This window comes from Abramis brama (genome assembly GCF_963993115.1).
Source record: "Abramis brama genome assembly, chromosome: 4".
Taxonomy (NCBI): Eukaryota; Metazoa; Chordata; class Actinopteri; order Cypriniformes; family Leuciscidae; genus Abramis; species Abramis brama.
In genome coordinates, this window is record NC_139966.1 from 57,756,998 (window position 1) to 57,890,423 (window position 133,426).

Consider the following 133,426-nt stretch of genomic DNA (forward strand, 5'->3'; position numbering starts at 1 on the left):
AGTGTGAGTGTGTGTGAGAGTATCTGTGTGTTTGTGTGTGTGTGTGTGTGTGTGTTCACATCACTGATTAGTCGACTCCTCCCTCTTTTAGTGAAAGGCATCAGTATATCTCGCTGCTATAGGACACAATGTCTTTTTTCACCGAGTAAATGTTGAAGTTGTGTTTTATTGTTTAATTTTGTGAAGTTAGAGCAGAGTATTTCTCATTTTGTATAAAATGTCCCTCTAATGTGCTCTCTCTCTCTCTCTCTCTCTCTCTCTCTCTCTATATATATATATATATACTGAAATCACACTGAATGCACTTATTTCAGTCTGTGGGAAAGCACGGCTGTCCAAAACATTCATCCATTAGTGTGATTATCTGGAGAAGTGTGTTCGTGTCAGGTAATTCCGCTAATGTAAATGTGCTGTCAGTCAGTTCAGTGTTTATTCGCACACACACACACACACACACACACTGCCGTCAGCGTTTTCATGACAGATAGAGTCGGTAATGAACAGTTAATGGGCTCATATCTCAGTTTTCTATCAGTGTTTTCCTGAGGTTCACTCGTCAGGGTTTCTTGTTGGGCTATTTCACCCAAAAATGAACATTAGCCCCTGATTTACTCATCCTCAAGCTAGGTGTGTATGACATTCTTCTTTCAGACGAACACAGTCAGAGTTATATTAAGAAATATCCTGGCTCTTCCAAGCTGTATAATGGGAGTCAATGGGACCTGAGATTTTGAAGCCTAAAAAAGTACATAAAAATATCCGTATTTATAACTCTTATCAGTCTAATTTTAGTCAATAGAGGATGATTTGAGTCCTGAAAGTTACAATGCAATTAATTATTTAATAAAAATTGTCATCAGATGAGTTTATCATCACTTTGTGAAGGTTTTCTTCTCTTGACGAGGACCTCAGAGGAGAGAGAGCGCTGAGACGCTTGGGTTTTATTACAGCAGCGTTTCGACCACACACACACACACACACACACACACACACACACACACACACACACACACACACACACACACACACACACACACTCACACACACACACTCACACTCTCGTTGTTATAACTCAGTGTTTTCATCGCTGTGATTCACGGCCGTTCAGTGTCTGTGCCGTTAATCAGAGAACAGAACATCAGTAAACCTTCGTCACCATCATCACGAATCTGTGACCCCTAGTGATCCAGTGTGTGTGTGTGTGTGTGAGAGTGCGTACGAGTATGTGTGTGTGTCTGTGTGTGAGTGAGTGTGAGTGCGTATGAGTGCATGTGTGTGTGTGTCTGTTAGTGTGAGTGTGTGTGCGTGAGTGCGTATGAGTGCATGTGTGTGTGTCTGTCTGTTAGTGTGTGTACGTGTGTGAGTGAGTGAGTATGTGTGAGTGTGTGTGTGTGTGTGTGTGTGTGTGTGTGTGAGAGAGTGTATGTGTGTGAGTGAGAGTGTGTGTGTGTGTGTGTGTGAGTGAGAGTGTGTGTGTGTGTGTGTGTGTGTGAGTGAGAGTGAGTTTGTTTTCATGACAACTGAGGACATTTTTATGATAACACACCTGCAAATGAGGACACTCGGGAAAATAGGTGATATATGAGGACATTTTGGGTGTCCTCATTTTTCAAATGGCTTTAAAAACATACTAAGCAGTGTTTTTTTTTTATGTAAAAATGCAGAATGTTTCCTGTGATGGGTAGGTTTAGGGATAGGGGCAGTGTAGGGGGATAGAATATACAGTTTGTACAGTATAAAAACCATTACGCCTATGGAATGTCCTCACAAATCACATAAACATGGCTGTGTGTGTGTGTGTGTGTGTGTGTGTGAGAGAGAGAGTGTGTGTGTGTGTGTGTGTGTGTGTGAGAGAGAGAGTGTGTGTGTGTGTGTGTGTGTGTGAGAGTGTGTGTGTGAAAGAGAGAGAGTGTGTGTGTGTGTGAGAGAGAGAGTGAGTGTGTGTATGTGTGTGTGTGTGTGTGTGACAGAGAAAGAGAGAGTGAGTGTGTGTATGTGTAACAACATGGCGAATGTAGTACATCTGAATCTCACCCATATTCATACTATATAAAACACTGTTTAACGGTTGGATGAAGTTGAGATGTGAGTGTAGCTCGAGTGTGTGTGTAGGTCAGAGGTCAGACGCTCTTCTTCTTCTCTCAGTGACTCGAGGGTGATTTACCGTATGCAGGGCTGGTGTCTCAGATGTTGTTCTTTCATTCGGTTGAAAAGCAGATAAACCGGTGCTTTTATACGCGAGATCACGGTGCAGCAATTACAGCTATACAGACACACAAAGCCAACAATCGCAGGACATTTACATATCTGAGGTTTACAGCGGCAATTACCTCAAGAGGCTCACAAGAGCACACACCTGGATCCAGTCCCGAACAACACCTTAAAGAGGAGAGGAGTGTTTTAAACTCACAGAGGAGAGTCCCGCGTCACACGAGAGAAACACACTCCTATAGCGCCACCAACAGGTGAAACACACACACACACACACACACAGAGAAACACACTCCTATTGCGCCACCAACAGGTGAAACACACACACACAGAGAGAAACACACTCCTATAGCGCCACCGACAGGTGAAACACACACACGTCACACAGAGAGAAACACACTCCTATAGCGCCACCAACAGGTGAAACACACACACACACACACACGTCACACAGAGAGAAACACACTCCTATAGCGCCACCAACAGGTGAAACACACACACACGTCACACGGAGAGAAACACACTCCTATAGCGCCACCAACAGGTGAAACACACACACACACACGTCACACAGAGAGAAACACACTCCTATAGCGCCACCAACAGGTGAAACACACACACACACACACACGTCACACAGAGAGAAACACACTCCTATAGCGCCACCAACAGGTGAAACACACACGTCACACGGAAAGAAACACACTCCTATAGCGCCACCAACAGGTGAAACACACACACACACACACACGTCACACAGAGAGAAACACACTCCTATAGCGCCACCAACAGGTGAAACACACACGTCACACGGAAAGAAACACACTCCTATAGCGCCACCAACAGGTGAAACACACACACACACACGTCACACAGAGAGAAACACACTCCTATAGCGCCACCAACAGGTGAAACACACACACACAGAGAGAAACACACTCCTATAGCGCCACCAACAGGTGAAACACACACACACAGAGAGAAACACACTTCTAAGGGCACCAACAGGTGAAACACACACACACGTCACACGGAAAGAAACACACTCCTATAGCGCCACCAACAGGTGAAACACACACACACAGAGAGAAACACACTCCTATAGCGCCACCAACAGGTGAAACACACACACACACACGTCACACAGAGAGAAACACACTCCTATAGCGCCACCAACAGGTGAAACACACACACACACACACGTCACACAGAGAGAAACACACTCCTATAGCGCCACCAACAGGTGAAACACACACACACGTCACACGGAAAGAAACACACTCCTATAGCGCCACCAACAGGTGAAACACACACACACAGAGAGAAACACACTCCTATAGCGCCACCAACAGGTGAAACACACACACACACACGTCACACAGAGAGAAACACACTCCTATAGCGCCACCAACAGGTGAAACACACACACACACACGTCACACAGAGAGAAACACACTCCTATAGCGCCACCAACAGGTGAAACACACACACACACACGTCACACAGAGAGAAACACACTCCTATAGCGCCACCAACAGGTGAAACACACACACACACCTACCCTAACCCTATAGTAAGTACATGTAGTTAATTAATATTACTCAGTGCTTAAATATATAATTACACTGTAACAACGACACCTTAAAATAAAGTGTAACCAAAAACTCTCCTGCTTATCAGAGAAAACTCACGTGTGTTTCTGATGGCTTAGATTTACCAAGATCCCAAAGTAATAATGACACTATTGCTGCTGAAATAGAATTTTGTAACATTAGCAGTTTTTTAACGTGTGAAAGTGTTTATGCGTGAGGCCGGTTTGCTGGACTCGTTTCTTCCGTCCTGAACTTCACATTCTCCTGCAGTTCGACGCCAGTGAAAACAACGCGTTCTCTGGAACGACAGCGTCTCTGAATTCCTGAGGCTGAAAACACTGAGGCTGAAAACACTGAGGCTGAAAACACTGAGGCTGTTCTCATGCAGAACTAGATGCCTTAAAAACACCACAGATCTCGTCTAGACTCATTCCGACGAGTGACAGAATGGCCTCAGAAATGTGAGAAATGTGAAACATGACCGGAGGTGTCCTCAGTAAACATTTGAGTTTTAGGGTTACACTTTATTTTAAGGTGTCATTGTTACAGTGTAATTAATATATTTAAGTACTGAGTGATATTAATAACTACATGTACTTACTATAGGGTTAGGGTAAGATTAGGATTATGGGTTAGTTGCATGTAATTATGCATAATTTACTGTTATTACTATGGTAAGTACATGTAACATACAGTCAAACCAAAAATGATTCAGACACCATATATAATTTTTGATATTTTTTACTAGTGTGATCAGGACACTATAGTTCATTTATGCAAGTGAGGAGAGCAAAATAAAGTAAATTGTGACATTTTATACCCAGAAATTCAAGTTTCGAGAACATTATTAAAGACCAGATAACTTTGAATGAATGTTCTATTAATGTCACTGGAACAACGTTTGTTTATAACGTTTCGCTAACGTTCCCATTAAGTTATGAGAACAGTAATGTTCCATGAACGTCCAGTTTTTTAAACGTTAAGGGAACATTAACATTGTATCATTCTTCAAACATGAACGTTCTGAAACAAGTTGCAACATTTAAAAAACGTTACATTTAAAAACAAACGTCCAACTGAAATGTTTAATTAAAAAAATACTCCATGATCGATGTACAGTCAAACCAACAATTATTCAGACACCAGATATAATTTTTGATATTTTTTACTAGTGTGATCAGGACACTATAGTTCATTTATGCAAGTGAGGAGAGCAAAATAAAGTAAATTGTGACATATTATACCCAGAAATTCTTCATACAGTGACTATTTGAAAACATTTGGGATCAATAATTCTTCCGACACTTTGTCCTGATCATGTTTTGCTGAAGTGTTTTCTTTAATTGCTAATGCTCTTTTTACACACAGACTGAACACAATGAAGCATTGCTTGGTGATTGGTTGAGCTAAACTGGTATTATCTAATTGTGTAGTTAAATTTAACAGCTGACAGATATTCAACATAATTCATGTGTGAGACAGTCTAACAGAAGGACGGACAAATCCAGTCAAATATCAACTGAGTTCATAACTATAAACTGTGATGAGAGAAATGTTGAAGGTTTCTGAATACATTGTGGTTTGACTGTATATAACAAGGAATAAATAAAGTGTTACTGTTTCAGTTAATGGTACTGATGAACTTGAGAAAGAAGGCAGACTGATCAAACACACAGATTGTTTTTAGTTTAATGACTTCCAGATGAAACACACATTCCAGCCTTTTAAAGAGGGAGGAGAAACAGGGAGTATGTTGAAGGAAGAGGGACAACAGTCTCTCTCTCTCTCTCTCTCTCTATCTCTCTCTCTGTCTGTGATCCTCTGTTTATTTACAGTGTATCGTGGTGTTCAGAAGAGGAGGAACAGAATGACGGTCCTCCAGATTCTGCTGATGTGTCAGATGTCCATCACAGCGTCCCAGCACTGGAGGAAAGGTACAGCACTCGTCACATCACTCAAACACACACACACACACACCACTGTTCACAGACAGCATGAGCACTCGTACAGATTGCTCTTAAAAGCTTCTGCTTACAGGCTTGAATTCGATTTGTGGACACATATATATATTGTGCATAAAAGTTGAGAAACATCTGAGATTAAAAAATAAATGAAATGTCTCCTGAGCTGTGAATGAGAAACATTTGATCAATAGGTTTTGCTTTCAGAATCCATATTGCATTAGAGCTGAATATGTGATTATTAACATTATTTTATAACATTATATTTCTTATAAAATAAGCTTGTGTTTCCACCACAGAATAAAAGATTTTAAAAGATAACTGCGACTTTTTATCTCACAATTGTGTTTATATCTCGCAATTCTGACTTTTTGTCTCGCAATTCTGACTTCATAACACGCAATTCTGAGAATTATTCTGTGGCGGAAACAAGCTTCCATATGAAACAGCATTATGAACTTTTATAAAGATGCTTTTGGTCATTATGCTTTGACAAGATGATTGACAGGACAGTTTAAACTGTGACAGGAGGCACTTAACTAAACGACAGAGCGTCTGTTAAAGACACATTTATGTTGGAGAAGCTTGCCTACTATTCTGCTATACACACTCAAAAGTATGTACTTTTATGGCGTAGTATAAGGTGATTTGGGATACAGTGAGTGTGTCGAAACTGGTGGTTATGGTAAGGGGCCAATCACAACACACTGATCTAGCCGACCAATCACAACACGCTGCTCCAGCCGACCAATCACAACGCACTGCTCCAGCCGACCAATCAGAGCACACTGATCCAGCCGACCAATCACAACGCACTGATCCAGCCGACCAATCACAACGCACTGATCCAGCCGACCAATCACAACGCACTGTTCCAGCCGACCAATCAAAACGCACTGTTCCAGCCGACCAATCACAACGCACTGTTCCAGCCGACCAATCACAACGCACTGATCCAGCCGACCAATCACAACACACTGATCCAGCCGACCAATCACAACACACTGCTCCAGCCGACCAATCACAACACACTGCTCCAGCCGACCAATCACAACTAGTGCTGCACGGTGTATTGATACTTCAAAAGTATCGCGATACTCGGAAATTAAAAACGTCACGATACCTAAATTTATCAGTATCGATACTTAAAAAAACAACAAAAAAAACGCCCCCATTTGGACGTCTGTGTTTTTTTCCTGACGCACGCAGCAAAGAACATGTCATGGGACAAAACACTACAGCGAAATGGTTGCATGTGCGAGCACAAGTGGTCTACGACTCGTAGAAAAAGATGACGTGAGGAGTGACATGAAAGTACTTTGCCTACCTTGCTCTGTTGCACGGTGCACCGATACTTCAAAAGTAAATCGGAAATTAAAAACTATTAGTAGGCTATCGATACTTCTAAGAATGACCGCGTTCCAGATTTGTAAGGCCGGCGACACACTGGCTGCATGGCGTGTCCGTTTTTATTTCGGCTCCCATGTTAACTGCCTGCGTGACACACGAGTCTCAGGCGCAGCTCGAGACGCGCGGAAAACGCGTGCATGCTAGCCTAGGGGTGCGTTTCCCGAAAGCATCGTTAGCCAACTATGGTCGCAAGTTCCCTCGTTACCAATAGAGTTCAATGGACATTGCGATGAACTTGCGACCATAGTTGGCCAACGATGCTTTCGGGAAACGCACCCTAGAACCGATGCATATTTTTCACACGACACGCAAGCGTGTTGGAAGCGTTTCCAGGCAAAATAGAATAGGAAAAGATGTTTCTATGTCATTTTGACACGAATACATATTAATAAATGACATTTTGATGTTTGAAAGTCATAGGTTTTGACATAAATACAATATAAATGTAATTTAAAAAAATATTATTGATTTTCAAATATTGCACCTCTTAATACAGAACGAAATATTCTGTAGCCTATTTTGCCGTCAACACTGCCGACGTTGTCTTTGCTGCTATATATTTATGTTTAACATGAAGTATAGGCTTTCCGCAACTCTATCCCCATATGTCAAATATATCACCAATGATCATATGTTACCAATATTAAACATTGTTTAATATAATCGCTGTTCATATTTTTATTCAAAGTTCAGAATCAAGATAAAGTTATTACTGGTAACTCTTATGTTTCTTATGATAAATGAGATAATGCTGCTAAATTTATAAACAATTTTACCTTGAATGTCATTGCTCTAATTTATTTTTTATATTTTGATATTTCATATTTTGTTCAAATGTTTAATATCTGCTGTTCATATGTTAATTTATTAGTGTGTTATATGATTAGAATGTTGTCCCAGTTTTAAAATAAAGCACAGCAATGATATTTGAGAGTGTTTCTCCCTTTTCAGGAAAAGTATCGAAAAAGTATCGAAATCGCAATACTTGACTTGGTATCGGTATCGAAACAATAATTTTGGTATCATGACAACACTAATCACAACACACTGCTCCAGCCGTTTTGTTGGGATTATATGAGTAACAGCTGTAGGAACTAACAGAGATGTTTAATTACTTTAATCAGCCAATGAGTTTCCAGCTCACAAATAAAGGATGTTCATCGGCTCTTTCACAGCTGACGAAAATATGTTCTAAGAACGTTTTGTTGACGTTCTCATTAAGTCAAAGAGTATAGAAGTACCAAGAGGCGAAACTCAATAGAACGTTCCATTGCAACAAACTCACCCATGCGCAGAGCTGCAGCTCCGCCATCTTGGACTGAACGCAACACAGCTGTCATAGAATTGAACGATACCGGTTCAAATTCAAAAGCGGTTAAATGAACTAAAAAGTAGTTTCTAGTTTTTAATATCTCTAGAGCAGACATCCCATGTCTCCCGGAAGATCCGGGAGTCTCCCGCATATTGATAGCGGCTCCCTGATGCCCACAAAGTAGCTAAAATCACCCGGAATCTAGAGCGAGCGAGCAAGAGCGCGCAGCTCCAAACCGTGTAACGTAGTAGAGCACACGGCAGAAAGGGTGAGGAAGCGAGATATCAATATATCAACCTAAAATGTGGAACACAACTTGTTCAGATTTTTTGCTTTCATTTTCTTGCAGTTCTAGAGTAAAATATATTTTGTAATATATATATTTTATATAAAATATAAATAATTATATTTTAAATTTGTACATTTTAATAAACTCAAACTTATATAACTTTTTTCTGTTTCACTTTCATAATTTATTTCACTTCAACAATAATCTGACAAATTAAAACAAGACCAACCATAGGTCTAAATTCCAAAGCATTCCTGAATTACAACCATTAAGTTTGGATAGTGATTTTCATGTTTATGCGAAAAAAAGTTAAAGGGTTAATTTAGTGATAACAATGAATTAATAAAGCGGTCATTTGCCAGGTTAGGTGTTCATATATCTCTGAAAGTATGCGATTTAAAAAGCCAATTTCGAGTCTTGACAATTTCGACCAAATACATAACATTAGCAAACTGTTACTGCGGTTATGGGATAGCTTACATTAACGTTACAGCACCTGTTATCGTTGACGTTAGCTCACTTTAAAGTTAATAAAAACCTTTTCTACTTTACCTCTCTGGATCTTTGGGGAATCTATGAAATGCTAGTTGATTGGTTGTACACTGGTAGTTGTTGCAGTTGATGGCAGAACACTGTTTTCTTTGTTTCCAATTATTTCCAGACATAATGTTAATGCTGTACAGTAGTTGTGCTAACGGTAAAGCCGTTGGTTCAGTCCAAAATGGCGGCCGCGCTACCGAAGCGCCACCTAGTGGCTGTTGTCAAAACTGCAACGGAGTTTCGCCTCTTGTTACTTCTATACTCTTTGATTAAGTTATGAAAATGTTATTTTCTGAATGTTCTGTGAACATTTAAAACGTCCAGTTTAAGGAAATATTCTGTTTTATAATTCTGCAAACTTTATGAACGTTACTTTTGAATGTTCTCTGAAACATTTATAAAACGTTTGACGAACATCCAACTGAAACGTCTCAGAGAAAACATTCCATGAATAATGTATAAATGTTTTTGTGCAAACGTTTTGAGAACATTATTATCTTTGAAGGAACATTCTATTAAAGTTACTGTAAGAACGTTTGTTCATAACTTTTAAAGAACGTCCCCTGAAAGAGAGAGAGAGAGAGAGTGCGTGTGTGTGTGTGTGTGAGAGAGAGAGAGAGAGAGAGAGTGCGTGTGTGTGAGAGAGAGAGAGAGAGAGTGTGTGTGTGTGTGTGTGCGCACGCGCGCGTGTATAACACTTTGTTTATTCTTATCTTTGAAGACATATAACCACTTTTCCTTTCAGTTCTGAATCTAACAAGCACCTATAAAGTCCTCATTAGAATATTGTATATTTTTGTGAAGTGACATCATCACACACGTCTGGTCTGCATCTCATCTCATCTCCATGGAAACGCAGCGGTCACGAGGAGGTCTCAGAACACACGGTGTTTATAAGGTTTTAAAGGGCAGTTTAAGATGAAGTGTGTGAAGGATGCCCGACACACATCTGCAGCTGATCGGTCCAGACAGCGGAGGAATGCCTGTGATGTCGGCGACATCCCGAGAGAATCAGAAAAAACAAAACAAACAAAAAAACTTGTTTTTGCTCCAAGTTGTTTCCACTGAATTTCTGTTTCCTCGTAACCTACTTGTTAACTTCACAAATATGTTACTGAATGACTAATGACACATCCTTCCTACTTTAAATATATCATCTTGCTGCATTATTGTACTCGACTCAGATTCCCGTATGATTTGCGCAACAGTGCTTCACAGATGCGTCTCGTTCTCCAGCTGCAGGCCTGCAAAGCAGATGTTCAACAGCTGTTATGATGTCAGTCATCCGCTCACGTGCTCACGAACAGCCAATCGGAGACGTGCAGCTGCTGAGCACGTGCTGCCAAAACATGTAATGGCAAAATCAATGTCATTTTAACAGTTGAGTTCCCTTTCTATGTGCGGTTAAAAACTGTAACAGACGTAATTTTACATTAAATACAACTAAATTTTGGCTTCAGTTTTTGCAATTGAACGTTCTTAGAACTTTGGCGAACGTTATTTAAATGACGTTAATATAACGTTCGTTCAACGTTATCTGGTCTTCAATAATGCTTTCAAAACGTTAGCACAAAAAACATGTAGGCCTACTATCGTTCATGCTGCGTTTTTTTTCCTGAAACATTTCAATTTTAGCCTACTTTTTTTTAAATGTTACTACTTAAGAATATTCAGAGAGAACATGTAACATTCAAATGTAACGTTCCCATAACCTTCGCATAACCAAGAAAAAACTGAGCAAAGAACGGTCAGAAGTATAATTTTTATAACTTAATGGGAAATGCTATAGGCAAACGTTCTTAGAAAGTGTTTTTGTTCGCTGAGAAACGAGACATTCCCTAAATTTGCATTTGATTATTTTTCATTGCAATAATCCATTGTTTTTTCTTATGCACATTAGGGTTTTATGTTGTTAAATAAATGTTTATTGCGTTATCATGATGGTGTTTGTGTGTATGATACTGTGCACCTACTATGTATATATTAACCTTACCTTGTGGAAAAGCTACATTACCCATGATTCTCTCTGTCTCTCAGCGTTGTACCCATCAGCCTTCCGAGTGAAGCGAGGGACGCCAGCTCTGCTCAACCCCTCGTTTCAGAAATCTGTGGAAGACGCCAGCCTTCTCTATGAGGTGCCCTGATATTTACACATATGACAGAAAACTCACAAATCTATCCAATTCAAGTTTATTTATAGCACTTTTCACAGTACATATTGTTTCAAAGCAGCTTTACTTGTTACAATGTTACAGTTATTTCTCTAAGTTTCTTCACGGAGAGATTTAAAGTCAACGTTAAACAGCATTCGCAACCCAGTGAAAGAGAATCCCAGCTAACAAAAATATATTTTGCTATTACGTTATGAAAACGTTATTTCTGAATGTCCACTAAACGTTTGTTAAAAAAAAGAATGTCTTGGTTTTATGAACGGTAACCTTACACTGGTGCTCTTCGCGTGTCTTTTCATTTAAAATTTATTTTAGTTTGATAATGTTTTTTATTTAATATTTAGCATTTTTATGGAACTTTATGGTACTAAATTATATTTACGCTGTATTTATAATCCATTTATTCACTTTTTGAGCGTAGACCTGAAAATGAAATTTCCAACTTAAACTGTGGTAAATGTTGAATGCTTTAAAGCACAGACTGAAGTTTGATCTCTTTTCAAAGACGACACTTGAATTGAAAAAAAAGCTTAAAAAGGAGAACTTAAAAAAAGTTACAGAATTTTACGTTTATTGTTATTAAAAATGCACAAAAATACTATTTAAAATTTTTATATGAAATATATATTTTCAAAAACACATTTTACTCTAAAACGGCAAGAAAATCAAAGCCATAAATCTAAACAAGTTGTGCTCCAAATTTGAGGTTGATATCTCAAAAAATGAGCTTTCAGTTTCAGTGAGAGTGTGTTCGGCTGCAGTACCAAACGCTTCCACTAGAGGAAATTCATTTTTGACCGCGAGGAGCACAAGTGTAACTATTTTTTACAGGACCGTTTAACCTGTTCGACTCGAGTTTCGTACCATTCTGATGAAGAAAAAAAAATCAAGTTATAGGAATGTTTTGAATGTTCTCTGAACGTTCTGAAACAAGTAGAAACATAAAAAACATGTTGAAGACGAACATTAGATGAATGAGATTTTTAAATGAACCACATCTCACGTGTCGTCTAGAGATCTGAACAATGTCTCCAGCTATTTTCGGATGCCAATATGTGCGATCAAAAGGTTTTAATATGAGCTCATCGGTTTCAAAAGAGCTCTGCGTTTATTCACTCAAGACTGTTTTATTTCTAACAAGAACTTTTCAGGAGAGTGTAAAGTTTGCTGAGCAATGAAACTGTCCTGCGTGTTGTTCATCCGCAGTGTTTAATGTGATTGGCTGAATGAAGGAAGCGATCAATAGCTCAGCTCTTATTATCTCTTCATACGCTTGAGTTTGTTCAGTTATGCTGAGCTCTGCAATCTCTCCTGCCGTCAGATCCATCAGCCGACACAGACTCACAGATAAACATCTCCATTTAGATTCAATCCCAAAAACAAAAAGACATATTAATATTCCAGCGGTGTGTCTGCATGGCAGCTGATATCTGAAGACTGATGATCGGCCTCATCACACGCTAAACACTGATTCAACAAGACATCAGACTGAACTCTCATCAGATAGCAGATATTCATCATCCATAACAGCTGTTTATTGAGTCTGTTGACTCACTGAATCAGTGCCAATGCGAATCAGGAGTTATTTAGCATTCATGTGCTTCTTTTAAACTGGCGTTTGAAAGACTGTGATATTCTCAGTTTGACAGCACTGTCACTCTCAGGAGAACAAAACTGGATCTCAATATTGACACTGTCGTCTGTAGAGCTGCTTTAAAACTGAATTATGCTTCATAATCGATGAACTTTGCAGCATTGAGTTATTGAACTGAACTGAGTCAACATTCAATTGAATTTAGTGAATAATGACACTATTGTCTTCTGTAGAGCAGCTTTCCAGCGGATCATTCTCTCAACAAACACTCTTCCAGTGATGATTAAAAAAACGTTCGTTCAAAGTTGTAATAATGCTCTCAAAATGTCACCAACGTCATTTATACATCATTCATGGAAGGTGTTTTCTGAAATGTTTCAGATTGACGTTCATCTGGTTGTCGTAATTAACGTTTTTTAAATGTTACTACTTGTTTCAGAAAACATTCAAAAGTAACGTTCCTCAATGTTTGAAGAATGATGAAATGAAACGTTCCCTTAACGTTCATATAACCAAGAAGAAAGGTTTTTAAATAAATAAATAAAAAGTCATTTTGAACATTCAGAAATAACGTTTTTATAATTTAATGGCAACGCGAGCAAAACATTCTTAGAACATGTTTCTTGGCTTGGTTTATGGCTGAAATTGTATTTTTTCATAATTAAAGAACTTTGCAACATTAACCCAGCTAACAGAGAACGCTCTATCTAAGTTATGAACAAAACATTAACATTAATAGAACATTCATTCGAAGTTATCTGGTCTTCAGTAATGTTCTCAAAACACAAAAACATTGTTCCCGTTTTCCTGAAACGTTTTACATCTGTTTTTTTTTGTCCCAGCTACTGTTACAAAAACAGATTCCATGAAAGTGACTTATGAAAACATTATTTCCAGATGTTCACTTTATCATTCAAAACATCCAGTTTTTTCTTGGTTATGTGAATGTTAAGGGAACATTAACATTGTATCATTCTTCAAACATTATGGAATGTTGCTTTTAAATGTTCTCTGAAACATATGGAAGCTTGTTTCCGCCACAATAAAACATTTTAAAAGATAATTGCGACTTTTTATCTCACAATTGCAAGTTTATATCACGCAATTCTGACTTTATTTCTCCCAATTGCGAGTTATAAAGTCAGAATTGCGATATAAACATGCAATTCTGAGAAAAAAGTCAGAATTGCGAGTTTATTTCTTACAATTCTGACTTTATAACTCGCAATTGTGACTTTATATGTAATTGTGAGAAAAAATGTCAGAATTGTGAGATAATTGCTTATTTATTATTTATTCTTTGGCAAAAACAAGCTTCCATAGAAACAAGTAGTAACATTTAAAAAACGTTAAAAAACGAAAAACTTTCAGTGAATGATGTGTAAATAACATTGTTAAAACATTAATAAAGACCAGATAACATTCCCTGTTCGCTGGGATTATACTTGTTACTTTTAAATGTTCTCTGAACATTCTGAAATTATCCCATAACATTTCTAAAGTGATAAACTGGAATGTTTCCTTAACATTTGAATAAACATGTTCTTAAAAAAAACTGTAGGTTAAGAGAACATTCAAAAGTAAAGTGTTTTATAACTTAAAGGGAACGTAAGCAGAACATTCAGACTGTATCTCTGTTATTTTCTGTGAAACTTCTGGTTATGTCTTCAGATGTTTTGTCGGTGTTGTTTTACAGGTGTTGTTGTCGGGCGCGTACATTGACGCGTCACGCGGGACGCTCCACGTAGCCGATCAGGAACTGGCGTCCATGAGGAAGCTTGAGGTTCTGGAGGTCCTGTGTGAAGACGTGCTTCCCAGAAGCCTCTCTGAGATCCGCCGTCTCAGTGCCCAGCTGTCGGTGCGTCGTGGATCGCTGCGGATGGAGGACTTTGAGCGCACAGTCCTCACGATGGTGTTTACTGCACAACAACTGCAACACACCGACCCCGGCCACCAGAGGGAGCTGTGGGCAGACGCACTCCTACAACTGTATCAAGCCATTAAAGAAGACCTGCGGCCACACACGACTGCCAATTAATGAGAGGAGCATCCGGTCTCTTGAATCCAACACGGAAGTGACTTGAACTGCAGTTCACCGACTGGCCACTAGAGACAGGCTGCAAAAGAGAGTCAATCCCATTTGACCTCCATGTTAAAATGCCCAACTTTACAGCAGAAAAGAATGTGTTTACAATCTGGTACAAAAAGTGATTTTGGTCTATATAGCTCATTTTGCCCTTCATGACGACTGTGTGTGTGTGTGGGGGGTTATAACTCATCCATTTAATTAACGAACGAGTACTTATGTCCTTTTGATTTCTTACAGGTTGAGTTGTTGTTGCCCATAACACGCTAGCATTCTGCTAATGAACGCTGATTGGTCAGTGAAGGACTGATTACGACAAGAGATACCGCTTAAGGGGATCGTGGCATCCGAAGCGGGACCAGAAACAACAAAACAAAAGCTCTTCTAGCACGTGTGTTTGCCTGTGTCAGCTGTGTTGTCGATGCCTCGAGAGAAAAGAAAGTGCAGAGCGCGAAAGCACCAAAGTGACTGAAGGATTGCCGTAAAGCAGTATCTCTGGTCGTACGATGTGTATGACGTCATTGACATTTTAAAAGACTTTTTAAAGCAAATAAGTGACTCTACACCCAGTGAAATTTAACACCCAGCAATGTGTAATTTCTTCGCATCTCTTTTCGAATACAACATTCAAATTACTAGACAAAAAATTATATCCTGAGAAAAGTGGATTTTGAGGGGTATAGTGCCATAGACCTCCATTCATCCTGCACTCGTCCTGTGAGCGCCCTCATGTGGAGCCAGAGTGGAACTGCACTCGTCCTGTGAGCGCCCTCATGTGGAGCCAGAGTGGAACTGCAGCCAGTTCAGAAGCCGGAAGTTTACTGAGAGTGGAACTTCTCCCCTTATTAGACATTCTCTGCTACTAGCGTTTGTCTGCTGTCTGTTAGCGTCACGTCACCTCAGCTAATCCGCCTCGCTGCACATTTTCGTTTCGTTTCTCTTCGTCCACTTTGGGCTTAAAAAATGCTCCTCAGAAACATCCAGGTGACGTCACGGACACTACGTCCATATTTTCTGACAGTCTATGGTCTCATATCACTAATCCTCTGCACTGCTTCTCAACCGCTGACCACAGATGTGTTCCTGTTAGCGATCGCAGATATCAGGGGAAACGCATAATAAAATGCATGTAATCATGTAGAGCTAGTCAAATTAGACAACAATTGCAATGCAATTTATGTTTATTTTAAATAATATTTGCAAATAACTCTAAATATAATATTTGAATTTCCAAAATAATTTAGATATACTTCTTAATTATAGTCCCAGACAGCAACATAGTGTTGGCCCAGATCCGGCCCACATCTGGAATCCATACGTACCAGATGTGGGCCGACATTATGTTGCTGTCTGTGGTATATTTCACATATAAGTTGGTTTTGTATGGTTTTGACCCGGTGTTGAGTCTGGTTCCTTAAGGAGAAGCGGTTGAGAAGCGTTGACTGTCGGGCGTCTGCAATTACAGTCTGGTCTGATGAAAATGAAATGCATCTTAAGACTGTGTTTGCATAAGTTCACCTTCACGTTCTCTGGGTCCGGCTCAGTCTGCAGGATGAGCTCTGGTGTCCTTGTTTTTCCTGAGATAATGAATCTCCTAATATAGTCATTATCACGTCCTTGACCGTGTTTCTCTGTCATCTTCACCTGGAAGTGTTCCCAGCGGCGCATCAGAACCTGCGGAGACGTGTGACTCGACGAGCTGTGAGAATGTGACTGATGTTAAAGTTGAAACTTCACAGCTCCTCGGCTGCATTAAACATGACTGGGGTTTTCATTCACCTGTGTGTGTGTTATTGAACACCTCGGCTCCTGACGCCGGAGAAACAGCAGCAGGACTGGAGGAGATGAGGAGGAACAAATGATCAAAACAGTGGATGCAGACTCACAAACACTTCCTTATGTGTGTGTGTGTGAGTGTGTATGTGTGAGAAGAATGGGTGAATGTGTGTGCGAGTGTGTGTCAGTTATGCGCCAATAGTGCCATCTACAGGCTACAGACATAATTAAAGCTACAGACAAGTTTTGTGGCAGTAAAATAGTTACATATACCTGTGTGTGTGTGTGTGTGTGTGTGTGTGTGTGTTAAGACTTTTTTTGTAAGCCTAATGTCACTGTTGAAAATGTTTCCGTTTTCATATGAGATGTTTCTCAGATTTATGACACTTTATGTTTTAAAAATAGTAGCCTACTTATAAAAGTGTTTGAATAATGATTATACACAACTGTATGTTTTTTCAAACAATTTATGTTGTTTTGTAACGTTTTTCTATTAAATAATTGAATAGCATACTTCGCTCTGGTGATTAATTACGGATGGATAGATAAAAAAAAAAATCTGAAAACTGACAGTTTGAATATATATCTATGGGCTACAGAGCCACTATGAAATTAACTTCATTGGACATTTCATGAGTTTAAATTAAACACTGGACTTTTTATGGTTTAGTAATTTTTTATCTGTTTTATTTTGTCACATTTATTTTTCTTGGGGGTGAATTATTTTGTTTTTGCGATCAGGCACGTTTTGGGGCGCCACATTCAGGGGTCCTATTATTGAAAACTATCAGGTGGCGTCATTTACAGACTTAACTTATGAATATTAGCACAAGCGCATGAGGTAAGACTGACATTTCATTCTAAATACTGCTGTGTTTACGTCAGCGACGGAAAATATATTCGTTCCTGTAATTTCCGTCTGTTTTGCTGCTTAAAAGTGTTATATTTGACAAATGAGCGGCCTCACGACAGCTAACGGCTAATGCTAATTCATAAACACGCAGCCTCACATCAAATCGCTTCATTAAAATGATTCAGTTTCTGTTATAAACGAACTGCATGTAAAAAAAGGCCACATTATGTTGGCATGACAGTGGCGGACATTATTTATCTGGGTTATTTAGTCTGATTTTTTATCTCAGTTGTTGCCGTTTGTGTATTTGTTTGTTCGTTCAGTAGTTTTGGTGTTGCTTTTGTTATTGAGAGACTTTATTAGGTCATATAACGACACAGTCAGGGGTTGACTTTCTGATGTGTGTGTGAATTTGTTATTCGAGTATGTCAGAGAGTGTTTGTGTGTGTTTCCGGTTGATTGGGCCGACAGTATCGGTTCTGCTGAACCCGCACGTGCATCTCAATTCTTTATTCCCGCATTTAGATCTGAGATGTTCAGTTCTGCTTCTGGAAATCCTCCTCCCTGCAGAGTTTATTATTAATTAATCACTACCTAATCAAACACACCTGTACCAGCTGATCACGTGATCACGATTGTCAGGTGTGTCTGAGGAGGCGTGGCACTAAACCTGACCTGTCCTGCGTCAGTGTTTCTCTTTCATAAGCATATCTGTGTATGAAATACCAGGATAATTACTGCAGTGGACAACATGTGCAGTTTGCAACCAAAACAGACAGGGACAACATTTCCCATGATGCAGTAGTAACCACACAGATTATCCATATTGTGCCTTGTAGTATATTTTTTTATGCAAAATTTGTTAAAAAGTGAAAAATATATTTTTTAAACAGTATGCAATATGCAAAATGTGATTAAATGTGAAAAATATAAATAAATAACTTTATTACTAGTTCAAAATTTTATTACAAAATGTTATTATAAATAAAAAAAGTAATATACAGTATATTTTTCAGTGCAAAATTGCTTAAGAGTGCAATTATAAAAACTTAAATACACACACTTTTGTCATATGCAAAATTTGTTGCAAAATATTATTAAAAACAGTATGCCGAATGCAAAATTTTATTATGTGCAAAATATATGATTTTTTTAAACTATGCCATGTAGCATATATTTTGCAATATGCAATATACAGTGCAGTGTTCTAGTGCTCCATTCCAAACAACACTCTTTACTTGTGCAAGTATTGTCAGATATTGTTTAATTTGAAGTATTGTGATGTTTTGCAGTAGCAGCATGCCTGCTGAACGTAAGAAGTCCGTCAACATGGAGGAGAGAGAGACCGGCTCCTTCAGCAACAAGGACAGAGACGCCACCGCCTCCCGCGAGAAGAGCAAAGACGAGAGCAAGATGAGCGGAAAGAAGGACGGAGGCAAGACGGCAGAAGACAAGAAGAGACGGGCCGAGGAGGAGAAGAGAAAGAAGGAGGAGAAAGAGCGGAAGAAGAAAGAGGAGGACAAGCAGAGAGCAGAGGAGGAGCAGAGGAAGAAAGAGGAGGAGGAGAAGAGACAGCAGGAGGAGCAGGAGAAGAAGCTGCTGGAGGAAGAAGCCAAACGACAGAAAGAGGAAGAGGCTGCGCAGCTGAAGTAAGAGCGCAGGGATTCTCCTCTCCAATCTTAGATGCGTCTCTAGCAGATTCTTACATTTAATTAAACGACTCAATTAGAATAATACAGGCTGTTACCAATCAAATGAAATCAGTGTCAGAAGTGACACAGAAGCTGCATCTAGATGTACTTACACTATAAGATAATATTTTAAATATTGAAATAAAAAAATGAATTGATACTTTAATATGAAACTAAACCACCAGTAGGTGGCGGAAAGTCATTCATGAGTGAGTCATTGAGTCATTCATTCAACTGATTCGTTCATTCAACTGATTTGTTCATTCAACTGATTCGTTCATTCAACTGATTCGTTCATTCAACTGATTCGTTCATTCAACTGATACATTCAGGAATTGAACGACTGTTGCAAAAATGGGAACTATTACTATTTCTGCCATAGAAGGATATGATAAAGTAGGAAGATTTGTATACTAGCATGCGGTCGAATTCAGCAAGTATTTATGAATGGATCATTGATTCATTCAGAAATGAAAAATGTGTTTTGCTCTGAGACGAACAATCATGGCTTCGTCTGGAACTATTTTCGTTGGTGAAAAAGAGCAAGAGCATAAAATGTTGTTTAAAATGTAACTCGCAAATGCAAGTGATATTGCTGAAATGTATCTTATATATTTAAAATAATGTATAGGCCACTCTTTACTGGTAACATCACACATTTGGCATTATCAGGACCCACAAATATGCATTATTATACATTATATTCAACATTATATATATAGTAGTTTAATGTAGTACTGACACTAAAACTCTAAAAACTTGCATTTTTTCATATATTTTCATTTTGGATGAACTTTCCACGATACATATTGTCACTCTGGGCATCTTTACAATAGTCTACAGGAGGAATTTGCATATTGCTAAGGCACTTTTAGGTAAATTGCTGCCTTATATCTCTAAACTCTTATTTGCATTGCGATATATTGTGACACGATGTATTGTCACACCCCTAGTTTCTCTGTGTTTGATCAGGGAGAAGGAGGAGGCCGATCAGCTCCAGCAGGAGGCGTGGGAGCGTCATCATGGCAGGAAGGAGCTGCGAGGGAAGAACCAGCACGTTCAGGAGACTCGACCAGAGGAGGCTTTCTTCAGTCGCCTGGACTCCAGCCTGAAGAAGAACACGGCCTTCGTCAAGAAGCTCCGCACACTCACGGAGCAGCAGCGCGCCTCGCTGTCGCAGGACTTCGACTCGCTCAACCTCAGCAAGTACATCGGCGAGGCCGTGAGCTCCATGGTGGAGGCCAAGCTGAAGATCTCAGACGTGGGTTGTGCTGTTCATCTCTGCTCTCTGTTCCACCAGCGATACGCTGAGTTCGCTCCGCTGCTTCTGGGAGCCTGGAAGAGACACTTCGAGGCTAGAAAGGAGGAAAAGGCGCCTAACGTGAGCAAGTTGCGCACTGACCTGCGCTTCATCGCTGAGCTCACCATCGTGGGCCTGTTCACTGATAAAGAAGGGCTTTCGCTCATTTACGAGCAGCTGAAGAACATCATCAGCACCGATCGAGAGACGCACACACACGTGTCTGTCATCATCAGCTTCTGCAAGCACTGCGGAGACGACATCGCCGGGCTGATGCCGAGGAAAGTCAAGAATGCCATCGAGAAGTTCGGACTGTCATTCCCTCCGAGCCAGATCATTAATGCAGAGAAGCAGCAGCCGTTCCAGAATCTGCTGAGAGAGTACTTCACATCTCTCACCAAACACCTGAAGAAAGACCACCGGGAACTGCAGAACATCGAGAGGCAGAACAGGTCGGTTTGTATATACACCCTTTTCACGTTTCTGGGGTTTCTCAGAAGCCGACGTCGGCATAGTTGGCTGAAGGTCTGTAGTCGTGAACGGAAACTACAGCAAACATTTTTTTGCATTCTCGTTTTGCTCTAATAGCAGAAATCCACATGGGCATTTCTGTGACTTTCTGAAAGAGAAAAGAAATACAGAGGGATTGATTAAGAGAGAGAAAGATGTGGAAGCTTGTTTCCACCACAGAATAAAACATTTTAAAAAGATAATTGCGGCTTTTTATCTCACAATTGTGTGAGATAAAGTTGCAATTATAAGGAAAAAAAGACTGACTTTTTGACAATTGTGAGAGAAAAAGTCGCAGTTACCTTTTAAATTTTTTATTCTGTGGCGGAAACAAGCTTCCATAGAAAGATGTCAGGATGCTTGGTGATCTTATCTATTGCCTTTTTTCCTATCGCATATTTTAGTAATCTTAATAAATTAGCTATCATTTTAAAGCTTGAACAAAACAAAAGTAAAAATAAAAAAGCTTTTTAAGCTTAAAATATTTTTATTAAAAAAAACACCAGCAAAATTACTAAACCTTTAACTCAATTAAAAATGAAAACAGAAAATATAAAATAAAAAGATTAACAAAATATTAATAAAAGCTATAATAGTATCTCAATGATACTAAAATATTGTTTAATTCAGCTCAGAGGTGGCACAAATGAATTTACTTCAATTACACTTGCATTAATAATGTGATAGAATTGTTTTGGAAATAACGTCCAATATTCAAAAATAAAATTATAATTTAGAGATTAAACTAAAACTGCCAGGAGGTGGTGGCAGTGTTATTTTAGTTTGTATTCTAGTTTTATTAATATTTTTTAATTAGCTTTACTTTTTGTATTTCTAGTTTTCTTGTTAATTTTGAGTTTAGTTGTGTTTTTTTATTTTTTATTTATTTATTGTTTAGGTTTAATTTTAGTTGTCGTCAGTTTTCATTTTGAATTTAATTAATTAAAAAAAATTTTTTTTTTTTAATAAATTTTTTTTTTAATTTTTAATAGTTTAGAGTTAATAATTTTAGTGCTAAAACTTTGTCAAATTTATTGCCAAGGCAACATTTAAAATTTTCGTTTAAAGTTTTTCAATTAATATTTATATTTAGTTTTAGCTTTATTCCAATTAACAGAAATGTTTTAATAGTTTTAGTTTTAGTCAAAAATAACAGCCGTGAGTGTCGGCAAATCCGTCTTAATGAGTTAGTCATCGAATCATTAACTTCATAAATGAAAGGGTCTTTATGAAAGGGTCATTGAATCATTCACTCAAACGATTCGTTCACTGTGTTGCTCAGAGACGCTCAATGCTTTTGCTCCGGCTTTGTTTGAAAGTATTTTATTGCTGTTCTAACTGCATTTTAATAAGCTACATCACATATGCGCTCCTTTTTTGTTATGTTTTTGCAATGGACGGCTGTCACAGCTCCTGTTTGTGTCTCTGTAGGCGTATCCTGCACTCTAAAGGAGAGCTCAGCGAGGACAGACACAAGCAGTACGAGGAGTTCGCCACCTCTTATCAGAAGCTGCTGGCCAACACTCAAACTCTGGCCGATCTGCTGGACGAGAACATGCCTGAACTTCCTCTGGATAAAACCGTCCAGGAAGGTACAGGTGCCAGCACAACTTCTCCTGTGAGTCTGTGCTGGGATTTTGTCTTGGCATGCTCGTGATTTGTTGTTTTGTGTGTGGCAGAACACGGTCCGGGCATCGACATCTTTACACCGGGAAAACCGGGAGAATACGATCTGGAAGGAGGCATCTGGGAGGACGAGGACGCTCGTAACTTCTACGAGAACATGGTGGATCTGAAGGCATTTGTTCCTGCCATTCTCTTCAAGGACAACGAGAAGAGCAGCCAGAACAGCAAAGGTACTGAATGGTTTAGAAAAGTCCTGCATGGACAAGATGGAATACTTGCATAACTTGTACCAGAACGCAACCAGTATGTACTTATTAGCCGCTTTCCGACCGGAGGAACCTTTTCACAGTTCCTAGAACAATTGGCTAAAGGAACTTCTAATTCTAGGAACTCCATTTGGAGGAACTAATTTGGGTCCTACTTCAGAGTCGGGTCTAAACCAGCACTATAGGAACTACCCGTGACGTTAGTGTACGCTGATTGGCCAAACGCACGCGGAGCACCAGCACCCGCCATTTTTAAAACGGCTAGAATGTAAACACACAGATTATAGCCTATATATTTACTCCATAAACTAACTATAAAACATGGAAAACAGTGATAGATGGGTCTCTAAACCTTTATGCTGAAGAGAAAATCCAACGCAACTTTGAGGGGAACAAGTCAAACATGATTATGTTTATCTGCCCAGCTAGCAACACTGGACATCAACCACACGGCATAGGCTAATAACCTTTTTTTCATATACTGTCTACTTTCTATAACAGTTCTATCTAATAACATGTTAAACAGTACTGTTAGACAGATCGCTAACTAATAAACACAGAGAATGCGAGCATTATTAGCTCTGGCGTTCTCAGCGCCGCCAAAATAAAGGTCCGTCGCGCCGTCAAAATAAAAGTCACCGTGCTTGCGTCACTCCCTTACCCCTCCTACCAGTTCCTATGGCCACTTGGCCAGTGCGAACGCAAACAGCAAAACCGAGTTTGGGGGAGAGTAGTTCTTAGAACTGTTTAGAAGTGGACAGTTCCTAGAACTAAGTTCCTGTAACTACTTGGTCGGAAAGCGGCTATTGATTAAAAGGGGTCCTATTAATTTTATTTTCCGATTTTTGACTTTCTTTAGTGTGTAATGTTGCTGTTTGAGCCTGAAAAATGTTTCCAAAGTCCCTCCAGCGGGAGTTATATCAGTGTCTGTTTCTGAACTCCTGAAACGCCTCCATTGTAGTCTTGAGTTTCTTCCGGGAACGAACACGTCACAATAGACCCTTTTACAGCCCACGTGATCAAACAGTTGCGCGCACATTTTGGCAACGGAAGTGGTGTTTTTCCCCACTGGCTCTAACGTGTTGGCACCTCTGAAAGTTTATCAAAACGGTTTCCCAGCATCAAAATGTCTGGTTGTTGCGTTTATGGTTGCACTAATCGATATTCCACCAAGGGGCTTAAGTTTTATAGGATTCCGACAGGATCACGGCCGTTTCAGAATAGTGGCTGCAGGCGATTAAACGTGTTGATTGGAGCGAGGACATAGTAAAAAATGCTTGCGTCTGTTGTTTAATCCGCTCGCGTAGCTTGACACGCTGCTGATTCTCGCCATACTTCCGTTGCCAATATGCGCGCGCATACGTCATCGTTGTGTACAAACAGTAAAAGGGTCTATATTCCTCATTTAAATAATTAATGCGCAGAATAAAGGGGCGGGGCCTGGTTGAGTTAGTTAGTAGTGTGTTAAATTATGTGTTATGGTAAGGGGCGGGACATTTCCCAAACACACTTGAAGCGCTCGACCAATCACAACACACTGCTCCAGCCGACCAATCAGAGTACAGTGTGCTTTTCAGAAGGAGGGGCTTCATAGAGACAGGAACTAAACAGAGCGTTACTGACAGACTGGGAAGAGAGGAGCCGCAACAATGGAGAATATGAGGAAAATACTCAACATTCAAGCAGGAAAACCTGTTCTAGTAGAGCCTGAAAACATGTAGCATGTGAAACAGTATGTAATAGTTTATGTTGTGTGTGTGTGTGTAGAGGTACGAGAGGGAAACAGCACCGAGGAGTTGGAGATGGAGTTGGAAGTGCTTGACATCACTGATGACCCGATAGATCTGGATGTAGCCGACGAGACCGAAAGTGAAGAACTGGCCAAAAAGATACTGGACGAGCAAGGTATACACACACACACACACACACACACACACACATACACACACACTACGGAGCCCCTGAAGGGACATGGTGATAGAAAAAAAGAATAATAAAATAGTTTTTTAAATTATAATAAATACATTTTTCCTCCTATCTAATATTCTTTCCCACCACCATGTCCCTTTAGGGGCTCCGTACACATACACTTGCTTTCTTGATAAAACACACTGAATAATGCACCTCCAAAACCTCCAGAGGGCAGTAAAGGGAAAGTTTCAGGATCAGTCCAACTTTATCTGTATTTTGCATTTTTTGTCTATTGCATTATTTTGCCATTATTAATCTGTGCATCTCATTGTGTCACTCGCTGGATCTTATAGCATGGGTTTGATTCCCAGTAAATGCATGAACTAAGAAAATGTATACCATGAATGCAATGTGATTTGATTTGCATAAAAGCATCTGCTGTTAAATGCATAACTTTAATGTAATGTGATGATGTTGATGTGTGTGTGTGTGTGTGTGTGTGCGTACAGAGCAGGAGGATGAGGAGGCCAGCACCGGCTCTCATCTTAAACTCATCGTGGACGCTTTTATCCAGCAGCTGCCGAACTGCATCAACAGAGACCTGATAGACAAGGTAATGAGTACAAACACACACACACACACACACACACACACACACACCAGCTCTCACTCTCTCACACACACACTCTCTCACACTCACACACACTCTCACACTCTCTCTCACACAGACACGCACACACACACTCTTTCACACACTCACACAAGCACACACACACACTCATACACACTCTCACACACACTCTCACAGTCACACACACACACATAGCACAGCGCTTGATCATAGCCAGTGTTATTTTAGTATTATTTATATACTATTATAGTATTTACAAAAATTTTGAATTAGCTTTTAATTTTTATATTTCACATTTTTTTAGTTGCCATCTAATCCTTGTATTTTATTTCAGCTTTATTTGAATTTAGCAGACTGATTTGTAGTAGTAGTTCCAGTAACAGTGCTGGTGGTTTTCCTCTCATTGCTGTGGCTGTTGTGTGTTCAGGCTGCGATGGACTTCTGTATGAACATGAACACCAAGTCCAACCGCAGGAAGCTGGTCCGCGCTCTCTTCACAGTTCCCAGACAGAGGTGTGTTTGCTCTCACCGCCTCGTCTGTAGTTGTGTAGGGGTGGAACGGATCGCAGTTGATGCGAGATCCGTACGGATCAGCTGCGCCACGGTTCGGCACGCATGTGATTCGCGGATTAACTGATAAATTTAACCATAATAGAGTGAAAGTTTTTTTTCCTCTCTGACTGTTCACTTGTTTTAAATAATGTGTGAACTCAGTCAGTTAGGCTAGTAGTTTTTGATGTTGTGTTGAAGAACTTCAAATGAGCTTTAAGTAATAAATGAAAAGCAAAGTTACACCCCACCCATAAATCTATCTGTATATAAATATATATAAAAAATCTGATCCGAAAAATGATCCGATCCGTGGCTCAAAAACCATAAATGATCCGAACCGTGAATTTTGTGGTCCGTTCCACCACTATGGTGTTCAGTGATTAGATCTGATCAGGTGTGTTTGTGTCTCTGTGACTCAGGCTGGATCTGTTGCCGTTCTACGCTCGTCTGGTGGCCACGCTGCACCCCTGCATGTCTGATGTGGCCGAAGACCTCTGCTCAATGCTCAGAGGAGATTTCAGATTTCATGTGAGTGTGTTTCTCATTAATCACACAGAAGCCCTGCTCACTCACTGTAGCCTACATAACACAACACACTGTGTGATTGCCTTCTCCACTAGCGATTACGGCTGTCAGAATGGCTGAAAAACTAAATTAGAATTTCTTTCTTAAATTTTGGCAAAATTCAAATTATATTCAAATTCTAAAGGCAGTAAAAAAATACTGTATTGTCTACATAGAGGGCCAACAAGAGGGTGCAATGAGCAAATATAAACCAAATCAAGCATCGCATCTTTGATTGAAATGAAATGACATTCACTTTTTAAGTGCATTAACTTTTGAAACAATTGTTCTAAATAAAATATACTTTCCTTAATATGCATGCAAGGAAAATTAGGTTACAATAGTGCATAAAACTGTGTTCATGCATCAGTAACCTGAGAAAACACACTTCAACACACAGCGTAATGAACTACATGAACACAAAATAGCAAAACTGCCATTCAGAAACACTCCACTTCTAATGTTACTCAAAAACACTAGACGGTCGACTTGATCTGCAGCGAGTGCTGAGCGCTTCCTGCTGACAGTGTTTCCAGCTGATGAAAACACACACTCTGCTCGGGCCGATGCGAGGGTTTTCGTCAGCAGGAAGCCTTTTTCTGGTATTTTCTAATGAACAGCGCAGCCACACCTGCTGTTTACTGGATAAGCTAACAAAAACAACCCGAGTAAGTTACGTCATCATCATGTCTCGCGCACCTCTCGACACACCAAAAATTAAAATGCACGGTTCTTGCATTCGAATGTGAAGTTATTTTTTAAAAATTCGGCGAATATTCGAGATTACTTTTTTTTTTTTGACAGTCCTACTAGCAATGTGCACTCGAATTTGGCCAAAATTCTATTTTCGAAGCAGGATGCATTAAAATGCATCAAAGTCAGTGTTTGTGTGTGTCTTACAGATCAGAAAGAAAGACCAAATCAACATTGAGACCAAGAATAAGACGGTGAGGTTCATCGGGGAGTTGGCCAAGTTCAAGATGTTTTCCAAAACGGACACGCTGCACTGCCTCAAGGTGAGATCACTATGAGATACTTCTATAGTTTTTATTCATAATTTTAATGTTTTTAGTTTTATATATTCCAGTTTCATTTTAATTTTAGTTAAAGTTTTAGTTATTTTGTTGTGTTTTTTATTTCATTTTTATTAGTTAGTGTATTTTAAAAAAAATAAATAATTTTTTATTAATTTCAGTTTTAGTTATTTTAGTACATCAAGTTAAACTAAATGAAAATGAGAAATGTTGCTTGGCAACTTGCTGAAATAAAATAAGTATATATAAGTATTTTTGTATATTTTATTTTATTTCGGTTAACTTTTTTAAGGTAACTATAATATATCTGCTTAGAAATTTTCAAAATTAGAAAATGCTAATGAAATAAATAATAAAACTTGCTGAGGTAATTAAGTTTAAGCTGATGTATTAAAATGACTAAAACTGAAATTGAAATAAAGCTACATAGAAATGTTTAAAAAAAAAAAAAGACAAAAGCACATACCAAAATTTCTATAACTTTAACATTAAAATGAACTGAAAATAAAATAGTTCAAAAGCATTTTACCTTGCTTTGGTACAGAAGTTAATGTGATGAAAATGGCACTGACTGCTTAATCTTTGGTATCGGTGTGTGTGTGTGTGCAGATGCTGCTGTCTGATTTCTCTCATCATCATATCGAGATGGCCTGCACTCTGCTGGAGACCTGTGGACGCTTCCTCTTCCGTTCACCGGACTCTCATCTGCGCACAAGTGTCTTACTGGTCCGTCCTCACGCATACAACATGCAAACCTAAAGCCTTCATACTGACACTAGAGCTGCTCGATTGATCATTTAAAGATCGCGATCTCGACTCAAACACCCACTCAGTCTCATTCCTAAATGATTCGGCTCTGTCTATTAAAGCTTTGACAAGTGCGATCACACTGATTCAGATCTGTGTTCTGATACAGAGAGAGTTGTGATGTACAGTATGAAACCGCTTCACTAACCGTCTTTTCAACCACCAGTATCATTATTTCTGTGTTACAATATTTCAAATTATCACAGAAATACTGCCATAAAAGTTTATAGTTCGAATATAAACACTGATGTCTATGGTAGTGATCAAAATAGAGCAAATCACCTTTTGAAAGAAACTTGATGCTTCAAATAGAGATTGTATCAATTACATCATTACACCATTAGGTGGCGACAAGTGACTGTTAAAAATGTTCGAGATGCCATTAAAAATGAATGGCATTAAAAGTATTTATGAGTAACTCATTGAATCATTCATTCAAACCGATTTTTAAAAAAGTCATTCAAATGAATTAAATATTTTTATAAATAGACTGCAGCAATTAACATTTTTTCAGAAAAGTAAAGTACATGTGATTTCTATCCGGAATCACGCAGCTCGAACTGACACTATTGCACATGTCTGTGTTTTCAGGAGCAAATGATGCGTAAGAAACAGGCTCAGCATCTGGACGTGCGTTACGTGACGATGGTGGAGAACGCGTATTACTACTGTAACCCCCCGCCGATGGAGAAGACGGTGCGCAGGAAGAGACCCCCGCTTCAGGAGTACATCAGGAAACTCCTGTACAAGGACCTGTCCAAGGTCACCACTGAGAAGGTGATTACACCACGGGCACCACGTCCGCTTCATCGGCTCCGCTAAATATGAACATCTATTATTATTTTCGCCTTAAAAGAAGCGTGAATATTAGGCGGTGTGAGCATTTTGTCACTTCTGACACTTTGCAGTGGACGTTAGCAGCATTAAAAATAAAACTTTTATTCAAATCGTGAATGCGAGCAAAGAGCGCTTCCTTTGTAATCACTGAAGCTGTCAATCACTTCAGTTTCTGAAGTACTGGTACTTTTGACAACACACAATAAACACACAGTAAACTAAACACTCGAAAACATTCCAGTGGGGAAAATACAAAGCTTCTGTGAAATCAAAAGAATTTGGTTTCCAGGAATGATGGCATGCATATATGGTAATCATTTTATGAACCATATTAATATTAATGTTTCTGTTTTACTGTATAACTAATGCCTATCTTAGTCATTGTATGTGCTTTCTAAAGAAAATGTTTATGTCCTACATTTTACCCGGTAGTGCTTTTATAGAAATACTTGTACTGTTACAATAATAATACTAAAACCTTTGTAAAGTGACCTTGAGTGTGTGTTTGTATGTATATATATATGTATATTTATAGAAGCTTCTTGACTTACGAAGTTGTGTAACTCTGCATTACATAATAAAAAACGAGCTGCAACAAGGTTTTAAAGGCAACAGTGCATTAAAAATTGAACAAACTGATTTTTTTAAATTTACACAAAAACAAGGCATATACAGAAGAAGTGCATTTAGCTTTTTGCTTGATAGTTATTGCCGATTTGCATTGTTTTGTCAGGCCATTCTTGATGTAAATAGGCCTTTACATGTGACACGTGTGTTAAGATGCTCCACTCTCATATCTGTGTGTGTGCAGGTGTTGAGGCAGATGAGGAAGTTGCCCTGGCAGGACCCTGATGTGAAGAGTTACCTGATCTGCTGTATGGTCAACATCTGGAACGTCAAGTACAACAGCATCCACTGCGTGGCCAACCTGCTGGCCGGACTCGTGGCGTACCAGGAGGACGTGGGCATTCATGTGGTGGACGGCGTGCTGGAAGACATACGTCTGGGCATGGAGGTGTGTGTGTGTGTGAGAGAGAGTGTAGTGTGTGTGTGTGAGAGAGAGAGAGATAGATAGTGTAGTGTGTGTGTGTGTGTGTGAGTGTAGTGTGTGTGTGAGAGAGAGTGTAATGTGTGTGTGTGTGTGTGTGTGTGTGTGTGTGTGTGTGTGAGAGAGAGAGAGAGAGAGATAGTGTAGTGTGTGTGTGTGTGTGCGTGCGAGAGAGAGTGTAATGTGTGTGTAGTGTCTGTGTGTGTGTTTGAGTGTAGTGCGTGAGAGAGAGAGAGAGATAGATAGTGTAGTGTGTGTGTGTGTGAGTGTAGTGTGTGTGAGAGAGAGTGTGTGTGTGCGTGTGTGTGAGAGTGTGTAAGTGTGTGATGTTAACAGATACAACTTTTGATTTTATAATTAGTAAATGCTGAAATCAACATTAAATTCCTTAGAAGTATTTTTCATTCTTAGATCATGCAAACTAATGTAAAGTGTTCCCATTTATTATTTATGTTTTTGAAATAACTTGTTGTTTACAAATAAGCAGCATGTGTTTTCTTTCTATAATTATAATTAATTCACAGACTACACCTCTCCCTTAAAGTCAAATAATGTGTTACTAACTTTAGAAGTTACTACAGAATTACTGTACAATTAGTTAGCATAAGAAGAATCAACATGAAACTAAATTGATCTGAATAATGACACTATCATGTCATTTTAGAGCTGCTTTACAGCTGACATTAAATTTGATTCACAACTGAAGAATTTTGAACGTTATTGTCCTGCTTATGACTGTACATTATATAATGCGCTATATAAATACATGTGACTTGACTAGAAGTAATGCAATGAAGTTATCGAGCGACACTCCTTAACACTGGAGCTGAGAGACTGAGTAAACACACTTGTTGATATCAAAAAGTATCTGAATCATAAATAATGATCAGGAACATTTGTCAACATTAGTTAAAGCAGAACGTCACTGCTGGCTTTTGATAAAACATGGCTGCCGAAACAATAGAGGGAAGGCATCGACGTCACCCGCCGGAACATATGGGGGATTTAATGGATTTAATAGGAGAAACTGAGAAAACGCCTTTTAAACTAAAGGTTACAACTTACCAAAGATCCGGTGATCCGTGGATATTGACGTGATGCAGCAGGATTCATGTTTCCTGACATTTATATGAGCCTGACTTCCACGCCGGAGAAATACATAAAGCAAATTTGCCTGTGAACGCTTTATATAAGTAGGTCTAAATCCATGTGATCACGTATATCAGTGTTATATCTCATCATATCGTCCAGCCCTAAAACTTGTATAGTTTTTTGTCAGTTTATGTAAAAACATCCAATTATGCAGAATATACAACGGTAAATATTTAATTGATGAGTTGTCAATACAATATATAACAATACAATATATAGGATATGATTTCACCCCTAAATTCAGCAGATTGACACAAAATAATAACTGCAAAGAGTCCAGTTGTTTCTGTGAATCGCAGCGATCCATTTGCGTCTCTGTTCTGCAGCTTTCGGCAGTCTGTGAAAATATACCTCGGATTTCTTGCCAAATCTAGTTTTACAGTCAATCTCAAAGCTCTTTCCCGTTTTAGATGTGCTTTGTGTGTTTTTCTTGGCGTTCACGTTGAAAACAAATGCTGTGTTTCTGCCACTCAGTGTGTGTGACCGCAGTCACACACACATTCCCTCCATAGAAAGGTGACAAATCAGTGCTAGCTGACAAGAGAAAAAGGTTTACAATAAGGTAGTTAACATGAACTAAGAATGAACACTACTTCTACAACATTAATTAATCTCAGTTAATATTCATTTCAACGTTTACTAATACATTAGCAAAATCAAAGGTTATAACATTAGTTAATGCATCGTGAACTAACATGAACAAACTATGAACAGCTGTATTTTTATGAACTAACATTAACAAAGATTAATAAATACAGTAACTCGTTGTTAGTTCATGTTAGTTAATACATTAACGAATGAACCTTATTGTAAAGTGTTACCGCTCGTTGTTAGTTCATGTTAGAGAATGGGACCTGATTGTGACCGTGAGACGTTGATCTTTAGACGTGTGTGTTGATGTGTTTCACTCTCAGGTGAACCAGCCCAAGTTTAACCAGCGGAGGATCAGCAGCGCTAAGTTTCTGGGTGAGCTGTATAACTACCGTATGGTGGAGTCTGCCGTCATCTTCCGCACACTCTTCTCCTTCATCTCGTTCGGCGTGAACACGGACGGGTCTCCGAGTCCACTGGACCCCCCCGAACACCTGTTCCGCATCCGCATGGTCTGCACCCTCCTGGACACCTGTGGGCAATACTTCGACCGCGGATCCAGCAAGAAGAAGCTCGACTGCTTCCTCATTTACTTCCAGGTCAGCTTTTCCCTTGGAAACAGCCAATCACAGACTAGCCGCGTTTCCATTACCCTTCAAATTGTGCAAATTGAAATTGCGAATTGAGAATACGCCCAATGGAAACGTAAATTTTGCAAAAACTCCCATTTATCGCAAAAAAGTTTTTCCGCTCGCATGAGGAGGTTTATCAGGCAATTCGGAAAAGAAATATTTCGCAAAACTGCAATGGAAACAGTGTTTGCGCATTTACAGGTCACATGATGTAGATGACGCGCTGTGTTTGGACAGAATACGAGACAGAGTTCTTTATTAAATTCATAAAAGACAAAAGAATTACAGGAATAATGGATTCTAAACCTCAAATAAATGCCACAATCAAGACCTCGAAGCAGAAATGAGGGAGAAACACCCAGAAACTCCTCATATGAGCCGCTACCAGTATAATAAGGGTCGTTCCTTACCATTAATGCTTGGAAAACACTCATACATCTCCTTCCATTAATAATAATGGCCAGTGCAGTGGCTGGGATATAGTACATAACCCTAACGTCCGTTGCCATGATTTTTGGAATGACTTATCGCGAGAGGAAAAAATGAAGTTTTAGTCGCATAACATCAGTTAATGGAAACACCGTCATTTCACAATAGTTTTTTGTCAACATTTAGAAAGTTTTGTGCAAATCTGTAATGGAAACACGCCCACTGATGACACTATAAATACTGGGATTTGTGCTCACACTTGGGCTGTCACTAGATTAAAGTCAGGAATGTTTGGTGTGTTGAGCTGAATTTCAGCAAAAATGTAATCCCAACATATGTTGAGTATATTGTGTCCAATCCAGGGTTATATCGTTAACTAAAACTATTTAAATAATTTCTGTTATAATAATTAGTTGGAAAATTTTAACTAAATGTAAATTTGAAATTTTGCCTATAAACTGGCAATAAACTGAAATAGTTTTAAGTTGAAGCACTAAAATTATTATAGTGTTAATATATTTATGTTTAATGTATTAAACCTAAATAGAAATATTTAATAATAAAAAAACAGAAAACTAATAGAAATTACTTAAAAATAAATTAAAATTAACATGAAAACTAAAAATATAAAAATAAAGCTAATTAAAAATATTAATAGAACTACTTTGCATTAAACTTTTTTAACAATAAACGAGCTGTTTAGAATTTTGTCCATCATTAACATTCACATGTCCTATGAAGTAAAGTCTGTATCATAATTCACCTCCCCAAAATAATTATATTAATAATGAGAATATATATTTGCATAATGAAAATGAAGTCTATTTTAGGTCCATTTAAGATTGTTTGTATTGTGGCATTATTTTTATGACAAACACAATAACACTTCATTACACAAATGAATAATTTTTAGTCATATTTCGTTCTCAAGTATTAATAGTGGTTCTTATTTTTATCAATGTTTTAATATTTTTGTGGAAACTGATACATTTTTTTCCTGGATTCTTTAAAGAATAGATTTGAAAGTCTTTTTGAAAAATCTTTTTTCACTTTTGATTATTAATTTCCGTTTTTTACTCTTACTTACACCAAACATTTGATATAGTATATGATGGTTTCCATAAAAATATGAATATATGTTTTCAACACTGATAATAATCATAAATGTTTGTTGAGCATCAAATCATCATATTAGAGTGATTTCTGAAGGATCATGTGACACTGAAGACTGGAGTAATGATGCTGAAAATTCAGCTTTGATCACAGGAACAAATTACACTTTACTGTATATTCACATAGAAAACAGCTGATTTATATTGTAATATTTCACTGTTTTACTGTATTTTTGATCATATAAACGCAGCCTTGGTGAGCAGAAGAGACTCTTTCAGACACAGTAATATATCGTAACTACAGATGTGAGGTTCAGTGCAGTGAAACGTGTTCGTGTGTGTGTTGTAGAGGTACATCTGGTGGAAGAAGAGTGTTGATGTGTGGACCAAAGACCAGCCGTTCCCCATCGACATCGAATACATGATCACAGACACACTGGAGCTCCTGCGGCCCAAGATGAAGCTGTGCTCGTCTCTGGAGGAGGCCTGTGCTCACGTCACACTGCTGGAGAGAGAGTTCCTCGTCAAACTGGGTAAAACACTCGTGTGTGTGTGTGTGTGTGTGTGTGTGTGTGTGATGAAGATGTGCTCGTCTCTGGAGGAGGCCTGTGCTCACGTCACACTGCTGGAGAGAGAGTTCCTCGTCAAACTGGGTAAAACACTCGTGTGTGTGTGTGTGTGTGTGTGTGTGTGTGTGTGTGTGTGTGTGTGTGATGAAGCTGTGCTCGTCTCTGGAGGAGGCCTGTGCTCACGTCACACTGCTGGAGAGAGAGTTCCTCGTCAAACTGGGTAAAACACTCGTGTGTGTGTGTGTGTGTGTGTGTGTGTGTGTGTGTGTGTGTGTGTGTGTGTGATGAAGCTGTGCTCGTCTCTGGAGGAGGCCTGTGCTCACGTCACACTGCTGGAGAGAGAGTTCCTCGTCAAACTGGGTAAAACACTCGTGTGTGTGTGTGTGTGTGTGTGTGTGTGTGTGTGATGAAGCTGTGCTCGTCTCTGGAGGAGGCCTGTGCTCACGTCACACTGCTGGAGAGAGAGTTCCTCGTCAAACTGGGTAAAACACTCGTGTGTGTGTGTGTGTGTGTGTGTGTGTGATGAAGCTGTGCTCGTCTCTGGAGGAGGCCTGTGCTCACGTCACACTGCTGGAGAGAGAGTTCCTCGTCAAACTGGGTAAAACACTCGTGTGTGTGTGTGTGTGTGTGTGTGTGTGTGCGACTGCGTGCGCGTGCGTGCGTGCGTGCGTGCGTGCGTGTGTGTGTGTGTGTATGTGTGTGTGATGAAGCTGTGCTCATCTCTGGAGGAGGCCTGTGCTCACGTCACACTGCTGGAGAGAGTTCCTCGTCAAACTAGGTAAAACACTCGTGTGTGTGTGTGTGTGTGTGTGTGTGATGAAGCTGTGCTCGTCTCTGGAGGAGGCCTGTGCTCACGTCACACTGCTGGAGAGAGTTCCTCGTCAAACTAGGTAAAACACTTGTGTGTGTGTGTGTGTGTGTGTGTGTGTGTGTGTGTGTGTGTGCGACTGCGTGCGTGTGCGTGCGCGTGCGCGTGTGTGTGTGTGTGTGTGTGTGTGTGTGTGTGTGATGAAGCTGTGCTCGTCTCTGGAGGAGGCCTGTGCTCACGTCACACTGCTGGAGAGAGTTCCTCGTCAAACTAGGTAAAACACTCGTGTGTGTGTGTGTGTGTGTGTGTGTGTGTGTGTGTGTGTGTGTGTGTGTGTGTGTGATGAAGCTGTGCTCATCTCTGGAGGAGGCCTGTGCTCACGTCACACTGCTGGAGAGAGTTCCTCGTCAAACTAGGTAAAACACTCGTGTGTGTGTGTGTGTGTGTGTATGTGTGTGTGATGAAGCTGTGCTCATCTCTGGAGGAGGCCTGTGCTCACGTCACACTGCTGGAGAGAGTTCCTCGTCAAACTAGGTAAAACACTCGTGTGTGTGTGTGTGTGTGTGTGTGTGTGTGTGTGTGTGTGTGTGTGCGACTGCGTGCGTGTGCGTGCGCGTGCGCGTGTGTGTGTGTGTGTGTGTGTGTGTGTGTGATGAAGCTGTGCTCGTCTCTGGAGGAGGCCTGTGCTCACGTCACACTGCTGGAGAGAGTTCCTCGTCAAACTGGGTAAAACACTCGTGTGTGTGTGTGTGTGTGCGTGTGTGTGTGTGTGTGTGTGCGTGTGTGTGTGTGCGTGTGTGTGTGTGTGTGTGTGTGTGTGTGTGTGTGTGTGTGTGTGTGTGTGTGTGTGTGTGTGTGATGAAGCTGTGCTCGTCTCTGGAGGAGGCCTGTGCTCACGTCACACTGCTTGAGAGAGAGTTCCTCGTCAAACTGGGTAAAACACTCGTGTGTGTGTGTTTAGTTGAGGAAACACCCACATGTGGTCAGACGGCCCAGCCCTAGTGTGTGTGTGTGTGTGTGTGCAGTTGTTTTTCTAGTTGTTCCGCTCATCTTTCCCTGTCGAGCAGCATTCCTCGCAACGACACACTGGTTTGTTTCATCCGTTCAGTCATCCGGCCTTCATTCCTGACGTGTGCCGAGAGAAAGACACACATTCCTGCAGAGAGTGTAAGAGTATCAGTGTTAAACAGCACAGACCCGGAATAGCTCTTCAGGAATGCTGTCGTGTGTGTGTGTGTGTGTGTGTGTGTTGTCTGTCTGGTTTTAAACCAGTGATTCTGTAGTGCCGGTTTATTTTTGCTGCTGTTTCGGTCTGGTTTGGTCAGTAACAACATTCCTGTGTGTCTTTTGCGTTTGGCCTGCTTAGTTGAGGACATTTAATTTAATATTCAACAATATTATTGATCTATTGAATATGAGAACTGAACTGGACGATGACATCACGGTTTTCTCCAGAGCTGCTAGATATATAAATAACTTTTTTTTACACCAAAAATGAACCATCACTGAACTTACTGAAGCTGGACTGTGATGCTTTTTCTTCAGGAAACAAACTTTGTTTCATTATTTTCCTGTTATCTCAGTAAAGCTGCTCTGAAAGAATCTGTGTTGTAAAAAGCACTATATAAATAAATGTGACTTGACTTGTGTCCAGGCCTGGAGAAAGATGGCCGCTCCTCCAGTGCGATGGATGAGAACGAGCCTCTGGATGAGGATGATGATGATGATGAAGACGAGGGAGGAGCAGAGACCGAGGAACAGTCTGGAAACGAGAGCGAGATGAATGAACCCGAGGAGGAGGTGTGATTGATAGCTTGAAGCTCCGCCTCCTCTGTTATTTGCATACAGTTGACTGATGATACACAGAAATGGAGAACGGAAACACGGCAGCATTAGTCACTGCAAAATCTATATATATATACAATCAAAAAATTATCAGAAACAAAAATGATTCAGACACCAGTTATAATTTTTGATATTTTTTACTAGTGTGATCAGGACACTATAGTTAATTTCTATAAGTGAGGAGAGCAAAATAAAGTAAACTGTGACATATTATACCCAAATATTCTTCATACAGTGACTACCAGTAACATTAGAAAAATGTGGGACCAAAAATGATTCGGACACTTTGAGCTGATCATGTTTTGCTGAAGTGTGTTTTCTTTAATTGCTAATGCTCTTTTTACACACAGACTGAACACAATGAAGCATTGCTTGGTGATTGGTTGAGCTAAACTGGTATTATCTAATTGTGTAGTTAAATTTAACAGCTGACAGATATTCAACATAATTCATGTGTGAGACAGTCTAACAGAAGGACGGACAAAACCAGTCAAATATCAACTGAGTTCTGCTCATATTTTATTACCGTTCTCTAAACTATAGCGAATAAACTGAGATAATGTGAGAAATGTTGAAGGAGTCTGAACACATCTTGGTTTGACTGTATATGAGTTTGTATAATGAGTGTTTGAAGATCGTTGGATAAGCTGTGTGTTTGCTGTGCAGGACGGCTCAGAGAATGAGGAAGAGGAGCGTGAGGAGGAAGAGGAGAACACAGACTATCTGACCGACTCCAACAAAGAGAACGAAACGGATGAAGAGAACAACGTGAGTGTGTGTGTGTGTGTGTGTGTGTGTGTGTGTGTGTGTGTGGTCTGAGCTAACGCTGCTGTTTCTCTGGGTCAGGAGGTCACGATCCGCGGTGGAGGACTCAAACACGTGGCGTGTGCTGAGGACGAGGACTTCATCCAGGCGCTGGACAAGATGATGCTGGAGAACCTGCAGGTGTGTAGAGGCTTTACACTAGTGAAGTTAAAAGGGGCTTTCACACCGGATAGTTCTAGGATCTAGGATCTCGCCACCAGGGTGTTTCCCCGAGAACTAACGGTTCCCTTAGGAATGTTTTCCTGGTTGCGTTCGCACCGCCAGAAGGAACTCTGAAGTGACGTGAGACACGCTTGTAGTTGGGACTTTTATTTTGACGGCTTTTAACTTTTATGGTTTGTTTTTGTCATTTTTGGGGCTTTATATATTATTTTAGTATCATTGAGATGCTATTATAGTTTTTGTAACACTTTACAGTGAGGTCCCATTATTTAACATTTGTTAATACATTAACTTGCATAATAATAATAATAATAATGCATTTTATTTATGATGCACTGTTCTCATACCCAAAGCACTACAAACATAAGAAATGAAGCTAAAATAGAGAAATGCAGACATAATATTCATAAACACCAGGCATAAAATTAACTAATAATGAGTAATTTATTACAGTATTTATGAATCTTTGTTAAAGTTAGTTAATAATAATACATCTGTTCATTGTTAGTTTATATCAGCTCAGGTCCATTAAATAATATTAACAGAATCAACTTTTGATTTAAACAGTGTATTAGTGAATGTTAAAATAAAATAATGTTCATTGTTAGTTAACAAATGGAAGCTTATTGAAGTGTTACCTAGTTTTTTTAATATTCAGAATTAGTTTATTATTTTCCGTTTTCATTGTAATTTTGTGTTGGACATTTTTATTAGTTATTGTTTTTTTAATATGCCAAAATGTTTAACAAAATAAGAAATAATTTTTTTTACTTAAGTAAAATAAGTTCACGTTTTAAGTGAAGTTAACGTTTAAGTAATATTTTTTTATGGTTTTAGTCTTAGATTCTACATCAGTGTGATTTCCTTTCAGTGAGTGACCGTGTGTGTGTGTGTGTGTGTGTGTGTGAGCAGCAGCGCAGTGGAGAGGCAGTGAAGGTCCACCAGTTGGATGTGGCGATTCCTCTGCAGTTGAAGAGTCAGCTGAAGAAAAGCCCCGCCCCATCATGCACTGCAGACACTGACTCTGACATCAGCGACACCATGCAGTTCGTCATGCTCACACGCAAGGGCAACAAGCAGCAGGTACCAGTGTGTGTGTGTGTGTGTTGGAATGGTCTGGGTCTGCAGGGTGTGTTCAGGATGTGGCTTTGGGAGTGTAAACTACAGCACACACGCACACTTTTATTTGGCAGTCTAAATGGGGGCAGTCATTAGACGTAATGGTTTTTATACTGTACAGACTGTATGTTCTGTCCTCTTACACTAACCCGACCATCACATAAAACTTTCTGCCTTTTTACATAAAAAAAAACGCTTTAATTTATTTTTATACCAGATTTACAAATGAGGACGTCCTTAAAGGGAGGTTTTTGTCAGGTTTTGGTCACTTGTAGGTACAAATTTGTCTCCAAAATATAGTTAAGTGGGTACACACACACACACACACACACACACACACACACACACACACACACAGCGTTTTCATTCTGCCGGTGTCTCAGTGACCCACTTTAACTGTCCAGTCTTTCAGAAACTTGACATCCATCTGACATTCTGTCCCTGTTTTCAGAGTGTGTGTTTTCATCACAGCTGTGTGTGTGCGGGGAGAAACTGTGCATGGAGTTACTGGAGTGTGTTTAACAAGAAAATACTGTATTTCAGTCTTTCTCCTCCAAAAATGCATGTTTAATTCAATGTTTTGTTGTAACTGTAATTAACTGAAAATTACTAGCAATTTCTATTTGTTCAAAAATTGTTTCTATACAATTAAGACAAATAAACAAATTAAATAAGTCGAATAAACAATTGTCAAATAAACAATAAATGAAATGTCAAATAAAAAATGAAGTGAAAAATAAACTAAGTCAAATAAAAAATGAAGTCAAACAACAGTTAATATGTCAAATAAACAATAAATCAAATAACAATGTCAAATGTTATTATTTAATTATAAATGTAATTAATAATTAGTACGGAATAAATTTCACATAAAAATACTATTTCAGTGTTTCTACTTCAAAATGTCACATTTAATTCACATTTAACCTGCAGTTTCTCTGTAATTATGAAATTTACGAGCAACTTCTGACTGAAAATTGTTTCTACACCATTTTTCAGTGTTGTAATATGAACAATAGGTCAAACTGTATGATTACAAACTTACAAATGAAGTACATTTTACATAAACTAGTGCAAAATAGAATTAAGAACTTAGAACTAAGAAAGTAGCATAAAATGTAACTATTTAAAGGAAGAGTAAGTGTGATATGTCATTGTTTTATTGTAAAGAACGTGTCCACATGAGCTGAATATGTTAATGAGCGTCTCTGTCCGTCCAGTTCAAGATCCTGAACGTGCCGCTGTCGTCTCATCTGGCAGCCAATCACTTTAACCAGCAGCAGGCGGAGCAGGAGGAGCGCATGCGCATGAAGAAGCTCACGCTGGACATCAACGAGAGGCAGGAGCAGGAGGACTATCAGGGTGAGATGAGGCCGGATCATTTTACTGGATCTTTGAATCTCGTTCATCAAAATGAACCGATCATTTCTCGAGTCATTTCGTTCATTTCAGGAGAATGTATTTAAAATGATGAACGCATCAAATGTTGATCGCATTTAGAAGAAGAAAAAATGATGAGAAACCGAAATGATTAATTTATCCTGGTCTTCAGGCTATGCAGTGTGTTAGTCACCTCACCTCCCGACCTGAGCCGTTCATCCCATGATCCTCATAAACTGAGCTATGCAGTGTGTTCGCTACCGTAACACTACATTCAGATTCATCAGTCAGAGTGAATTCAGTCTAAACACGAGTTGTGCATGTAAACGTAGCTAATAATGATTCTGGTCCATCATGATGATGTTGTTTCAGAGATGATGCAATCCCTCGCTCAGAGACCGGCTCCTGCGAACACTAACCGAGAGCGCCGGCCCCGGTACCAGCACCCTAAAGGAGCGCCCAACGCTGACCTCATATTCAAGACCGGCGGCAGGTCAGACACACACACACACACACACACACACACACATACACACACACACACACACACACACACACACACTCACTCTCACTCATCAAGTAGAAGAGGACCTTTTTACACATCTTTCTAAATCTATTTGACTAGTAAAATATTTCAGTTGCACCAGCAACAACTCTGTGCGATTAATCAAAATAAAACTGAAATGGCGATATGGCTTAGTGCAATTAATTTTATTTTATATGGAAATATTACAGTAGTAATAATTATTTTGTTTCATATTTTTGATTAGTATTTATTTTTAATACATTTTATATTGTTATGATTGCATTCATTGTATTATCTTAAAGTGTTACATATTATTATTATTATTATTATTATTATTATATTACAGTAGTAATATTTCTTATTTTGTTTCATATTTTTATTTAGTAATATTTACATTTATAAGATAAAATCTAATCATTATTATATTTATTAATACATACTGACTTTATTATCTTTTATATTATAACATTTTTATTATTATAAAATAAATCATAACAATTACTATTACTGTTGTTATTTTATATTGTTATTATTGTATTTATTATAATAACTCTTAATATTTTGATTATACTTTACTACTACTAGAATTATTTTGATTATTTTATTTATTATTACATACTGTGTTTTTGTTATACTTTATATTGTTATATTACTTGTTATATATTTATTATTGTATCTTATATTGTTATTTTTATATATTTATTTAAAAACTAAATAATAATAGTCCTACAAACAAGCACCGCAAACCTGGAGCTTTTTTATGTGTGTGTGTGTGTGTGTGTGTATATATACAGTGCAATGCATAAGTGAATACACCCATGCTAAAGTTGACTAAAAAGAGGAATAAAAAATCATATTTTGGAAATTGAACTTAATGCCTTAATTTAAAAAATTAGGAAAAATCCAACCTTTTAGGACACCAATTTTCTTTGTGAATGAATAATGTATCGTAAATAAATAAATGTTCTTCCTTAAAATACATGGTGCATAAGTGTGTACACCCCTATGTTAAATTCCCATAGAGGCAGGCAGATTTTTATTTTTAAGTATTTTTTTTAAATTAATTTTTAGGATACTATGCATCCTGATAAAGTTCCCTTGGCCTTTGGGATTAAAATAGCCCCACATCATCACATAGCCTTCACCATACCTAGAGATTGGCATGGTTTTATTTCAGTTAGCCTAAAAGCTAGTTTGATTTGCATTGAGAGATGATCTTATGGAAAGTACCCCATGCCAATCTCTAGGTATGGTGAAGGCTATGTGATGATGTGGGGCTATTTTAATTCCAAAGGCCAAGGGAACTTTATCAGGATGCATAGTATCCTAAATTTTTTTTTTTTTAAATACTTAAAAATAAAAATCTGCCTGCCTCTATGGGAATTTAACACAGGGGTGTACTCACTTATGCACCATGTATTTTAAGGAAGAACATTTATTTATTTACGATACATTATTCATTCACAAAGAAAATTGGTGTCCTTAAAGGTTGGATTTTTCCTAATTTTTTAAATTAAGGTATTAAGTTCAATTTCCAAAATATGATTTTTTATTCCTCTTTTTAGTCAACTTTAGCATGGGTGTATTCACTTATGCATTGCACTGTATATGTATGTGTGTTTTTTAAAGTAAATAAAACAATTTTTTTTATGAAGTTCTTCTGCAACAGTCGTCACACACATCCTGCTCTCTCACTGACCCTTAACACACTCACTGACCCTTGACCCTGTGCACCACAGGAGACGCTGATGATGTCAGACCGAGCAAACAACGAGTCAAAGACAGACAGAGAGTTGGACAAGCGGTGCTTTGGACTCTGAGACGGAGACACACCTGACTGAGCGTCACCATGGCAACCAGAGAGGAGCTCCATCAGCACACACACACGCACACACACACACACACACACACACACACACACACACACACACAGGATGGAGGTAATTTTCCTTTGGCTGATAGAGTTTGATGGTTGGATAGTGTCCAGTGCCGAAGAGACTCTCGCGGTGGAAAACTCAATGTTTTCGTTGTTTCCTCTCCTGATGTTTATTCTCTCTAACCTCAGCGACAGGTCCTGAGCGAGACGTGCATGGGCTGAACGCAGCCGTTAACATGTTCGCTGTTGCAGTAAAAGTGACTTCATGTGACCGTGAGAATGTCTCTTTTTGTCTCTGTGCTCTCAAACGCTCACCAGCTTGTTTTCTGTCAGCGAACTCAATGACTAGAGCAGCTGATCAGAATGCAGTCGAACCGGGCGCAAACACACACACACACACACACACACACACACAGAGACATGCGCACCTGTGGGCGGAACAGGTAAGATCAAACCCAGAGGAAAGGCCTGGATGATTGGGACAGTTTTAAGCGCCAAAACTGCTCACGAAGAAACGTCATAATTCGCCATCAAATCAACAGGAAAACAGCGTTTTAGAACAATTAAGATTGGCTTCAAAATCATAAATCCACATGATTAAATTCAGAATAAAGTACCTACAATTGTTTCAATGTACTTTCATATTTAAATGTTTTTAGGACTATATTTAGGGGGTTAATTGTCATTAAATAATTTCTCGATGCCAAAATGTTCTTTTTTTCTGGGTTTTATTCTGATGTTTTCACCCTTCTGCAGATTTTGATTTAGTTGTTCTCTATTCTGTCTTATGTTTGTATTGTGCTTTGAATTTGTGGTTTAAAAAGACTTTTTCTAGTCTTCTCATCAACTTAACTGATTAAATGTCTCTTGTCAAAGGTGTCTGAGTGAATTATTGAGCTTGGCGCACGTTTGTGAATCCTAACATGATCCCATAATGCAGTGGTTCAGTGCATCAGTCAAAGAAAATCATCATTGACACAAAAAAACTTCTGCATTACATTGTAACTGATGGTTTCATTGTATTTATTCAGAAACAATTCTATAATTAAAGATCTTAACCAATGCAAGAAAATGTACATTTTTATGTCCAGCAATGTTCTCATTTACACAAAGAGGTGGTAATAATGTTGTTTTGTGTGTGTGTGTGTGTGTGTGTGTGTAGTGGTGTCACATGTTCACAATCATGCATTCCATGTCCTTCAATAACTGCTTCACTTGAAGCAAAAAACCGGAGTCAAAATAAAAATAAAACAAAACAATGCGCACATGCATTGTCAAAAACACACATTCTACATGCATAACACTCTCACTCATTCATCCTCAAATTCACAATACACACTACAGGTGAAAACACAACTTGTGATACACTCTCACTCATTCATTCTGAAATTCACAATACACACTACAGGTGAAAACACAACATGTGATACACTCTCACTCATTCATCCTCAAATTCACAATACACACTACAGGTGAAAACACAACATGTGATACACTCTCACTCATTCATCCTCAAATTCACAATACACACTACAGGTGAAAACACAACATGTGATTAAGGGCTGGTGGTGTTCCAGATCTGCAAGCTCTCGATTTGAATGTCTGTGGTTTAGTGTGGGAGGAACTAAACTTAGATTTACGAGAGCTTCTGTAGTGTTGGCATGCTGGGAGAGAAAGAAGGGAAAAGACGGTGATCTAGAAAACCCCAGCCAATCGAGAGAATATAAAACACAACATTATCATATGAACCTGCTGAACATCAGAAAGAGAAGCTGTAAAAACACTGAGGTATTTCTTGCATAAAGGTCTGGGTTCTTTCCATCAGTTGATCCTCAAGCACAGACACAATTAAAAGCTAATTTTGATAAGCTGACTTGTATTTAACAGTTTGAACATACTGAGTGTTTAATAGGTAAAGTGCGTAAATAGTTTATGAAGTTTCAATAAACAAATGAATCTAACTTAACTAGAGCGAGTTAACTAGACCAGTGACTATTAACTAGTTAAAAAGAACAAGTTAAGTTAAAATAGTCACTGGTCTAGTTAACTCGCTCTAGTTAAGTTTGATTAATTTGTTTATTAGCAATTTCACTAGTGTAGTTAGACTAGTTAAGTCTAGTTCACTAGTTTAGTTAGACTAGTTAAGTTAACTAGTAACTAGTTAAGTTAAAAGTCACTAGTCTTTTAAATTTTTACTAGTTTAGTTATTAACACACTAGATAAATTTGATTATTAGCTATTCAACTTTTAACTAGTTACTAGTTAGCTTAACTGGTCTAACTAGACTAGTGACTTAACTAGTTACTAGTTAAAAAGAACAAGTTATGTTAAAATAGTCACTAGTCTAGTTAGACTAGTTAAGCTAATTAGTGACTTTTAACTTAACTAGTCTAACTACACTAGTGACTTAATTTAAGTAGTTACTAGTTAGCTTAACTAGTTTAACTAGACTAGTGACTATTTTAACTTAACTAGTTTTTTAACTAGTTAAAACATTTAAAAGACTAGTGATTTTTAACTTAACTAGTTACTAGTTAAAACAAAAGTAAAAACTAAATGCAACTAAATGAAAATGCAAATAAAAAACACACACTACCCTCCAAAAAAAAATAAAAACGCAAAAAGCTGGAATAGAACCAGCAACCTTTTGCTTTAGCGACGGTACCGCTAACACTGAACCATCGAAGACGATATATGTTTAAGTCGGTTCTCCTGGCGTGCTTTTCTTTCGAAATAAAATGTGTCTATAATAAAAAGCATATGTTATCATGACATTATAGTAGATGTATTTGGAGGAATCTTAACAGAGTTTTAGGAGTTCAAATATGGAGTAATTAGTCACATGATAATTAGGACTCAGGCGATTGGCTCAATGTTCTGGAACCATGTGACCATGAAGCAAAGATGGCGGAAACCAAGCCATGCGCTTCCAAAGCATCATGTAGAGCTTGAGCGATTACCTTTGAGATGAATGTGAATGCTGAGTTTGTGTTTGCTAAAGATATCGAACTGATTGGAATCTCCAAAGAAGACAATACAAGTTCAGTCCAAACAAGTGCTAGCTGTGACTTTCTCTCTAAACTCGCATTCAAAACTCAATCAAGAAGACTTGCTGCCGTCCAACAGATGGTCATAAATCTGTTTTCTCTTGACCTTCTGAACATCTCGCAAACAAGGTAATGCCAATATTGTTTGTCTGTGTGTATATATATATATATATATATATATATATATATATATATATATATATATATATATATACACACACACACACACACACGATTAGTTTAAGTCAGTGCTGGGTAGTAACTGATTACATGTAATCTAGATTACCTAATTAAATTACTAAAAATGAAATGCATGTAATTAGATTTATCTTATGTTTTAAAAAACTCATAATCAGACTACAGTTACTTTTAAAAATTGATTCTCAGAATTTGATTTACAGAAATAATTTCACTTTTGAGGAGTATTTTCTCAACATTACAACTCCTGACGAACATAATTTATTATTTTTTTGTCAGTCAATCCTCTTTGATGTAATATATTTGCTTGAAGTCGCCCTGAGATTTTAATTAGCTCATAATTAAGTCAATAATTTAACATTTGCATGTTCATGTTTCTCTGATGGCGTTATAATGGTCACATGACATGCAAGTAAAGAAAGTATTGCATCATTATTAAGTGTTTTAGTTTGTTTTAAAATTCTTTCATTTAACTTGTTGTTTTTTCATTGAACTAACTATTCATTTTTCATGAACTTAGATACTCCCTGAACTTCCTTCACGGACCCTGGTTTGGGAAACCCTAACATTAGGTAATGGGACAAATTTGGTATAATATGGTATAAGATTATCTTATTCAAATCTAAGTGTTTAACAAGTTAGGTCAATAGTAATCTAAAAGTAGTCCGATTATATGATCTAAAAAGGTTACGTTACCAACTACAATTTCGTCATGTAAAATGCATTCACTAAATTTACCCAGCACTGGTTGAATCATAACTTCAGAAGGCATCATGTGAGCGTTTAAGACGAGTCCCTCAGCAGTCCTAGCTTGCGTAGCGCGTTACGCCTGGCCTCATCTGTGGCTCCTCTCCCAGAAAACTGGACCGTTATTCCCTGAGCACGGAAGGATGGCTTTGGCAAGGGCCGTGACCCGGTGGGACTCAGTGGACTCGGGTGACGCAGGGGTCTTGGAGCCGCGATGGGCGGATTAGCATTGGATCTGTTTTCACAGAGCGACGCATTCCTCCTGGGTAAGTCTTCCTTCACAGTCCTGTTCGAACTCGAGTTGTCCTCTTTCACCGAGAAGAAGGTTCTGGATCGGGCTCCGTGGATTGGCTCAGGTGTACTCATGACTCTTGATCTACCGCCGAAGTTGTTGAGATGGACCTCCGAAGCCTCTGTTTTGGGTAACGAACTTGAGACATGCTCAGTCCTAAAGGACATTGAGGGGTTCAACGTTATGCTCTTGCCGCCATAGCTGTTAAAATCACTACGCGTGACTTCGGTGCTCGTCAAAATTGGTGCAGGGCTTGATTTGGTTTGGCAGTGGTCTGTGGTGTCCATAGCACGGGCGTCAGGACTAGCGTTTGCTGGTTTGCTAGTTTTGAATGTGGTGGTGGTTTTCGCACTTTCGGTCTCCCTTGGAGAAGCGTGCATGATGGATTGCGGTCGCCTGGTTTGGCAGTGGTCTGTAGTGTCCGTTGCGCGAACATCAGCACTAGCGTTTGCTGGTTTGCTAGTTTTGAATGTGGTGGTAGTTTTCGCACTTTCGGTCTCCCTTGGAGAAGCGTGCATGATGGATTGCGGTCGCCTGGTTTGGCAGTGGTCTGTGGTGTCCGTAGCGCGAACATCAGCACTAGCGTTAGCTGGTATGCTAGTTTTGAATGTGGTGGTGGTGGTTTTAATGCCTTCGGTCTCCCTCGGAGAAGTGTGCATGATGGATTGCGTTCGCCTCTGAGCAAGTCCGAGTTTCGAAAGCGCCTCCATCCTAGATTTGTCCGGCGTGGGATCTCGAAACGATATGCTTCGCGTGGGAAGCTGGCGAACGCAAGGCGGCTCTCCGCCGTCCAGAGGGTGCGCTGAACCGGAGAGGTTCGAGAGCTTTAGCGCCCGGCGCTCCTGCATGCTCACGGCTTCGGTGGCGATTGAATGGGGAATGTGTTCGCGGCTGCCCAGCAACATGCTAATGCTGTCGGGGAGATGCGCGGGTTTGGCGTGAATAGGAGGGCCGTGTTTGACCGAGGGGTTTTGTGGCAACTCCAGACTGCATCTGCGCTGGAGAAGCTGTGAAGCGGACGGGATGCTCTCGTGCTCGACAGTCTTGTTGGCGATTATTGATGAAGCTGAAGGCGGATGGTGTCCAACTTCTTGGGGTGGGTCTCGTTTCGCCTTTACCTCGTGATGAGTATCCGGGGCTGCTCTCAGCTCTTGGAAATCTGACGAAGAAAACACATTCACAATTGAGTAATGAATCTCAAATACAGTAGTCAACATTTGAAGTGGATCAAAAAAAGTTCATCAAAGTTGTCCTAAGAAAAGAACGGATATTGTTCAAAATCCATGTATAACTTTGAAAGTAGTCAACTTTTGACTACTGTAGTACAAAAACAAATGCTTTTATTCTGACAACAACATTTAATTTAAAAGAGCCAATCGCGATCCTTCTTAACTGAGAAAAAACAACAAAAAACACACCAAATCACTCGGTTTGGTTAAGAGATGTCACTCATTATCTGCAGTTGGAAAGAATTAGATTTGCAATGAAGAATAAAGTTTATAAGTTCCATGACATTTAGGGATATTTCATTGATTATAAGTAATTTATGAACCCTGTACTTTGGTTTAATTTTTATTTTCAGTTGATAATTTTAGTGCTTCAACTTAAACATTTCAGTTTATTGCAAAGGCAACACTTCTAAACTTTGTTACTTGTTAGAAGTTTCACATATTTATATATTATTTTGTAACCCTGCTTCAATATGAAAAAATATGATTAAGATCAGAATTTGAAAGTTGTTCTGTGGTTTAGTCACTGTTTCATTCGAGTCGTTCGGTCAGTAAGACTGGTGGATTTGAGATGTTTTCACGTACCTGGCGTGAAGGGCAGCGTGTCTTTATGTTTGTTGGGATTGGGTGTAGGGTGGACCAGGTCAATGATGTCATGATCTACAGGGCTGTGATGTCGTGCCGTTTGTGTGTGTGAGGCCGGACGCTCCACCGCAAGCCTGTGTCCTGAGGACGGTCCCGTCCTCTCCTCGTCCTCCTCCAGGGAGCCGATGGTCTCCTCAAAGAACAGGATACACTCCCTTTCCTCGAGACTGAGGAACTGCAGATCATCTTCCTATAGAGAGAGAGAGAGAGAGAGAGAGAGAGAGAGAGAGGGGGGGAGGGAACGTTAAGGAAAACCTCTAAAGACAGCTATTTGACACGTAGTTAATATGGGTGTCACAATGTATCGTGTCACAATATATCGCAATACAAAAAGGCAACAATATTTATCCTGGATAGTTCACCCAATATAAAAATTACTGTGTGAGGAAAAAAATTCAAGTTTTCAGTGTTTTAGTGTCAGTACTACATTAAACTGCTATATATAATGTTGAATATAATGTAGAATAATGCAATGGGGGAATATTTGTGGGTCCTGATAATGCCAAATGTCTGATGTTACCAGTAAAAGTGGCCTATACATTATTTTAAATATATTTAGTCAGCAGCCGCGTTTCCATTACCCTTCATATTGTGCAAATTGAAATTGCGAATTGAAAATACGGCCAATGGAAACGCGTCAATTTTGCAAAAACTCCCATTTATCGCAAAAAAGTTTTTCCGCTCGCATGAGGGGTTTTTTCAGGCAATTCGAAAAAGAAATATTTTGCAAAAATGCAATGGAAACAGTGTTTGTGCATTTACAGGTCACCTGACGTAGATGACGCGGTGTGTTTGGACAGAATACGAGACAGTTCTTTATTAAATTCATAAAAGACAAAAGAATTACAGGAATACTGGATTCTAAACCTCAAATAAATGCCACAATCAAGACCTCGAAGCAGATCTGAGGGAGAAACACCCAGAAACTCCTCATATGTGCCGCTACCAGTATAATAAGGGTCGTTCCTCACCATTAATGCTTGGAAAACACTCATACATCTCCTTCCATTAATAATAATGGCCAGTGCAGTGGCTGGGATATAGTACATAACCCTAACGTCCGTTGCCATGATTTTTGGAATGATTTTACTTATCACGAGAGGAAAAAAATGAAGTTTTAGTCGCATGACATCGGTTAATGGAAACGCCGTCATTTTGCAATAGTTTGTCGGCATTTAGAAAAAAATCGTAAAAGTTTTGCGCAAATCTGTAATGGAAACGCGCCTAGTGAAAGCATATTCGTCCAAAATAATTCAGTATTTTCAGCTTCAGGATCATGAATATTGTTATTCTGGTGTCTCTATTGTTCATTGGGTTTCCAGCACCAAGTCCAAGACTATTCATTTACACACAATCAAATTTAGCATTTTAATCAACAGTACTTTTTTTTTATTTATTTTTTTACCTTTTATCATGTCTTGGAGTATCGCGATAATATCGTATCGTGAGTTCAGTATCGTGACATGAGGGGATCGTTACACCCCTAGTAGTTCCACAAGTTACTTATGTAGTCGAATGTCTAAAGCGGACCATCGAACTAAAGGCTGATCTCACGACGCATGTGCTGTGTGACCTCCAGAGATCAATCCACTGTCAGCCTCTCCCTGCTCAAACAGCAGAACACAGACTCTACTCATGTAGAAAGCAGCTCCGCTCACAGGTGTGTGTGTGTGTGTGTGTGTGTGAACAGTGGGCTGCTTGTTCACCACCGGCGTACACACCCTTCACCCTGAACAGCCCCACTGTAAGTGATGTCCAGGCAGCTCACACACACATATTGCATCACTTTGAGGGCTGGCTTTGGTTTGTACCATTCAGGTTTCAGAGAACAACAGAAGCAGGACCGGCTTTTCCACTCTGTCTGTAGTTTGTAGTAATAGTGCATTGTGTAGTTTGCACAATGATGTCATGAGGAAATGATTGTGTGAAAGAAAGACTGTTTGTGGCATATAAATATAGGATGGTGAGAACTTAAATATCTGAATTCAAATCTGAGATGATTTAACAATAAAACTGAATTCTACTCATACTTTTACACTAGTAAAAAAACATAATTTTTTGTGTGGTCGGTTAGCCTAGATTTTTAATGTTTTGGAAAGTCTCTTCTGCTCGCCAAGGGTGCATTTATTTGATCAAAAATAAAGTAAAATAAGTGACACATTATTAGAATTTAAACTACATTTTTACTGTATATTCACATAGAAAACAGCTAATTTTATTCCTGTGATCAAAGCATCATTACTCCAGTCTTCAGTGTCACATGATCCTTCAGAAATCACTCTAATATGATGATTTGATGCTCAAGAAAGCAGCAAAAAGTATTCTCGTCGCTTGATAAACTTAAGGTTGAGCCACTGTAGTCACTTGGACTATTTTAACGATGTCTTTACTAACTTTCTGGGCCGGCAAGTTTCAGTAACAGAGAAGCCTATGGAGCAGTGAGACAGCTCTCAGATTTCATCAAAAATATCTTAATTTGTGTTTTGAAGATGAACGAAAGTCTTACGGGTTCGGAACAACACGAGGGAGAATAATTACTGACAGAATCTTCATTTTTGGGTGAACGAACCCTTTAAGTGTAATAATTTAGTAACAGTGCATCTCTTCTTAAAACACACACACATGATTTGAGGAATCATTCAAGTCAAATGGACAATGACTTTGGGGTTTGAGCTTTAATAATAGTAGAGCTGCACGATTCTGGATAATCTGAGAATCATGCTTTTTTATTTTATTTATTTTTATTTTATATAAATCGAGATCATGATTATCCCAAGGTTCTGAATAGACAACTAAACAATAACATGTAATTTACTAGAAGTTCAGACAAAATTCAAAATTTTTTTTTTTCAATGACTCACTCATAGAGACTTCACTTGTTTCATTCCTGGATTAATCTGCGTTTTTGAATGAATCTTTTGAATGATTCAATGACTCACTCATAGAGACTTCACTTGTTTCATTCCTGGATTAATCTGCGTTTTTGAATGAATCTTTTGAATGATTCAATGACTCACTCATAGAGACTTCACTTGTTTCATAAGTGGATAAATCAGCATTTTTAAACAAATCTCTTGAACGATTCAATGACATTTTTTAACAGTCACTTGTCGCACCCACTGGTGTAACGATGTACTGGTGTTCCTGTATCTTGATGCAATCTTCATTTGAAGCATCAAGTTTCTTTCAAAAGGTGATTTGCTCTATTTTGATCACTATCGTAGACATCAGTGTTTATATTCGAACTATAAACTTTTATGGCAGTATTTCTGTGATAATTTGAATTATTATAACACAGAAATAATGATACTGTGTGGTTGAAAAGACGGTTTCATACTGTACATCACAACTCTCTCTGTATCAGAACACAGATCTGAATCAGTGTGATCGCACTTAATAGACAGAGCCGAATAATTTAGGAATGAGATTGAGTGGGTGTTTGAGTCGAGATCGCGATCTTTAAATGATTAATCGAGCTTTGAATAGTAGTGATACTAACCAGAAAACAATCTGAGAATGACTGTGCCATCCAGAACCTGCTGGTTTTGTACAGATCATGTCGTGCTACTGTTTCACACGCTGCTCGACCACATTCCTGTCTTTACTACAGAATCACATTCCTCTGAGAGAGTTCAGTGCTCAAGAGTAACACACACACACACACACACACACACACACACACACACACACACACACACACACACACACACACACACCTGTCTGAGGACTGAAACTCAATGACTGTCATGCTTGAACTGAAGGAACTGGTTTCTCTGCATCAGTCAGTGTGTGCGAGTGTGAACGCGTGGGTTCATTTCCTTTTGCTGTTTCATAAATCTATTTTAATCATCAATAAGGTGGGGTTTGGCTTAGCTTTAGTCATTATTATCGGCTTAAACAATACACGTTATTGTCTGTCCTGGCTTACTTGGAAGTAAGTGTTTTAATACTCACAGAGAAGCCTTTCGGCCCGTCGTTCAGGCCGTAGTGAAGCGCCCGACTGTTGTGCATGTGAACGTCCATTACGGCATCCAGGGCACGGCGTCTTGTGAAAAAAAGGTTGAGTGGAAAAGGTCAAGGGTCGTGTGAAATGGTCTGAACATTTCCACGCACCCGAGTGACTTGTTTCACATGATGCTCCTGGAACACACACAATACACATCGTTAAAATCAGTCCTAACTGCTGTTCTCAGATCACTGAGGAATAGTGTGTTTGCTCACACAGATCTCCTGAGGTCTGACTACAGCTCTTCTCTCAACACCACACAAACACAATCACACAGCTTTACTAGCGTTAACATCCAATGCTAGATCATTATAGAATCTCAATATATTTACTTATACACGACAGTGATGCAAACAAAGGTTTCCTTAAGGTTATGAACAAACGTTCTTCCAGTAACATAAACAACGTTTGTTAGGTGTTATCTGGTCTTTCAGTTTTATCACTTTACAAACATTATATAGGAACGTTATTTTTGAACGTTCTTTCAACGTGTCATTACAGAACGTTGAAAGAACGTTCAAAAATAACGTTCCTATATAATGTTTGTAAAGTGATAAAACTGAAAGTTCCATTAAACGTTTTAAACAACTGGACGCTGGAAATGTTCAGAAAACATTCAGAAATAATGTTTTCATAGTTTAATAGGAATGTTCGCAAAACGTTCTTAGAATTGGTGGTTGTTGCTAAATTACTGACTAAGTAATAGCGTAATTGGTTATCTAGCAAAGTAACTTTTTTTGTGAATCACGAAGTAATAACATTAAAATAAACAAAAAAAGTTACATTTTCACATAATCCTGTTACACAATGTATCGTTTTTTTTAGGACGATTAAGGTTTTTTGTTTGTTAGTTTTCTTTTTTTTTAGCGTTATGACTTATTTAATGATAAACATGTTCCATGTGGTTCTAATTACAGTAATTAAAATCTCAAGTTAAACTCTGTACAATAAATACTACTGTGAGATACGTAGTTTTCAAATTGACATCACTATTATGTAAATAATAATGAAGATATCATATTAAAATATATTTCTTCGGGGATGAAATAATTAACGTTACCTGTGTCCGTATTGAATGAGATTCGCCCAAACACTCGAGAGTCTAAAATGAGTAAAAGACTTTTAAGAGGGGGAAAACAGTTTAACTTACCAAAACATCCTGAAACATCTGACCAGCGCAAGTTAAACGAATAAAGCGTGTGCCACTCCAGTTCTGTGTCTGTTCGCTGAGAGTGAATGTGTTTTAAAAGAGTCTGTGCGCGTGAACTGGCTCATCAGGTTCTACGGGAGCGCGCGCTCGTGATGACGAACACGGAGTTTCTACTTATTTTCTAAGCAAACGTTTCAGAGACTTTCATAATTGATAAACACTAGGCGGGGTTTGGGCAGGGAAATGTTTGTTTTTATAAGATTAAATCTGTGTACTGTAATGTTTGTACCAGTATTTATGTGGATGTCGCGCCCTCTTGTGGCAGGAGCCTTCTATTATTGTTTGTGAATGCAATGTTTGAACGTACATATACATTATATTACAAATTATAATTGTTTATATCATTGACAAATATAAATGTGAATCACATTTATATTTGTCCATGATATAAACAATTATTAATTATTTACCCCCAAAAACCTGAATATGAGATTCACATTTATATTTGTCCATGATATAAACAATTATTATTTACCCCCCAAAATTAATTTTAATAAAACAGTGAATAAATATTAAATGATATTTTGCATAGTGATGTCAAATTTATTAATCTGCTTGCTTTATTAAATTTCTGTACCTGGAATAACTACCGTCAGACCAACCTGAAAAGCACTTTGTTTCATTTGTATCTTTGTTACATTGTATTTATTTGTGCAAAACGTATGTATTGATCTGAGGATAAAATATGACAAAAGTCCTTGTATTGTTAATTATTACAATTATTTAATAAATGTTTAAAAATATATATTATAGTGTGTGGCAACAAAAACTTGTCTTCTTAAGAAGAAATATTTTGTTAGATGTATAACGTTATGAAACAAGTCCTTGTATGTATTGTGTTATTCTCTGTGTACTGTTGTGTTTCATCCAAAGACTGTAAAAAATAGGTTTCATCTAATACTGTGTAGACATATTTATTATAATTTTAATACAGCAAGTCAAATGACGCCCTCCTGTGGTGAATTAAGTGAATAACAAGGCTGTTAATTATAAGTCAGAAGAAAATCATGCTTTCAATTCAAGAATTGATTTCATATTTAACAAATTGTTTATTACCATGGACAACATAAAAAAAATCTAGCAAATTGCCTCTTATTTAGTAGTAATGTATACATCTGTAATGTACATTTAAATTTTGCGTTTAAACGCCCTCCTGTGGTGAATTGTGTGAATTACTCTGTTACATTGTATTTATTTGTGCTTTTGATTGTAATTTGATCATTTGTTCTTATTTTATTACTGACTGTTTACCTGTCTTTTAATACTGTTTTAAATGTATATTAGTTAGGCTAGTAGTTTTAGCTGTGGTGTCAAAATTGGAAGAGACGATTGTGAATTTTCTCTGGTATTTAAAATTGCTAAACTTTCATGGCCAGTAAAAAAAACAAAACAATGCAAGATTACTTGTCAAATAAATAAATGAACTTGAAATCATTACCTGTCCATGAGCGGATTTCCATCATTAAAGCCAATGTCTGTCCGTGTAACTCAGACACAAAACTGAGTTTGTTGATCTACAAAACACCAGAACAGAAGCGAACCAATCAATCACTGTCCCGTCTCCGTCTGTCGTCCTCAGGCTTTTCTCGAGGAAACACAAGAATAACTCTCATATTGTCAGTGATATTTCAAGATCAACCCTCAGGTTTACTTCATTATCCATACATAATTTATCAGTAAAATCTGTGAGTATCAAATATGATAATCTGGATTTTGAAGGAGGTTTATTTTGTGTATCTTTCAATCATCATTGTATTGCATTATGTTTAAGTTTTATAATAAGACATATTATTGATAGATATAGAGTGACATTTATATGCATTTTATGTAAATATGATAATATAAAGATCTCATTGATTTACATTACAAGCATTATAATTTAATCTTACTTTTTGGCCATATATATATATGAGAATATGGAGGAAAAACAGCTCAACTTTGACCCAAACTGAGCAAAAACATGCAATTTACTGCAGATATTGTTTTATATATACTGCACTATATATAATGTATATTATATCTGCACTAAATTGCATGTTTTTGCTCAGTTTGGGTCAAAGTTGAGCTGTTTTTCCTCCATATTCTCCCTATATGAGCCCAAATGTGTCAAATATGATACTAAACATAAACATATATGTACATTTTATTCTATACTTGGTCTAAAGGTTCAATAAACTCTTCCATGTTAAAAAATAATTGATTTAACTATTAACACAAGACATATGATTAATATGTCAGGGTTTACAGAGTTAATTCCATCACTACATGAATCTAATGAATGACAGAAGTTACTTACAGGTGAGTCGCGTGACATATTGGAGTTTGTTGGTTTTATGTGATATGACATCTATAAATTAAACAATCTGCACGTGTTGTGGCGACTCGTCATCATCAAGCGTCCGCAGGTGAAACTGGCGCGCGCCACCTGGTGGACCGGATGGAGAACTGCACTTTAGTTTCGTGACTCTGAAGATACTTCAAACATTAGAGATGGTGATGTGGATATACACGTACTTTTTCCTCACATGAAAAATTAAAAAACAAAAAAGAAATCTTGTTGCGGGATTCGGGAAACGAAAGACCGTCTACTTGACGGTTAGTGATGTTGACCACTGAACCACGTGATTCTACCCTTTATTTTGGATTTTTTTTTTTGTTGTCTTAATCCTTTTAAACCACTAAAATTAAACCAGGAAATATTTTGTTTGATGTATACAGTTATGAAACAAGTCCTTGTATGGATTGTGTTATTCTCTGTGTACTGTTGTTTCATCTAATACTGTGTAGACATAAATAAATAAATACAGCAAGTCAAATGACGCCCTCCTGTGGTGAATTAAGTGAATAACAAGGCTGTTAATTATAAGTCAGAAGAAAATCGTGCTTTCAATTCAGTTTTTTAAAAATTAATTTCATATTAAACAAATTGTTTATTACCATGGACAACATAAAAAAAATCTAGCAAGTTGCCCCTTTTATTTAGTAGGCTGGTAATGTATTTACATCTGTAATGTACATTTAAATGTCGCGTTTAAACGTCTTCCTGTGGTGAATTGTGTGAATTACTCTGCTGCAACTTTATTTATAGAGCTTAAACTCCAGCGAGAGGAAAACCATGCATAGGATTATTTTACATCGATTCAGATTCATTTATTAAATTATTGGTGCAACAGTAAAACCTCTGGCAAATGACCTCTTTTGTTAAGTTTATAAGAAACATGTTCTTATGTGTGTAATATTCCAATCTGGACGCCCTCCTGTGGTGAACTGTGTGAATTACACTGCTGTCATTTTACCCAGAAACATTCCTGGGCGGAACTACTTCTCTCTGTTTGTGTATGACGAGTCACGCAGGCACTGTGCTCCTCCGCAGCGGTACGACCCGAGCCAGAATAAAATAGTCCGAATATAAACACTTATTATAGGTGTACCGTAGTGATTCAGGATAAGACAAAAACACGATTTGGAAAATTGATTCATTATGTACTCGCTCATTATAAAATCTTTGTACATTTTGAACACAAAAAGTTACGAACTGTGGTTTGCTAAGCAAACTTAGCCAGTTGCCCTCCTGTGGTGAATTGTGTGAATTACACTGCCGCAACTTATTTCTACAGCTGTAACTGCAGGCAGAGGAAAACTTTAAATTACAATATTTTGTAATATTTAATAAATTGTTCGTTGGTATGTGAAGCAGCAAAACATCTGGTAAATGACCCTTCTTATTTTCTATAAATATATTTTACATCTGCGATATACTTTTTAAATTGGAGTTTAATCGCCCTCCTGTGGTGAACTGTGTGAATTACACTGCTGCAACTTACTCAGAGCGACGGAGGAAAACTTTGCACTAAATTACTTAGCATTGATTTCATATTATTTAATAAATTATTAATTACCCTGTGAGACAATAAAACATCTGGAAAAGTTTGCTTTTGTTTAGTAGAAATATATTCTTAAATCGCTATTCACTGCCATTATATGGCATTTGTGGTCCATAAGTGTACAATGCATTAGAACAACACCAGGGTGAGTAAATTATGACTTAATTTTTATTTTAGCGTGAACTAACTGATTATTCAGATAAATTATTATTAAAGTCTGTATTAAAATGACAGATTGACAATCTAATTTATAATTTATTTATAAAAGTGTTATGTGAACCGCAGGACCAGAAACAGCTGAAGCGGCTGATCAAGATCTTTAGGTTTTCCAGGCTGGTGTTTTGGACTGTTTTGTTTTGCACAAAAAATGTGACAATATTTATATGAAAAAGAAAAAAAAAAGAAAAAAAAGATGTTATTTAAAGGTTATGTTTGTGTTGTCAGTTTGAGTTTGATAATAAAGTTCTTAATGACCATTTTTGTGATTGTCTGTACATTTGATACAACTTGTTTTAATAAATGGTTTGGAATATTTTTCCCACATCAGCGTAACAAAACATTTTGTACATGTAACTCAAATAATGCAGATTCAATCCTTAGCAGACATTTTTAAAATCATCCTAACATTACTTCCATACAGATAAAACAATAAAGTTCTTCATATAAATGAACACTGATAAACACAAGGAAATGACTGGAACGCTTTAGAGTAAACGCTGACGAAGCCAAGATCACAAACGCTAAAACTAATCAATGAATATAAAGGTTCTGTGGCTTGGAGGATAATTAGTTTTCTTTTGTACTGGAAACTAATGGTTCAAATCCTACTATTTTTACATTTGAATTTAAGACAGAAAACTTTAAAGCTTCAAGCTTGAATTTACCATGTATAGTTCAGTGGCTCAAATATTGTATTTTACGCATGGAGTCCTTTGTTCAAATCCTTATATTGTGTTAATACAGTAAATCAACACACAATCTAAGTAACTCTTAACAATAAATAATGCAAACAACACAAAGCTCAGTTGTTGGTCATTTGCCTAATGTTTGTGAAAGTCTTGGTTCAAATCCTACAAATGCTGCTGTTTTCCATCATACAAGAACAAAGGTCTCAATAAAACACTTCGAAACACCATCAGACTCAGAAGCTCAAGCGGTGAAGCATTGCATTTTAGTCCTAAATTCAAATCCCACCATTGCTTACATTACATTGTTTTAATTAATGCTGTGTAGAACTGAAAATCAATCGAATTAAACCATCTGAAACATTGCAAAATCTGTGGCTCAGTGGTGAAACACTTGCCTTTCATATAGTGAGTTCCTGGTTCAAATCCTGCACTTGCTAATATTTTCATTATAGAAAACAAAGCCCTCAATAAAGCTCAGCCCAACACACCCATCAGTGGCTCAGGAGATAAAGTGTTGTGTTTTAATCTTGGAGTCACGAGTTCAAACCCCCTTTTACATACATTAAATTGTACATCCATAAATTGTTCCAAATAACTTCACAATTGCTAAAGCCATAATGGTGAAGTGGTTAAGCACACGTTAACTGCAGATAATACTGCAATGAAGACATGGGTTCACACCCAACAACAACAGAACTTTTAATGTTCTTTTATGTTCATTAGATTCGATTTGCAACGTCATAATTCACACAAATCACCACAAGAGGGCGAAACCCTTTTATGTTTGTTATAATTGATTTGCAACGGTGTAATTCACACAAATCACCACAAGAGGGCGAAACCCTTTTATGTTCATTAGACTCGATTTGCAACGGTGTAATTCACACAAATCACCACAAGAGGGCGAAACCCTTTTATGTTCATTAGACTCGATTTGCAACGGTGTAATTCACACAAATCACCACAGGAGGGCAAAACACTTTTATGTTTGTTATAATTGATTTGCAATGGTGTAATTCACACAAATCACCACAGGAGGGCGAAACACTTTTATGTTCAATAGACTCGATTTGCAATGGTGTAATTCACACAAATCACCACAGGAGGGCGAAACACTTTTATGTTCAATAGACTCGATTTGCAATGGTGTAATTCACACAAATCACCACAGGAGGACGAAACACTTTTATGTTCAATAGACTCGATTTGCAATGGTGTAATTCACACAAATCACCACAGGAGGGCGAAACACTTTTATGTTCATTAGACTCGATTTGCAATGGTGTAATTCACACAAATCACCACAGGAGGGCGAAACACTTTTATGTTCAATAGACTCGATTTGCAATGGTGTAATTCACACAAATCAGCACAGGAGGGCGAAACACTTTTATGTTCATTAGACTCGATTTGCAATGGTGTAATTCACACAAATCACCACAGGAGGGCGAAACACTTTTATGTTCATTAGACTCGATTTGCAATGGTGTAATTCACACAAATCACCACAGGAGGGCGAAACACTTTTATGTTCAATAGACTCGATTTGCAATGGTGTAATTCACACAAATCAGCACAGGAGGGCGAAACACTTTTATGTTTGTATAATTGATTTGCAATGGTGTAATTCACACAAATCACCACAGGAGGGCGAAACACTTTTATGTTCATTAGACTCGATTTGCAATGGTGTAATTCACACAAATCACCACAGGAGGGCGAAACACTTTTATGTTCATTAGACTCGATTTGCAATGGTGTAATTCACACAAATCACCACAGGAGGGCGAAACACTTTTATGTTCAATAGACTCGATTTGCAATGGTGTAATTCACACAAATCACCACAGGAGGGCGAAACACTTTTATGTTTGTTATAATTGATTTGCAATGGTGTAATTCACACAAATCACCACAGGAGGGCGAAACACTTTTATGTTCATTAGACTCGATTTGCAATGGTGTAATTCACTCAAATCACCACAGGAGGGCGAAACACTTTTATGTTCAATAGACTCGATTTGCAATGGTGTAATTCACACAAATCAGCACAGGAGGGCGAAACACTTTTATGTTCATTAGAATCGATTTGCAATGGTGTAATTCACACAAATCACCACAGGAGGGCGAAACACTTTTATGTTCAATAGACTCGATTTGCAATGGTGTAATTCACACAAATCACCACAGGAGGGGAAAACACTTTTATGTTTCTTAGACTCGATTTGCAATGGTGTAATTCACACAAATCACCAAAGGAGGGCGAAACACTTTTATGTTCATTAGAATCGATTTGCAATGGTGTAATTCACACAAATCACCACAGGAGGGCGAAACACTTTTATGTTCAATAGACTCGATTTGCAACGGTGTAATTCACACAAATCACCACAAGAGGGCGAAACACTTTTATGTTCATTAGACTCGATTTGCAACAGTGTAATTCACACAAATCACCACAGGAGGGCAAAACACTTTTATGTTTGTTATAATTGATTTGCAATGGTGTAATTCACACAAATCACCACAGGAGGGCGAAACACTTTTATGTTCAATAGACTCGATTTGCAATGGTGTAATTCACACAAATCACCACAGGAGGTCGAAACACTTTTATGTTCAATAGACTCGATTTGCAATGGTGTAATTCACACAAATCAGCACAGGAGGGCGAAACACTTTTATGTTTGTTATAATTGATTTGCAATGGTGTAATTCACACAAATCACCACAGGAGGGCGAAACACTTTTATGTTCATTAGACTCGATTTGCAATGGTGTAATTCACTCAAATCACCACAGGAGGGCGAAACACTTTTATGTTCAATAGACTCGATTTGCAATGGTGTAATTCACACAAATCAGCACAGGAGGGCGAAACACTTTTATGTTCATTAGAATCGATTTGCAATGGTGTAATTCACACAAATCACCACAGGAGGGCGAAACACTTTTATGTTCAATAGACTCGATTTGCAATGGTGTAATTCACACAAATCACCACAGGAGGGGAAAACACTTTTATGTTTCTTAGACTCGATTTGCAATGGTGTAATTCACACAAATCACCAAAGGAGGGCGAAACACTTTTATGTTCATTAGAATCGATTTGCAATGGTGTAATTCACACAAATCACCACAGGAGGGCGAAACACTTTTATGTTCAATAGACTCGATTTGCAACGGTGTAATTCACACAAATCACCACAAGAGGGCGAAACCCTTTTATGTTCATTAGACTCGATTTGCAACAGTGTAATTCACACAAATCACCACAGGAGGGCAAAACACTTTTATGTTTGTTATAATTGATTTGCAATGGTGTAATTCACACAAATCAGCACAGGAGGGCGAAACACTTTTATGTTCAATAGACTCGATTTGCAATGGTGTAATTCACACAAATCACCACAGGAGGGCGAAACACTTTTATGTTCAATAGACTCGATTTGCAATGGTGTAATTCACACAAATCACCACAGGAGGGCGAAACACTTTTATGTTCATTAGACTCGATTTGCAATGGTGTAATTCACACAAATCACCACAGGAGGGCGAAACACTTTTATGTTCATTAGACTCGATTTGCAATGGTGTAATTCACACAAATCACCACAGGAGGGCGAAACACTTTTATGTTCATTAGACTCGATTCGCAATGGTGTAATTCACACAAATCACCACAGGAGGGCGAAACACTTTTATGTTCATTAGACTCGATTCGCAATGGTGTAATTCAAACAAATCACCACAGGCGGGCGAAACACTTTTATGTTCATTAGACTCGTTTTGCAATGGTGTAATTCACACAAATCACCACAGGAGGGCGAAACACTTTTATGTTCATTAGACTCGATTTGCAACAGTGTAATTCACACAAATCACCACAGGAGGGCGACAAACTTTAAAGTTCATTAGACTCGATTTGCAATGGTGTAATTCACACAAATCACCACAGGAGGGGAAAACACTTTTATGTTTATTAGACTCGATTTGCAATGGTGTAATTCATGGAAATTACCACAGGAGGGCACACATCGTTTTAGGTCTTTTGACTGTTTTGCAAATCAATTTATTTGAACAGAAGACAGGACAGAACATGGTGTAAATATATCTGATTGGGTGTTCATGTTGCATTGCGTTATGAGTATATTCTTCTGCTTTCACTCTCTAGCAGAAGGATAGTAGGCCTACATTTAAGTTACATAGACTCGATTTCTATTGATGTAATTCACAAACATAACCACAAGAGGGTACAACACATTTAAGTTCATTGGACTAAATTTGTTTTTATTCACAAAAATTAGAGCAAATAAGTCACTCTTTTGTCTTATTTGCAATTATATATATTTAGATTTTGAACGGAAGACCAGACGGAACATAGATAGTGTAAATAGTTCTGATTGGCAGTTTGTATGTTTTTCTGCTCTCACCCTCTTACAGAAGTGTAGCGCATTTAAGGTCATTAGACTGTGTAATTCACAAGATCACCACAGAAGGGTGCAATAACAAGCTTGAATATAAAACGTACTTGACAATACAAAAAGCTTTTTCATGCTAATATATAGCAAGTCCTTCCATCACGAATAGCTCAGTTTTAACAATTTTTTTTTGTTTAGTCAGATAATTAAAGTGAAGTATAATTACATATCCTTGCAACGTCAGTAAATATAAAGGATTGTAATTGAGTATTTTTCCACAATGACAAAAAGTACAACATCTTGAGGTTTGAACTACAAAAAAAGTAATCAAATCTAATGTAATGTAAGTTCTACACAATCTCTGTGGTAAAGAGGATCATTGTTTGCTAAAACATTTTTCTTTGTTTTTACACTACAAACAAGATAAAGACATTATAAAGCACATGATTTACCTGAAACTCAGTGGTGTAATGGGTAAACGAGTGCCTTTGAATCACAACACTGGAATAGAGACCTGTGATTGAATCCCACAGACACAATGAACATCTTTTCCTTGAAGCAGTTGAGCCCACTGGCTCAGTGATTTGGAAATTCCTGCTTCGAATCCCTCTTGATGGTAAAATGCTTTAGTTTCACCAGTTTTGTCCAAATAACAAATACATGCCTCCCAAAAAAGCATTGCATGTATGGAAACTCCAGTGGCTCAGTGGTATGAACATGTGCCACCCTGTTGGGAGGATCCTGGTTCAAATCCCACTCTTTGTTAAAATGCTTTAGTTTCACTGGTTTTGTCCAAATATAAAAGACATGCCCCCCCAAAAAACAGGTGTTAGAGTGGAAGCTCCAGTGGATCAGTGGACTGTGTGTTGCTCCATCATGTGGAGACTCTGAGCTTGAATCCCACTCTTTGTTAAAATGCTTTAGTTTCACTGACTCTCTAATTGAATTCTTAGTAGTAAAAATGCAATTACGACGAGTAACGCTGGGTACAATTTCAGCTAAAACGGCTTGCCACATGTTTCTGTTGCTGCTTCATGACTCTTTGTCTCAGATGTGATCTCGCCACTATAATCCGACAGTAAAGTGCAGTTCTTCATCCGCTCCACTAGGCGGCAGAAGCAGGTTTCTCCTTCAGTCTGACACTTCTGCTGCTTGACAACATGAGGCTTGATGACAATCACAACAACACGTGCAGATCCTGCAGATGAGAAGATGACAGCTCTTAATGGCACTTTATCAGCACATATTCCAGCTCAACTGCAGATAAAACCGACACACAGACTGATAAAATGAAGGAAACAAGTGTTACGAGACTCACCTGTAAGTAACTTTCTGTTTAAAGTCAATTTCTCTTGTCAAATGACTTGCACGAACTACATATCAAATCAATCGCTAGTTGTAGCGTTACCTTTTAAGTCTCTGAATGAATCGCGCTCTGATAGTCACACTATAAGGTGTAGAAGGACGGTGTTTTCTGGACTGATGTGAGAGTCAGCAGGAGTTGTGTGAAGCTCTGATGTTCTCCTGTTGCTTCATGCTTTTCTACTTCCTGTTGTGACTGGGATATGGGATTGGACTGGGATAAAACAGCCTCTAAAATGGTATTTTTATTCAAAAAGTCCAAATACTACAGTGTGTAATGATGTGTTTGATTATGCCGTGACTCTACAGAATCGGTGATGTGTTGTGGAGCGTAAACCCGGTCAACAGAAGCTGAGCTCAGAGTCGTGTGACAGACATTGACTGTAATGATGGACTTCTGCTCATGGACAGGTAATGTATATGATGTGTGATTGTGTGTTTTACTGTGCTAAACATGTAGGTTCCCATCACTTTCTTTTCCTTTGAAAAGCAAATGGTGGGAACCTAAACGGGTCGGGAGTGGAATTTTTTTATACTAATCATTTTTTTTGTTCCCTGTTGTCCAAAAGCATAACCACTGCTGGAGACTGTGCCGGAAGCTCCAGTGGGGAGACCGCACTGGTATCCCCCTCCTTTGGGTGCACACCGCTCACACACACCACACACTCCTATCGCAGAGACCCAGCTGGGATTGAACCGTGAGGCAGTGCTCTTACCTGTGAGCCACAGATCTCTTGCTGAGACATGTGAAGGAACTTCTATTTCACTATTTACTTGTATGTGACCTGTGTTTTTTAAATAAACCAGTTAAAGCTTTCAGTTGTGTGATTTGAACCCAAGCCTCAATCACAGAGGTAATTATTATTCAGGTAACTCTGAAATTCATCTCAGCGGTAATCGCTCAAGTTCTACATGTTGCTTTGGAAGCGCATGGCCTGGTTTCTGCCATCTTTGCTTCATTGTCACATGGATTCAGAACATTGTTTTGAGCCAATCACCAGAGTCCCAATTATCATGTGACTAATCACTCCATATTTGAACTCCTAAAACACCGTTAAGATTCCTACTATAATGTCATATTTGCTAACTAATTTTATTTCGAAAGATAAGTGCGCTGTTGGAACTGAGTTGTCTTCAGTGGTTAAGTGGTAGCGGTACCATCACTGAAGCGAAAGGTTGTCGGTTCTATTCCGGATCTATGAATCACAACAGCGGAACAGAGTCCTGTGATCAAATCCCACAGACCCAATGAACATCTTTTCCTCAACCTAAGTTAAGATCAAATCTAAATGACCTTAAAAACATCATCAGTGCATCTCAGGCTCTGTGGCTCAGTGGATAGTTGTCTCCCTTTCAAACCAGAAAGTTCTGGTTCAAACCCAACATTTGCTGAAGTTCTTCATCATTTAACACAAAGCTCTGGATCAAACCTGTTGAAAACGCTCATCATCTCCGCAGTCTCAGTGGCTCAGGAGAGAAAGCGTTGTGTTTCAATCACGGCGTCCTGAGTTCAAATCCCACTATTGCTGACTTTCAATCGTTCTCATTAGACAAGGAGTCCCAAAAACTGGTTTAATCGTGTCGTCTTCGGTGGTTAAATGGTAGCGGTACCGTCACTGAAGCGAAAGGTTGTCGGTTCTATTCCAGCTTGTTGTTGTGGTTTTTACTCTGTTGTGATTTCAGACTCCGTTTCGAAAGATAAACGTACCAGGAGAACCGGCCAAGCTGTGCAGGCACTGGTGGCGCAGTGGCAGAGTCATGGTATCACCTTCCCAAGGTCCTTGGTTCGAGCCCGGGTCAGGCGTCTGCACACCCAGAAAACCAAAGGGGGGGGTAGTGTGTGTGTGTCCCCCCCCTGAGGTTTCGGAGTGCCTGTCGCTGCGGTTATGCTGCTTCGCGCTTATGATTTGCTACGTTTAATAATATAACAAATAAATTATTAAAACCTTTTTCTTTTTTCTTTTTTTCCTTTTTGGACTTGGACTTTTTTTTTCTTTTTTGGACTTTTTTTTTTACTTTTTGGACTTTTTTCACTTTTTGGACTTGGACTTTTTTTTTACTTTTTGGACTTTTTTCACTTTTGTTTTTCACTTTTAAGTAACTATTACTTTTAAAAGTAACTAAGTAACAGTTACTTTTGACAACAAGTAACTATTACTAAGTAACTTTTAAAAGTAACTAGTAACTAATAGTGATTAGTAACTAGTAACTATTACTTTTAAAAGTAACTAAGTAACAGTTACTTTTAAAAGTACTAACTTAACTAAGTAACAGTTACTTTTAAAAGTAAGTTAGTAATAGTAACTTTTAAGTACTTAAGTAACTATTACTTAAAGTACTAAGTAATAGTTACTTAAGTACTTAAAAGTTACTATTACTAAGTAACAGTTACTTTTGACAACTAGTAACTAAGTACTTTTTACTTTTTACTTAAAAGTACTTTTAAAAGTAACTAGTAACTATTAGTGATTAGTAACTAGTAACTAAAAGTTACTTTAAATAGTTACTAGTTACTTTTAAAAGTAACTAAGTAACAGTTACTTATTACTTTTTAAATAGTTACTAGTTACTAATCACTAATAGTTACTAGTTACTTTTAAAAGTTACTTAGTAATAGTTACTTGTTGTCAAAAGTAACTGTTACTTAGTTACTTTTAAAAGTAATAGTTACTTAAAAGTGAAAAACAAAAGTGAAAAAAGTCCAAAAAGGAAAAAAAAGTCCAAAAAAGAAAAGTCCAAGTCCAAAAAGGAAAAAAAACTCCAAAAAAGAAAAGTCCAAGTCCAAAAAGGAAAAAAAAGTCCAAAAAAGAAAAGTCCAAGTCCAAAAAGGAAAAAAAAGTCCAAAAAAGAAAAGTCCAAGTCCAAAAAGGAAAAAGAAAATGGTTTTAAATAAAGTTTTAATAATTTATTTGTTATATTATTAAACGTAGCAAATCATAAGCGCGAAGCAGCATAACCGCAGCGACAGGCACTCCGAAACCTCGGGGGGGGACACACACACACTACCCCCCCCTTTGGTTTTCTGGGTGTGCAGACGCCTGACCCGGGCTCGAACCAAGGACCTTGGGAAGGTGATACCATGACTCTGCCACTGCGCCACCAGCGCCTGCACAGCTCGGCCGGTTCTCCTGGTACGTTTATCTTTCGAAACGGAGTCTGAAATCACAACAGAGTAAAAACCACAACAACAAGCTGGAATAGAACCGACAACCTTTCGCTTCAGTGACGGTACCGCTACCATTTAACCACCGAAGACGACACGATTAAACCAGTTTTTGGGACTCCTTGTCTAATGAGAACGATTGAAAGTCAGCAATAGTGGGATTTGAACTCAGGACGCCGTGATTGAAACACAACGCTTTCTCTCCTGAGCCACTGAGACTGCGGAGATGATGAGCGTTTTCAACAGGTTTGATCCAGAGCTTTGTGTTAAATGATGAAGAACTTCAGCAAATGTTGGGTTTGAACCAGAACTTTCTGGTTTGAAAGGGAGACAACTATCCACTGAGCCACAGAGCCTGAGATGCACTGATGCTGTTTTTAAGGTCATTTAGATTTGATCTTAACTTAGGTTGAGGAAAAGATGTTCATTGGGTCTGTGGGATTTGATCACAGGACTCTGTTTCAGTGTTGTGATTCAAAGGCACTCGTTTACCCATTACTCCACTGAGTTTTAGATAATAAATGTGCTTTATAATCACTTTATCTTGTTTTAGTGTAAAAACAATGAAAAAAAAAAGTTTGATCAAACAATGATCCTCTATCACAGAGATTGTGTCGAACTCAGGGCTGGTTTGGTCTTTCACATTAGATTTAATTACTTTTTTCGTAGTTCAGACATACTTTTTGTCATTGTGTAAAAATACTCAATTACAATACTTGATAATCACTGATATTGCAAGGATTTGTAATTATACTTCACTTTCATTATCTGACTAAGAAAATATCTGTTTAAACTAAGCTATTCTTGATGAAAAACTTTTTTTTGTCAAATTGATTTTATATTCAAGCTTGTTATTGCGTCCTCCTGTGGAGATTAGAGTGAATTACACCGCTGCAAATTGAGTCTAATTTCTGTTCTTCTGTTAAAATAAAATACATTCATAAAAAGACAGACCAGACTTTCTCAAAGGTAAACAATTATTTTCTACTTCACAGAGTTTGTATCTAATGTAGCAAGCCGTTTTAGCTTAAATTGTACCCAGCGTGACTCGTCATAACTGCATTTTTACTAGTAAGAATTGAATTAGAGAGCTCTACAAATTAATTTTTGTAATGAAATGAACTAGTCATATGTCTCCACTGACTTCCATTCATTTTTAATTACGGAGCTCTACAATTCAATTATTACTAGTAACAATTACAATTACAAAGCTCTCTAATTGAATTAGCCTCAACGTTTCTGATTGGTGCCGCGATTTCGACGGATTAGAAATGGGCTTGAATGAGCTCTTTGCCAGACTACTTGCAGAGCAAATCTAAATTTGCTGGAAGTTGTCTGGGTTTTCCCAGGATCATGTTTCCCCTTTATCATGTTTGTTTTCAATGCTGTTTCCAGTGATTTCTTTCTGATTAGTTTTCTGATAAAACTTCCATTTGGTGAAATGATGGGTTAGTGTGACGTTGTTCCAGAGAGGCGTGTTACGGGCGTGTTTTAGTGAAGCGCTGTGGAGCTTCTGGCCCGACAGTGGAAACGCAGGCCCGGTGCTATTAGCCCGGCACGGCCCGTTTAAAGCCCTGGCTCGCACTGGCCCGACAGTGGAAACGCGGCTATTGACTCTAATGCAACTGCTAGTAAACCTAGCTTCGCTCATAGACCACATGAGTGCAAACAAGTCAGTGACTTGGACTGTCTCCAAATTACTTGATGTTTTTGTAGCTAATTCTGAGAGTTTGTGCCGGAAGCAAATGCTAGCCAACCTGTGTGATTATTATGGTGATGCCGTTATTAGGGTTGAGTATCGTTTGGGTTTTTTCGATACCGGTGCCAAATCGATACTTTTAAAACGGTACCGGTGCCTAAACGGTGCCTGAAACGATACTTAAAAAAAATAAAAAATTAAAAGCCTCAAAACGATGGTGAATGACATTAAAGAACGGCTTTTTATTGAAAAATAATAAAATAGAAAATTCTTAAAATCAAACAATATTTTCAAATTTAAGTATACTTAAATATATTGAAATAAGTAGCCTAAATACAAAACACAACAAAATCACAATAAAACCTAAGACACCTAACCCAACTACAATAATTTAACAATAAATAACACTAAAAAACAGTTACAGTAGGCTACTAGGAACAAAACGAATTTTGATTGCCTGCTTGTGTATCTATTTTACAAACTATAAATGTATTGTTTTGTTAGTCCTTATGTGTATTTAAATGTCTTAAATAAACTTTATGTGGTTGAAAACACTGAATAGTTGTGATATATGACAGTCTGTCTCTGGCTCAGCGCCAGCCAACGCACGAACGCAGATTTGAATTTAGAAGTTGATGATCACGCGATCTTTACGTTCTAATCACAGCAGTGTGAACGATCGTACGCATCGAATAGTTAACTAGCGATTACATACTGATTATGCTTCTTATGTCCGTTTCGGAGAACCAGATGGTTCAACCGACAGCTGACGAGCTGAGGCATTTAAGTGGCACCGAAATCTGCGTTTTGATTCGGTCCGGTTACATACCGTTACCTGGGTACCGGTTCCATATAAGTACCGGGTTTCGGTACCCAACCCTAGCCGTTATTGTACTGAGAGTTGAAGGATGTCAGACGATTGTTGGCTTTAGGCAGCACATTGCTAAATCACTCAAATTAGTAGGACAAACTGGCCTCTTCAATGACGACGATGATGATGTCAACAAGGTTGTCAGAAAAGTGCGGGGAGAGGTCCAGAATATCCCATTCCCTTGTGAATACGACCTTGGCAGCTTTAGGCATGAAAGGGTCATTCAAGATACAAGTCCAACTCTCCGAAGACTTGTCTCCAGTCTTGTGTCCAGGGTAGAAACGGTGACCAAACCAGCACTCACACTTGCTCAATGCATCCAGCAGCACATCCGCAAAAGCTGGGATCAGACAACTTTGGGGCTAGCTGTAAAACTCATCATAAGCATGGTAGTTCAGAACTGGTTCGGAGCCTAAATGAGCATGGTCTTGTTGTAGCATACGATGAGGTCCTCCGGCTCCGGAAGTCAGCTGCCAAATATGCCTCAGATGATGCAGATAAGTACCTGCGGGTATGGACTGAAGAGGTGCATTGGCCCTATTCACAGTTGGGGTGATAACTTTGATCTTGTAGTCTTCACAGCCAATGGTTGCCACACAAGACATGCCATGGCCACTCAGTTTGTGCAAAATCCTGTTCCTGTTCCCTGGAGTGGCGACTCCAGACGGTGGGATTACGCCACTAAAAGTACCCCGTCTGACAAAGCTCCAAGCTGAGAAACTCTGTCCGGTTGCTAACAGCAGTCTTACCATTGAACATTACACAGACCCTAAGAAGCTGACTCCACCCGCTCTGAAAGAAGTGCCAAGAACAGCTACTGTCCAAGAGAGCATCCGAGAGAGGGTTTCCAGAGCACAGAGGAGGGATGATGCTTGGCTCTGGACTGGTCAGCCTACAGTGTTGTGCAAGATCGTCACAGTGATGAAAGTGTGTCTAAAATGAAGACTATAAGTGTCTTTGGACCATTGCTCGACTCACCAGGACAGACGAGGATAGTGAAGATGATGAGGCTGCCTTTTGTTACTTAATTGTGAGGCATAGCAGTTTGCCTGAAGGTGGTAGCCAGTGTGTGCTTTGTGGTGCGGAGGTGAGGTCCTCTTGGTTAGCCTTGCGTCTGGCGGGCTGACCCGTGTTGCCCAGACTCAGTTGTAACTCTTGCGTCTGGCGGAGTTTTAACTGGGTCGCTGTTGGATCTTGCGACTTGCGGACCAACCTGGACAGCCCTAGCGACTTGCGTGGCCTGTCTTGTATGGCATGTATATAGTGTATATTTGTACATAGTTCGTTGATCACACATGGTGATGGGCTTAGGTGATGTCATCTCATTGGGTGTCTTAAAGGGTCATGAAGATTTCAGCGAGATAAGAGTATTTGTGTTCGTGCTGATCACTCACCTTACATCAGGTACCACAGAGCCTGCCAGAAAGCCTGCCTGTGACAAGATGGCCACCGGTGATGCCGTTCGAGACTCCGCCGTAAGACATCTAGCCTTATATGGATATCTATGGTTGCTACACACACATAGTTTAGATGTGTCCGTGGTTGATGGCCGGAGTCTAGTCCTGGCAGCATCGCGGGGAAAGATGCACTGGAACTTTTGCACCACGAAAACAAACGCGTGTCCCATCATTGCCTCTCTCATCTACTACGTGATATCACAGTTTGACATGTCTGTCATTGGAAAGATCCACGTGGTGTCATGAATAATTAAGAGAAAGTGTCTTCTCATTGGATAAGAAAACTCAGTCATGAATAATTATGAGACACCGATGAGTCATCAAAGTACTATAGTGCTCTGCACGATGAAGATTTTAAACCCAGAAGATGAAAACAGCGGAAAAAAACTAAAATGTAACCATTTTCCCCCTACTATTAAATCTAACAGATACTAACATTGTCTTCAATGGTGTTCAACACACATACCTCTGTTAAAATCTCAGAAAATTTGGTTTAGGGTTTCATGACCCTTTAAAGAGCTACCCCATTAATATGTATCGTACAGTTGCAGGATCCAAGTTATGTCAAATACCCGCATTGCTTTTTCCTCCAGAAATGCATAACATTCAGCCTAACAAAGATTCATCATTTATCCAAAAAGCAATTTTTAATCTTCAAAAGTTCAGGAGGGGATTCAGCCTCACCACACCCTGAAAACAATGCATCAATATTCACAAGAGCACTCATGATTCTGAAATGTAAGATTATTTTGTATACCATAAAAAAAAACTACAATTATAACTCAAAGTAATCAGAATTTGCCTAAATAAATCAAAATGTGTAATAAAATTAGCTCTTTGAAATCTGAAAATGCCAAAAATGAAATCAGCATCCTCTAAAACCTCTAAAACCACTCATATATTGTAGAAATTGGCCATACAGTGCAAAATATCTGGTCAAAATGGACCATTGCTCAACATATGCAAAATAGCATCCAGCAGTTTCTGTATGCTGGGGGCCCATACTTCACATTTCTGCAATAAAACTTTGGTGTACTCAACATTTCCGGGTACACCTATTTGGCTACTAGACTATCACTTTTGCACCTGATTCTACTGTCATTATGTAATTATATATTTTTGTTGCCATTTTGTTGACTTATTGTAAAAAAAAATAATAATAATAATTTATATTTAAAGATTTGCGTCTGAACGCCCTCCTGTGTTGAATTATGTGAATTACACTGCTGTTAATTATTTCATTGCTGTTAAAACATTTCATTAAATTATTTTTATTGATTAAAATCATTTGATAAATAATTGAAAACATCTGGCAAACATGTCGTTTTAAGACGAAATATATTGTTGGATGGCTAAACTAAGGGAAAATTATGAAAAATGGATTGAATCATTCTCTGTGCATTGTACTGCCTCCCGATTTGTTAAAATAAACAAATAAATAATATAATTTAAAAAGTCCAATGTGTTGATCAAACGCCCTCCTGTGGTGAATTCTGTGAATTACACTCCAGTTAATTATTACCTATATTATCTACCATATACCTATGATTTCTAGTTATAACCATAACTCAAGTCAAAGGAAAACTTTGCATTAAATTATTTTGCATTGATTTCATATTACATAAAGTGTTCGTTACCATATGAAACACATGACCCCTTTTATTTATTTATTTATTTAGTAGTATAATTGTACATACGTTTAAATTTTAAATGAAAACGCCCTCCTGTGGTAAAATGTGTGAATTACACCACTGCAACATTTTTCTACAGCAGTAACTCTAGAGGAAAACCTTGAATTAAATTATTTTTTAAATTTGATTAATTAATAATTTTTTTATAAATTATTAAGGCGCATGGTGCACGGATAAATCATTTATAACAAACGCAGCTACATTCCATTAGTGAACACAATTTAAATAGATTTATATTTAAAGCCTCGTTGATTCAGACGCTTTAATAACAGAATAAATATAAGCGCGCGAAACGCCGCACGGTCACAAAAGTATACATTATGCAGTGAGAACATTTTAATGCTATTTGAAGTTCTTTTGTGTTGAATAGAACAAAATATGCACTTTAATCCGCGATGTATTTGTTTGCAAATGTTCAATGTTTGAACAAAAAAAAAACCCACAAAACACCTTTATTTTGGAGAACAGCTGAAATGCACTTCCGGTGTTGTCACTGTCTTCACTACCCCGAGTTTATTTACTTTCTCTGCAGTGATTAAATATGATTGTAAGCGGGTTTTACAAAGCGTCAAACCTTCTGAAGTCCAGCGGGGAGTTTTGGAGGATCTGGATGAGGAAGATGAGCGCTGATTCTTCCTCTCTGACGTTGAGAAAACAGCAGGATGGAATCAGGTGCGAACTTCTTGCGTGACCTCTGACCCGCATCGCTCGATATTATTTGTTTTATTAATGCTAGAAAAGTTGTCACGTTTATAATACACATTTTGTGTGTATTCGAACAACTGAACAAAAATACACCCATTGTCAACAGAATACACACGGGAAAAAAATAGTTATTAATTTCTAACGACAGAAATATATAATATGATGATATAATATTCATAATAAATGATAATTTCATATTCATAATCAAAGGCACTGCAAACATTTGACATTTAAGTCGTTCTACTTGCTTTCTTATTCACTGAAGATGAAATGGTGTCCAAATTCTTTTGAAATTAAAAATAAAAATAAAAATTGTTGAAGCAGAATCATAGTGTCCTAAAATAAGAGTTATGGTTACAAAATAAATGAAACACACCAATTGATATTATTGCACAAAGCAAAATTGCATTAAAAACAGTAACATTAAAAGCATTTGGTCACTTAAATTGTCTAAATGTCATTGTATTAATGAACAAAAAGTTAAAGCATTGACTGTAAGTAAAGTTGCACAAGCAAAACATCTGACAAAACTTTATTAGGCTTGAATATTGTGTGTTTGTTATTGAGGTGAATATGCATTTTTCCAGTAAAGCTGAGACTGTATATTATATTTCATCAGGTAAAGATCTTGTATAGACTTAAACTTGCTCACAAGAAACTTTTAAAAGAATAATTTAAAACGATTCATTCAGGAATTAGTGGTTTAAAATGAAGCATCAGATCTGATCTGAAGTGTGTGTGTGTGTGTGTGTGTGTTGATTTCAGGAGGATTATCCTGAATAACCCCAGGAAGAGGAATGCTCTGTCTCTGTCCATGCTGGAGTCTCTGAGAGAAAACCTCCTGACAGACTCACACACACCAGACCTGCGCGTCATCATCATATCAGGCAAAACATTCAGTCAATCTAGAGAAAGATGTGTTCAGAACCAGCTGTACACACACACACACACACACACACACACCAGACCTGCGCGTCATCATCATATCAGGCAAAACATTCAGTCAATCTAGAGAAAGATGCGTTCAGAACCAGCCGTACACACACACACACACACACACACACACCAGACCTGCGCGTCATCATCATATCAGACAAAACATTCAGTCAATCTAGAGAAAGATGTGTTCAGAGCCAGCCGTACACACACACACACACACAGACCTGCGCGTCATCATCATATCAGGCAAAACATTCACAGTCAATCTAGAGAAAGATGTGTTCAGAACCAGCCGTACACACACACACACACACACACACACTAACTCTGTCTCTCTCTGCAGCGCGGGGTCCTGTGTTTTCCTCAGGTCATGACCTTAAGGAGTTGACCTCTGCCCAGGGTCGTGAGCATCACATCAAGGTGTTCCAGACCTGCTCAGAGGTCAGAGGTCACTTACTGTAAAGGTGCTTAAAGTACTTGAATTTGACTTGTTGAAACTGAAGTTCTGGAAAACCCTTGAAACAACAGCCATATTTACCAAGAGGTACCAGAAAAGTGTTTGACTTATTTAAATACAATATATATGAAATTACATTTTTTCGATAAAACAAATGTAATCTTTTCACGCAAAATTAACACCGCAGCCCGTCTGATAAAACTTTTCTTGATATGAAGTACAACAACATTATAATATAAATTATTATTTATTTAAAAAAAATTGTATTTAATATATATATATATATATTATTAAATACATTGTAAGTTGTATTTTGGATACCTTATATCTGTAATTTGAGTTTAAAAAATCCTGAAGATATTGTTTGTCTAGGACTTTGGCGACTTCACTTTGGAAGAGAGTGAGGGGGCGTCCATCTTGTTTCACAGTCTATGGTCAGTGCAGTTGACTAACTCTACTTTTCTCAAAGGTCATGACCCTGATTCAGGATCTCCCGGTGCCGGTCATCGCTATGGTGAACGGTGTTGCCACGGCGGCGGGTTGCCAGTTAGTTGCCAGTTGTGATATTGCTGTCGCGACGGATAAATCCACGTTCTCCACTCCTGGCGTCAGCGTCGGGCTGTTCTGCTCCACGCCGGCGGTGGCCATCGGCCGAGCGATGCCCAGAAAGGTGACTTTACCTCTCCAGCGGGTCAGAACAGCAAGATTAGGCCGGATTAATTATACGAGAGAGAGAGGGTCGTCAAAAAGCCTTCACTAACACTTTAAATGGGCCTAAAGAGGATATTGTTTTAAAGAAATAATAATTTAAGGACACATTAATAATAGTGCTGTCAAATCGATTAATCACATACAACATACAATTTTATATATATATATATATATACACACATACACACACGCACACACACATATATATTAAATATTTATACTTATGTTAGATGCAATTCATCACGATTGATCAATTTGACAGCACTAAGTAATAATAATTAATACTTACAAAATAACAATAATAGGCATAATAATAAAAAATATTATTTTTTAACTAATTATAAAAAAGACTGAAACATCATTTTGTAAATTACTATTGTACTGCAAAATATATTTTTAATTATTATTAAAAAATTATACTATCAAATATAATCAAACCATATAATGATTTATTATTATTTTAACTGTTTTACTGTTTTATTAACTCTATTTTAACTTTTATATTACTGTTGTAAATTACAATTGTATTGTAAATATTAATATGTGATAATAGTTATTATAACACCAATTATAAAAACAAGACTGAAATACACTGCTTTTGTAAATTAAAATTGTATTGTAAAATAAAAAAATATTATCAAACCATATAATAACTTATTAACTCTAATTATAAACAAGAAGACTGAAATATTAGTTTTGAATTAGTTAAAAATAATATTTGATAATTATATCAAATACTGTTATCAAACAAAACAATAATAATAATTTAAAAAAAAGACAAAAATATATTACTGTTGTAAATTGAAATTGTACTGTAAAATAAAAAATGAATATTTGATTGATAGTAATTATAATATTATAAAGCCATATAATAACTTAATAAACAATGTTATAACAATGTTATGTTATTATGTTATAATAAACAAGAAGACTAAGAAAAATATTACGGTTTTGAATTATAAAAATAATATTATAAAAATAATATTTGATAATACTGTTATCAAATAATTATTATTATTTTAACCAATTATAAAAAAAGACTGAAATAAATTACTGTTGTAATTTACAATTTTACCGTAAACTTTGATAATTGTTTTTTAAAACACAAGTTGCAATACTAATATTTAGAGTAAAGAAAGAAATAAAGTATGATGCCGTCTCCAGGTGGTCATGGAGATGCTGGTGACGGGCCGCCCCATCTCGGCCCAGGACGCTCTTCTGCACGGGCTGGTCAGTAGAGTGGTGTGTGAGGAGCAGTTAGAGGAGACGACGCTGGCCATCGCCAGGCGTGTGTGTGAGTGCAGCCGGCCCGTGGTGGCTCTCGGGAAGAGTGTGTTTCACAGACAGATGTCCGAGGGCCGGGACGAGGCGTACGCTTGTGCTTCCGCTGCCATGGTGGAGAACCTGGCGCTGTGGGACGGGCAGGAGGGCGTCAGGGCGTTCCTGGAGAAACGCAGGCCTGTGTGGAGCAACACCGATGAGGAAGCACACATGTGACCCCACAAACACAACAAAACAATCAAGACCTACTCACAGCCTTTTATTGAACGATTATGTGACTCACACACATCTTGCTTCTTCAACTGTAATGTCATAATAAAGGGAATAGTTCATTTTTGGGTGAATTATTCCTATTTTTAAAGGGATAGTATAATGCTCTTTTCACAAGATGTAAAACAAGTCTGTATGTGAAGTTTGAGCTCGAAATACCCCACAGATATTTTATGTTAAAGTTGTCACTTTTTGAGGATGAGCAAAAACAGTGAGTTTTTGTGTCTGTCCCTTTAAATGCAAATGAGCTGCTGCTCCCGGCACAGGGGGCGGAGCTTCAACAGCTCTTGTGTGTTTGCGGCTTTAATTTCCTCACACAGACACACACTGAACATTTCAAAAACTTTTAGCCTTTTATGTTCAAACCGAAGTCAGAAAGATGGAGAGACTCAAGAAGAAGTGACAACATGTAGAAGCAACAGGACATTTCTGAATGGTTAGTTGATGAATTTATGAAGCTGATGTGTAGTTATCTTCTAGTCATTGATTAGCATATTCTGTCATGATAATCTATAAATCGTGTTCCCGGGGGCGGGTTTATGTAAATTTTAGGGAGGAATGTCGTGTAGTTTCTACCAGCCGTTTGTTGTAGTCCTTAAAAAGCAATTTCTTTAAAAGCAAATATCTCCCTTTGCTTTGAACTTTGAGTGTTGTAACTTTGCAGATGTTGTTTATGCTCAAACTGCAACATTACACACTAACTAAAGTTAGAAAAGTAAATCAACTACCCCTTGAAATGCGTTTGCTGGTCTGAACGTCCCAGGAATGCTTTAATTAATGAAGGACAACACACACACACACACAAAAAAATCTTCAAAATAATTTCATCCTCTTATTTTGAAAAAATAAGTCTTTAGGAGCTCAAATGAAACCTCTCCTGACGTCTGCTGGTCGATTCCCTCCCGGACGCAGATTCCGTCGGCCAATGGGAACGCTCAATCCGGGGAGGTGACCCGGGAGTGGGCCAATGGGGTCGAAGCGTGGGCGGGGCAGAAGAACTGGTGATTGGTCGTAGTCTCCTCCGATGATGCCGGGAGGGTAGAGCGGGAGGGGGAGGGGGAGCGGGGGGGACGGGAACGGGGAAAGAGGGAAAATCGGAGGAACGTGGTGTGGATAAAAGCGGCATCTGTGTACATTCTTCTGTTTATACTTCTTTTTGTAAAGCTGAGGGCAAAGCGAAAAGTCAAGTCAGCTGTATTTCTAGAGTCAGCTTTATACAATACAGATTGTTCCACTACAGCTAACAGAATCAATCATGCAAACTTCATCAGATATGAGACAAATTCTCTAAAGAGATGGTGTCATTATTCAGCTCAATTATGTAAAGTTCATCAATTATGAAACAGGTTCAATTCAGCACTATCACAACAGTGTTATTATTCAATATTGACTGAATGACAGTTCAAAAGCAGAGCTTAGAGTTTAGAATAGCATTTATAAAAGTAATCAAATTAAGAATGTAATATTCAGTTTAGATTGTTTGGTGACTCGGGGGTCAGTGAGAAATTACTCCTTTCATAATTATATTAAAAATAAATAAACTGCTAAATTTAAATTCTTCTCTTATTTTGTTGTTACATTATTACATCATAAAATCAAAAGTCTTGTATATGCATCAAAAATATGATTATTGATTTTTAACTTAAAAAAATATATAATAAAAATTTAGATTGTATGATAGATATTATAGATATTAAAAAAGTGATTAATCCTTTAATAAGCATATTAAAAATAAATAAATTGCTAAATTGAATATTACATTGCCATTAATGTGGTTAATTGAATGCGCTTTGATTATAATATAGCAGAACATGATCATAAGTAATTTCTGTTTTTTTAATTATGAGAGCCAATGCTATAAGAGATGGTTTCTAGATATGATTGACAGATGTTTTGCTCACCTCTCTCCAGTCAGTGTCTCTCTGTTGATTTCCTGCAGAAAAGCGCACTGCAAAACCACACAACACTCGGCTCAGTTACACTTCATCTGTCTGATGTGTGTTTAATGTTACTGTGTGTGCGAGTGTGTCTGGTTAGAGAGATAGATAGATACCCCTAAAGTCTCTGTGCAGCAGGTGTCTCCAGAGTGAAGGATCTTGGGTAGCGACGTTCAGGTCTCGGCACACAGCCGACAGCGAGACGAGAGAGACGACGTCCAGGAGCCGTAACACACGCAACAGGAGCTCAGGAGGAAGAACAGCCAGACCGAACAGAGCCGGCAGACCCAGCGCTGCAGAACACACACACACACACATCAAACACTCTGAACGGACACACGTTACCAGTTTGAGCGCATTGCGAGAGGAATAATCACCCTGTCTGGCAGCGGCCATGAGCGGATACACCAGCTGATCTTTAAAGAGACGAGACAGTTTGCTCAAGTCTCTGTAGACGACGCCTGCGCTGCCGCCTGCGGAAACACACAACTTCAGGTTAGATATAAAAACATCCGTGAGCATCAAGTCAATTACCATAGAAGTCGCCCTGTGGTGAAAATCCAGCGTTTAATGTTGTTTTTAATATGCTTTAACACAAACCATGTGTAAATCCATAAGTCTGAGTATTTTCTCCTTAAAACATTTTTGACCTTGTAATGTGTAATCAAAATGTCTTTGTCCAGTGTTGACAAAATATTGGGGATCCATGATATATCGGCCACTATATCGGTATTGGCTTAATGTTATCGGCCTGATAAGAAAATCTGGCCGATATATTAAAGCTGATAAATAATATTATTTCCTTCAGCTGAGACGCTTCAGATGTTCAACATGATGGGTTTGAATTGCTTAAAATATGATTGGAATCAAAAGGGAAAACACAGTTCATGTGCAGCGCAAGCCTGTCATATCGGCTAAATAAAATGATAATGAGAACATCATTATAATTGTGTGCTTGGGAATAATACGGAAGATTCATCAGGACTTTAAGGATCAGCTTCTGTAATAATCAATCCAGGTCATTTCTCTTGTATTGAATATTAAATGCAATATAAACGTACCAGCCCAATCAGCGGTCACATAAGCCTCTGGTTTCAGCGCCAGCTTGCGAGAGTTCTCCATAGTCTTGTCCATCTTAAGAACAGCTGTTTCACAACACATAAACAAATCCTCAACTGAGAGAAACACACACACATCTCAGAGAAACTGAGAGAAACACACACACTATAACACCTGCTGTGTGCAGATTAGGGCTGGAACGGTTCACAAAATCCTCCGTTCGGCTCTGGTCACGGTTTCCGGTTAGATTCGGTATACATTGTTAATGTTTTTTTCCTTTTTAACACTTTAGACATCAGCATAAATCATATAGCCTTATAATCTAGCATTTACAGTATTTAAAAAATAAGTTATTCTCAAGGTCATGTAATCAGAAAACTGAAAGAATGAGGCAGCTTGATCTTAGGAGTAGACACATTACTGTGACACTGATGATCATAAATTAAATCTGTGAGATTCTGATCCAGCAAGAGGGAGATGTTGTTCATTTCAACAGGCTTTTCATTTATGTTTCATTTATAACTGAGGACAAAAACACTTATTGTCAAATTTAAAGAATCGAAGTGTCTTAACCAGACGCGATGCGACACGTGATAAAAGGTATGCCATGTTATATAAAAGCTTTTCCATGTTAATCAGAGTTTTGTCCTAACCAGCTGCGACGGCGACACGTCATGATTGTATTTTAGAAACACACCAGACCCGAACAATACACACGTCTCGACTCTCGAACCGTGACAAGTGAACTGAACGATTATTTTCATGAACCGTTCCACCCCAAATGCAGATTAACGCACCATTAATGACGAGCGTTTGGCCCATTGGCACAGACACCACTGACACCAGGCTGTTCTCCAGAAGTGGGTGGGCGTACTGAAGCCTGTACACGCCCCCTGCCGCCCGCCAGCCAATCGGCATCTCGCCTGAGTTCACATTAGAACCCTGAAAGGGAGAATAACTGATGTGAGACTTATGAGTCGTGCCGGTAATATGGCCCACTTTACAATAAGGTTCATTAGTTAATGTATTAACTAACATGAACTAACAATGAGCAATACATTTGTTACTGTATTAATTAATCTTTATTCATTTTAGTTAATAATAATACAGCTGTTCATTGTTTGCTTGTTTACAAATAAACGTGAACTGAATTGTATTGAATCAGGTGACCTCTGACCTGTGGAAGGAAGCCGGTCTCCAGCAGCAGTAAATGCGCCGCCAGCATCAGACAGTCTGATGTGTTTCTGCATCTCGCTGAGTCCAGGAGCCTCTCGAGTGTGTGAGGAATCACTCCCTGCTCCTCCGTCTCACAGCACAGGAGCGGCGGAGCAGCGGACACACACTCCTCGTCCTCCAACCACTCCTCCATCACAGCGCTGATGCTGTCTGCGCCACCGGCCTGAGTCAGGACACACACATGCACACACACACACACACACACACACACACACACATACATGCACACACACACACACACACATACATATACACGCGCACACACACACACAGTCACACCATCAGGGTGTTTGTCATTTCACTTTCTTTTCTTTGGTTGTTGCTGCTTATAAAATAATGCCAGCAATGCAGTTTTAGAGCCCCGTGAAATCACTTTTTACAATTTTTCCTAAATCATGTTTTCTGTTTACATTTTTTAAATAAAAGTTCACAAATCAAAAAGGATGTCTAATCCAATCAAATGCATAAAACTTTACAATTTAAAATGTATTAAATAGAACCATAATAGAGCCTTTTCATAAATTCTATGTTGACTGTTTTCATTTATCTGGATTCTTTTTTAATGGTTTAATTCATTTTTAATCATTAAAAAATTGTCTAATTCATAAAACGTTAATTTAATAATTTAAAAAACAAAAACAAATAATAGTGCCCTATGAAATGGGTTTTTTTTAGATTCTATGATTTAATGCAACTTTATAATAATAAAAACAGTGGTAATCAAATGAATGCACAACATTTTGTGTATATTATAGTTTGTATAATGCACTAAATTCTAAATTAACAAACTTCAATATCTAATATTTCTATATATGTAGGCTATATATGTGTGTGTGTTTATGTTTGTATGGTCCTGAGATACTGTATTATTTTAATCCTACTGTCAGTGATATATTTGAGGCTGGGATCTCACCTCCTCACTGGGGCCGGGTGTGTTTTCTGCTCCACTCGGGGTTTCTGGGGCAGTTTGTGTTTGCTGAGAGCTGCCCTGGGGCAAAATCACACTGATCATATCTCCAGAAACAACCCCAGCGGAGGACAGCGTCTGTCCCGTGTCCAAAAGCTCCTCCGTCCCGTTCAGAGACAGCCGGAACTCCACATCAGATCTGCACAGAAAGAGAAAGAGATGACAGATGCCAAGCCGTTTTTACTTTTATTCATTTCCAGTTGTAATTCCTGATGTTACTAGTAGAAATCTAATTCCTGATATCAAGAATTATCATTTTTAACTAGTGAAAATTGAATGGTTGATATCAGCAATTCATATTCTGGAAATGAGTATGGCTTGCCAGTGCTTCAGATGGGCAGAAATGAAAGTGTGAACATTATATCTGTGCAATACTATCAAACCAAACTCATGTGGAAAATCCAGCTAATAATAATAATCAGCATCAAATGTTTAGGCGTATCATTATGTATGTACATCAAGTATAAACAAACAAAAAAAGATGTATAGACAAGAATAAGTGAATATAAACAACAGTGACAGATGAAAAACTTGTAGAAATGTAAGCTTGGCAACTAACTGAAGCACTAAAATTACCCACTGGAAATACATAAAGACTTTTAAAACTAAACGACACCTAATGAAAGCTAGCTCACCCCAGCAGAGTCTCTCTGATCCGGACTCTGAGCTCGGAGAGAGTCGGTTCTGGTCCGTCCAGTTCCAGTCGCCTGGTGTCTTTGCTGATTCGGACCCGGAGCTTCATTCTAGACAGAAAACAGATCCGTAGATTCGCTTTCACTTCACAGAAACTCTCCAGAACCGCTTTTACTTTCACTAACAGCTAAACTACACAGCGATATTTCACCGTTACCTGCTGAATTTAGTTCAGTGTTCGGTGCCACTACATATTCAAAGAGAAAAACCTCGAATTAATGTGTTAAATTAAAATATTAACGAGACTGAACAAATGTAAACATCACTCACCTTTCAGATACGTCAAAGTAGCGCTGTAACCTGGCTGTAACTGCAGGCGAGCAAAACTGCTGAGCGAGAGTGTCAAAATAAAAGTCCCATGCCATTAGCCATTATTTAAATAAATCTGCCAACTCATTGTCAAGTTTCATAACATTATTTGTCAATCATATAGTCAATATGTATTTAAATGTATAAATTACAGTTTATAAATATTTATTTATAAATATCTAATATTTATATAGCAACAAGACGGCAAGGTCGTCTTTTTTTTTGTAATTTCATGCAAAGGTAATATAACACAAAGTATAGTGTTATATATGTAAATACATTTAAAATATATATATATATATAAAAACTGTATCGCAGGATTTACGATACAGATAAACGATAACAGTTAAAACGCGTCATCATCACTGTCAGTGAAAAGGGTCCATTGAAAGTGTACATTTTCTGTGCTTTTCCCCGTCAGTTTAAATATAATTTAAAAATACATAATTATTATTTTATTAATATACTCGTTATTTTACAGTGCTTTGTCAGCTTTATCCCATGTTCACTGCCCCATTTGTTGTACTGTTGTAATTGCAATAACCTCGTGAAGCGTTAGGCGGCGCTGAACATCATGAACGAACCCGCCGCGACAGTCCATATAAAAGCCAACAGAAGAAGAAGTGAAGAGCCGGAGAAGCGTGTGAGGAGTGTCAAAAGTGCGTTCATTAAATTCATTTTAAAATGAGTCGCACGTATAACGATGAGCTTCAGTATCTGGATAAAGTCCACAAAAACTGCTGGCGCATTAAGAAGGGCTTCGTGCCTAATATGCAGGTAAATCACGTGTCAGAAACGCAAACGTGTAACGTTACACTTATGAATGATTCAATGACGCATATAGAGAATCTCATCATTACATCAATAACAAACTTAGCAGTACTCAGTACTTTACAGTACAGCACTTTGTGTCTGATTGAATTAAATGTTGAATGATGTGTGATCCTCAGGTGGAGGGTATTTTCTATGTCAATGATCCACTGGAGAAGCTGATGTTTGAGGAGCTGAGGAACGCCTGTCGCGGTGGAGGTGACGTCACGATGCTTTACTGAGCCATTTGTACAAACAACATTATAACAGTAGTGTGAAGAAGTTAATTTACGTAGTCCTTTTTGCCCTAAATCAAAGTTTGTAACATGGTGATTCATCTCAAAGCTGATTGGCTTAGAAATTAAATACTTCAGGAACTCAATCAAACACGCCTGTCAATCATAGTCATAAAACACACCTTGTGCACAGACTCAAGGTTCATTAACATTATGTGTGGGGTAAATTATCCCAGAAATGGTTATGAAGTACAAAATTCATGATAATAATGACATAACACATTAAAGCATTGTTTTAGCCAACAGAAATTATAATTGCTCATTTGAATAGAACATATAAAATGTCAGTATTAGTGAGAGATACTCTTGATCTGTTTTCACAGGGTTTGGTGGTTTCTTGCCTGCTATGAAGCAAATCGGAAACGTTGCCGCCCTGCCGGGAATCGTACATGTGAGTTAAATTGGCAGGATTTATCATCACACCTTGCTTTCAGCAAAAAATATACATAAACATCTCTTACATTTCAGATTTGTCAAAGTAGCGCAGAAACTCGAGATTGTCAAAATAAAAGTCCCTAGCACAACAAATATAAATTGACAATTTCTAATTTTGAAGTTTTACAACTTATTTGTCAAACAATCAATCAATAACTATAATTTATAAATATCTACTATATAAAGCTACTACTTGGACTTTCAAAAGGTGTTTAACTGTCGTAGGTCAATTGTATTAATTACCAAAATGGGGGTGTATTTGAACAGATGGGTCGTTGACCAACAACATGGATGTTTTTTACTTAACATCTTAAAGTTTAACATCAGATTAAAATTTAGGTGCATAAGTGAAAAGTATACATTTTAGTTTTTTCCCCCATCATTTTAGATAATATAATTTAGCAGTGCTTTATCAGCTCAGTCTGTTCCCTGCTCCATATATCGCTGCTCACGGTTTCCTGGTTCACATCTGTTCTGCAGCGGTCTATCGGCTTACCCGACGTCCACTCCGGATACGGGTTTGCCATCGGAAACATGGCTGCGTTTGACATGTCAAACCCGGATGCTGTGGTCTCTCCCGGTACGTAATGGATCCGCCTCATCCTTATTCAAATTCAATTTTACATACACAAATCTAAATATCTGAAAGTAAAACTTAAGTTCTGTGTATTTCACTGAGTTTCTTTCTTATAGAAATGCCCTTAAAATGATGAAAAGTAAAAATGCAAAAAAACTTTTTTCTACAATAGAAGAATATGACTATGAATATGATTTTCTACAAGGTTTGACATGAACTTTCTGCATTTAACTGACTCAAGGTGTGTGTGTGTGTGTGTGTGTGTTCTGTGCAGGTGGAGTGGGGTTTGACATTAACTGTGGCGTGCGACTCCTGCGAACGAACCTGGATGAGTGCGACGTGCAGCCGGTGAAGGAGCAGCTGGCCCAGTCCATGTTTGACCACATTCCCGTCGGAGTCGGATCCAAGGGCGTCATTCCGATGGGTGCAAAGTAAACACTATCATTCCCATTACACTAGCTCAGGCCCGGTTCTAGAACCAAATCACTGAGGGAGCTTCTGAATATAGTGAGGGTGCTGCTTACATAATCGTAGGAAATAGCTCATCATCAGTCTGAAACATAGTATCTCAAAATTGGGGATGTTGTATACAACAATACTACTGTAATTGCTGTTATGTTAAACAATATACGATCTGGCAGTAAATTATAGAATAGCATGTAAACAAGCAGCAATCTTCACTTTGCAAAACATTAAAACATGCCACACATAGCCTACTGTTGTAAAGTTTTCTTTGTTCGAAGCAGAGACCAGTGAGACAGTCGGGATCGCGTTCAACAGAAGTTATTCTTTATTGAGAACTCCTCTGTACGCGGCTGTAGAAACTTCCAACATGATCTAACTCTAATACAGTATGCATTGTAGTTATATACATTCCAAGGGGGAGGGATTACATAGAGGTGGAGACTCTGAACAAAGCATGTAAATGAGTATACAGGTTAAGGAACCCCCCCCCAGACCGGCAGTCTCAATCCAATCAGCATAACCACTCAAATGATCCAATCAGCCTGACGGTATCACCCATATCTTCACATGATCACAGAGACAAAAGCACAGCTGTACATTGAGCTTACTGGGCAGGAAATGCATAAGGGCAAAGGGTGAGGGTGAGAGTCTCAGGAATTGACTCATTTAGAGAACAAAGGAAAACCAGGTCGGGCAGGAATATCTTGCTGTAAACTCAGTAATCACTTTCTCAGTTTATATACTAACTAAATTAAACATTTAATAAAAATGTAATCCAACACTTCCCCCTTTGAGAGTTCTAATAACTCTCACAAAAATACAAATTTATACACTATAAAGTTCATTCTTGTAACTGGTGTAAGTTACAGGCACATATAACTTGCTCTGTGTTGTTCATCTGTAATTGCATGCTGACACAGAAACAAAACATGCAATTTAGGGTCCGTGAATTTCTCTGCGTTGTGTATTTTTCATTTTCTTTTGTGATAGTTCGTTCAGCAGTGGGTCTGGTTGTCTTCTTGAGGTTGGGGCTTCATACGCAGATGAGACGGTCGTTGCATATGGATCTCGGAAAAGAACATCAAGTTTTATCTGCACACTGTAAGACAGAAAACAGAAAAACAGAGAGCAGTATTTCTTCAAAACACTACGGTTGTAGCAGTTTAAACACTATGGTTCTATCGTTTTCAGAGTCTACTGTTGTCGTTTCATTCTTTCCCTATTTCTTAATTGATTTGACACCTATGGACCAGTGAGGTAAGGATGGACTAAATGGGGAAAGGCCTATGAGGTTGTCTTCACCCTGGATTGGCCCCCGACGCCTGTTGCGTCAGTTCTTTCCAGGGCCCTCACTGAACCGTGTCCTATTCTGTCCCTGTGTTGTGTACACACTGTACAGTGTGTGAGAAAATTGGCACATTTTCATTCTCCAGTGAAACATCAGTCTTAATAGACATCATATAGAGCATGGAGGTCTGACTGGAATATTTCTGTGGTATAATATTTTAAGGCTGTGAGTTTTCTGAATGTCCCCCAAACAAAGGCTGTGACAGTCACTAAGTCTTTCATCTTTGTTGTGAGTTACTGGGGAGATTAAGCAATCACAGCCTAAATGGTTAACATCTTATCAAGTTGCCCCACGAGTTTAATGACGAGGGGAGGGGCTGCTTTAAAGTAGCAAACAAATGTAGTAAGAGCTGCATAACATTGTTAACTTGTCTTAAGTTATTTTTGTTTTTTCTACATTCTTTTCCAAAATGTCCGTGCTTGCCACAGTAAGAACAACTGGCTTCTCTAGGACTTTTGCGTTTCTTTGGCTTCTCTGAGTTGACCTTAATGGATGCTGCTGCAATTCTTACTCTCTCTTTGACATCAGAATTTCTTTCCCAAATAGCTAAACTTTCTAGGTTACTTCTGAGAGTTCTTTTAGCCCACGTAATATCTAGGAATGGCAAGGCTGTTCTGTACTCAGCTACAAGACCATCTGCCCAAATTCGGATTAGAGCTCCTTTGTCAGCTAACACACTTTCGGAATCATCCACTATTCCACTGTACACTGCAGCTACCTGACAGAACCTCTCAGTATATTCACTCACAGTTTCTTCTTTCTCTTGTACACAGCTAGTAACTCTCGACCAATCGATTTTGGGTCCTAAGATATTCTTTAGGATTTTCAAAACACCTTCTCTCAATTCATCTTTTCTGGCATTTTGAAACTCAGAATTGTTTACAGCACTTTCAAAATCATTGAATTCTGACTCAGTCAAGATCTGTGATATTAGCTGAGTGACTTCAGCTAGAGACATATCGTAGAGCCGCATCTTTTTGGACAACTCTCTCCTAAACTCAGAAAAATTTCTTTGCACTGATGGCAAACTTTCAGCAATTCTCTCAATATCTTTAGGACATAAAGATGTTTTGACTGCTTGTGGCTGCAATATGGGGGTTGCAAATGAAACTGTATCAACACCTTTTCCCTGAGGCTTTTGTCTAGCTACGCACACTTCAACTGCATTTACATCTGCATTGACATTGTCCTCTGTACTATCAAAAGACTGTAAATCAGGATAGCTTTCATCTGACTGTTGGTTTTCTGAGTCACATTTGGTTGAGGCCTTGAGGCCCACCGTTTTCGTGAAACAGGACACTTGAGTAAGCAATTTTTTGTTCTGTTCTTTCAAATTATCTATACAACGAGCTTGTTCTTGTACAATGGATAAACTAAATTCTCTGTGACAGAAGATAATGCCTTTGACACTGTTCTTGCGAATACTTTCTCCTAGTACCTTCTTACAATCTTCGATTGACCAAACTTTGACTGGATCAATGCCAAATTTCTTTGTTAAATTCAATCTGACTTCCTCAGTCACGATTGAGTCCATGTGCTCTGATAACAAAGACTTGAATTCACTATCTGTCCAAAAAGGTGTAATCTGTCTAGTACTTTTCCTAAACATTTTGTGAATTTCTGTTACCACAAACAAACACTAAAACTTCTCTCTACTGTCTACAATAGAGGGTACACTTGTTAACACAGCTTAACTATTGTTAACTTAGAGCCTCCAAATTACCACACTTAACTTCCCTGCTGACAAGAACAGAGGATCAACAGAAATAACTAGCACGTAAAGCTAATTCTTCTCTGCCTAAAGCAAAGGATACCAACTATTAGCACTTGATGCTAACTTTCTCTAGCTTACAGATAGGTCTTCTCATACAAGAGCATACACATAATATTAACATGTAATTGTTAATCTTCCCTGTCAACAACAGAGGATCAATTTCATCTCTAAAAGAAAACTTTTTAGAGGCTTATCTTTAGTTATCCAAACTCTACAGCTGTTTGTTAACTACTTCTCTGAACGGCGCAGAGGAAAACATTTACTGGTCTGCATTGGTTCTTTTTAATGGAGTGAAACTCACCGAGTCTTTCATTTGTAGAGAAAGATTCTGTCTGGAACTCAGTCAGCTTTGTTGAGATCTTTGAGCTTGAAGTTTCAAGATTCTGTCTGGAACTCAGTCAGCTTTGTTGAGATCTTTGAGCTTGAAGTTTCAAGATTCAGTCTGGGACTCAGTCAGCTTTGTTGAGATCTTTGAGCTTGAAGTTTTCAATCTGGAGGAAGCTGGAAAGATTCAGTCTGGCAATCTTTGTCAAATCTTTTGTTGAGCTTTAAGTTTCAAGATTCAGTTCATTGAGCTTAAAATTCTTTGAGTTTCCTTCTCCATCCGGGTCACGGCACCATCTGTTGTAAAGTTTTCTTTGTTCGAAGCAGAGACCAGTGAGACAGTCGGGATCGCGTTCAACAGAAGTTATTCTTTATTGAGAACTCCTCTGTACGCGGCTGTAGAAACTTCCAACATGATCTAACTCTAATACAGTATGCATTGTAGTTATATACATTCCAAGGGGGAGGGATTACATAGAGGTGGAGACTCTGAACAAAGCATGTAAATGAGTATACAGGTTAAGGAACCCCCCCCCAGACCGGCAGTCTCAATCCAATCAGCATAACCACTCAAATGATCCAATCAGCCTGACGGTATCACCCATATCTTCACATGATCACAGAGACAAAAGCACAGCTGTACATTGAGCTTACTGGGCAGGAAATGCATAAGGGCAAAGGGTGAGGGTGAGAGTCTCAGGAATTGACTCATTTAGAGAACAAAGGAAAACCAGGTCGGGCAGGAATATCTTGCTGTAAACTCAGTAATCACTTTCTCAGTTTATATACTAACTAAATTAAACATTTAATAAAAATGTAATCCAACACTACTTACACTGTGGTGATACCCTTGTTGTAACCGGCTTCAACTTAAATTGAACGCTCCTAGAATGGCCAAAAGTCACTGCCTTACACACGTCTCTCTCCATGACGGTGAGAGACACATTTTTACATAACAAGGCAGAAAATGTACCAAGAACATCCAACCTAACTTGAACATAAACACACGTAACTTTACTAACACAAACCCCAACCATATTGCTGTAATAACGCATAAATCAACTCCCAACAAACAATTACCCATAATGCACTAGCGCTGAATGCCGGGTCTGTACAATATGACAACACATCAACACCCAATCAGTCATTCATTGTTAGCGTTATGCATAAACATATTGATAAAGCACTGCTGCAGTAACGTTATTACACCAAGGTATTGCTGCTATATTCTTTATGACAACTCCAATAACAACGACAAGCAGTTCAAAACAATTGACAGCAAAAGACCAAGAAGCTGCGCTAGCTTAACGTTACACAACACACATAACGTTACCTAAAGCCCCGTCTCAGAAAGTCAGCTAACAAAATTTCTATGCGGGAAGCACGCACGCAAGCAAAGTGGGCAATTAAAGAGACAGCTTCACCTTTTGCGTATCGCGATCACGAAAGGACAACTACAATGCATTAAACATGAAAGCATAATTTATTTAATATATATATATATATATATTTGTTTAATTTTATTAATTTATTTATTTTGTGTAGGCTATCCTATTATAGGCAAGAGTGTGAAATCCGTCTGTGTTTTATTTTCGGCAAAATCTCGTTTATGTGTGCTATTAATAATTTTTCATCTGAGGGTGCTTTCACTTTTATTTGAGGGTGCTTAGCACCCTCAAGCACCCCCGTAGAACCGGGCCTGCACTAGCTTTCGTCTTTAGCTCGTTTATTTGTTCTGAACTTGGCAATCCAAATGTTTAATGCATTAAATAAAATGGGGTATAAATTAGGGATGCATGATATATATCGGCCACCATGTCGATATCGGCGGATATATGTTCATTTTCAATGTTATCGTAATCGTCCCGATAAGAAAATTTGTCCGATATATACATTAAAGACAAAAAAAAGTCCATTATTTCCCTAGCTGAGACGCTTCAGATGCCACTGTTCAACATGATGGTTTTGAATTGCTTGAAATATGATTGGAATCTAAAAGGAAAATACAGTGAAGTGCAACGTGTGCTAATGTGTTACTTTTCTGATACTCAAACATGAACTTTTTCAGTCGCATGTCATTCACTACCATTCAGGTCTGTCATATCAGCTACATAAAATTATAATGAGAACTTAGTTATAATTGTGTGCTTGGGACATGGATTTTGTTTTTGTAATCAGGCTCTCAAAAATTATATCAGTGCTTCATGTCTAGATAAATCAGAAAAAGATTTTTCAAGTGAAACTCACAAAATGCAGAAGTTTGATCTGTAGTTTTTATAAAAGTCCTGGAGCTGTTAAAATTCCACCGGATGATGCAAAAAGATGCGTTTATGCTGTTAGATTAAAAAAAGAAAGAAAAAGTTAAACAGATTACAAATTCAAATAGTATATAAATAATACTAAAATAAGTGTCTCATACTCAGGACATGTAAAACTAGCTCTAAGTGTGTGTGTGTGTGTGTGTGTAGAGATCTGGAGGAGGCTCTAGAGATGGGAGTTGACTGGTCGCTGAGGGAGGGATACGCCTGGGCCGAGGATAAGGAACATTGTGAGGAATACGGCCGAATGCTGCAGGCCGATCCCAACAAAGTCTCGTCCAAAGCCAAGAAGAGAGGACTGCCACAGGTACACACACACTTACAAAAACTGCAGCGTGCTTGTGTGTTTTAGGGTTGTCTAGAGTAGCGATGCACTGAAATTGACAAACGGAAATATTTGGCCAAAAAAAAGAAATTGAAACCGTTTTGGAGGGCAGAAGTCATTGACAGAAACATCATGTGATCGATCGATCAGGTTTCGGCTGCGGAGAGACGGCTTGTTAAACAATGTCACCAGGGTTTGAAATGAACACCCGGGTAAAAATCAACAGTGGCGGGAAACGCTGTCAAATCACGAGCCAATTTGACGTGTTACTTGTGTTTACTCACTTTGCTGGGAAGTTCGTGTAAGACAAATCTGCACAGATACTCGTGAGTCATCATGATCTATTAAATACAGCGTATTGCACAGAATCTGCTCATATCTGGCTTACTTGAACACACACTCGTCACTACACAACAAATAACGGCACGCTTGTTCATTTGCATTGAAGCTAGTAGAAGTTCTGAATGGCCGGTAACTTAAATTTAGTTGCCAAATTGGCCGGTGAGTGAAAAAGTGAATTTCCTGAATGTCATGTAACGTTTCATTTACTTCAGGAGAGCCAATCTAGGTCTATAAACTAGAAAAGAATAACAATATAAAACATTCATTATATTTTTACTTAACCTGTTGTCTTTAATGTACGTTTGAATACATCTAAAAGTTATTACAACTGCACCATTTTAAATGTTTATATTTCAACTACGAGTTGGAGTAGAAACGTCATTAAGAAGTTGATATAAAATCTGCCTAAATGAAGACTGGGTGCAGCACGAGTATAAGGTCTTGTTCTCTTGCTGTGGTGTAGTTGGGGACGCTGGGTGCAGGAAATCACTACGCCGAGATTCAGGTGGTGGACGAGATCTATAATGATTACGCCGCGAAGAAGATGGGCATCGACCACAAGGGGCAGGTGTGTGTGATGATCCACAGCGGCAGTCGAGGCCTCGGCCACCAGGTGGCGACAGGTGAGCATCAACTGATCTGTGACTGAATTCAAAGAGGCTGTATAATGCTCTCTCACATACTCTCTCATTTTCAGGCTCTACTAGAGCAGGTTTTCCTGCTTGAATGTTGATTATTCTCCTCATATTCTCCATTGTTGCGGCTCCTCTCTTCCCAGTCTGTCAGTAACGCTCTGTTTACTTCCTGTCTCTATGAAGCCCCTCCTTCTGAAAAGCACACTGTGCTCTGATTGGTCGGCTGGAGCAGTGTGTTGTGATTGGTTGAGCGCTTCGAGTGTGTTTGGGAAATGTCCCACCCCTTAACCATAACCGCCAGTTTAACACACTACTAACTAACTCAACCAAGCCCCACCCCTTTATTTCCCACCCTTCTATTGGTGGATCTCATGTGAGTGACAGGTTGCCCCGCCCTCGTCATCAGAGAAGAGTCGCTGCAAGAGGGAGTGGAAGTTATTTTGGTCAAGAGTTTGAGGCACATGAATAAAAAAAAACACTGAGTCTGAAATTTTTGCACGTTAAAATATAAATAAGACCTTGCGTTGTCAATCACGTTTACACAATACCTCCGAAACTTCACCCGTCCTAAAAATAATTTGGATTGGGTTTGATTTTCTGTGTTTTCGTAGCAAGCATTTTGAGGTGTTTTGACAATTCAGAGCCACCGAATGATGAATACGAAAAAACGCGAAGGCCCTTAACGCAGTAATTATGTTTGTAACGTTTAGATGCTCTGGTTGCCATGGAGAAGGCGATGAAGCGAGATCAGATCGTGGTGAACGACCGTCAGCTGGCCTGCGCTCGCATCTCGTCTCCCGAGGGTCAGGACTATCTGAAGGGCATGGCGGCCGCCGGGAACTACGCCTGGGTCAACCGATCCTCCATGACCTTCCTCACCCGACAGGTCAGAAGAACACGTCTTAACGGTGCAGTGTGTGGTTTTTAGCGGCATCTAGTGGTGAGGTTACAAATTGCAACCGACAGAAGTTACGGCGGCGACAGGAAGTGATGTCGTCGTCTGAGACAGCAGAGAATAGCCAGTTCAGCAATGAGGTTTCTTTATAAAGATAAATGAAGAAATTAGGTTTACTTGAGTATTCAGTAATTAATTATTCTTTGCACGAAGAACAACAGTGAAGAAACGCGCTCTGTAGTTTGTCCATTTAGGGCTCCTGTAGAAACAGTGGTGCAAAATTGCTATTTCAATGTAAGGAGACCCGCGGTGTGTGTAGAGAGAAATGGCTCATTATAAGCTAATGAAAACATAACGGTTCATTAAGTAAAGTCTTTATACACCACTGAAAACATAGTTATGTATATGATATTGCATTTGTCAACAGATCCTCCTAAATATTACACACTGCACCTTTAAAGGGATGGTTCACACAGAAAATTAAATTGTCATTTACTCCCTCAGGTCGTCATCTTCGAAACGCATGAAGATATTTTTAATGAAATCTGAGAGATTTCTGTCCCTGAAAGTCTATTCACCCAGAACTCTTGAAACGTTCATACATGGAAAATGTTTGAGTTCTCCATGTATGTTTGTTGATCGAAGTTTATGTGAATAAAAGCCTAAATTCAGTCTCTTCATCATATAAAGCGATTGGCTCTCTTTTAAAATTTGGACTAAACCACTAAATTCATATGGATTAGTTTAACTCTCGCTTTATGAACTTATAGAAGCATAATTTGTTTAAAGTCCCCCTGTAGTCAATCATTTTATCCCTAAAACTCATCTTTGATCACATTTAAACGTTTTTTCCTTAAACATTCTTCATGCCTTAAAATATCTTGAATGTAACTCGACACCCTTACCTAATTTAGTATGCGCAGTTCTATGAATATGCAAATGAGCCCCGCCTCCACTCACTCACTCAGCTCAGAGATCCACTGGTTGACGATCACACGTTGATCTGATTGGTTACAAGGTAGTTTGTGACGTCAGAAACACCAGCGATTTCAAAGCGTGTTTTTGAGACTGTCTTTGGTTCACTGCAGTTTTAAGGAGGAAATACTCAGCAATGGAGTCGACTTATGAATTTACACATGCTTTGTCTTAAAGCATATTAAAAACAACACAGACACATAAACAACATTAAAAGCTGGATTTTCTCCACAGGGGGGCTTTAACTTTTGGTAGTGTTACTATTGCATTGTGGGATACAGTGTGCTCTAATTGCATACAGGACATCAGCATAATGTGCCGTTCTGAAGCACGTGTCGCAGGTTTTGCTGTTGAACGTGTCCGTACTGACCTTCACTGCAGGCGTTCTCTAAAGTCTTCACCACGACACCCGACGACCTGGACATGCACGTCATCTACGACGTCTCGCACAACATCGCCAAGGTGGAAGAGCACATGGTGGACGGCAAACAGAAGACGCTTCTCGTGCACCGGAAGGGCTCGACACGGGCGTTTCCACCACACCATCCGCTCATACCCGTCGACTATCAGGTGACTGAGCAAACCTTCATCCAGACTCCTTCAGCATTTCTCACATTATCAGTTTATTCGCTATAGTTTAGAAAATGGTAATAAAATATGAGCAGAACTCAGTTGATATTTGACTGGTTTTGTCCGTCCTTCTGTTAGACTGTCTCACACATGAATTATGTTGAATATCTGTCAGCTGTTAAATTTAACTACACAATTAGATAATACCAGTTTAGCTCAACCAATCACCAAGCAATGCTTCATTGTGTTCAGTCTGTGTGTAAAAAGAGCATTAGCAATTAAAGAAAAAACACTTCAGCAAAACATAATTACAACAATCATTTTTGTTCCAAATTTTTATAATATTTACTGCTAGTCACTGCATGAAGAATTTTTGGGCATAATATGTCAGTTTACTTTATTTTGCTCTCCTCACTTACATAAATTAACTATAGTGTCCTGATCACACTAGTAAAAAATATCAAAAATTATATTTGGTGTTGGAATCATTTTTGGTTTGACTATGAACCAAATCAAAAAAGAAATCAAAATTAACTTTTTTTTTTTCATTTCTTCTTACTTGTGAATGTGCAAGACCTTCCTAATGTTTTCTCCTGTCCTCCAGCTGACGGGCCAGCCGGTTCTGATCGGGGGAACCATGGGCACCTGCAGTTACGTGCTGACGGGCACAGAGCAGGGCATGACCGAGACGTTCGGCACCACGTGTCACGGAGCGGTGAGTGACCCGAGGAGTGTGTAGCAGCGATTCTAACACTAGCTTACATGTCAAGTCACAATATAGACTATATTTTATAAATGTCATAATCATTTGTTAACAAACAAGTATTCAATCCTTCAATGAGCTCATTGTTTCTGCATTCAATTATTACATTGTTTAAATTAATACATTTTTAGCTAACTGTGATTTTTGTATATATACACATTTCTGAAATACATAGTTAGCTCTGATAACAGACACTCTAAACTGTAATATGGACTCATGCACTTTCTGTAAAGCTGCTTTGAAATGGTGTATTGTGAAAAGCGCTGTACAAATAAACGTGAATTGAATGGTTTCACAGCAGCTTTACAGTGATAACAGGAGATTACAGTAACAGAGATTGTTTGGCAGCTCTAGAATAAAGTTATTGTCCAGATAAAATTAGTTTTGATTGATTCACCTCCGTCGCAAAGATCATTAGTTATTAACTTAGCGGCCAGTAAACAGTAAACAGAAACTTTTAATGTGTTCTGGCCGTTCATTTACACGAGAACAGTGTTTGAGGCTCGAGAACGCTAACTTTGAAATGGGTTCCAATGTGCAAGTTTTGAAAAACATGAATCTGAGAAATGGTGACGGCGTGCACATGCATATTATGTGTTAATATTATTATATATTAATATATAAGTCTATAGGTGTGCGCATTTGAATGTCTGATGTGTGTTTGTGAACGCTGTAGGGTCGAGCTCTATCCAGAGCCAAATCCAGACGCAACATCGACTTCCAGGACGTTCTGGATAAACTGGCAGACATGGGCATCGCCATCAGAGTCGCGTCACCAAAGCTGGTGATGGAGGAGGTGAGACCAGTCCACTCTGGTTGCAAATTTTATGTTTTTTATTTATTTATTATTTAAATTAAGGATCCAAAACCACAGAAAAAAAAGTATATTTTATTAAATTATACTTTGTTTTTCCGCCATGTCAGCAACAAGGCTATTTTCATAGCAAAAACAGAAACTATTCATACGATTAAAAAAAAACAACTAAACTATATAAGACATTTCAGGTTATTACAAGATAGATATTCTAATACATTCAGGTGAAACTTTTTTTAAATGCATCGGTTGCATTATATTTAATTAAAAATACTTATTTTATTTAATTATACCACAAAATGGCCACATTATTATTTTGTTTTGTTTAACTGTTAACTATCACTTATTAGTCGATTTCTAAGTCTGCTCCAAAGAGCAGAAACAGTTATTTCTTTTTTAGATTTGTATGATAGTTTTATTTTCTTTTTTTAAAAATCACAATAAAATGCATTGAATAATTAAATATTCAATTATATTTTAAGTTGCTTTGTGACCTCATTTTAACTGTTAAGCTTGTAGAATAGCGTTAAATCAGCAGTTTGCTTTTTATATTTGAAGAAACTATTTATATTTTCAATAATCATCCCTAGAATAAAACGCATTGAATACATTTATGCTATTATATTCAACTTGTTTTGTGACCTAAATGGGAACAAATGTATTTATCTTTGTAATTCCAGTTTTGTTTAACTGTTAAGCTTAAGTTAGTAGACCCGGGACTGAACTGATCCAGTAGAACAGCCGTTAAATTGGAAGTTTTATCTATTTTTTTTATTTATTTTTTAAATGGGTCATGAAATCAAATTTGCCTTTATCATTTGAAATAAGGTCTTTATACCATTAAAACATCCACATTATAAATAGCAAGTAAATTATTTCATAATGCTTCATCTGTAAATTATGCTTTTTCCAGAGGGTCAGAATGAAGATTGAAAATAACATGTTTTCTGGTGCAAAAAATGTTTAACATTAGAAGTGAATCTCAAGGAACATATTAAAATTAAAAATCCATGTCATTACCACTTTAATCAACTAATTTGTAAGCTTCCAAAAAAGCTAAAAGAAACTTGCCGTTTGAAAGCATTAAGTCTCAATGCACGCTTTTAACACGTGTTGTTGTCTTGCACATCAGGCTCCTGAATCCTACAAGAACGTCACGGATGTGGTGAACACGTGCCATGACGCCGGCATCAGTAGAAAGGCCATCAAGCTCCGGCCCATCGCTGTGATTAAAGGTTAAAACGTCGTGACGAAGGCGGAGAAAGGCCCTAAATCCTGAATGCAATCAGGATTAAAGACTGAAGATTGATTTCTGCACTTATGAAGGTGGAGTGGCTCACGTTAGCGTTAGTTTCGGTTTCGTTTAGGGTTAAAGGTAAACGGTTTTCACTTAGAGCTGATTAACGTCAAATAATTTGTGTTAAATCAGCACGTTCACGTCGGTCAGAATCAACTACAGCTGGAGATCAAACTGAGATTAGTAAATACTTTATTGGTCATGACAAAAGATCCACAAAAGGGAGTGAGAGGGGCGTGTCCCAGCATATCAAAAATAAATCAAGTTTACAGTCTACCTTTCACGTCTTTCTCTCCTCTTATTTGGCATAAACACAGTGGGCTTGACGAGCAGGACTGAGTAACAGGTGTGTGTTGGGTAAATCACAGCAAGTCTGAAGCAAAGACTCATGGGTTATGAGAGAAACAATCTTTAACAGTCAGTCTAATACATTTCAGTTTATGGGAAAGTGCCTCATCCATTTATATCGGGATACCTTTTCCCCCATCATGATTCTCAATCATTAAAGCCAGTGTGATTTAAGTTGAATCGGCCCGAACTTTCCATGTGTCCATATCTGAAGTGGGATCCAGGGATGAAAGGGTTAATACATGTGCAGTGTCTCACAAAATCAAACACAGATTGTCATTCTAACAGAAGAGATTGACGCAAATGCACGTCAGATAGACTCTATGGTGAGAGTTTACATTAACTTTCCCAACAAAATGATTCCTAGCAGCGTAACCCAACCGAGACATTCGCACTGCAGATCCAAGGATCAAACCACCTCGTGGTATTTTCACAGTCAGTAACATTACACGTATTGCATATTTCAAACGGGCTTAAACGACAGCGAATCGCAAGACTGTGACGGAGCCGATAAACATTTAGTGTTCAGTTTGTTCTGAAATGATATGCAGTTACAGTACAGCTCTGATGGGAATGCCACAGTACACGTTATTTATGGAAAACTGGGATAAATTAGCAGTTTATTAACTTAAACTAAAAAAAAATGCAAAGACCTAAAATGATTTGCCAGGTTGAGCCCACATCAAGAGCACTTCCATTTGTTAACCTCGTCACATCAAACTAAAACCTATGCTTCATTTCTGGAAGTAAAAAACAAAATTAAATTAAATCTGCCCTTCTTAAGCTGAAAGTCGAGAAAAATCCGGATTTCTCAAGCGCACACAAAAAAATAAACATTTCATTAAATTCATTCTAGTAATTTTCTGTAACATTTAAGTCATATTTCCAAACAATTAGCATTTTTTTGTTCCTGCATATTTCAATGGAAAAGCATTAAACTCGTGACTTTCCCTTGAAATTCTGTCCAGGACTGAAGCCCCGCCCACCCTCACAAACCCCACCTACTCTCCATCTCGTCCAATCGCAGACCAGTCCAGGTGGCTGAACCTCCAATGGAGAGCACAACTCTTGACTGGGCCAAGGTCAGTGTGGGGGCGTGGTCACTGTCACGTGACAGCCAATCCCTACGTGACTCCATGTCCGTGGGTGTGGTTAAGCTTCTTTAAGTGCAAAAGTAGCTCCTATGCTAAGCTCTGTCATTATGGTGGTCTGTAAGTGGCGTCGACTGCCGAGCCCCTGAAACGCTCCGCTTGACAATTCCAGTTTTAAAGTTTGGCCTGCTGGAAGAAAACCTACACACACACACACACACACAGGAAACAGCATGTTAAAACATTTAATGATCTCTGAAAACATGAATTAAGTGTTTCAACCATAAAGCCCCTGAAATACCTTCATGTAGTTCTTCAGAACCTTAACGTCCGGCTGCTGAAGCACTTGACACAGTTCCTAAGAAGAAAAAAAAGTTGAAATAAATCAGATATTTGGCCAAAATAAAAGAGGCATCATAATACTGCACTCTAAATCAGTCTTTCTTTTAGAAGGCTCGATATTTACGACTAATACCATCAAATACATATTGTTGCCAAAGTGTTAAAATCTAGATGGTCCCCCTGTTATTGAAAATCCAGTTTTTAATGTTATGTGGTGTTTTTAATATGCTTTAAGACAAACCATGTGTAAATTCATAAGTCGACACCATTGCTGAGTATTTCCTCCTTAAAACTGCAGTGAACCAAAGACAGTCTCAAAAACACGCTTTGAAATCGCTGGTGTTTCTGACGTCACAAACTACCTTGTAACCAATCAGATCAACGTGTGATCGGCAACCAGTGGATCTCTGAGCTGAGTGAGTGAGTGGAGGCGGGGCTCATTTGCATATTCATAGAACCGCGAATACTAAATAAGGCAAGGGTGTCGAGTTACATTCAAGATATTTTAAGGCATGACGAATTTCTTTTCAAGGAAAAACATTTAAATGTCATCAAAGATGAGTTTTAAGGGGTAAAATGATTGACTACAGGGGGACTTTAAGGTTTAAATAAATTTTAGAGCTCTTGATTTTACCCAGATTCCATATTTTCCATTTAATTTTTTCTGGATTCCGTTTTACTGGTTTATTTAAATTTTAATATTTAAAAAGCACGTCTAATCAATTGAATTCATTGAACTTAATTTAATAAATTGTTAAAATTACACCATTAATAGGGCCATATGAAATGTCTAATTAAATTTTCCTGGATTCATGATTTAATACAAATTTATTATCAAAAACAATGGTAATCAAATGAAGGCATAAAACATTAACAATTTAAATCAAATGAAAACTTTAAAAAGCAAACCTCTGTTGTGCAGCACTTTAACTTTTTTTTATATTTCTTAGAATAAAGATTTTATTATTTTTTAATTATATTATTACTTGGAGAGGTCAAATCTGTTTTTTTTTTAAACAATTTCTTAAAAGAAGAACTTTTATTTTTTCAGGGTTGTCGTGAAGAGCTTTGAGTTTGTGTGTGTGTGTGTGTGTGTGTGACAATAGGTTTCTCAAATGAAATGGGGAAAAGCATAACTTCCAATTTTATGACTGGATTCCACGATTTTCCAATGTCGCAAAAATCACTTCCTGAGTTCCTCACTTCCTTTACCCTTCCTGAAACCTTGGTGTTGTCATCAACTGAAGCGTAAGTAAGTCTCAGAGACACTTGAAGCGTGTCATTTCCTCACCTGTGTGATTTCAGGCGAGACCTGCAGCGACGGCAGATACTCCTGAAGAAACTGGATACACTCCGGCCCCTGTGCAAACACCAGACATCAAGCATTAAATACTGAGCAACTATAGTTATTGTTATTACTCAGCGTTGAGTTTTCCCTAAAAAAACTCACTCTTTTGAGATGAATCATTTGCAGAGTCAGTGTGCACTCCGACAGCGTCTGTAACAGAAGAGCAAATCATTACAAATCACCATTTATATTTAATACAAGCGGTTTATAAAAGCCTGGTCTGTCTTACCAGAACCGTCTGGGCATCTGAAAGGTCAAAGGTTGGTTTGAGAGGGGCCATGAAGCATGCTGGGACGATATGCTTGTAAATGAAATCTGGAAATCCCACCAAACCGTCTTTTCCACCTGAGAAAGAGAACATGTTAAAAGCATTATTTATATACTATTATAGTTATGTTAATATTTAGAATATTTAATATTTAGCTTTTATTTTTATATTTACAGTTTTCATTTTAGTCAGTTTTGTTTTTTTATTATTATTTAAGTCTCATTTATTTTAAATAGTTTTAAATTAAATGTATTTTTAGATTAATAAACTCTAATCTAAAACTTAAAATAAACTAAACGTAAATAATCATTTAAAAAAATTAGTAATTTTACTGCTTTAACTTTTATAAAAAATTTTAGTTTATCCATTTAGTATTTATATTTTATTTCAGCTTCATATCAATCAACAAAAATATTTGTAATCGTTTTAGTTAATAAACCTGGTTAAAAGTCAAGATGCAGCCTGGACCCATTCATTTTAGTTTTTTATTATATTTTTTATTAATATTTCAAATCTAATTTATATATTTTTAGTTTAATTTATTTCTCTATAATTTTTCAAGTTTATTTATTTCAAATTTTATTGCTTTTTAACAAATTAACACACTTGTATCAGTTTATTGCCAAGGCAACATTTTAAATTTGTTTAGTTGAAAATTTTCAACTAATATTTATATTTAATTTAATTTCAATTAACAGATGTTTATTTAACGATAATAACCCAGGCCTAAAGTCTCTGTTCAGATGCACATGCGTGAGCACATGAGTGCATGAGTGTTTTCCGTACCCCAGAGTTCCACCAGTCTGGACAGGATGATGAAGCATGTCTTCTGGGCAACCGGGTCTGGGAAGTCCACGGCTCCCTGGATGATGGTGAACAGCACTCGCTCGATGTTCTCAGCTCCTGCCGAACACAAGGCGTTTCAGTCAGTTCATGTTTTCAGGCACACAGCTTCGTTTGGTGTGTTTTCTGAACAGGAGTGTGTTTCCCGTACAACGCCGTAACTCTGGTTCACTACTATAGTACGATGCATCGTTGAAGAAATCAACTAGCGAGTCACGACTGTTTCCTGAAACCGTATTGTCGCAAATTGGTCGTTCAACCGCGTTGGTTAATGATGTCACGCAGGTGATGGAGTAACTACTGTTAATGAACCTGTTTGAGATCGAATTAACGCTAGATGTTTTGCTATATATTACAGACATGTCATTTTCTCAGTTATTTGCTTTCAATCATAAGCTGTGTCCCAAATGACGCACTATGCACTCAACCGTGTAGTGTATGAACTTTCAACGTTTATTTTGTCCTTCAACATCGGCGTCTGATGCCCCTCCCCCTCCACCACGTTATTAAAGCTTTGCCAGTCGAGTGCATGAAGTGTCCAACGTTCCACACTTCGTTTTTTCGGTTAAATAAGTGCATCATCTTAAAGTGCACTCTTTCTTTTTGGAATTTTCAGTGTGAACACATGCACTATTTATGCTGTAGAATAGTGCACAAGTACGCGGTTTGGGACGCACCTAAAGGCTCGTTCTTGCATACTAGAGCTCGTTCGCACATGTGCACTCTTCAAAAACGGTGCTTGACAAACTAAAAGACGTGAATGACATTTGTATGTATTCTAAATAAAACATATAGATTGCACTGAATGTTAACTTGCTTATTTTGCTCAAGATAAGGATTTATTAAGTCCACGTTATAAAAACAAGAAACTCTGCTTCTAACCACAGGTCGAGATCTGTCGCTCCAAACACACAACTCTGTTGTTTGCGAATGTTCGTTGGAACGATGGTTTCGGGTAAACACCGACTCGTTGAACTATGATAACGAATGAACTTGCGAACATGATGGTTTCGTGAAACACAGCCCAGGACGGCAGTGGCGTCTCACCCTGACTGGCCATGACCTCGTTCATGCCACTGCTAGCGATGGTCTGAATGAAACTGAAGTAGCTTCTTCTCAACATCTGCTTCTCCAGCGCAGCCGTCTGATCGTTCTCCTCCGCTGGACGAGACAACACCTCGAATATGGCCATCACCAGAGGCATGAAGATCTCCTGGAGGAAAGGAGACACCTGGTTCTGGGAGAACAAGAGAGTCCATTACAGTCATGTTATATGAAGGCACACCAGGTGAATAGGGTAAAAAAAAACAATAACTAATAGATATCACCATACTTCACCAGTTGATTGATTGCAACTTTTTTTGTATTAACAGTTTTCATGTTTAAATATGAAAATGATGCATTATCTAATTAAATATGCACTAATTTGCATAATTTTCTAAAACTCTGAACATTGAATGAAGTCAGGTTCAAAATTTTCGTTTAATTTTTTTGTATATATTAGAGTCAAAGGTTTTTACAGAGGGGATTTTGGATATCTCTATCACTCCACAAATCAGGAAGTGCTGTCAACATCCAAAAATAAATGAATTTATAACTTTTTTTTAGGAATACAATGTTGTATAAAATCAGGAAAATTAAGTGAACCTAAAGTCAGTGCATTCAGATACACATGTAGACATTACAAAATAATTTTTTAGTAAAGTTGTAGCATTTTTAGTTCGAATTGAGCATTTTTAGGTTTTTCTGTGTGTACTGAAGCAATCCATTCATTCCTATGGGGGTCAAGTTCTTTTCAAAGTCACAAAACTCCTCGAACCCATTCAATTATTTATTTTGTGTGTATTCTGGTGACAAAAGTCCTAGTGTCTTGGACCCCTCTGATGAACAATTTTTCATAAATGTAAGAGTTTCGGGTCAAAATGACCCGCGAGAGATGGTTTATTTGGATCATTCGCGCAGCCCTACCTTAAACTTGGCTGTGATCTGACTGATGAGAGGAATGAACTCCTGCAGGTCTCGAGGCTCGCAGTCCTTCAGCATGTGCTGCGACGCCGCAGGGATGAAGGGCAGCACCTCTTCCTCGAGGCAGATGATCATGCGGTGGATGAAGGAGCGAACGGCGCTGCGTAACGGACCTCGCTGGACGGGACAGCTCAGCGCCGGCAGGACCGTCTGCAGGCAGTCCAGGTAAACCTCCGAGCAGCCGCACTGCTTCACCGTCTGCTTGTTACTGAACGCCTTACTGGTGCGACTGAGGAAGAGGAGCAAATTACTGATGGGTCTTTCATGAAAGTTCTTCGTTATAAAAGTCTTTCGTTCATTGTGTCCGTCACGTGACAAATGAACAAAAGACTCGAAAGGTAAAGTCATTATGTTCCCTGTAAATAATTTGACTGCACAATGATTTCTTAATTCAGAAAATGATCAAGATTGTGTAAGTGGGCATATTCGGGCAATTTAAAGTATAACATTTAAAGCCACTTAAATTAACGAAATGACTCAAAAAAAGATTTGTTAATTTTGATGAGCGAGATCGAACAAGAGAGTCAGTAAAATGACCTGAACTTCCCATCACTACTGGAAATACTGGACAAACAATTGAAGGTCCTTGCACATTGAGTCCGAAATTCGCGTCCGAAATTCACATTAAAAAATAAATATGACCTCACGTTAAATCAATCACACTTACACTTTCGTCCGCCATAAAAAAAAAATTCAGATCGAGATCGATTTTCTGCGTTTTCCGCATCCGCAGCAAGCATTTTGAGAGGTGTTTTGACAATTCAGAGCCACCGAATGACGAATACCAAAAAAACGCATGCGAAAGTTTTTCGATCTTGTACGTCAGAATGTAGGCTCACTATTGGCCGACGCTGGTCATGTGTGTGATGCGTGTGACGTACAACCCAGAAGCGCTGCGCTGTTACACTACGTAAACTCAGAGGAACACAGAAGAAAATCAATACTTGAATAAAGTCATTATTTTTGCGCAGAAAAAGTATTCTCGTCGCTTGATAAACTTAAGGTTGAGCCACTGTAGTCACTTGGACTATTTTAAACGATGTCTTTACTAACTTTTCTGGGATGGCAGATCTCGATTACAGAGAAGCCTATGAAGGAGTGAGACAGCTCTCAGATTTCATCAAAAATATCTTAATTTGTGTTCTGAAGATGAACATAAGTCTTACGGGGTTGGAACAACATGAGGGAAAGTAATTAATGACACAATTTTCATTTTTGGGTGAACTAACCCTTTAAACCACTTTAAAAGTTTGATTTATTTTTGCAAATCAGTTCAGCTGTGTGTGTGTGTACCTGGCAAACCCCACAGCGTGACTCAGACAGTCCGCCAGCGCCACCTGTCTCTCTTCATCGCCCTCCTGTGGCAGTTTGGCGAGTAGCATCCGAAACGCCTCCATTAGCGGCGTGAGAAGGCTCCGCATCAGAGCCTGTTTGCGTTCGGCCGGACTCTCTCCGTTCACGATCAACACGCCGGCCGTCTCAAACATGAACAGCTGGTCATCGTTGCTGAGCAGCGCTGGAAACCCATTCTCCTGGAGAGACAGAGAGACAACACGTAAAGTAGACGTTTACGGCATATTTAAATGCAGCTGAATGATTTTTATAAGCTGTTTTACCGGGGGAGCGAGTTCTAACAGGTCCTGTATTCTGCTGAGTATGTCCTCGATGAACGCGTTCATGTGTTTACTGCACAAATAAACAAGAGAGAGTATTATTAGATAACGCAAACTCTGAATCAACATGCACCAATGCTACAATTTTCTATATGTCAATCATTTGTTAATAAACAGGTATTTATTACTTCAGTGAGCTCATTGTTTCAGCCTTAAATTATTACATTGTTTAAATTAATACATTTTTAGCTAACTGTGATTTGTATATGTACATTTCTGAAATACATAACTTAGATCACTCCAAATTGTAATGTTCTATAAAATTGTTCTATAAAGCTGCTTTGAAATGTGGTGTATTGTGAAAAGCGCTATACAAATAAATGTGAATTGAATATTATTAACACTGATAAAATGTATAAATGTAATGTACTGTAAAATTCTGTCAAATGTAACATTTACTAGTGATGCACCTACACGGACATTGGAGTCATTTCCATTTGTCTGCTAAAATTGAAATTGCGCAAGTATATATATATATATATATTCAAGCTTTCTTTTGCATCTTATCGTGCTTGAATGGTTTAAAAGCACTTGAATTAGAGGTCTGCTACCCGACCCGAGCCCGACGGGTCCCGAAAAATGTGCGGGTTTCGGGTCGAGTTCGGGTTAATGTTTAATGAACAGCCTCGGGTTCGGGTTTGTAACTAAGAAAAACTAAATAGGCTATATATAGTTTGCGTGCCGTGTGCTTTGCCTGCTTGCTGTGTTGTAGTGACCGGCACGCGCGAGAGAGAAAGTACATGCGTGCGCAGATGTGCAATGTACATTGGCTACACAGACACACAGGCTCTCTCTCTCAAAAAAAAAAAAAATATAATAATAATAATAATAATAATAAATATATATATATATATATATATATATATATATATATATATATATATATATATATATATAAATAAATGATATAATCAATGATATAATTATATATAAATGATATAATGATAAAATAAAACAAATAATGAAAAAAATTATATATATATAATTTTTGTATTATTTGTTTTATTTTATCATTATATCATTTATATCACAAAACTGTTTTGCGCATGTGCTACCGCTCTCGCGTGCTATTTCAGTCACAACACAGACAGCAGACGACAGCAAGCAAACCATGAGTCTGATAAAGCAAAAAAAAAATTACTGAGGGAAAACTTATGACAGTTCCAAATGATGAGAGAAACTTCAGTGCAGCTGGACTAACTTTCCATCAAACCATGGACAACTTTCCACTAAACCATCAACTGTCGACGCCGTTCTCTTCCTTCATAACTCATTGTGTAAATAGTTTTGCAACACTGCGTGAACTTTTTAAAGTTTAAAGTTCTGTTACACCTGTTCGACCACAGCAAAGTTACGTGATTGGTAAGTTTTTCTCTTACTGCTGTGCTTATAGGGCCGCTGCGGATACATGTATTTGTTTACCATTTCAAGCAATCATTAAATACAACATATTGCAAAAATGGTATTTGCTGTGAGAAACAGAGTTGACCTCGGGTTCGGGTCGTGTTCGGGCTTAACATGTAAATGTAATTGTCGGGTCGGGTTAAATGATCGCGGGTTCAATGATCGCGGGTTCAATGATCGCGGGTTCAGGCTTCAGTTTAAAGCCCGTGCAGACCTCTAACTTGAATGAATGATAGCGTGATCATATAGTGTAACGGATGCTGTGTTTGTGTGTGACTCACTGCAGGGTTTTGATGAAGCGTGAGAACAGGTAAGCCACTCGACTGCGCACCTTCGGACTGCTGTGCCTCAGACCACGCTGGTCTAAAAACGCCATCTAAACAAAACAAAAACACACGCAAGTCTCTCAAAACTCAGGTCAACCTTAATCTGCACCCCTCTCACATCTCTAAATGTGTTTAAATTATCAGTGACACATAAATCAGCCTTGTGAAAAGGAGTGTAATTGAATAACAGGCTTGAAACACTCACCAAGACACTGGGAATGTGCTGCGGCTCAACCAGGAAGAATTTATCATAGCGAACGACGGTCTCGAAGAACTCCAGAGTAACAGAGGAATGCTGATACCCGCTCACGCCACAGGAGATGAGCTACACACACACACACACACAACATCAGAGAGCTGTCATCATGATGTACACCTCACTTTGTGGCCGATTTAGTCACTCGTTCTTTCATTGAGAATGTTTACATGCACATCAATGTGGCAAAATAGAATTATTATTACTATATCTTTTCTTATATACTTTATTTCACTGTGACGTATGAATAAAACACTTATTAAACTAAAATAAACACAACAGCGAGGAATGCTGGTCTCACCGTCCTCATCATGGCCTGCAGCGTGCTGGTTTTAGCAGTGTCTCCGGAGAAATGCGCTCCATGAGACGCGGGAAGAGCTTCACCCAGCATATACAGCAGTCTGATGGCCACCTCCACCTCCATGAACTGCACCGTCTGCCAGTTCCTAAACACACACACACACACACCAATGAACCAAAGTCAGGTGATGTCTTTAGATGGGCTTTTAAAGAGCAACTATTCTGCTTTTTTTCCATCTTTCGTTAGTGTGTAATGTTGCTGTTTGAGCATGAAAAAGATCATAGTTATTCTCTATATCAGTGTTTCTGAACTCCTGAAACGCCTCCTAGTCCTGAGTTTCTTCCGGGAACGAACACGTCACAATATTCCTCATTACAATAATTCATGCGCAGAATAAAGGGGCGGGGCCTGGATGAGTTAGTTAGTAGTGTGTTAAACTGATGGTTATGGTAAGGGGCGGGACATTTCCCAAACACACTCGAAGCACTCGACCAATCACAACACACTGCTCCAGCCGACCAATCAGAGCACAGTGTGCTTTTCAGAAGGAGGGGCTTCATAGAGACAGGAACTGAACAGAGCGTTACAAGCCGCATTTCCATTACCCTTCAAATTGCGCAAATTGAATTATGCGAATTGAAAATACGCCCAATGGAAACACGTCAATTTCGCAAAAACTCCCATTTATCGCAAACAAGTTTTTCCGCTCGCATGAGGACGTTTTTCAGGCAATTCGAAAAAGAAATATTTCGCAAAACTGCAATGGAACAGTTTTTGCGCATTTACAGGTCACCTGACGTAGACGACGCGGTGTGATTGGACAGAATACGAGACTTGAGTTCTTTATTAAATTCATATAAGACAAAGGAATTACAGGAATAATGGATTCTAAACCTCAAATAAATGCCACAATAATAGATCCTCTTTAAATGTAGGATTTATTGAAGGTCATATGAGTGCAATGCTGTGATGTCATAATAAAGACTTCAGAACAACCTGTTTTGCAGGTTCTTAGAGTCGAGGAAGCGGTGTGCTGGAAATTAGAGCATGTCTATGTAGTGCATTAAACAAAAGAACAAGGAAAATCCAGTTTTCTCTGATTTTAGATATCAGTGTGTTGTGCAGGTTCATGTCTCACTGCATGGTGGCGTTGAAGACTCTGTGCACAGACTCCAGCAGGAGCTCAGGAGAGACTTGGGCCAATCGATCCAGCAACATCTTCAGCTGTTTCCTGTATTCGACAAACATGGCCTCATCCTCGCCCTGAGAGAAGCAAACCTATATTTATATACAGACAACAATTTATATAATTGGGCTGCAAGATGTTTCTAAATAAACCCGAGATTGCAATATGGCTCAGTAGGGCTGTCGAAATGGCCAGAAAGCTAAATTCAAATTTCTTTCTTAAATATTGGCAAAATTCTAATTATATTCGAATTATAAAGGCAATACTTAATGTTACAGGGAAAAAAGTACTGTATTGACTTGCATCTTTATTGAAATGAAATGACATTCACTTTTTAGAGTGCATTCACTTTTGAAACAATTGTTCTTAAATAAAATATAATGTCCTTAATGTGCATGCAAGGAAAATTAGGTTACAATAGACCAGGGGTGCTCAATCCTGCTCCTGCCGATCGACTGTCCTGCACAGTTCATCTCCAACCCTAATCAAACACACCTGAAGCAACCAGTTAACCATCTTCAGGATCACTTAAATTAAAGGCAGGTGTGTTTGATTAGGGTTGGAGATGAACTGTGTAGGACAGTCGATCGGCAGGAGCAGGGTTGGGCACCCCTGCAATAGACCATAAAACTGTGTAAGTGCATCAGTAACCTGAGCAGGGTATAAAATCTGATAAAAACTGGATAAGCTAACAAAACCGCTTCAGTTACGCCGTCATCATGTCTCGCACGCCTCTTGACACCAAAAATTGAATGCACGGTTTTTGCATTCAAATGTGCATGTTTTTTTTTTTTTATTCAACGAATATTCGAAATTCAAATTTTTATTTGACAGCCCTATGGCTTAGTGTGATTATCAAACATGGGAACGCAACACTCGCCATTGTGAACACTGTGTTGTCACGACAAACACTGTACATGTATATTGCCAAAGCACGCTAAGAACAGATCAGACTTTTCCACACTGACCTCATTCTCGAAGTTATACTCGTCATCGTACTTGAGTTTGTTCATCACAGCCAGCATGATCGCCTGTTAGCAAGACAACAACGATCATAAACGACAGCACTAATCAACGCTAATCAACACTAACGCATATGAGCCTGTGATGCTGCCGTACCTCCACGTTGCTCTTCTGCTGCTCACTGAGAGCTGGGAGCTGGAAAACACAAACACACAAAGTTAAACATGAGGTTCATGTGTAGATAGGGCTGGGGAAAAAAATAGATTTTTCAGTTAATCGTTTTTTTAAATGTGGTCGATTCAAAATCGATTCTTAAAGGCCACAAATTCATATTTTCCCATATTTATTTATCCATCACCCAGAAACCAGTGTTAGTTTTCCTCCACTGTTCACAGGATTGCAGCCTCCATGTTACAGTAATGCTGGGAGATTTTATGTGTGTTATGTGTGTCTAATCTTAAACATAAAATAACCTGATCCTGTTTAATCAAGGCGTGCGACGGTTCTGACTTGTCCAATTTTCATCTTGCATCAAAATCCTGTCTATTCATTGTATGCATTTGAAATATAGAGTTGGGTTTTGTTTTAATGTACCCAAGTGTACCTATAATAAAAAGAGTTTAATATACAGGTTTGTGGCTCTTAATTTCTTTTTATTAATAAACCATTTGTAAACTTATGTTCACTGTTCTTTTTTATAAATATAGGATTTGTATTAAATCTATATTCATTGAGACGAATCGAGAATCGAGAATCAAAATCAAATTAAGAAACCGAAATCAAATCGATACCCAGCCCTAGTGTAGATCATCTTATAATGTGACCCTGGACGACAAAACCAGTCACATGGGTCAATTTTTTTTAATTTGAGATTTATACATCACCTGAAAGCTGAATAAATAAGCTTTCCATTGATGTATGGTTTGTTAGGATAGGACAATATTTGGTCGAGATACAACTATTAGAAGGGTGCACAAACAAATCGAAACATTGAGAAAATCTCCTTTAAAGTTGTTCATTTATGTTGGCGATTGTGCTGCATTCACTCAAAGAAATAAATGTTTTATATATTTACGGTAGGAAATATACAAAATATCTTCATGGAACATGATCTTTACTGAATATCCTAATGATTTTTGGCATAAAAGAGAAATCGATAATTTTGACCCGAACAATGTATTGTTGGCTATTGCCACAAATATACCCGTGCAACTCGAGACTGGGTTTGTGATTCAGGGTCACATATTGTCTCATAATCACGTCTGCGCACCTGTTTGAGCACATGCAGGTAGTCGTAACAGAAGCCCACGATGTTGGCTGAGATATCGTCATCTTCATGAATTAGCAGCTGTAGCATCAGGGGAACCTTTGACTCCACGGCGTGCAGTGTTTCCGCAGAAACCTTCAAATCCGTCTTACTGAGTTTAGTCCAGCTTAGCACCAGAGACTGACCCATCCCGTTCACCAGCCGAGAAAACTTGGCCAGAAAATCCACATCCTCCTCCTGAGAGACACGACGTACACACAGATGACAAAACAAAGATGATGAATTACAGCAATTCTTGAATCAGTCTGAAGCATATGCAACCTTATATATACTGAATATATAACGATTAGTGCGAGTGTCTAACCATGCAGGGTGCAATTTATTTAAATAAATATATGCGCTGTCGGTTTCAGAGTGAAGCGTGGCACTAAAATAAAACAAAAGCTTGAAAGTTTAACATCTGAAAATGAAGAAATTAAGGTGTAGATTTATAGTCCTATAAAATTATTTATATTAAATAGTTTATTTTACAGTACAATAGTATTACAATACATTTTATTTGTAATGCACTTTTTTTACAAAGTAAAAAACAACAAAAAACAAATTCAGTATCAATATAAAATTATTATTTTTATTGTAAACAAAATAAGAAATATATTGTAATAATGGTAACACTTTACATTAAGTTCCCAGTTAATTAATGCATTAACTAGCAATAAGCAATACATTTGGTACAGTATTTAATCATATTTATTAATGCAAGTTAATAAAAATTCAGATCCATTAAATATTAACTATATTTCTTTATTTAATAATATATTTGTACATGATGAAATCAACATCAACTAAGATTAATAAATGCTTTAGAAGTATTTTTCATTGCTTATTGTAAAGTGTTACCATAATATTATTGTAATGTAGAATAAAAAAATTATTTAATAAAAATAATTGTATTACAGAAAAACAAAATATATGTTTTTGCCAATATCGTTCAGCCCTACCGAGAAACACCGTTTCCAGTTTACTCTCTGACAGCAACATTACAACCGAAGATATGTAATGTTTTTGAGACTTAAATCAGTTGCTCGTGACAACATGGTTGTATTGCTGATGTATTTGCACACCTGTTCCACATTGAAGAACCCTGCGGACTGCAGCACCTGACACAGAGACTCCACCAGTTTGGTTTTGTCGACAGGATCCATGCCCTTATTGATGATCTCAAACAGACAATCGCACGCCTCCTCCCGCAGCTCCTCCATGGACATGTGGCTGAGCAACAGATTCACAAACCTACAAACACACACACAAACACAGCTCTCATATAAACAGACAAGTAGCTGCATTTTCATCAAAAAGAAGGTCATTAGAGCCAATATATTTGAGTGAGATACACATGTATTAGTGGTCGACGGATGTATCAGCCTTTATGTACAGTTTTTAAAGTCATCCTGTGGTGAAAATCAAGCTTTTAATGTTGTTTATGTGTCTATGTGGTGTTTTTAATGTGCTTTAAGACAAAGCATGTGTAAATTCATAAGTCGACACCATTGCTGAGTATTTCCTCCTTAAAACTGCAGTGAACCAAAGACAGTCTCAAAAACACGCTTTGAAATCGCTGGTGTTTCTGACGTCACAAACTACCTTGTAACCAATCAGATCAACGTGTGATCGTCAACCAGTGGATCTCTGAGCTGAGTGAGTGAGTGGAGGCGGGGCTCATTTGCATATTCATAGAACCACATATACTAAATAAGGCAAGGGTGTCAAGTTACATTCGAGATATTTTAAGGCAAGAAGAATTTTTTTTAAGTAAAAAAACATTTAAATATGTCATTTTGGTGATCAAAGATGAGTTTTAAGTGGCAAAACTGACTACAGGGGACTTTAAATATCACCATAGGCCAATAAGTTATTCTGTTTGGCCAATGTGTCTAAAGTGGGACTTTCATTTTTGACAGCTCAGCTGCCAAAATACTGATTGGTCAACATTCCGAGGTGCATTATTCTACAACAACAACTGTCGTCAATAGCAACCCTCAATATAACACACCACCCAGTCTGCACTTCTTTCATGTCTCTCTTTACTTTACATACCAGCCACCATACTCTACAATATCTGTCTTTTCATCAAAATATCATCCAAAAATCAATATGGGTCAATATGTATGAGGTTCATCAGAGCTGCTGTGACCTGTCGTTGGCGATGAGGTTGAGGTCGATCCAGGACACGTACGCGCCCACCACCTCCAGACACTGGCAGGTCAGCTCGCTGTGTGTGTGCTGGTACGTCTGAAGGATCTGGAACCAGGACTCCACCAGCGCCGGGATGCACTGCTCGCGCATGCCGTCTTTAATCAGAGTATTTCTGCGAGTCTCCTGGGATAGAGAGAGAGAGAGAGAGAGAGAGATTTTTTTTAATGGCATGAATGAATGTGTGAATGAATGGTGCAGACGCGTGGTTTCATTTACCACACACACACACACGTGACGCTCGTTGTGTTTTTAGCCTTTTCCGCCTCACTATATGGACATGAATGCATGAACTTCATCTCCAGAGCCGCTCTGACAGTCACTTCATCAGCATTTTACCGTTTCACTTGAGAAAAACTATCGTTTGTCATAAAACACACAGGAACTCAAAGGTCTTTATGGCAACCCGTCAAAATAAAAGTCCGGTTTAACTTGACAGAAATATATACCGTAGTACAGTAGACTTTAGATACATCTCAATGTAATAATTATACTAAACACTTAATAATAATAAATTATCATCAAAACTTTAATTGAAGGAATGATCAATTTTTCTTTCATGTCTTAATTTTAACAGTAAAGCTCATTGCGCAGCATGTTGTTTGACAAAAAAAAAAAAAAGTTTAATTTCATATTATTAAAAGATTATGATTTAATTAAATTAAAAATGTATGTTTTATGTCTTAATTTTATTACCAGAAAATATACAACATATAAATGTGGATTTTTTTTTAAAATAAATTAAAATTAAAAACAAAACATATTAAAATTGTTGTTTTTATGAATTTAACTAATTAGACATGCTTTTTGATTACTTAAATTGAATTGAATTAAGTCCAAAAAACTGAGAACACAGAATTTGGTCAAAATAAAACGGAATTTGAGAAAGAAAAAAAACCTTTTTTTAATTTAACCATTATGGTTATGGTTAATGGAGTCCCCAGAAACTGAATCCAGAAAAATTTCAATGGAAAAAATGAATTTGGAAAAAAATAAAAGTGATTTCATAAGGCCCTAAGAATGCAAAGTTGTTTGGGCCTGTTTTACCTCCGGGCTGTGCAGGATGTCCCGGTCGACCACCTCAGCATCGATGGCCATCAGCATCCGCAGATAAATGTCCACACCATTCGGATTCAGTCCCACCAGAGCGAGGATGTCAAAGAAGAACTTGGGCCAGAATGTCAGATACTCCTTCACAAACGTCAGGGCCAAAACCTGCGCCGCCTTATTCCTGATGAAGGGCTTCTCCGGATGCAAGTTCATCAGCTGGACGAAAGCACCAACACGCAGAGATGGAATCATATTTCAATGATTACGCATTCATACACGCATGAATATCAATCAAAAGGCCAACAGCACTAACCTGAGCCTGCAACCACTTCATCAGGGTCTCTCGGATCAGCTGCTGTTGAGCCGCGGAGAGCGACCCGTGTCTGCAAAAAAAACAGCGTTTAACCCCATGCATTGATATTTTGTGTACTTTTTAATGATAGAAGCCATGTGTAGGAGAATAGATCATAAACTGAAATAAGTTGAAGCACTAAAATTATTACCTGGAGATAAATTAAAACAAAAATAAAAAATAAATGAAACCTAAAAGCAATATTTAAAAAAAATACAATAAAATGACAAAAGCACAATGAAATTACTAAAATATTAAACCATTAAAATTAACATGAAAACAAAAATATAAATATATAAGCTAATTCAAAATATTAATAAAACTCAAATAAAAAAATAGAATAGCACTGACCAGAACTAAAAGGACCAGGTCTAGGCTAATTGTTTGCTTGCTAAGTGCTAAATTTGTTATGTAATGTTTAGTAAGTGACCGACACAATCTCCCTCCAAATATGCATTATTCTTAAACAGTGGCAAACCAATATTTATGTGTTACGGGTCTAAAGTTGGCATAAATGAATGCATGTTATAATCAACATGAATCTTGATTTGTTGAATACTGTGCAGTTGTGCTGTTGATGACGTCAATTTTAGTTTTTATATTCTTATATTATTGTGCTGCTGTTAAGTGTGAATTTAATAAAGACTATCTAATCTAATCTAAATGATTTATCCATGTATATATTTTTTAAATGTTTGACCTGGGAATGTTTAATCAAAATGTCAGCGAAAACAACGAAGACTGATGACATATGCATATGCAATCATTCAGTCCGCTTAAACTTCGCCCCTGCCAGCTCAAGCTCATTTGCATACACTTTTGAGTGCCACGCCCACATCTCAACATCCAATCAACAACCGATACATAGAAGCAAAACCCCACCCTATATTTGTTCTCAATCCAGAAGATCTGTCGCTACTTCTGTTTCAGTGTGACTTTAATGTACCACCACACTATGAATACAATTAAACATTTTCTAACACAAATATTAAAGCAAAAACATGCAAAAGATTCAGTGATACCTGAATTTGATCTGGTGCTCCAAGACTTGAAAGCAGAAGAACTTCACATGATCATCACTGGCAAAAGAACACACTCACATTAAATTATTCAATATCATTAAATGAAGAATATCAGTACGTTCCTCTACTAGGCTACATTACGGCATTAATACCATATATTACAGCAGGCTTTGCTACGACATTTCTTGCATCCCTGCATTAGGCTCAGCAGTGTGATGCTCACCTGTAAACCCCTTTAACCAGGGCTTCAGCACACACCCCCCATCCATCCCGAGACTCTTTCAACTGCTCAAAATATGCCAGCGCCTGAAAGCACAGAAAACATGAGTGTTTTTCTTACTCAATGATGCACTGCACTCATTTGCAAATTCCAAAGTTGGTTATGCAATACATGTAAACAGAAACACAGTGTGTAAATGAATGAATTTAAGAGCACCTGTTATGCTTTTTCCCCTATGTTCATCTTTCTTTAGTGTGTAATGTTGCTGTTTGAGTATGAAAAAGCTCTGCAAAGCTCCAGTTATTCTCTATATCAGTGTCAGTGTTTCTGAACTCCCTGAAACGCCTCCATTGTAGTCTTGAGTTTCTTCCGGGAACGAACACGTCACAATATTCCTCATTTAAATAATTCATATGCAGAATAAAGGGGCGGGGCCTGGTTGAGTTAGTTAGTAGTGTGTTAAACTGGCGGTTATGGTAAGGGAAGGGACATTTCCCAAACACACTAAGCGCTCGACCAATCACAACACACTGCTCCAGCCGACCAATCAGAGCACAGTGTGCTTTTCAGAAGGAGGGGCTTCATAGAGACAGGAACTAAACAGAGCGTTACTGACAGACTGGGAAGAGAGGAGCCGCAACAATGGAGAATATGAGGAAAATAATGAACATTCAAGCAGGAAAACCTGTTCTAGTAGAGCCTGAAACAACATCAAGGCATAATAGACCCTCTTTAAGTGTATATACGTTTACTGTAGTGTTTTGCTCTCACCCTCTGCCTGTAACAGGCATCAGCGTTGGGGTTCAGTCCCATGAGGGCCTGCTCGTCCATGATGGCAGGTAACGCCGACTCGCAGGCCATATGTGGGTTAGCTGCTGTCCTTGATCAGTTTATTCCCAATCTCCGCACAGGACACACACATCTGAGTGAGAGACACACACAAACATGAGTCAGACTGGAATATCTTAGCGTACACACAATACAAACACCATAATATAAAGTCAGATCTTAGGCAAAGCAGTGGTTGATGATATACTGATGATATAACCAGAGAGCAGGGTGACCAATGACTGATACAATATAACACTCTTGATATACAATATTTACTCAATCAACCAAAGAAAAGAAAAAGAAGAAGTGTACATTACACAGGGAGCAAGTTAACAATTCTGCTAATCAAGCAAGTGAACAGTTTGAGACCACAGAGAGACACTGATTTTGATCAAAAAAGAATTAATCTACCAATATATCAGTCTATCGCTAAAAACACACTGGAAAATAGTTTTGCAGCCTGTGTAGTTTACTTAATTAAAATGAGCTAAAGCAACATACACAACTGCAGTACATTTAACCACAACTTAATTTCACTGTGTTCAGTCCACTTAAATATGTTGACCTGAAGTTCACTTCTTTTACTCATTTGAGTTGAGACTACATGAATCATTGCATTAACTGAAACGGCATTGGTGGATTTTTGATGCTAAATTAATGATTAATCAAATGAATGATGTATGTGCTTATTCGCTTTGTTCATTTTACTTCGTTAAGTGGATTATGTACTAAATTCTATGTGTGAGGCTTACTAAATCAGAGCTTAAAACTGTATGCATTTTACTTTTTAATGTGATCTTATACCATAGTAATTACATGGTAACTTGATTGAAAGAATAATAAAAGTTTAATGAGATGAACATGACCATTTCAGGTCACACATTCATAAGAATGTCAGTTTGACAAAATTAGATAATATTAATATGATCTTTAACAAAGAGCTATTTGATTATGCAATTCAACGTCAATATTTACTGAAGATCATTAATGACCTCACCAGAGCAATAACAACAGATCAATTACCAAAAACACACACACGCTGAATCAGCGCTTTCCCTTTCATTCTTTCTTTCACTGTGTGTAGTTCAAGAAATGTAATTGTACGTTATGATTTCAGGACGTAGTACCAAGGTATTCTGACATATATACCATGGTATTTCCATGGTATTGTTAGAATTTAACTTATATGGTAATCCATTACCTGACAGCACCTCTGTAACTACTTTTTCTGATGCAACACGGGCCCAATAGTGAGTTTAACCAAAGCCATATGATCCACTAACCCAAAGCACTATTCGATTTTCACCATACAATTAGATTTACCTCAGATATTGATATTTGTTATTATTATTATTCTTGTATCATCAAAATAACAGCCTAATTTCTGCGCGCTCGCGCTGCTAACCGACAAGCGTGTGGTCACGCGCGTGCCGAATCTCAGCGAACGTGGCGTGACAAGACTGAGAAAACACGTCGAAATAACGACAAACCTCCGTTCTACAACAAAACGGACTCACATGTGTGGTGTTAAATCACACGCGCGCGTAGTTTAATGAGTTATCGGCTTAATTGGTGGTGGATAAGAGTTGTTGTGAATGTGATGATGACAGACGGCTCGCGCAGCAGCACCACCATCCGCGCGCGCTGTCAGACAAAAGACTCGCGCGTAACTTTCATCTAAATGAATAAAACATGCCGTGACCGTGTAAATGTACGGATATGGTTGAGGTTACCGCACCTTACCATGAACTTTACCGCTCCATCATCATCCGCCCTGCTCAAGTGACTCAGTGCGCATGCTATAGAATCAACAGCGGCGTGTCGGGCCGACCGGATGTGACGGGGACAAGAACAGGAAGAACTTCAGGACATAGACGCGTGCACGCGCACACACGTGTGTAAATGAGGATATGTAATTTTTTTTATAAAGATTTATATAACGAATTAACAGTAAAAGAAAACGTTTTGTAATATACATATGATTAAAATAAGTACAAATTATATTCAATTACATTAAATCTTTTTATATTAAAACCAACAAATAAATATATAAATTGGGTCTAACATATATAAACAACTATATAGATGCCTTTAAAATTTTGGGATGGGGGTCCCTCAGGCTTTGGGGGTCTGTGGCACAGACATATAAAATACATTAAAATTGTATTTGTTATGTCTATGGTCTCTAAAAGATTGAAAAACCCTGCGCTAGATAATAAACCTTTTATGTTTACTTCTTTCCACTAGAGGACACTGTTCACCAACTAAATACACTAAAGGTACACCTTATTTACCCCTTAAAGGAGAACTCCGGTCAATTTTAACATTGAGCTCATTTTTTTGTAAATTTGGAGTGCTGTCAGTACAGAGAACAACGACAAAAATCGGTGTTGCCTACACCGTGTTATCCTCTTTTTAAAACTTGCACCCTGTTGACTTCAATGGGGCAAGTTTTAAACCTGCTTTTAGCCTCTTAACGTCCTTGATGTGTCATTACAGTGCACAGCCAATGTGAGTGATTCCTTCAGAGTGAACGCGGGTGAATCTGACTGCAGTAGATGTGAAAGATATGAATAAAAATGATGTTATTTCAGCCAGCGCACATACCTGTATTTACATCCTATTTTCGGTCGAAGTCCACAGTAATCGTTGTCGAGTTCACGCGCATAGGTTTAGTACCTATGATCACGCGCGTGAACTCGACAATCGACTAAAAGCCAAAAGTTTTTTTGGCTTTTAGGATGAATATGTTAGTCTTACTGTTATGTATACGTTAGTGTGCTCCAAAACAACGACAAAATTCACATTTAGAAGATATAAGCATTCAAAACTTACAGTAACTTCAGCAAATATGGATCAATCAGATTTTCTGTCCAATCAAATGCTCTCTAAAATCTAAAGCATCCCTCCCTACATTATAAATAGACGTTGAAGCTAGGGCTAAGATCAGTCACTTGTTCACACAATTACTATTTTTATATGGTGAATGGCACATGCACTACATAGGGGATAGGGAAGGATTCAGACAGTGTAAATATGCTTTCCATTGGGGCGAATGAAGTCTGGTTTCACATTAGTGTCCAGAGACACGACAGCACAGAGTCGACACAGGCCACAAAACGTATTGGATCCTTTGAATTCTGCACAGAATGCTGTATTTTAAAGGGATATGGAGATTAGGAGAAGAAACGTTAGAGATTAGGAGGAAACTGCGGCTTTAATGATCTCAACGGCCCTGTCCGAGCTGTGAAGTCAAATGACTATTTCAAAAAAGGGGAGGAGCTGTTCGATATGCCCCGCCCTGTCTTCCTGTTTCAGTGGAAATTACGTCTTTACACCATAGACAGTAAAAGAAATGGACACAGTGACCCCATAGACTTCAACGGAGAAAAGTGAAGCAAATTAGAAGCACTCACTTCCTGATGGCTGAGCGTACTGCGCAGACTCACACTGAGCTTGACGACGTAGATGTGACGTGAGCAGCCTGTCTGACAGTTGTAAGTCTTCTAGTAGCTGTGCCAAGCGAAATCTGAATCATTCCCTTCCGAATCTCGCAGAGACGGAGAGCGTGAGTAGGAGCAACTTTATGACTCTCTATGGGCTTCTCCCTTGACTTTATCGGACTGTATGCCTCCACGTCCCCCCGATTGACTGCAAGCTTCTCTTCCTGTCTATACGGTAATTTCCAGAGAGTCGCGTGGTTATGATGCAATCGTTAGCCTATTTTTACAAAAACTGCTTCTACGGGGCCATAACGTAAGATACAAGGTAATGGAGCCTTTTATACATTGTCGTGTTTCTTTAGAAATAAACAATGGACAAATAGAGTCTTTAAACGCCTCAGATGTAAAGTTATTCGCTGTCAAAGTGACGCCAAAATGAATGGGAGTCAATGGCATGCTAACAGCAGGTGATGGCTTGTTAGCCAATGGCGGCCCCGGGGATGGTACTGGTGCTGGATTACCCCCCTGCTTTACACTGAATAATGCGGCTCATTTCAAGGCACTTTATTGGGCCTTTAACTATTAGGATATTATTTATTTTTTGCCTTTATTTTTACAGGACAGGTGGTGGTGGAAGTAGCCTACATCCTCAAATATCTTCTCTAAAGAAGAGAAGATTCCCATAATAGAAAGACTTTTTTTTTTTTTTTTTAGGTCAAGAAACGGACAAAAAGTCAAAAAATGTATGTCATGGGGTCAATATCATTTTAATTATTTATTATATACACAGCACGTAGCCTATTTCAATGTGAGCAGATTAGAGTTGGGAGGTATTTTCTTAATATTCAACAAGAGCAACAATCAGACGTTTGAGGGTTGAAAAACTCTGTTTGAACTGCTTTAGCGGCTCTGAAAATCACACTCGGCTCTCTTTGTTATTAAAGGATTCGAGGCCGGGGTTTAAAACACGGTCCTGAGAGCCAAAGCCTGTTTTTCCTCCTCTCTGTCGGCGGCCGGCCTGTTAGTGTTTGTTTAAACGGAAAGCTTTTTCATCACAATGCATGGAGCCGTGTTGAAAAGCAATCGGCACTACCTCATTTTAGTCCGAGGCACTACTTTACCTCACAGGGTGTTTAAGACCGTTGCGCGCAGGTACAGAGCCGTTGGCTTGGCAAGGAAATCCTCTGAAACCAATAATCCTGGGTAATTTTCATGGCTCGGCAGCAAACGCCCATCTAAATTGTACAGATGTTTCCCACGCTTGAGGCCCGATTGATTTCTCTGCTGGAGGAGGTAATTGTCCGATCCAGTTCGCTCGGACAGCCCGAACTACCGACTCGAGTTTTTTTATGTCTTCTTCACGAGAACAAACCGCAGCGCGACCGTTGCAATTACTCCGCTGAATGTGAAAATCAGCCTTTGGTTCGAGCGGTAATTAGGTCAATTAAATAACACACACCGTCCCCTGAAGACTCAAGAAAAGCACGTCCATTCTTTATAGTTTAAGTGTGTTTGACGATATGCTTTCTTTCCCTGCAGAACATCAAAGAAACACTCAGACTTTCCGCCATTACGGCTCCATTCTCTGTCTGTCTTGTTCCCACACGCTGATAGAGTTTTACAGGTGGGGTTTCATTCTCGTTTGATTATTTATCCTGCTTTTCCTCCTGGAGGAACCACAGAAGTCCTGCCAGCTGTGACCCGCCTGTCACAACAGCACTGTTGTATGATCAATCAGTTATGAGCATATGTTTTTACATCATCAAAATAAGTTAAACAAGATTCAACTCTTTTTAAGCGGGTTTAATGTAATTTAAGTTGAAATTACTTAAACATCCCAGTTGATTGTACTTGATATTTTTAAGGCAGCAACTTTTTTTTCTTTTCTTTTTTATAGTGAGGTGATTATTAGCCTGAAAAGCTTTGAAATCAGCTCACCTCCTTCACTGAGTTCTAGTACTTTTAGTCATTCACAAGATTTATGTGCTGGATTTGTTTCTGAGATGTTGGAAAATGCTCAGAAGACTGTAGAAACTTGTTTCCATCATGGAATAAAAAAGGTAATTGTGACATTTTTTTTTAATCACAATTCGCATTTGCAAGTTTACATCTAAAAAAATGTTCTATTAACTTACAACTGTGAATCTATATCACTCAATTATGAGAATAAAAATTGGAATTGCGAGTTATAAAGTCTGAATTGCGAGACAGAAACACGCAAATGCAAGAAAATGTTAGAATTGTGATATAAAAAGTCACAATTTCCTTTTTTCTTCTGTGGCGGAAACAAGTTTCTAAAGTCTTCTAAGCATTTTCCAACAACTCAGAAACAACATCTTTTTGCAAGAAAAACAAAAAAACAAAATTGCAAGTTTATATCTCACAATTCTTACTTTTTTTCCCACAGAATTCTGAGTAAAAGTTATGAATTCTGAATTGTGAAAAATAGTCATAATTGCAAGACTTTTTTCTCAGAATTGCCCAGATAGCCTATAATGAAAGTCTGAATTGTGAAGAAAAAGTCAGTTACCTTTTTTATTCTCTGGTAGAAACAACAATGAAAAAGCAATTTTTTTTTTTTTTAGTGTGATGATCTTTTTCCCCCACATCTAAACGTATGAAACTTAAGCAAAGGTCTCAATTTACTCCCCATTTTTATTTATCTGAATGCAACAGTGAATCATCTTGCTGAAATGTGATAGTCTGATATATTCAGGAGCAAAATATGATTTGTTGTAAACGGCTTTGAGTCGAGTCTGTGTGGTCTGACTGATCTGAGGGGGGTCACTTTACAGTATGTCGACAACATGCTGACAAATCTGTTGGTATGTTATCCTGAAATGATCCCAAAATGAGTAAATAGTTCTTGTAGCCTGTAAAAGCTGTGTGAGAGTAGTGCATGGTGGAAAGTGGGAAAAAACGACAAAATCCCATAGCGTGACGCTCCATCCGCACTGCTGATCTCAGCCTTCATTAACTGCTTGTGTGACTTTCATCAAAGTCAAACAAATAAATGTCAGAGAATTTGAATTAATTCCCAGCATGCCAAGTGCCAAAGACCCCCTTCTCTGCCATGGAAAAGATGAATGTTAATGCTCTGGGAGAGAGAGGGACCTGGGAAATGTTCCCATATTTCTAATGCATATAACTTGAATAAAGCTCTCTTTTATCTTAGCTTTAAGCCAAGTTTTATCTTAGCTCATGAGAAAACAAGACTACAAAAGACATGGCTTCTGTAAGCAAGAATACATAAAAGCCTATAAATTCTCTTCAGAAAATTTGGACTAAACCGCTCAATTCATATGGATTAGTTTAATGATCTCTTGTGAACGTTTTGAAGTGTGAAAGTGAAAGTGGTAGTTGCGTAGCCTGTCAATGGAGGGATATAAATCTCTAACAAAAGAATTTAATTTGAGTTGATCGAAAGTCTTACGGGTTTAGAACGATATCAGGGTGAGTATTTAAATTTTTGGGTGAACTAACCCTTTAAAAAGCTACGTATAGAGCTATAGCGGGAATTAGCATAAATTGGCCAGTTTTCTCTTTCAGGTCAACTAAAGTCATGGCAGAGCAAAATTTTTTAAGAGAATCTCGCTGAGCAAGTGAGTTAAAGTTGAACTGTTGACATGTTTATAGTGGCTACATGAAAAATAACACATCTGGTTTAACGGTACAAACATTTGAAGGAAACTCTATCGCCCTCTTGAGTGCTGAGGTTTGCTGCCACCACAGTAGCTCAAGAACACATTAAGTGCGTTTAACCGGACTGCCAAGCGTTCGCGTGCTCGCGGAAACTGTTCTTGGCCTTAATCAGCGATTTGCATTTCCACACAAGACTTTTGACAACTTTAGTTCCACGCTGAACTTCAACGGCCGTGCAGACGGACTCCAGTTCAAACGCTGTCCGTTCATTACGGCCTGATTTTTCCACACATTTTTCCACCTCGTGGTGGAATATTTTCCCGTTTGCACAGGAGCAACATCAGAAGTGAATGTGCGATATGAGCCAAACGCTCGGCTGAAGCTTCCCTTGTTCTTTACTCTCTGAACCTGAGATACACACAATCAAATATACCACACACACACACACACAAGTCCAGACACTGCAGGAAAAGTCAGATGTTTAATCATTCAGTACATGTTTTTTTTCTCTCAGTGCAAAACAACAAGAGTTATTCTATAACGTGTGCTGGTCGTGTACAGAAGATCGTTGTGTGGTTGTGTGATCTCAGCTGTGGCCGATAGGTGGCGCTCTCTCTCTCTTTACTCTTTACTGATGTGATGAAGTGGGGCTCGTCCAGGTCAGCAGGAAAGAAACCCAAGATAAACATATAGACTGTACAAAAGCCCGTCTGCAAACCCTAGTGAGCTGCATCCTAACTTAAACGGCTGATCTGGAAAAAACAGTGGTGTGCGCAGGAGACTATTGAGTTTGACAAGCTAAACAACAGAAAATAAATGCACAAATATGGGGTACTTAATGCATGAATAACATTTCAGTCATCTTCAGTCAAAAAATAAATAAATATTCAGGCCTAAGTGTAAGATTACGCATTTGAATTGCATATCAAATTTCCATTAACTTGGATTAGTTTCAACATAAACTAATAATCTTAATGTGATGCATATTTGTCAGTCATACATCAATGAACAGGTCAGATTTCTGTGATAATACTAATAAACTGAGTGTTTTAAATGCACAATAACCAGGATTTAAAAAAAGAAGAAAAAAAAGCTGTATTCTGTTATCAGGCCAGTAGATGGCGATGTCACTTTGTAAAGTTTTCGCGGCTCTGTGTGAACAGGGATCATTTTGATGTTATCATCTGTACGCAAAAAAGTTAAATTTTTAAATTAACGTGAAAAAAGTTTATTAGAAAAGAAAGAAAGTTTATTAGTTCGTTAAAACGGCGTAATCCAAATGAATGGAAGTTTAATATGCAATTCCAATACATAAATTTTACATTTTTGAGTGTTGGATGTTTGATTTTAGTAAGCTTTCTGCGACTGTCTTGTATATGTGAAGGATGCCTTGGGATAGGGAATGAGTCTATGATGCTGTCTAGTTAGGCAGCTCACTAAGTTTTGGCACAGACTCACAGAAACATGGATGCCAAAGCTGATGAACATACAATGAACAGAGAGGTGGGCATGACTATAGTCTTCTTCATTCAACTGAACCACAAAATACGTCCATTAACAAAATGACTTGTATATATTTCTATATTTATATATCTAAAGTGCATTATAGTACAAAAATATAGAAGGTCAGCAGCACCTTGATACCTTTACAAAATAAATACACCATTCAAACAAAATAAATTACAGGAATTCTGACACCGTAATAGAGGCATAGTCCTAAAAAAAAAAAAAAAAAGAATAAAAAGGAAACCGAAAAAGAAACAAAGCAAAGTATTCACAAAGATCCAAATCTGCAGCTCGGTGGAGCTGTAATAATGCTTTAGCAGTATCGTTATTTGTCATTGTCACTGTTCGGGCGCATTGAGAATATTTACAGACAATAAATATTTTCCTCTCACTTTTACAGTGGACGGTAACATGAGCATTTAGGTGTCCGTTTCAAAAGTCCTCACGGATCTGAAAGAGAAAAGGCAAAACTGTTATATTTCAATGAACTGATTTATTATTGTTCAATCTTTTTTTTTTTTTTACATTTTTGGTTTTTATAGTAAAACAAATACTTAGTAAAAATAATGCTGTTTGTTATTTAATATATATATACATTTTTAGATGTATTTAATGTAAACGTATGTGTTTTAAAACTACAATTGTTACGTTAAAGAGCAACTTCTACTTGACTTAACCCATACAAATGAACTTTGTTGGCATGAATTAATGTATTTAGGTTGATTTAGTGATGTTGAATAATAATTTTGAGTTGAATAAACCACTACCATTTATTTCAATGTAGCAATTTGTTAGTATCAAATGGTGCGTTCATGTTCATATTTAAATCGTAATTACGACGTGCAAAAATGACATCTCTAATGTGACCTTTTCTGTATAAAATTCAACGTTTTTTTAAAACTCTGCATCTGCATAATGAATAAATAATGCACATCGGGTGAGCTTCTGCTTTATGAAGGCGAATGAGTAAACTGAATCATTATGTAACTGCAAAAAGTGGTAACTTGCTATTGTTACCTTTTTTTATTCGATTTAACCCACAATTTATTTTGTCGGTATAAATGTATTTAGGTTAATTCAGCAATATTTAATAATATTTTCGACTTGAATAAAACCAGTTAATTTATTTTTTCAGTGTATGGCATTTTGTACATGTAACTTAAGATAGTTTTATTGTAAATTAATTAATTTGAACAAATGTACCATTAATACAAATGCTGCATCCACCTTTCTTAATGACTCCTGAAACTCAGGGCTTAAAAAAAATCGTAATTACTCAAATATCCGTGACTTGAATGCACCGTGTACTTCTAATAGGGGTGTAACAATATATCGTGTCACAATATATCGCAATACAAAAATGCAACAATATGTATCGTGGATAGTTCACCCAAAATAAAAATTACTGTGAGAAAGTAATTTCAAGTTTTAGTTTTAGTTTAGAGTTTTAGCGTCAGTACTACATTAAACTACTACATATAGTGTTGAATATAATGTATAATAATGCATATTTGTGGGTCCTGATAATGCCAAATGTCTGATGTTACCAGTAAAAGTGGCTTATACATTATTTTAAATATATCCAGTCAGTGAAACATATTCATCTACAATAATTCTGTATTTTCAGCTTCAGAATCATGAATATTGTTATTCTGGTGTCTCTATAGTTCATTGGGTTTCCAGCATCAAGTCCAAGACTATTCATTTACGAACAATGTAATATCAAATTTAAAATTTTAATCAACAGGACTTTTAAAAAAAACATTTTATCATATGTCTTGGAGTATCGTGATAATATGGTATCGTGAGTTCAGTATCGTGATATGTGTCGAATCGTGACATGAGGGCATCGTTACACCCCTTTCTTCTAATGATGAGTATCTGATCAGACAATAACGTACCGTTGTCAAAGACTGACAGTGTTTTAGTGCATCGCCCACTCCAGGTGGAAGCCGCTGCCGAACTCTTCCAGTGAACGAGCTCTTCTCTTCCTCTTCTCCCCTTCTCTCCTCTTCCCCACTCTTCCTTTCTTCTTCCTCTTCCCGATGGCATTCATCGTGCTCTCTTTGTACGTTTGCGACTTGTTGGTTTCTTGCGGGAGGTTTGTTCCCTCCTCGTCCTCCAGACGGAAGCTGATTGGCAGATTCTTGGTGCCGCCGGCGGGTTTCGGATGCGCGGTTCCCGTTCCCATGGAGACGCCGACTCCCATCGGCACGGCGACGGTGAAGCCGCCTCCCCCTCCGCTGCTGACTCCGCCCCTCGGCTGCTGAGCCTCGCGGATCTCAGCCGTGTGAACTTCATGAAGAAGTTCCTGAAGCCACAAGCGTCTCTTAAAGTCCTGCAGCGTTCGGCCCTTATCGTGCATCAGCTGAGCGTGTGTTACCGAGCGCTTACTGGGGGAGAGACAACCGAGACAGAAGTCACAATCAATAATAACATTCACATGTCACTCAAAAATGTTTTTTTGTTTTATTTTCAGCTGGCGTCACTAAGCTCTCTTTATTTTTGAATAGCAATGCCCAGTTTTTCACAATAGCCGCGTTTCCACTGTCGGGCCAGGGCCGGGCCGTGCTAGTGCGTGCCAGGGCCAGTCGCGTTTCCACTGTCACTTCCGGGGCTTGATCGGGGCTTACTCGGGGCCAACGGCCAGGATTTCTGGCCCGTCGAATACCTTGGGCCAAAGCGGGCCAGCTCGGGCTAGAGGAGTGGTTACGAACAGAGGCGGAGTTCACCTGAGTCGGGAGACGCCAGCGCCGGATGATTTTGTCAGCATTAAAGACTTCTAAAATAATTTAACTCGCGTTCATGTTTGAATGCCTTCTGTTTGATGCAAAAGACTATGCGCGCTAACCATTACCATAGTAAACGCTTGAAGATAAGCATAGTAAAAAAACATAGTGAACGCTTGAAGAAATCAGACCAATCATAAAGGCTATCACAGTCATGTTTTTATTTGATCTGTCAGTAGCCTACGTCTCGTCTCTTTATACCGGAATATCATAAAATAAAGCAACTTTTTTTTTCGGGAGCTTCCTCTGTTTCTCTGACTGAAAATATCTGTATGGGAGTCGAGAGAGTGCTAAAGCTCCTCAGGTCGTATTTTTGGTGGCATATATTTGTAGGAATTATCATTCTTTCTAAATGTGATGTAAATATGTCCTGTAACTACCAGATAAACAGAAACAGACGCGACTGAAGAAGTAAGTCTGTCCTCTACCTCCTCTTTCTTTTGTGAAATAGACCTAACGGTAATTTATTTCTGAGTGACTAATGTGCAGTTTTGACATAAATTAATTCATTATGATCAGTGTATCACTTTTTATTGTAAACCTGTGGTAAAACATCGATGCTTGGGTTTTAAATATTCAAGTAAACAACAAAAATGCCAGCAAACGGCCGCTTTTATCATGTTTGTTTTCAACGCTGTTTCCAGTGATTTCTGATTAGTTTTCTGATAAAACTTCTATTTGTTGGTGAAATGATGGGTTAGTGTGACGTTGTTCCAGAGAGGCGTGTTACGGGCGTGTTTTAGTGAAGCGCTGTGGAGCTTCTGGCCCGACAGTGGAAACGCAGGCCCGGTGCTATTAGCCCGGCACGGCCCGTTTAAAGCCCTGGCTCGCACTGGCCCGACAGTGGAAACGCGGCTAATCCAATCAATTCCTAATAATATATGCCGTTTTCAAGTAAAATGGAAAAAATGATGTTCTTCCTCAGTGTTTCTGTCTTGTTTTCCAGCACAAATATCTAAACATTCTTAAATCAAGATAGTTTCAAGATCCTCAAAAATTTAGTGAGTTTGTGCTTAAAACAAGAACAAATGTCTGCCAATGGGGTCAGAAAAATAATCTTAATTCAAAGAGAAAATAATATTATTTTTGTGACCCCAATTAGCAGATATTTCTTGATATTTTAAATAGAAAACAAGACAAAAATACAAAAATATATATATATTTTTTTTTTGCAGTGTAACATGTTGACTTTTTTCTTTACATTTTCCTTTAACACAAAATAAACAATCTGCCAAATGATCAATGCAACAACAGTGTGAAAACTATCAACAGAAAGAATATCAAAATAAATTGTATAAATAATAAATTATACACAAGCACACACACACACACACACACACACAGACTTGTGTGTTTTATTATTGTTTAGGCATAAGATTTAGTGCCTGACAGTGAAGGAGAAAAATATTTGTTTGCAAGATATATTCTCTTGAATCAAATATTAAGATTTTACTGAAAAACAAAACAAAGAAACTAATCAAGATTACATTGATAAAGTTAAGCTTGCAGTAAATTCAATGCACCACACACACTTTACAGCACATGTGTTTGCTGCGTTTGACCCTGTGACCTCAGCATTACTAACTGAATGTGTGTGGAAATCAGTTTCTTGGGCCTCCCACACCGATCTGAGTCTCTTCTAGAATTCATTCTGTTTCTCACGCAAATATTTCAATGTTTCTAATTGCTGCAATCCCATTACCACTACATGTACACACACACACACACACACACACACTCGAACACACACAGTCACAGGCACTCACACACTCTCTCTCTTACACACACACAGGAACACACACACACTCACTCACACAAACACATTCACACACTCTCTCACAAATCCACTCTCTCTCTCACACACAAAAACACATACTCACACTCTCTCATACACACACACACACACGCTGATACACAATCTGACATGGTGCCTTTCACCCAAATCCACTGGTTGATCAGTGAGTGTTTGTTCTGTCGCTCCTGTTCAATGTGTTTTTAGTTTGATCCAGGGGGTTTGAGAAGGTCTGGTGCAGATCCAACACCTTGCTGGAGCTCCCAGATCCCGCATCTTAGATCCCGCATCCCAGATCCCACATCCCAGATCCCGCATCCCAGATCCCACATCCCAGATCCTGCATCTTAGAATCCCACATCCCAGATCCCGCATCTTAGATCCCACATCCCAGATCCTGCATCTTAGATCCCGCATCTTAGATCCCACATCCCAGATCCTGCATCTTAGAATCCCAAATCCCAGATCCTGCATCCCAGATCCCACATCCCAGATCCTGCAACTTAGAATCCCAAATCCCAGATCCTGCATTCCAGATCCCACATCCTGCATCCCAGATCCCGCATTTAGATCCCACATCCCAGATCCTGCATCTTAGAATCCCAAGTCCCAGATCCTGCATCCCAGATCCCACATCCCAGATCCCGCATCCCACATCCCACATCCCAGATCCTGCATCTTAGAATCCCAAATCCCAGATCCTGCATTCCAGATCCCACATCCTGCATCCCAGATCCCACATCTTAGATCCCACATCCCAGATCCTGCATCTTAGAATCCCAAGTCCCAGATCCTGCATTCCAGATCCCACATCCCAGATCCCGCATCCCAGATCCTGCATCTTAGAATCCCAAATCCCAGATCCTGCATCCCAGATCCCACATCGAACCCAAACAAACCATCAGGAGTGCTGAAGTCCAGTACACAGGC

The 133,426-nt window shown here is 38.3% G+C and overlaps 8 protein-coding genes across 16 annotated transcripts in view; 4 read left to right on the plus strand and 4 right to left on the minus strand.

Moving 5' to 3' along the window:
* Positions 1 to 5,531: 5,531 nt before the first annotated feature.
* fam180a (family with sequence similarity 180 member A) lies at positions 5,532 to 15,729 on the plus strand. Of its 2 annotated transcripts, XR_014606020.1 has the most exons (4): positions 5,552 to 5,737; positions 11,353 to 11,450; positions 14,777 to 15,278; positions 15,407 to 15,729. XR_014606020.1 is itself a non-coding variant. In XM_084112553.1 (3 exons), the coding sequence occupies exons 1-3, from the start codon at positions 5,554 to 5,556 to the stop codon at positions 15,116 to 15,118; spliced, it is 624 nt and encodes a 207-aa protein (XP_083968679.1). In that variant the 5' UTR covers positions 5,532 to 5,553; the 3' UTR covers positions 15,119 to 15,729. The 2 variants fall into 2 exon arrangements, 1 of the variants encoding a protein (XP_083968679.1); XM_084112553.1 differs by having other exon boundaries at positions 5,532 to 5,737; positions 14,777 to 15,729.
* Positions 15,730 to 17,691: 1,962 nt separating this feature from the next.
* Positions 17,692 to 44,473, plus strand: upf2 (UPF2 regulator of nonsense mediated mRNA decay). The gene is made up of 22 exons (XM_084110994.1): positions 17,692 to 17,783; positions 19,088 to 19,444; positions 20,459 to 21,238; positions 22,728 to 22,888; positions 22,976 to 23,152; positions 24,956 to 25,093; positions 25,609 to 25,712; positions 26,158 to 26,243; positions 26,702 to 26,810; positions 27,749 to 27,862; positions 28,490 to 28,606; positions 29,279 to 29,464; positions 30,336 to 30,539; positions 32,639 to 32,914; positions 34,838 to 35,021; positions 37,520 to 37,665; positions 38,377 to 38,478; positions 38,557 to 38,655; positions 39,610 to 39,780; positions 41,037 to 41,178; positions 41,569 to 41,689; positions 43,462 to 44,473. The coding sequence occupies exons 1-22, from the start codon at positions 17,779 to 17,781 to the stop codon at positions 43,469 to 43,471; spliced, it is 3,789 nt and encodes a 1,262-aa protein (XP_083967120.1). The 5' UTR covers positions 17,692 to 17,778; the 3' UTR covers positions 43,472 to 44,473.
* Positions 44,474 to 44,605: 132 nt separating this feature from the next.
* On the minus strand, positions 44,606 to 55,012 carry proser2 (proline and serine rich 2). 2 transcript variants are annotated; one of them, XM_084110997.1, is made up of 5 exons: positions 54,913 to 55,012; positions 53,711 to 53,896; positions 49,697 to 49,946; positions 47,582 to 49,041; positions 44,606 to 45,262 (listed from the first exon to the last, which is right to left on the minus strand). In XM_084110997.1, exons 2-4 carry the CDS (start codon positions 53,777 to 53,779, stop codon positions 47,627 to 47,629), a joined length of 1,734 nt encoding a protein of 577 aa, XP_083967123.1. In that variant the 5' UTR covers positions 53,780 to 53,896; positions 54,913 to 55,012; the 3' UTR covers positions 44,606 to 45,262; positions 47,582 to 47,626. The 2 variants fall into 2 exon arrangements, with proteins under 2 accessions (XP_083967123.1, XP_083967122.1); XM_084110996.1 differs by lacking the exon at positions 44,606 to 45,262 and having other exon boundaries at positions 47,118 to 49,041.
* Positions 55,013 to 74,887: 19,875 nt separating this feature from the next.
* Positions 74,888 to 78,886, plus strand: echdc3 (enoyl CoA hydratase domain containing 3). 2 transcript variants are annotated; one of them, XM_084111328.1, is made up of 5 exons: positions 74,888 to 75,100; positions 75,899 to 76,020; positions 76,416 to 76,513; positions 76,999 to 77,199; positions 78,405 to 78,886. In XM_084111328.1, the coding sequence occupies exons 1-5, from the start codon at positions 74,970 to 74,972 to the stop codon at positions 78,735 to 78,737; spliced, it is 885 nt and encodes a 294-aa protein (XP_083967454.1). In that variant the 5' UTR covers positions 74,888 to 74,969; the 3' UTR covers positions 78,738 to 78,886. The 2 variants fall into 2 exon arrangements, with proteins under 2 accessions (XP_083967454.1, XP_083967455.1); XM_084111329.1 differs by lacking the exons at positions 74,888 to 75,100; positions 75,899 to 76,020 and adding an exon at positions 76,030 to 76,223 and having other exon boundaries at positions 76,413 to 76,513.
* Positions 78,766 to 85,023, minus strand: fbxo7 (F-box protein 7). Of its 2 annotated transcripts, XM_084111326.1 has the most exons (11): positions 84,954 to 85,023; positions 84,841 to 84,870; positions 84,626 to 84,733; positions 83,937 to 84,129; positions 82,965 to 83,186; positions 82,585 to 82,729; positions 81,790 to 81,873; positions 81,106 to 81,201; positions 80,845 to 81,021; positions 80,693 to 80,739; positions 78,766 to 79,955 (listed from the first exon to the last, which is right to left on the minus strand). In XM_084111326.1, the coding sequence occupies exons 3-11, from the start codon at positions 84,730 to 84,732 to the stop codon at positions 79,653 to 79,655; spliced, it is 1,374 nt and encodes a 457-aa protein (XP_083967452.1). In that variant the 5' UTR covers position 84,733; positions 84,841 to 84,870; positions 84,954 to 85,023; the 3' UTR covers positions 78,766 to 79,652. The 2 variants fall into 2 exon arrangements, with proteins under 2 accessions (XP_083967452.1, XP_083967453.1); XM_084111327.1 differs by lacking the exon at positions 84,841 to 84,870 and having other exon boundaries at positions 84,954 to 85,018.
* Positions 85,024 to 85,578: 555 nt separating this feature from the next.
* rtcb (RNA 2',3'-cyclic phosphate and 5'-OH ligase) lies at positions 85,579 to 101,398 on the plus strand. 2 transcript variants are annotated; one of them, XR_014605728.1, is made up of 13 exons: positions 85,579 to 85,769; positions 85,943 to 86,021; positions 86,422 to 86,489; positions 87,014 to 87,113; positions 87,385 to 87,541; positions 93,490 to 93,646; positions 94,470 to 94,629; positions 95,352 to 95,527; positions 96,893 to 97,081; positions 97,686 to 97,796; positions 98,521 to 98,640; positions 99,791 to 99,984; positions 101,272 to 101,398. XR_014605728.1 is itself a non-coding variant. In XM_084111000.1 (12 exons), exons 1-12 carry the CDS (start codon positions 85,677 to 85,679, stop codon positions 99,896 to 99,898), a joined length of 1,518 nt encoding a protein of 505 aa, XP_083967126.1. In that variant the 5' UTR covers positions 85,579 to 85,676; the 3' UTR covers positions 99,899 to 100,236. The 2 variants fall into 2 exon arrangements, 1 of the variants encoding a protein (XP_083967126.1); XM_084111000.1 differs by lacking the exon at positions 101,272 to 101,398 and having other exon boundaries at positions 99,791 to 100,236.
* xpot (exportin, tRNA (nuclear export receptor for tRNAs)) lies at positions 100,131 to 121,168 on the minus strand. Of its 2 annotated transcripts, none has more exons than XM_084110998.1 (25): positions 121,068 to 121,168; positions 119,265 to 119,415; positions 118,497 to 118,579; positions 118,274 to 118,330; positions 117,213 to 117,282; positions 116,897 to 117,115; positions 115,791 to 115,975; positions 114,721 to 114,889; positions 113,600 to 113,833; positions 112,486 to 112,524; positions 112,335 to 112,397; positions 111,319 to 111,443; positions 110,181 to 110,325; positions 109,829 to 109,948; positions 109,579 to 109,673; positions 107,837 to 107,906; positions 107,514 to 107,752; positions 106,164 to 106,449; positions 105,243 to 105,432; positions 104,139 to 104,255; positions 103,314 to 103,429; positions 103,187 to 103,234; positions 103,028 to 103,096; positions 101,696 to 101,752; positions 100,131 to 101,595 (listed from the first exon to the last, which is right to left on the minus strand). In XM_084110998.1, exons 2-25 carry the CDS (start codon positions 119,352 to 119,354, stop codon positions 101,569 to 101,571), a joined length of 2,913 nt encoding a protein of 970 aa, XP_083967124.1. In that variant the 5' UTR covers positions 119,355 to 119,415; positions 121,068 to 121,168; the 3' UTR covers positions 100,131 to 101,568. The 2 variants fall into 2 exon arrangements, with proteins under 2 accessions (XP_083967124.1, XP_083967125.1); XM_084110999.1 differs by having other exon boundaries at positions 121,063 to 121,157.
* Positions 121,169 to 126,871: 5,703 nt separating this feature from the next.
* pthlha (parathyroid hormone-like hormone a) overlaps positions 126,872 to 133,426 on the minus strand; it is a 21,236-nt gene continuing 14,681 nt past the window's right edge. For all 3 annotated transcript variants that reach the window (XM_084111002.1, XM_084111001.1, XM_084111003.1), the window contains 2 exons: positions 129,817 to 130,308; positions 126,872 to 128,365 (listed from right to left, as the gene is read on the minus strand). In XM_084111002.1, coding sequence (XP_083967128.1) covers positions 129,840 to 130,308 — 469 coding nt within the window. In that variant the 3' untranslated portion in view covers positions 126,872 to 128,365; positions 129,817 to 129,839. The remainder of the gene's footprint in view (positions 128,366 to 129,816; positions 130,309 to 133,426) is intronic.

Coding starts and splice junctions, on each gene's coding strand:
- fam180a (XM_084112553.1), top strand. CDS start 5,554: ATGTTGAAGGAAGAGGGACAACAGTCTCTCTCTCTCTCTCTCTCTCTA. Junction 5,738..11,352: donor GTCCCAGCACTGGAGGAAAG/GTACAGCACTCG, acceptor TCTGTCTCTCAG/CGTTGTACCCATCAGCCTTC. Junction 11,451..14,776: donor ACGCCAGCCTTCTCTATGAG/GTGCCCTGATAT, acceptor GTTGTTTTACAG/GTGTTGTTGTCGGGCGCGTA.
- rtcb (XM_084111000.1), top strand. CDS start 85,677: ATGAGTCGCACGTATAACGATGAGCTTCAGTATCTGGATAAAGTCCAC. Junction 86,022..86,421: donor GAACGCCTGTCGCGGTGGAG/GTGACGTCACGA, acceptor CTGTTTTCACAG/GGTTTGGTGGTTTCTTGCCT. Junction 93,647..94,469: donor AGAAGAGAGGACTGCCACAG/GTACACACACAC, acceptor GCTGTGGTGTAG/TTGGGGACGCTGGGTGCAGG.
- upf2 (XM_084110994.1), top strand. Junction 21,239..22,727: donor AACATCGAGAGGCAGAACAG/GTCGGTTTGTAT, acceptor GTGTCTCTGTAG/GCGTATCCTGCACTCTAAAG. Junction 38,656..39,609: donor TGATGCTGGAGAACCTGCAG/GTGTGTAGAGGC, acceptor GTGTGTGAGCAG/CAGCGCAGTGGAGAGGCAGT.
- proser2 (XM_084110997.1), bottom strand. CDS start 53,779: ATGGACGTTCACATGCACAACAGTCGGGCGCTTCACTACGGCCTGAAC. Junction 49,947..53,710: donor ACGGGCCGAAAGGCTTCTCT/GTGAGTATTAAA, acceptor CTCTCTCTATAG/GAAGATGATCTGCAGTTCCT. Junction 49,042..49,696: donor CACGCTGCCCTTCACGCCAG/GTACGTGAAAAC, acceptor TTTCTTCGTCAG/ATTTCCAAGAGCTGAGAGCA.
- fbxo7 (XM_084111326.1), bottom strand. CDS start 84,732: ATGAAGCTCCGGGTCCGAATCAGCAAAGACACCAGGCGACTGGAACTG. Junction 81,874..82,584: donor CCAAACGCTCGTCATTAATG/GTGCGTTAATCT, acceptor GTTGTGAAACAG/CTGTTCTTAAGATGGACAAG. Junction 81,202..81,789: donor TGTGACCGCTGATTGGGCTG/GTACGTTTATAT, acceptor GTGTTTCCGCAG/GCGGCAGCGCAGGCGTCGTC.
- xpot (XM_084110998.1), bottom strand. CDS start 119,354: ATGGCCTGCGAGTCGGCGTTACCTGCCATCATGGACGAGCAGGCCCTC. Junction 113,834..114,720: donor GGTTCTTCAATGTGGAACAG/GTGTGCAAATAC, acceptor CGTGTCTCTCAG/GAGGAGGATGTGGATTTTCT. Junction 109,949..110,180: donor TGCAGGCCATGATGAGGACG/GTGAGACCAGCA, acceptor GTGTGTGTGTAG/CTCATCTCCTGTGGCGTGAG.
- echdc3 (XM_084111328.1), top strand. CDS start 74,970: ATGATTGTAAGCGGGTTTTACAAAGCGTCAAACCTTCTGAAGTCCAGC. Junction 76,021..76,415: donor GCGCGTCATCATCATATCAG/GCAAAACATTCA, acceptor CTCTCTCTGCAG/CGCGGGGTCCTGTGTTTTCC. Junction 77,200..78,404: donor GCCGAGCGATGCCCAGAAAG/GTGACTTTACCT, acceptor TGCCGTCTCCAG/GTGGTCATGGAGATGCTGGT.